Source organism: Lutjanus erythropterus, chromosome 13 (genome assembly GCF_056507025.1).
Source record: "Lutjanus erythropterus isolate fLutEry1 chromosome 13, fLutEry1.hap2, whole genome shotgun sequence".
Taxonomy (NCBI): domain Eukaryota; kingdom Metazoa; phylum Chordata; class Actinopteri; order Lutjaniformes; family Lutjanidae; genus Lutjanus; species Lutjanus erythropterus.
Window position 1 is genome coordinate 1,269,637 of NC_139329.1, and position 121,896 is coordinate 1,391,532.

General features: G+C 38.7%; 1 protein-coding gene, 1 long non-coding RNA gene and 1 other non-coding gene across 4 annotated transcripts; 2 read left to right on the top strand and 1 right to left on the bottom strand.

Moving 5' to 3' along the window:
- Window positions 1–21,572: 21,572 nt before the first annotated feature.
- Window positions 21,573–25,409, top strand: LOC146315970 (uncharacterized). 2 transcript variants are annotated; one of them, XR_014771778.1, is made up of 4 exons: window positions 21,573–21,726; window positions 23,252–23,292; window positions 23,938–24,840; window positions 25,012–25,409. It is a non-coding gene; the product is annotated as an uncharacterized LOC146315970 (long non-coding RNA). The 2 variants fall into 2 exon arrangements; XR_014771777.1 differs by lacking the exon at window positions 25,012–25,409 and having other exon boundaries at window positions 23,938–24,902.
- Window positions 25,410–41,770: 16,361 nt separating this feature from the next.
- On the top strand, window positions 41,771–41,842 carry trnap-ugg (transfer RNA proline (anticodon UGG)). The gene has a single exon. It is a non-coding gene; the product is annotated as a tRNA-Pro (tRNA).
- A 3,225-nt stretch (window positions 41,843–45,067) lies between these two features.
- lrp5 (low density lipoprotein receptor-related protein 5) lies at window positions 45,068–120,674 on the bottom strand. The gene is made up of 29 exons (XM_084734921.1): window positions 120,409–120,674; window positions 102,552–102,752; window positions 102,194–102,410; window positions 99,134–99,202; window positions 98,172–98,300; window positions 92,790–92,986; window positions 91,892–92,023; window positions 87,387–87,475; window positions 87,082–87,300; window positions 86,701–86,789; window positions 86,044–86,215; window positions 65,155–65,371; window positions 64,907–65,060; window positions 64,092–64,227; window positions 63,514–63,758; window positions 62,544–62,728; window positions 60,233–60,381; window positions 59,861–60,038; window positions 57,008–57,204; window positions 56,365–56,570; window positions 55,980–56,170; window positions 53,684–53,893; window positions 53,451–53,576; window positions 52,679–52,915; window positions 49,833–49,943; window positions 49,492–49,731; window positions 49,263–49,405; window positions 49,067–49,164; window positions 45,068–48,554 (listed from the first exon to the last, which is right to left on the bottom strand). The coding sequence occupies exons 1-29, from the start codon at window positions 120,482–120,484 to the stop codon at window positions 48,230–48,232; spliced, it is 4,938 nt and encodes a 1,645-aa protein (XP_084591047.1). The 5' UTR covers window positions 120,485–120,674; the 3' UTR covers window positions 45,068–48,229.
- Between the last annotated feature and the right edge of the window lie 1,222 nt (window positions 120,675–121,896).

The following is a 121,896-nucleotide window of genomic DNA, read 5'->3' on the forward strand; positions in this document are numbered from 1 at the left end:
TCCACTTCATCTCAGAGGCAAATATTAGTTTCTAATGATTTTTACATTTTTATACTCTTCCACTCCAGTGAAAGCTGTGCATCTACAAATTTGGTGATTTTGTTTTTGAATGTTTGTGATAAATGGAAAGATGTGTTTATGTGTTGAGAAAATCCTCCTCATTCTTCAGCTAATCAACTCTTTAAAAACCCACTTGGATCAGCATATAGTTACACATCTGTCATGACACCATGAAACTGACTTTTTGGAGATGTATGTTTCTCACAGGACAGCCTCACTCAGGGTTGGGGTGGGACTCATTTTCAGCCCGGGGATTTCACCAGACCAGCCCTCATGCACGCGCGTGCGCGTAAAAAGCGTTTTTCCGTTTCTCCGATACGGCATTTTTACTAGAATAATGGCTTGGTTATTATGGCGCCACGGCCTCCGCGGCCCGAGAGCGCAGCGGCCGTTCGGTGATTTCCCCGGTACTCCCTATGGCCACCCCAAGCCTGGCCTCACTGACAGGGAATATTTTATTGCATTGTGAGAACTTTTCATAAGTACATTTAGCTGATAATACTTGCATACCTTCACTTAAGCAGTGTTTGGAGAGCAGAACTTTTACTTTTAGTGAAATATTTTCACAGTCTGGTATTAGTATTTTTACTGAAGTAAAGAATCTGAATACTTTGTCCACCTCTGAGTTCACCTACACCCTTGGAAATAGAAGGAGAGACAAAGTGTATGACATTTGCACTAAATCCTACACACTGTTAACACCTATCAGCATGTTTGAACAAAAAGTGGCAATTATAATCTTGTCAGTGGTAAAATATATGGCAGAGCTGTTGCACTGGGTTGCACTTCATCATTTAGGTGAACCATATTAAGTGGCCAAACAGTGTAAAGTTTTTCTGTGGGTCTTCATATGCTTGAAGCATACAAGATTGTACAACATGTTGTCCAGCTACAACTACAAGCAGTAGTTGTGTTTGTGCCTGTTCAGAGTGGCCACATGCAAAAAGCCTGACATCATAAAGAGGGGTGAGACGGGATGAACTGTACAAATGAGGAAAATGGTGGTGCACCCTTTTGGACAGTCTATGCACAAAGACAGTTGTGGTGCAAGGAGCTTTATTTATAGCACCTTTCATACAAGAAATGTAGGCCAAAGTGCTTTACAACAAAGGAATGATATGCATAAAGTGCTTCAAATAAAAAAGTCATAGAATTACCATGGAAATAGGAATGTAATGCGGTAATTAATATAAAATGAGGTTAAAAATAAAATGTTCATGTAAAAACAAAAGATAAGATGAGAACAGAATACATAAAATGAATCTTCACATGGATAAAATCCACTTGATTACACTAAATGTAAGATAAAATAAGGATTAAACAGAATGCATAGAATACATAACATAAGATGGAAAGTAAAACCCACTGAGATAAAGACAATTAAAGTGAACAAGTGAGAAAGTGTATGAAGAATGAAAAAGGAAAACTTGAGAGAGAATGATTGTTGCATAAGTTACCAGCATTACCCGATTAGCATGTGTAACTTGATTCATGCTTTCACCATCAGTTGACTACCAGCTGACCAGTAAGGCCAGCTTGTTTTTAACTATGTGTTCATATGCGCACCCCTCTGCATCCATACACAACATGGCTGCCTCGCATATCCTGCAATGGTTGTGCGCTCCAAATGCATACACAAACACAATTGTGTGGTTAAACAGCATGTATATCACCGCCCTAATGTGCAATTATGCAAATGCACAGTGCAGCTATTATAACCTAACACTTCTAAATATTACACAGTCCCTCCAGGATTTTCGTGTTTTTTTTTTTTTTTGGTCTAATTATTATTATAAAAGAAATTCCACAAAAGCAAAATCTTTTTGGAGCTCAAATGCAGTCAAAACAGCAAGCACAAATTACTAATAAAATGTAATAGCAATTACAAATGTTGTGTTCTTTTCAGTACCTGTGATAAAATAAAAAACATAAATAAAAGAAATAGTAAATAATAAAAGAAAATATTGAGTCATTGAGATGTACATGTATGATGTTTGCACAGGGGACTGCTATGATTGGTGGAACTCTCTGGAAGCAACAATGATTGATCAAATTTCTGAAAAAGTTGTAGAGTATGGGCAAAATTGCAAGGTCACACAGAATTCACGGGGATTGGCTGAATTTGCGTGAACTGTTGCGATCACAACATCATAACTTCCTGGAGGAACTGATTAGAGTGTGTTCACTTATAGAACAAGAATTTGAGGTTCTATCAGCAGGACAACTTGTTTAAGGTTAGGCATCCACCCTGACCTCCTCCCTCTGCCAAATTTGTCTCTATATAATAACTTTACTCAACTTCCTCCTTTGCTCTCGATGGACACAAGTCACAATTCCTGTGGCCACTAGAGCTTCCTGTCCCTTGAATGTAAACATGTCATTCTGGGACATCTGCTGTAATGACAGCGGAAGATGGAGAACTCGTCCTCAGCTCTAGCTGGACAGTCATTTTCTCACACTGCCACTGTGCTGCCGAATGACAATGGAGCTCACTATCGTAGAGAAATGAGTTAGTTTCATGAATGTTTGATTTGTAGAATTAGATTAGATCCATCACAGTTTGACTGTAAGTATCAAACACTGAGTTTGCATTTAAATTAGGTGCCTTCATGGTGTGTGCTGGAGATGCAGACGTGTTTATTACTCAGCATGATAATTTGGAGACTGAACTTGACCAGTGAAGTGGGAGGAGATACTGAAGCTGCGGAAAGCAATTCTTCAGAAACAGTCAACGGCAGTCTCATCTTCATCATGCCTAACTATAACTGCTTCCTTTTACCGTGCCCTGTGTGTGTGTGTTTGTTTGTTTGTGTGTGTGTGTATGTATGTGTGTTATGTATCAAATGACATTCCTCCTGCAAAAGAATAATGACACCAGTGTGTACAACAATAAGTTCTTTCTGAAGAAAGAAAAATTCTGGCACTGGATTCCCAGGAAGGTCAAACACTGACATTCCTGTTAAAGTTCTCTTTCATCACCTGGGTGCTCAGCAGAGACTGAAAAACACTGCATGCAATCAATTATCTCATTTCAATGTAATAAAGCAATTCTATAGTTCTATAGTTGATATGAAATGCATTAATTGAAAATCTGAGTTAATGTAAGTTTTGGACTGCACTGACTGGAGTGCTGCTGATAGTCAATAAAAGGCAGATTTAGTGTGTTGATCTGGTATTTCAGACAGTCTAATCCAAGGGTGTCAAACATATGGTCCATGGGCTACAACCAACCCAACAAAGGGTCCATTTCAGCCCACTGGATGACTTTGCAAAGTGTACAAAATTACAGACCAGTCTTTAGAATATTGTTTATTGCACAAAATGGCAGCAGCTTCAGTACAAAATACTTTGCGTCAGACTCCTATCTTCTATCTCCTATCTTCAGATTTCTATCAACATTGTTGGGATAACTTCACCTTCATCCTCATTAGCTTTAACTGGTGTTGCGTGATGTCTGGAAAATTAAGATTTCTTGCTCTTGGCAAGTTATTTGAATCACAAACAAGGAAAATATATTTTTGTTTTGGGGCAGAACCACTACAGGGAGAAACGTGGAAGACCAGGAGACCAGGTGGGAGTTATAGAGTGAAACAAAGTTGAATGAATATAATCTATGTAGAAATGAAATTAAATAAACACACACAAGTTTGCTGATTTTATCCTTCTGACCATTTCATTAAAATTCAACTTTTGAATACTTTTTTATCAGTTAGATCCCCAGGTATTGTTAATAATTGATAAAAAAAAATATAGGTTTGGGGTGGACTTTTTGGAGTGAAGTGCATGCAAGAAAAAGTTTGGGAACCACTGAACTAAAATGAGCATCACACTCCTAGTCTAATCTGTTGCTGGACAGTTTTAGGATATATGAAAGCTTGAGTTGCTCTTTTGTCAGCGTTGCATTTTTTTTTAACATCCCCTTGAGTTTGATGTTTTTAATAAAGTGTGTGAAGGAGTCTTCCCCTTCACTCACTGCAGTTCAACCCAGAAGTAAATGGTAGACCGGACGGGGGGGGTGACCTCTGAACTCTGTCTAATCCTTGACAGCCATGAATCTAGGAGCTGAGAGAGATACGTGGTTGGAAACCCCCTTCTATCAGCCCTCCATTACGCTCCCTTTACTCTTTTCCTTCCTCTTTCTGCTTCATCCCCTCTCTGCACCCTCCCCCCCATGACCCATTACTTCCATTTTCCCCCCTCACCTCTCAACTCCTGCTAACAACCCCCATTTTCCTCATTGTTCCTCTCTCTCCTTCTCTTTTCCCAGTTACAGCATGTGGAAGTTTGACTGTGCTGTTTTTTTAAACAAGACTTTGATTTGTGTATAAAGACTCTAAAATAGTGCTTAAACAATTATGGAAGATAAAACTGAACCCACTGAAATCCACACAGATGACATTTTTTTAGTGCTAGCAGCTGTTTATGACACAGGGAGGGTCTTTAATTCTGTTAAATCAAGGGTGCACTGTGAACAAAACCCAGGTGACTCAGAGTTAATAGTCAATAAGTCAAGTAGCCATTGGAAGAAGTGCAGTTTTTGCCACTGTGCTGGCTTCATTTTTCAGTCATAGAAGTTGTTCTTACCACCCACAGTTATAGTGGGGTTTCTTCCCATTTGGCTTGGTAGATCAGAATGAGACACTGTCCTCAAAAAAATAAAATAAAATAAATAAATAAGAAATTGTAGATAAGCAACACAAAGGTGAGATGTGTGCTTTACAAGTCTGTTCAAATGGTATGTTTTAGTTTTAAAAGAGAAAATACTTAAAGGATGAGAACTAACTGGTTGGTTTGTCAAATGTATGTCTGAGTAATCTCTATAATAAAGAGCAGCTAACAGTCACTCCCCTCAACTTTTCAATGAGTAATACTCAGGACTGTTTCATACACAGTCCTACAAATGGGACTGATTCAGCTACAGAGGCGATTCAAAATTAATAAAAAATACCTCAAAACAACAAAACTTAAATTATATCAAATTACAATGTCTGCATTGACTTTGGATAGAAAGACTTATATGGCAACCAATCACAGCAGCAACCAGATGATTTGATCAACAACAACAACTGGGAAGTTTAGTGTTTGCTTATTTTTGCATTCATATTTGTTTATTTTTTATCACAGGTACTAAAAATAACATTTGTCATTGTTATTGACATTTATCCGTGCTCTGTGCTCTTTTATTTTATAGGTTTGTGCTGTTCCGACTGAGTTTGAGCTCCAAAATGTGCTTCTTGGTGGAATAATCCCCAGGTGCACCTTTTCATCTTTGAAGCATATTTTGTTTATGTAATCTTGAGAATTTTTGGTGAGGTAACTGAGAACTGTCAGAATAGAGTGTGGGTTTATTATTCCCTGGAACAAGGTGCCATTGATTTAAAATCACAGCAACTTTCTTTTGCAATTTTCACATGTTCCTGCAATTTCATTGTAAAGAATGCCTAAAAACATTGCAACATACAAATTTGTTGAAACCTGTTTAGGAATTTTGCTCTTGAATTATTAGGAACAGTTGAGGACTAACAGCTAAAGCATGTGTTGACATGTGTTGTGCCATTTATTCTAGCATTAACTGTCAGACTGGTTGTGTGATTAATAAACAGAAAGTTGTTGTACCTGCAGTTGTTCCTTTCATTTTTATCTGTTTAGAGCAGTCATTTCCAAAAACTGGGTCGGGACCAACAGGTGGGTCACAGGAGATTTTATTTGGGTCCCAAAATAAATATATTATACTATGGAAATACTATGCAGCAAATTCTGTAAATTTCAGATTTATTTGAGGACAATAGAGTGGAAATACTGTTGGGTCTTTGTGTCGGTCACAATACAAGTGCTTGTTGGATATTTCAGGTATTTTGTGCTCATTGTTCAGGTGAAGGGCTCATTACATGGGTCAAACAGTCTCAGTAAATAAATAAATAAATAAATAAATAAATAAAAATGCAAGTTTCCTTCAGAAACTCTCCAATGCACAATGTAAGGTTTGTATTGAAATGCCTTTGTTTAAATGATTTGGATTTACCCCCACTACCCCTAACTCTGCTCTCATCTCCCCCTTCTTTCATTCACTTCCCTCCCTTTCCCTCCCTCCCGTTCTTTCTCCTCCTTCTCTCTTTTTTCCTATTTTTCTCCTATTTCCTATTTTTTAATTCAGATGTGTTATTCTTCCTTTTTACTTTTTGTACTTTTCTCTTTTTATCTTATTTATAACTCTTCTCCCCCCCCTCTTTTTTCACTTTGATGATGCAACACTTGGTGTTTGGCCAATAGGCTTGCACCTTGACAGGGGATGACCCTCCCACAGTTCTTCCTGTCTGACCCTGATGAAAACCTGTTGGACAATATGCATTTGTCTTTTTTTTTTTCTTTTTTTTTTTTTTTACTGTTTTTGCCATGTTAATTAAAAGCATTTGAATTCCATCGAAACCTTACAGTGTGCCTTGGAAAGACACTTGCATTGTTGATTTTTTTTACTGAGACTTTTTGACCCAAGCAGTGACCCCTTCACCTGAAGTTTAAGATTAATACCTTCAATATACCTAACAAAAAACATCAAAACAATGAGATGGCCTGTTAACTCAGCATAAACAAATTTATTTCTCAGCTCTAAAGTTTTCACATGTACATGGTTTGTCACAATAATATAGGTTGATGCAGAAATGCCAGTAAAAAATGATCAGGAATGTTCTTTTATGCATGAATAAACTCTTACCAGCATTTATTAATAAGGCTTATTGGGACTTGGGTCACAATTGTTTTCATTTCAAAACATTGGGTCCCCAGGAAAAGTGTGGGAAACAGTGGTTCAAAGACTGTTTCTGTATTCTGTGTTTCAGTAGTCTTTTGAATGAGGTCGTATTACTGTGTGCTGTTACATGTGTAGGTGTGGTGGGGTGAATTACAATGGAAGTACAGTAAGGTGTGAATAACTACCTGTTTTATTGTGGTCCAACAGTCAAACACTTTGTACCCTAAACTTAGAACAAATTATGTTTGGATCCAAAAACAGGTTTGCAGAGAACTGACAGATGTTTGCAAGGGGAAAGGTCAGATCATCAGCATTCTCTACATATTCACAGTCAGTTATAACACAGTCAGTGATTTTATCCATAACAGGGACTACTTCAATTCAGTATTAAATTGTGACAACGACATGACTGAAAAAAAAAAACATTGACAACAAAACCTCTGTTCATTTAGCCCTGACATATAAAAATGATATTTTTCAAAAAGAGTATAAAGATGGTACTTATCAAAAGGTAATTTCTAAATGATATCTGGCTGTTCAATTCTTAAAAGGAGACCATACTTTGAAAAGATGGAAGCAGAGAGCAATTTCATGATAGCAGTGGAAGAATGGGACAGGATCCGCAGACAGCAGTGGTTAACAACAAGCTGTCCCTCTTGGAAGAATGTGACTCGATTCTTTTGCACCCCAGCACAAAAGACTGACTCCTCTAATCAGACTGCCTGCTGGAGGTTCTGTGGAAGCACAGAGGGGCTGTTCCAAAGGATGTGAAAGTGGTTGGCCACTGTGGCTCCATTCTGGATGAAGGTCCACAGGGTCCTGGAGACAGTTTTTAAGATGAAAGAGCACTGTAATTTTAAAATCATGTATGTTGGTGTTCTAGAAGAGCTGAAAAAGTGCAAAGCAAGATAAATAGAATAAACAGAAAATGGCTTAAGAAAGATATGAATGCGTGGATATAGTTTATAATATATATACCATGGAGAGAATCGCATTTAAACTAAGAGCTCAAACCTTTTTTAAGGAAAATTGGTCAAAATGGATTACCCATGTGTTAACTATAAGGCCTGACTTTGTATAGCAGCAATATCTTACAGACACTGGGCATACACTGCCTGGACAAAAAAAAGTCACCAGCTGGATTTCACTAAGCAAATAGTTCCAATCCTTCCATTGTATAATTACTGCAGTGATTAATATGTTTCAGCTGGTAACAAGTTATTGAACCCTAACTGACGCAGTGAGCAGCTTCTCATTTCTTGAACAACCATGTCAGAAGACAAATATCCTGTGGTGGAAAAGCTGTTACTCTGTTTCAGAAGGCTCAAACAACTAAGACAACTAAGGAGACTGTTGGGAAAAAAATCTTGAATAATTGTGATTGGAGATCACTTAAATGTTTGGTGAAATCAAATCGTAAAAAATCAACAGTAGAACTCACAGCTATGTTTAATAATGAAAGTAAGAGCATTTCCACACACACAGTGCAAAGACAACTCAAGGGATTGGGACTAAACAGCTGTGTAGCCTATTATTTATCAGGGAGGCTAATTTGAAAAACAAGGTTTCACTTCGCCAGGGAGCATAAAGATTGGACAATGGACTAATGGAAAAAAGTCATGTGGTCTGATGAGTCCAGATTTACCCTGTTCCAGAGTGATGGGAGCATCAGGGTAAGAAGAGAGGCAGTTGAAGTGATGCTCCCATCATGCCTAGTGCCTACTGTACAAGCCTGTGGGGGCAGTGTTATGATCTGGGGTTGCTTCAGTTGTTCAACTTGAGGTTCAGCAAAAAAATGAGGTCAGCTGAATAAACTGAATGATCAGGTTTTTACATCAATGGAATCTTTTCTTCCCTGATGACACAGGCAGATTCCAAGATGACAGTGTCAGAATTCATGGGGATCAAATTGTTACAGAGTTTTTCAGGGAACATGAGACATCATTTTCACAAATGGATCAGCCACCACAGAGTCCAAACCTTAACCCACTGAGAATCTTTGAGATGTGCTGGAGAAGACTTTACACAGTGGTCCGACTCTCCCATCATCAATACAAGATTTTGGTGAAAAATTAGTGCAACATAATTAGGCTATATACATCATTTCATATACATCATGTGTGAAGTGAAAGTGAAAGAAGTCAGCTACACCTTCCAAGGAACATTGCACCCATACACTTGACATCAGTATGAAAGTGCCCTCAGTGGGTTCATATTTAAGATAAGATAAACTTTATCGATCCCACACAGTGGATATTTCCTTGTTTCAGTATTCATCTCAAATGAATAACGAGCTCTGACAGAGACTCGTGACACTTATTCAAGATGGCAGATGCTCTAAAATGTAAAGTTGGTTGGAGAAATGATGACAGTGTGTGTTCAGTGCATTAAAATCACATTTTATCAGACAAGAGATTACTGTGCAGTTATGTCATTACATCCATGATTATGCAACAGTCCATATGCACATGCTCCTTATCCATAATCCTTAAATACACAACAGGATATCCTTATAGGATTAACACTGAACAACATATGGTTCATATCCTGCAAGGACACACACACACACACACACACACACACACACACACACACACACACACACACACACACACACACACAGTCCTTAACTGGCATTCAGCACGGCCCCATTTTCCTAAACACTGGTTCAATAAGCAGATGAGTGGTTCCTCTTGTCCCACTTACAGAACAATAGACAGACTAAAGGTCACATACATAAGACTGTGGGAAGAGGAGAGGACAGAGAGAGGGCCAGGGATGGAGGGATGGATGAAGGGGGCTGGGAGACGGAAGACATGCAGAGATGGGGTGTGATCTTGGGAGCTCAGGCGAGGGGGGAAGAGATGATGATGCTGATGTTTTAGTGACCCTTTTACCTTTAAGCCTTTAAATGAATACACAGCTTTAAGTTGTCTCTACTGCAGTTAGTTATTTACAGGTGTTTTTTCTGGCCAGAAACAACATAGTTCTGTGAGACACAGCTGAAGGGATATACACACTAAGAACTTCAATTACAGATTATGCTGTGTTGGCTGCTTTGGAAAAATCGGACAGAGAAACACAAAGTAAAAGGATATGAGTCTGAGAGGAGTTTGGAGAATCAGAAACTATGTCAACACATGTAAATTGAAGGTTTTGTTACATGTAATTTGCAGCCTAATATTACATTATATGAGCATTTAATAAGGGCTGTACCTTGGATTTCTTGGATCTGTTTGTCTGTTTAATTATCATTCATCAAATTGGTCTGAAAGTGACTGTTGGTGTCCATTTTATTCAAAGAGACCATTTGATGTTCTTTTAAATGTTAAGTCCCACTTTTTCAAATTCAGTTCCTGTGTCTAGTGTATGCCTCGTCTTATTTTTTCTTGATTGAATTTTATGTACCTGAATTTTGATGTTGTGTTGATGTTTTATGTTTTAATGTTTTGCTTCCATGTACTTTGCACTTTCATTTGCTCTAAATAGTCTTTTAAATGTTTTTTTATGCTCCTGATTCTGTATGTAAGGGGGTGGGATTTTGTGGGCTTTTGATTTTTATTTCTTGTTCTTTAAACCTTAATCTTTTTCATATGGAAAACACTTAAGAGAGAAGTGCTTAAGATTGAAAAGTGCAAAATAAATAAAATTATTATTATTATTATCATGTTGCCTGTGAGGGATGCATGTGTATGAGAAAGTGAGTACAATATGTGTCACAGAGGAACTCTGTCGGCATGTGTTCTCTGAACTCATGTTATCAGTCCACTGTGAATAACCCCTTGTCATAAAACAACAATGCTTTAAATGGATCACGGGACATAGGGTGTGTGTGTGCATGCGTGTGTGTGTGTGTGGGTGGGTGGGTGAGGGATGGGTGAGGGAGAGAGAGACAGATTGAAGTTTAAATATCAAACTCACTTTAAACATGCCAAGCAGGAAGCCCATATATGGAGTTCCTGTTTTCTTAAAGGCTTTCTCATGTTTTTAATGAAACAAATCATTACCTTTTGACTGACAAGAAACAAATGTTTTTGCCACATACTTTAAATGCTGGCTAACTGATTCCATTTTCACATAGGTTGTTTTCTGAAATTTTTCATTACGTTATCAAACCATATGTGCAATCACAAAATGCACTACACATAAATTGAAATTATTTTTTTAAAGAGTCAACGCAACACTTAGAAGCCACAATACTACACCCCAGAATGTCAACATGCTAAGGTTGATGCTAATGCTAATGCTCAAGTCACAGGAACACTAAAGTCACTCAGTTTCAACCTGACCATGTCTGTCATGAATATGTCATGACTGACATCACTAGAGCCTATATACTATGTGCCCAACAGGTTCCAACTGTAGTTTGTGAAATAGTAACAAAATGTTTCTATCTATTCATTAATCATTTATGTAAACAGACACAGATTTATTTATTTTTTTCATGACACTGAGCACCATCATTCGTATTCCATGGTCAAGTTAGCATTAATAAATATGTAGTGTCCATGGAATTTCATGCTGTTTTTCAGTATTTATAATTCATGTTCATGTACACATCTATAGATTACATTTCCCGACACTTTCATGGATTGCTGTGATACTGGGCTTATGTATTTGGACAGGGGTTGCATTTTTGTAAGATTACCATAATGCACTTAGAGATTATTTGAAAATTATATCAATATGATCTCTTTCAAGATGATTAATGACGAAACTGTTTTTTTTATGGCATTTCTATTTATCTGCTCTTCAATCTTGAATATTGTTTTTTTCCCTCCTTTTCTTCAATGTGATACAAACACAGGAACAATGAAGGATATCAAAGGGATGGTGTTCATGATTCTTGGGTATGTGGTTGTTTGTCACAGTGAGGAGACAAAATGTATTTGAGACAAAGCTGACGGCAACAGGACAAAAGACTGCTGACAAAAACAGGAGAATTTAGGAAATCCTACATCAGTGTGCACAAGACCAGATGACTCTGGTTGCTCCAATGCTTATCTCTGACCAATCAGCAGTCTGCAGGGTTTTAATTCCACCTTTTAGTGTGCATGTGCACACATGAAACATGTTGCAGGAGTGTAGGAGTTTTTATCTGTGTACTCAATCAGCTGCGCACATAATAATACTTTTATACACACACACACACACACACACACACACACACACACACACACACACACACACAGTGTTATGGAGGGAGTGAACATTTGAAAAGCGTGTGGGTGGAAATATGTGTTCAGGAGAAATGGGCCTCACCCTAACAAGTTAGGCAGTCAGTCTAGTCACCTGCTTTGACTCAATACATGTACAGTAAATGTTATATAAAGTTTGTGAAAATAACACAGTAAAACATATTCTCAACATTTTTCAGGCCATGGACCACTTAGCTGAGCAGGGACCCCCTACTTCATAGACTGCACTGAATATTGTCAGGTCTTCTCCCATGTATGCTGACCTGTAGAGTCAGTAGCAGATGTAGCATGGCTAATGTTAGCTGCGTTAGCCTCTCCCTCTGCTGTTTCACTGATGGTTTCTGAGGTTGAGGATAGGTCAGAGTCTCTTGCTTATGAAGTTACATAATGATCCATTGTAAATATGATCCATAGCAACTAATTTTCTCAACAGCCCCTGCAAACATTAAACATGTAGATAAAGGCGGGTTCTTAAATAGAAATAGGAAACGTGGCAAAATTGTCAATTCCATAATTGCAGTGAGTCCAAATGATTGTGCATGGTTATTCCCAGATATGTTGCTTGGTTCCATTCCATTTAAAATCAAACTGTTTTAAAGCTTTTTCCTGAATGCTTTCCTTGAAAGTCTCATAAAACGCCCCATTAACTCTTACTCAAGCATTCAGGTCTTTATAAGTCCCTAATTCAGTTAAATAAAAAAAATAATGAACTTCAATTTCTGGGCACATTTCAACATTTGCTGATCAAAGACTGTTCATTTGATTGGACAGATCATTGTTGAGTCTGACGTTGTTTTTCACATGTAAAAACGGAACATGTTGAAATCAGCTTTTAAAAATACTATTTGTAAACCATATCATGACCAACAGTCCAGTGAATGGGTCATGTTTGAAAATCACTGGATCCGACAAGTCTCATAATGCAACTCAGTCTCACTTCTCCACTTGTGTCAAATCTCACACCCCCACTTTATGTTTCCTTGAGCTCAAGCCAAAAAACCATGTTGACATCACAATGACATCATTCCAAAATTTGGAATGCTCCTCCAGCAACACAGAAGATATTATACATCTGTATAATATCTGTATAATATATAACTGAACTGCACATGTAAAACTGCCTGACTCCAGTCTCCTGTATGAAAGATCCCAGTTGTAATGGACCGTGATTGTTTTTGAAGCAAGTCACTCAGCTGTGTGGTGTCTGTTGTGGACCAGCTCAGTAGCTAATGAATGTAGTGTTTTTCTTCAGTCTAACTGTTCCCCTGTGTGTGCCCCGTGCTCGACTCTTTGTTGTGTTAACACAGACGTGTGGAGCAGCTGAACACTGAGAGGACAGAGAAGAAAGAGCCTATCAAGCCTCCTCCTCTCACCACAATCAGAGACAATGATGCCAGCCGATGCCAGCTGCCTGCTTGGCAACCGGCCGGGCTTGTGGCATGTCATGTGGTGGAGAAGAAGTTTTATAGTTGACCACTGAACCAAAGCTGGGTTTGCTTTTCTGGACAGGAGGCTCACTGCATGTTAAATGATCATATGTGCATGTGTGTTGGATTAATGAGTGTCTGACAGATGATATTAAAGCTGAATGATCTGAAACAGATAGGAAGAGAACATAAAGGGATTTTTGACTGTAAATATGATAAAAAAAAATAAAATAAAAATATAATCATACAGTTTAGGAAGGAAGGTAATAAGATCCCAGTGATCTGTGCTGAAAATACTAGATTCAGGTGATATCAGTGAAAGTAACGCATAAAGAGTATGCAGCCCAAGGCAGAGTGAGCACCTTTTAAATAATAAATTAAGTAATATTTATACTGTGATATTGAAGAGTTAGGACCACACCAGCATTTAAGTGCAGCAAAGTGATATTTGCAGGTACTTTTGCAAGGTGTTTGAAGTGCTGCTGCTGAGCAGCTGAATGGCGATCTAGCCTGCAAATTGACAATAGCAAAGAACTTTTCACAGATAAACTGTTCATTCAAATGGGTCCTATCTTACACTCATAATGAAGGTATGGCCAGGTATGTTTGATATCTTGTGCACTGCTCACTGTAGTTGAAACCACTAGTGCCACAGACCTACAAAAACCAGCATGTTTAGGCACACGTCTTTACAATCAAAAAACACACAGCAGTGTGGATTAGTCCTTTTCATATATTTTCTATCAGCAGTAAAGTGTAAATGTTGAAATAAACAGCATGCGTGTCCAAAACATTCTTATTAATACTGAATAAGGAATCATTATAATCATAAAGCCTAACAATGTCATAGTTTTGGGGGTTCTGAATTGTGTTCTACTTTCTAGACTGATTGTGATGGTGGTTACTTTGTACTATCACAATCAGTCTAGACAGTGAATGCAAAAAATGCAGAACAAGACTTGAGAGTGAATGAACAAAAATAAAACTTTAATGAACATAGTGGCACAAAAATAAGGGGTGGCTAGAGTTTAGACAGATAAAGAATACCAAAATAGTCCAAAAATCCAACAAAGACAACAATAACACTAAAGTGAATAAACACCAAGAAGATATCCAAAAATGTGCACAAGGGAGCACAATGTAGATGAAGACAAACTAGCAACTGAAGACAGAACAGACTCAAAACTAAATACACCAGGGAGGTGATCAGGGACAGGTGAAAACAATCACACATCAAAAATGGTGGGAAAACAGACAACGACAGGAAGTAAAGACAAAGACACACAAGGGAAGACATACCAAAATAAAACAGGAAGTGAACTACAAAAACCTAAAACCATGACAAGTAAATCTCAATAGACCTGCAAAGTGCACACAGGATGGGATCACAGCTGTCAGATCGTCTCTAACAGATCAGTCACATGACAGCTGGAGCAGCTGGAGTGTTTGTTTGCATGTTGATTAGGATCCAGAAAAACAATGATTAAACAATTATGACCTATAACATACAAACTGAACAAGATGTTATATCTGATCACAAGACCGAACCTGGGGAGAAAAAGATCTGTGTGCTTCTGTCTCACCTTGATGGTGATTGTTGATACCCGTTATAGATAACCTGTGTGTGAGGAGATCTGTCTCCTCGCTTTAAAATTGTTTCTCTTCAGTTCCTCCCAGTAAATCGGCCTTCATGCTGCCAATGCTCCACTCTGGATGCACCTGCATTTTAAAGGTGATGAGAGCTGACTTTCTGATTGCTTTATTGCTGATCAGCCCAAAACACACCCATGAATTAATCAAAGCACTTGTGTACAGCTGATAGGAGTACCATGCTATGTGCCATGGGCTGATGTTTGCAAATTTAAGAGATAATTTTATAAAACAAGAAAGTCACTGTTTGTCGACTACATACCCATCAATCACATAAGTAATGTCCTAACTTTCTCTCTCCAAAAGCTAATGTTAGCCACTGAAGCTACGATGCCTGTTTGTTTTCATACTGGAATGTAGTCAGACAACAACAGATCTTACTCGTTCACTCTTGTCATGGCTGATTAAAGGACCAGGAGTTGCTGGATAAAACACCTCAGGTAAGATAAGGTTACAAGAAACAGTGAGATTTGTGCTCATGATGTATTCTGGGGGAGATGAGAGATGTAGTTCACAAACTGGTTTCACACAAAACTAAACTTGGGCAAACTTATCACAAACTATGACTCTCTTAACTTATCTTTTAAACTGACAAACATCATATGTGCAATTAGTGGCATAATTTAAACAGGATCAAAAATTAATTGTCTCTCACCATAGACTACTATTCATATTTTTTCCAAAGTTAGCTGACTTCACCTCTGTATTAGAAGGAGCAGCCTGGTCTCATTCTCAACTCTTTAAATAACGACATTTTCGCACCACCCTCAGTAACTCATACAGATGCGCACAGTACCTATTAGCAGCTGGAAGGGACACACTGAGCTTTCAAATAACTTGATGGGGAACCACGCTTGATGTCCCATGTGAAAGCCAAAACATTGTTAAGAATTTTAAGGACTTTCATCTCACAGGTTGCTTCAGTGCGTTACATGATGTAACACCCAAACATGGTGTTATTGTCTCATACAGCCGCTTAAGGGTGCCTTGCATCTGTGCTTCTACTTGAGTAAAGGTTGTGCACTTTTGCCACCTTTGGCTCTGCCTATGATAGAATACTGTCAATAATGCTTTACATGAGATTTGATCTGCATCGAAATAAAGTCTCCATCTACATAGACAGATACTGGAATGGTATTCTGTAGAATTAACTAAAGGAGAGGGTGCCATCCTGAAACCAAAAAAATGTCTCCCTTTTGGTTTCTCTCATAGAAGAACACTGGACAAGTGATTTATAGTGCTGATTATGTATACTGCAGCCACATTTCAGTTGGACCTTAAATTAGGTAATCTATTACAGTGAATGTGCATATGAATTAGCTGGTGAGCACAGGTTTCTTTAAATTTAAGCAGATCTCACAGGGCTGTCACAGTATGACACATAATTAGTTTGTACAAAGTACACAATGAAAAAAATACAAATCTTGAGAGAGTTTCACAAATTTAGAGTTAGCAATATCCCAACAAGAGAATTGTCAGAGATGGATAAAACATTAAATTGCTTATTACAAAGTAATAGTAGTAGAGACACAAGTCGAGACTTTTATGAAAAGCAAACTTGTCATTTGGCTCATAAACAGGGAAGTGTTCCACAGTGATGTACACCAACTGGCTGCCCTGCAGCAGGTGCTGCCTTTGTCTCCTCAACCAAAGATCCCATACAGTAGACCCCATGGCCTCATCAGCCTCACTCTGAGTGAGTCTGTCTATGAATGTAACTCTGTGGCTGTCTGTTCAATTATGTTCAGCCCGTCTCTGTGTCATGATGTACTGCTCATTTGAGTTGAGCCATATGCTGAACTCTATAGGGTCAGATCCTCACAGTCACTGAGCACATGAACAACACAGATCTGAAGGACACTGTCTGCTTTCACTTGCCTCCACATGACAGACTCTGTCTAAACTTCTTGACATACGATACAAATATAGGTTGATCCTTTGTGTTAACTTGGTGTTCAGTGCAATGTATTCACGTATTGGCAGATCCAAAAACACAGGCACAAGATTGGTGCATTTTGTACATTTTTCACAGAGGTGTGAGATCTACATGCACACCATTAGGTCAACCATAGAGGTAAAACATAGTTTGATTGCACCAGTACAACCTAAAATGAAGGTACCCTTAAGCCACATTTGGGTAAGATTAACATCAGTGGTACACATACTTCATTACTATACTTTAGTTTTCAGGTATCTGTACTTCAGTATGTATTTGTCTGACCAGTATTTAATTTTACTCCCTACATTTTAACACAAATATCATACTTTCTACTCTTACATTTTCAAAAATAATCTGTATTTAAGTTTTATTGCATTTGAGGGGAATTATTGATTATTTTTATTTTGCATCACTGCTCGCCGCCTTCCACACGTCAAGACTGATTTCAACCTAAATGAACAGAACAATAACACATAGAAAACACAAATCCTTGTTGTGTCCATCAGTCCATATCACACATGACAAACGTAAAAAGACAGAAATAATGATGAACATAAAAGATGGAACAAGATGAAAATGATATAACATGACAAAAACAGACTAAAATTGAATGGGCCTTCACACCCATTAGGATGTGTGCCTGCTGTAACCCCATCACTGGAGTTGACCAGTCAACAACGGTCACATGATTTGAACACTGCAGGAAGGTGTTTGATGCCACTTCCTGTCTTCACTAGATGGTACTACAGCACAGCCACTAATTAAATGTAATGTTCCAGTATATTAAATGAAGACAACACTGAAAATTTCATGTAAATCAGATGCCAGTAGAATATAACTCTAGACTGACATAAAGGGGCTCTTATCAAACTTGTGAAGGGGCTGATTGGATCATTTGATCTCAAATTACAATAATTTCCTGTTTCATGGTGAGACAACAAAACTCGACACCAAGCCACGCCCTTCAACAATAGCCAAATCCTTTAATAATTTTTGTTCATAAACTAGTCTAGATGGCACACACCAGTTTTGAAGTCAATCTAATCATTTTTCTTGGAGGAGTTTGTTAAAATGTAACACGTGGAAAGCACCTAAATTGACCATGAAATTCAAAAATGGCCGACTTCCTGTTATTTAGGCTGTGGCTCTAAGAGGTTTTTTTTGAAAACCTGGACATAATACATGTGCCTACTGATTTTTATACATATATAAGTAAAGTAACGCATTACACTTAAAATATCGGTAACAAAACTACTTTACTAGACTATAGGAACACGCCTTCCTGTGTGTAAAGTTCTGATCTGTTTAAGTGGTGCGTGCCTGCGTGCTGTCTGTGTGTGTGCTTGCCTGGGCACGTTGCCATAGAGATTGATTTGAGTGGCATAGCTGCTCGTGCGAAGGATGGAGAGAGGGGAAATGGAGATGGAGACAGAGATGGAGACGGGGTTTCAGCCAGTGGCGATATTCTCATTATTTTCAGTTTATTGCTCGAAAGGACAAAAATATTTGTGTGAAATGCACTCTATGTGCAGACGACAGGTGTCTTTCAACTAGTGCCAAGTCAATGAGCAACCTGTCTAAGCATTTTTCTTCATGTTTCCCAAAGCCTGTTTTATGAAACTTGTGTGTTGCTATGGATTGACCTTCTATAGTGGCTATCTTTAGTCTACACATTTCTAAACTGTTCAGTATCTACTTACTTCTACATATAACCACATTTATGGACGACATTGACGACATGAGACTGCTTTACGCGCTGAGTCGGCTTGGTGGCAACGCCAACGATAAAACAACCGTGTGGCTCCGCTGTCACTCATTTATTCACTGAACAGAACTTTTCACAATAAAATTCCATTTCCTGCTAATTCGTCACAGATCAACGGAAACTGCAGAAAATAACAAAATAAAGCTTAGAGGTCAAAACAAACAGGAATAAAGTCCTACAAAATATTCAGCATTTTTCCCTTGACCTTAAACTTAAATAATATCTCACTGTGCTCAACAAGTAATATAATTTAACAGTAAATAAACTGACTAAATGATAAATGGTGCTTACAGCTCTTTATCTTGTTGTTTGTGGATTTTACAATGAGGCACATTTCTTTGTGCAGACAGGGATATTGTTCTTTCATATGGCTTTATATGCCATTTTGTATACATTTATACAATAAACACTATGCGGACAGGCTAAGTGATGATACAGCTATGATGTTTGTCCATGTAAATGTCCCGGTAAATTAAGAAACGGGAAAGTAAGGTAATAAGTAGTGAAGTTACTTTTCAAATGCAGTAACTAGTAAAGTAATCTCATTACTATTTACAGGAGTAATGAGTAACTAGTAACTAATTACTTTTTTTGAGTAACTACCCCAACACTGTTGATTGGCTACTTCCAACATGGCAGCCAGGTTCAGTTCTTCACTCAGGCCTCTTTCACAAAACTGACACAAGTCAGGTGCTATTTTTGATGTCGATGAAACAGGCAGTGTTAGAGACACTTATGCAAATAATTTTGATTACACTCATGTGTGTTATGTGAAGGCTTTAAATCTGTTTTCACTTTACACATTATTCAAGACTGAGAAGTGAAGTTGTAAATTTAAGTTAATTTGCTAAAAATAAATTTACAATGTTTAGAGTTCACAGCAGCATTAAATTTGCTGAATCTGCCTCTCACATTTTCCCCAGTCTACCTAAGTTACTACAGCATTCAAAGGAAAGTAGGAGAAATCAGAAGAAGTAGAAAGGAGGACATTTGGTCTCATTGGTTTCAACACGACATTAATGTATAAACCTGCTACAGCTGATGTGGACATTGTGGACTACAGGAAATGGTTGAATGTGAAATTTTATATTGCCTGAGACAAACATGAGACACTTAAAACTAAACTTCATATGACACTAGACATTAGAGTATGACACAGTCTATGTTATGTTCAGGCCAGAGCCCCAAAAACATCTGGGAAAACTACAAAAGTAAAAGAAATCATCCTCCATTTGTCACCTGTAATATTTACACTTATACATATTTCATACAATTAATTAATCACTTATTAATTAATTAATTCTTGAATGTGCCTTTGAGTACATAAGAAGCCTCTTTCATGGAGCAGCTGTCTCTGTGGTCGAGGAAGTAAGACACTGTTGTGGACCCAACAGTGAACATATATAGTGACCAAGTCAAACCAAATAACACACAAGGGGAAAACAAGATGGATTCTAGCTACTTCTTCTTCTTCTTCTCTGGATTTAATGGCGGATGGATTTCAGCTACAACTAATACGAGGCAAAAACTAACTAAAGCCTGACCCCCCCTCTGACTTGGCAGCACATGGTTTGGTCTGATGAGCTGGCTTTCAGATTTAAGAGTCCCCACCCCTCCGACACACCTTTTGCTCAACTAGGAAGTGAACCACCCCCAACAACTACAGTAAGTCAAAGACAAAGAAACACATGATTAATATAAGAGAAAAGAGCTGGTGTAACCCCACAGTGTGAGAATATGTTCACTCCATTTAAACAGAGTGAGGATACAAACAAATTAACAAGATTCACATCAGACAAACTGTGGCATGTGAATTGTTTGGGAGTGTTTGGCTGCAGATGAGTGTGAATGGCTGTTGGAATGTGGGGATGTTAATACATGTGGCTGTTAGCATGGCTGTTAACATGTGTGGCTGTTAGCTTGGCTGTTAGTATCTGTACCTGTGGTTATCACATTTAGCACTCTTTTTAAAGACATCACTCATACAAAGCAGCAAAATATTCTCTGCATCTCCAGCCGTGCACAGACATGTACCAAAAATGGTAAAACTGCCAGTGTTAAAAGGTTTAAAGGGACATTCATCTTTTCAAAGCTACTATTTATCTGTTAAAAAACGTAGTAGTATCACAATATTAAAGTAATGTAATTTGATTACTTCCCATTACTTTTGAATCATCTAAATATATGGTGAGATTGTTTAAAGGGCAACAAAAGTCATATCATATGTTTAGGCCTGAACGGTTATCAACCATTCATTCATCATTTGTTCATTAAAATACAATGCATGTAAAACTGCAAAATTGACCACAAAATAAAAAATAATGTAAAAAAAAAAAAAAATACATACTACTACTACTACTACTAATAATAATAATAATAATAATAATAATAATAATAATGATAATAATAATGATAATAATAATAAAACAAAGATGTAACAAGACAAAAAAAGACATAACCAGAATAAAACTGACTTGAACACCTAGAAAAGGTCAGGTTCAGTTAGCTTTGCAGGCAGGTGGTAGAAATGTCCTTCAGAGGGTGACTTTTTACTTTTATACTTCAGATTTCTGAGCCTGTACTTTTTCACTTTTACTTGAGTAAAGAATTTGAATCAGTTCTTCTACTTTCATAAGAGTCTTCATTTACCTTTGCCATCTCTTAGAAGACTCAGCATCCTACTCATACTGTACATTTGTATAGATTTTCCCTTTATTTATTATATCAGCATGCAAAGTGACTCAGCTGGAATGTAGTGTATGTTGTGTGTGCTTTACAGGGAAAAAGACTGTGGCTGGAATGGGACACCAGATGATCATGGAATGAGCTGATATATGTATTACTAAGCAGATAAGGGAAACGAGAACAGGTGTGCTGGTGATCATCAGGTGACGGGATGACAGGAACACTGGTGGTACTGGCTGGATCTGAACTGACAGGTGGGTAATCCCACATTCTTTGTCAAAATAATCAGGAAATGCACAGGTGCTATATGACATGTGCTATATAAATAAAGCTGACTTGACTAATTATGACAAAAAAAACCACACAAATATCCAGTAGGAAAAATGATGAGGTGATGATATTTTAGGTCCAAAAGGTCAACTTCATTGTGACTTCATAATATTCAGTCCTCTGTAAAAAAAAAAAAAAAAAAAAAAGTCTGTGAATGAAGACGGCATGCTTCTCACTGGAAATTATTCAATGGAATCACACATGCAGAGTGAGAACTTCCATTGAGAACTTTCAAAAAATACTCAAATACCCTCAATTAAATTCCTTCAAAGTTACAGGTCAATATAGTGGTAAGTGGATATATATCCAGACATGGATATAAACTGTAACTTGACTGATTGGTGGAAACATACAACTGCAAGGCAGTAATTCAATTTTCTGACTGCTCTGTTTAATACGACCATTGACAGCTGACTTCTCCCTCTTCTTAACTGGCTCCCATGTAATTTGCAACTATGGCCTATTGTAACTTTTAATTGCTGTCCACAAAGAGTGACCTAGATTAGTCATAAGTTATTCATTAGCATTAACCACGATAACAAGTCAGGAAAAGCAATATTGTGGTTTAAGGGAATATGCTCATGCAGTATGTTGTTTTCCATAAACAAATCAAAGTTGGAAGACTGACTGTCCTGCTCAGTAAATTGGACCATGTGAATGCAGCATCTGCGCAGGGCAAGGAAAAAGGCAGACACTGAAACAGAATTAGGAGCTGGCTGAAGCTGTGACACTGATGTGAATGAAAGATTGAAAATTGGTGTGTTTGATCTGTCAATGACTATAAACTCCATCCTGATCGTTCCTGGCCTCAACTTTCTGGGGGACAGGAAGTAGTACCCAGAAGTAGGGATGTGTGTTATTAGTTGACTATATGATTAAAGGTCAGCACCGGAAATACTAGTCGTTTAAACTATTTATCAATATTTTATTCTTGTAAAATGCCAATTAACTGTTACCTCTAAGGTGTTATGCAGCCGCCCGCCACTCGTTGAGGCTGCAGCCTCATCAGACTGTGGCCCCTCTCACTGTCCCCTGCAGAGGACCAATAGCCTCACAACATGGGCCACATGCCCCACCAACTGAGCTATAGGGGCACCCTGGCTGTGACAGAATAAACTGGAATTTAACCACTTAACTGGAGCAACATTTGACCATATTCAGCACAGACAAAGACATTAACCTGCAAGAAGAGCAGCAGCTGCTGCTAGCACTGCTAATGTTAACAGCACTGTGTCCCAGGCTAGCAGCAAATGTAAACATCAAAATACGATTTGGCGATGTCGACTGTGATTAACAGCTTCAAATGGCTTTTAATACACACAATATTTCTTTGGACAGTGTGTAACATGACAATTAATAAATTGTGCGCAGTTTTAATTGCTTTCTGAGTGTTTTCTTACTGTTTGACTAGTCAACTAGTCTGAATTAAATTTTGTGTTTAATCAACAGGGAAATCATGTCGCCAGGAACATCCCTACATAGAAGTGGAGGTAAGGTTATTGAGTTCTTCAAAAAGTTCCTGAGATCCAGGAAAAAATTCCTTTTCCTTTCCTTTCCACACAGTGTGGCAAGTTGAGTCTGGATTTTACAGAAAGTTAAACATTTATTCTTTTATTACAGAGTACTTTGAGAAGAAGCGACATACTGTAGCTTATAGCGCTGCACAATTAATTGCAAAATAATTGCAATTGCAATATGGCCAAGTACAATATCAAAATCACAGAAACCTGCAATTATTTGATGAAGGAAAAATGTGAGAAGAAACAACATTATAATAAAGAACTGTATTTGTTTGACCGTGTTTGGTGCAGACCACTACAAATGGGACATCATCGTGATTTTAATAGTTTTTTTGTCAGTGAAAATGAAAATTGTGATGCAAAAATGATCATTTCCAGAAATCGTACATTGCAATTGCATTTTTTGTCAAAATAATTGCAAAATGACTTTTTTTTTTTATCATATTGTGCATCCTTAGTAGCTTACCACTGAAAGTGGGTGGTATGGGCTCCGTGTTAAAACTACATAATTAAGAATCTTTTTACTAACTACTATAACCATGGAGTGCAATAAGAAAATACAACAAAAAACTCAATGGCCAAGAAATGAAACTCACCAAAAAACATTTTTTGCAGGATCTTTTTGTTTTGGCTTCAGAGGACAGTTTCAGTGTGGTGGTCTGTATTATTACTGTATGACAGACTGCTGAAAGGACGGACTGTGGGTGGCCACTGAAGACGCTACAAACTAGTGTGCAACTAGCTGAAGACTCTACTCAACTAACATCAAATTCAGTCATTTTTGTAAATTTGATTGGAGGATTTCTTTGTGTGTGAGTGTGGAGGAAAAGCCTGGGAAAAACTCTACAGTCCAGTACAATGCTGCAGGACATGCTTGATAAGACACATTAATTTTATATGACATTATTCAGCTGATGATGAAGCAGGCCATGCCACCCGCTGAGGCTAAACAAGCAGCAGCATCCTCTGACGCCAAGCTTCTCGCAGACACTTCTACTTCTGATGAGGTTTCTGCCATCATCATTTTGATCATCATTGTTGTCTGTGTCAAGATAAACTGCCATCATCTCCATCATCATCATCATCGTTCTAAATGTAAATATAACCATCAAGTTTTAAGAGTTTTTGAAATTCTCAAGCTAAAAGTCTGGAAATCATCATCATCTATAACTGAGGCACATAATTTCAGTTTTTCTCTCATCAGTGGCAGCATGTGTTGTCACACCCACCACTATCATCATCATCACACAGAGAGACAGCTGCAATGGCCTCACGGAACATAGCCGGGCCATGAGGTGATACAGGTGGAGTTGCTTGACTTGGTATTGCACATCACATGATGTATACTTACCTAAAAAAGTTTTTCGGCATACATAATTGTTACAAATGTTTGAGGTTATTTACATTTATATCACATTTTAATCCATGAACCTGAATCTGATACCACTCAATTTACAAGTCTGCACCACATGGACACTACTTTCTTCTAACAATCCCACAATGCAATCATTTTATAAAGTCCAAAGTTACATTTGTGTGATCCTCCATAATGAGAATTAATAAACGTCCTATATCTCAAATGTACTGTTCACTACAGAGTACAGATTGTCTGTAACATGTCCAGTAGTACATGAGTGAGGGAGATATTTTGGACCCATTCAGTTTGATGTGACATTAGGAGAAGTACAGGTGTAAATAACAGCGTGTATTTTTTATTGTTTAGTGCAGGGGTCTGCAACCTTTATGATCAAAAGAGCCATTTTTGCCAAAAAAAAAAAGAAAGAAAGAAAAAACTGCCTGGAACTGCAGCTCTATAATTCTCTTTTCTTTTTCTAAGCTGGGCATCCAGAGCCATCTTACAGAGACTCAAGAAGACAAGCCGGAATTCAGAGAAAAAGGCACTGAGCCATAGATGTAGGCTGTGAAACCCATTTTAGTTGACTTTTTAAAATTTTGGTGTATAGGCTACATATTTTTACAGTTGTAGAATGTAAGAATTATTTTACACTGTAAAAAAAAAATAGCAAAGACAGCTAAAAATTTCAAATACATTGCAATTGATTTGAGTTTTAGGCCCAATTCAAACTTTTTGAAATAAACTTTAAAACGTTTTGCTGACCTGTTGGCCTAATCTTTAGTTGAGATGATTTACTTTTCTTCTGGAGTTTTAGAAATTAAAAAAATGTATTTCAAACATTGGTCACAGTCAGCTGTGTAGTACCAGTTTGTGATACATGTAAGTCAAACAATGGTACACTTTTGCACTTATTCTGGAGCTGTCCACTAATCTATCCATTGTGATCAAGAGTTTTTTTCTTTTTTTCCTGGGGTTTACCACAGGAGTCTCTGTCCTGACAGGAACTTGGCTCTTTTTGGATGTTCAGTGGACTCTTCCATCATACGTTCAAACAGCTCTCTCGATGAGCATGGTGCTAACTAAAAAACTGTGTGAACTTTTCTCGGTTATTCACATGGATTTAATCATCCAAAATGTGAACATAAATCAGAAGGAGCTTGGGGTCCATTTTTGCAATATCTTGACTTTTTGACTGGGCTGTGGGCAAGGATTTTTGCTGTGGTTTGTACGTTCATATTGTAATACATAATCATCAATAAAAAATAATATTTAAAAAGATAGAAGAATTTGAGTTGAGTCTATTGCAGCATGTTGCATAAAATTTTGAGTTATCTCAACTTTTTTGGATTTTACCGTGTAGACCTACAACAATAATATATGAATATTAAAATGTTAATGTCTGATATTCATTTCCATGTTTTTTTTGCCAAAGCTAAAGAGCTGCATGTAACTCCAAAGCTGCAGGTTGCAGACCCCAAGGTTAATGAGAAAAACCAAATTATGCTGAAAATCAAGTATTTTCATGGAGTATATCTGAATTCAAGCATATTCCTAACCTTTGTATCGTCACTCTGTTAAGCATGCCTGTCTTTGAAACATGGAAGACACCAAGAGTAGAAACTGCACACAAGGCTCATCTTCGATGGCTCTGATGTTCCTGTGACAGTTTTCAGATACTGCAGCTAAAGGGCTGTGTCAGTTACCACAACTACACATGTTGGGATAACAACATGTTGAATGTGACAAACATTATTAGGACTGTTAAATGTGTTCTGGAGGATCTGGACACAGACTGGATAAACATTTTAAAAAAATCTTTACTTAACATTAAGAAACGTGTGAGGAAAAACTGGTGTAGTATGTTTGCCTCATTGATAATGACAACAGATCAGCATATGGATAATTTTTTAATGCACTGACTGTTTTGGAAATCACAAATTATCTCCTTTTCTGGGTATAAAAAACATACAGCCTATTAAAAGTCCTTCCATTTGGACTTTATCATGCAGATATGCTGTCTTTGTATTCCTCAGCATGTGACAGCACACTCTTTTTCTATCACTTCTCACCCATATGATCCCTCTACTCATCCAGCTCAAGCATTCTGCATTTCTCATACCCATCATCTTTCTTTTTTCTCAGCCCATTACCCCATGCTTCAAGCCAAGCTGTGCTGTCTCTTTGTTTCCCCTACGCTTCGATCGATCTGACATGGCCTGGCCTCAAGCCGCATAATGGCCATCAAGATACACAGGAACTCAGTACAAACTGACTGGCTTAAACAATACCAGCAACAATACCATCACATAAGGACAATACAGGCCAGACAGATTTCACTGAACAATGGTTTATGCTGCGATACACACACACACACACACACACACACACACACACACACACACACACACACCATACACAGAACATAGCTCACAGACTCTCCAATGAAGTAGGCCAAATGATGCTTTGTTCATCAGATTATACTTATTTGCATTTCACACATCATGGCTGTGATAATTGATTTACAGCTGGACATCAATGTTGGAAGTTTTAAAAAAAATGTTAATCTTTTTTTAAAAACAATCAACTTTGTCACCGTTAAACCTTTAATGTATTTGCATTTTCAGTGTTTTGATAGCTATTATTCTCACAGAAAATGGTGAATATTAGGATAAACTTCTCTGATACTGCAGTTGACTGTTAATGGATGGATAAATGTACAGTGTTGAATATTATTTGGCCTGAATTCAAAGAAACTTCTATTTCTGTTGGCTAAGGTTGTCAAACAGTTCAGATGTAAGCCATTGTGCTGTCATATTAGAACACTGTTGTTGAGTTCTTATCATGAATATAGTGTATATTACCACACTTCAGATTTGTATAATATCCCTGGATTAGTATTAAAAACAGAAGGCACAAAGGATTGTGTAGGATTACATCACAATGGCACATCTTCAACTGCACAGACACCCAGCATCCAACACACTGCTGTTGGATCTGAATGTGACACAGTGGGCCCTATCTTATACCCGGTGCAAAACGTATGGCACCAGTGGCATTGCTATCCGACTGGTGCAGTAGTCAGTTTTGCCATGTCTGCAAGATAACAAGTGAACTTGCACCTAGCCTGTGCACCCACAGACAGGAGGTCCAAAAATGAAGGTGTAGCCAGGCCTTATCTTCTGCACAGTACATTGGAGTCAAAACCACTTGTACCTTAGACTGATTAAAACCTGGTTGAAGAGCAAAGTCTGTAATGCAGTAGGTCCATCTGCAATGGCATAATTTTCTCATACAGTTTCATGATACTGTAACAAACTTTGCAGAATTATACCTAGGTTGCGCTCAAACAGAGCCAACTATTTTGAGTCATCTTTACTCATCAATGAGCAGATATTACATAGCTGTTACAACAGTGAAACAAACACTTTATGTCAATATTTCTTAATTGATGTAAATTTTAAAAATTCCCTCTGCAGCATCCTGATCAAGTGCTTTGCCCGCCTGCCCAGCTGGCATTGACATTAATCAGTCTTACATACTGCTCCATGTGAAGGTACAAAGGGCTTTATACAACTTTTTTTTTTACATATGTTGTTGATGCCCAAGAGACAGACAATGTTTAATGTTTAAAATCAGGGGAGTTCTCCTTTCAGGAAAAGTCATCAGACATTTTAGTGTTAGGTGCCCTGAAATAACAACTTGGGTTCAGTATAGTTGTGTTTTTATTTTGGACTGTTGTGGATTTAGCACAGCTTCTGGGATAGGCTGTTAAACTATAATAGTGTGCTACCTTTGCATCCCTTAAAAGTATTTTATGGAATAAAGGTTCATGTGCAACAGGCAAGCTTGTTGTGATTTGAAAGCTAAAGTAAGTGGATCTGATGATATTTGAGTGTATAATACATGTATTAGTTTAAACAGCAACTGAACTCACACACTGACAGGAAGAGTTATGTGAGTGCACAGATTTAATCCATGTCCACTCCAAATGACTGAGTGAAGAGCACAGTAAGATCTCCATACACCCGTATGTGATTATTTTGGAATCTGTCATTTTTTGACCATAATGGTGTCTAGTTAAGAATTTTTCAGGTAGACAAGGTCAACTATTGGCCCATAGGCTTTGTTTGGTAGCCATCTTGAATTGATGTCCACACTACTGACAAGATATCATTCCTGAACCAGACAACATACAAAGACAAACACTTTTTCATATCATTGTGACACCAGGAAATGGAAAGGTCATTAATGTAAAACCAGTCTTTATATGACTTTTGCTATTTTGTTTTACAATAGTTTCCTGCAATAGCCAAATGAAAATTATCTTACAACGGTATATCAGTTGCAAAGTTATTAAATGAATGGCAATAAATAATATGAAATGAAATTCAGAAGATGGTATGAAAGGCTGAGAATGTGGGAAGAAAGTAATGGGATATTAAATGAAAGTCAGATCATATGGAATAGAAAGTCCATGTAAGTGCTGTGGATGTTCATGTTATTTTCACTGGGCTATGTTTCATGTTACGATCAGAAGAAATGAGTATGAGTTTGCATCATGCATGACATATGATCATACAGCAGACATAACAACAGATATAGGTGGTATAGAAATATAACACTTAATTTTACTGTCATGTTGTAAATTTACACAGTATCTCATAAAATATGACATGTCTCCCATCAGCGAAATACTGAGTTATAACTGCATAGTCTGATGTGTGTAAAGGTGTGTGTGGTTGTTCTGTAGCAGCCTGGTGTCATTAGCATGTCATTTATTGAAACTAAACCCATGTATTGTATTTTGCAGATTTATCAACATATGCTGGAGTGCCTTAGTTTCCCAATAGTTACAGTGCACATCACAAAGCAGCATGGTCATTGTGCTGTTGCAAAGCAACAGTGGATAACAGATACTGTAAGAATCACTTATGTTATTTTATACACACATACTGTTCTGTTTTAAACACAATCAATATTATTGTTAATTTAAACACATCTGCTGGTTGGTGCTTTCAATTAAAATAGTTTCAGTACATTTTGAGCGCTATTCTGTTGTTTCTGCACATTTGCTCCAAGTATTGCATTTGTTCTTGTTGATAAAATGACCAAAGTGGTAGCAAAGGGACATTGCATTAGACATGGTTCTGAGACATTTGTCATTATTTTGTTACGACTGAGTAGACCTTCTTGTTGGCTCTGTTCACCAGGTCTTTGCTTTCATTTTTCATGCAGTCATTGAACAATATGATGCATTTTCTAGAGCTTTCATGACCAGGAATAGAAGTCATTATCAGTACTGTCTCTCAGCTGTGGTCTGTTGTTGTCTGTTGTGTACTGTCTCTGCTGCATACAGATAAGCCAAGTCATCAACAAAAAGCCTCATCATACAGGACTGTCTCTTAATAGTCTTACTGATGTCAGGGGAGCAGGAGCGACAGTGAGCGATTGGTTCTGTTCTGAGAAGAATCTGTCTGGTCAGAGCACAGTCATGTGGACTCTCTGTGAGGGAATAAATAAACACTCATGATAAAGAACAGCACTTTGGTTTGGGTCGTGGTAACTGATGGTGAAAGCTGTGGCCTCAAAATGCTCAGAAGACATTACTGACAAATTCTAGACTAAAATGTTTTTGTTGACTGAAATTAGACTCAAACATTTTCATCAAAAGAATACAACTTAACCCAAATTGTGCGCTAAAATTAACACTGATTTTATTAATAGCAACTTGAAAAGGTGATATTGTGTCTTTGTTGTGGTTCCAACTGTATCTAGTGGACAAATATCTATTATGGTGGTTTAAAAGGATGTCTAACTAGATATTGTTTCCAATTTCAGCACTAACAGAGGATTTGATAATGATTTTAAACACTCACCTTTCCTCTAGTTTCACCATCAGGTCAAAATGTTCTCATATACAAAATGATGCCTCTCTAATTTTAATGACATTTCCTCTAGTGCCCCCCTCAGGACAAGCTTTGCACTACTACCACTGCTACTGGTCAAGCTGCACAGCAGCACCATCAGGAAATGTTTTTTCTTCAGTCCAGTGTGTCTGTATTGTGTTCCTGCTTCATTATGTGTGGGATATAAAGTGTTGATAAGCGTGTGCAGCCGCTTTATGTATTTTGGATACAGTAAGATGACACACTTCCTGTTTGAGTGGAGCACCTGCTGCCCTGTGTGCACCATGTGGACATCTGGTCCATTCACCAAACCAGGACAGCTTATTGTGGGATGTATTGGTGAAATCTTTTCCTGTTTTACATCTCAATAGAGATCTATCTTGTGCTATTTGCCCATCTGCTTTTATGATAAGGCTGGTTAATACTCTATCCATGTTATATTTGAGAGCCATTTTAACGAGAGTAAATGTGTCACTATGAAGATGATGATGGGCTATAAAATGATGTATTCTGTAATCTGGTTCAAAGGTTATTCAGAGTGACTGCCTCAAAACAAGTTAGAGATGTCGGTGCCAGAGCCTTTTAAGGTTGATACCAGTGCAAAGATAATGTTTTATAGTGTTTTACCAGGAGAACATTTTTGTTCTGATCATCAAACCTCCATACTACAGAGCTGACAGTCAAATTAAATGACAGTTTTGATTGTCATTAATCAAACACACTCTTGAGATTGTGTTAGTGAGATATGTATGTAGGTATGAGTCTTAAATCAGGGTTTTCAGTGTCATGAAGGTAGCTCTCTCTTAACCTAGCTAGATCACCATGGTAACTGATGCTGAACTCATAACTTGATCAGGAATTTCAGATTAAATTGTCCATTAAAAGCGCCGCTCTTTGATTAGTTCTTTTCCTAATGAAATTTTTTATGAGCGATATAGATTATAAACTGAGGGAAGACGTTAAATATCACCGAACAAAGCTCTTTAATGTAGAAATGTAACATAATGTAATGTAGCAACGGCACAAACTGAATGCATCGAGTTGTCATGGGAACCTCCGTTTGTTGATGCAAAAATGCAAAAATTATGCTGTAAATTTACACCATATGTCATCCACACACACAAAAGATAAAGAAGCAACTACAGACATTTTGAATACTATTTTCTATTTAAAGTCTGTTTTGTATTGCTGACAGTGCAGCTCAGAACACTGATTAGAAAATTGACTAGTCTGTCTTATTCATCAGGGAAAATCTTCAGTCAGTTCCATGCATTTTACTTTGAGTTTAAAAAAATAAGAAAGAAAGGCACTGCACCACCATGCCACTCAACTAACTAACTGAACAGCTAATCTAACTATGTAAACAGTTTTTATTACTTTTTTTCCTATTTTATTAATTTGTATTATTATACGTATATTATTTTCAGCTTTTAGGTTTCAGACCACCAGTGATGTCATATCTCAGGTTCTCGGGTGCTTCCAGGTTGATTGGTCACACTGCTTTCTCATCTCTTCCAGGTCATTTTATTTATTTGACCTTTGCCCTTTGCTCTGTCTGCTGCTCCCTCTGATCCTGCCTCATGAGTTTTACTTCTCAAGGAAGATAAACAGCTCCACCTTAAGCAGCTCAGCTACAGTTTCATAGGACACACTATCGCCTCACCTCACAAGTTCAGCATCAGCCCAGCATATCAACAAATGGATTTTCTTTAAAAAAAAAAACAAAAAAACAAAAAAAAAACATCATATTGCAGACTTTATCAGGCATTTGAACCAGCTACCTGGTGGCCTCCTTTATTATTATCCAATAACAAGTGCACCCCTGGTTTAAATAGTTTTGCTCCTGCTTTTGTCCATGTGGACTGGATGAAGACAGTGACGGTAAAACTTAGCACAGTTAAAGGCTGTGCTCCAGTCCCCTTTGTCCTCCAGAAGCTCTCTGTGTCTGTCTTCTTCTATAAGCTGAGAGGGATTTTCCCATTGACACTATGAATCCATCCTCCTGGTGTCCACCCGTGGTAATGTGGCTCTCTAATGATCCCCCCAGGCCACTGCAGTGTGTGCATGTGTCTGTGTCTGTGTGAGTTTTCCCTGCTTCTTTTGTTTATAGTCTATCGTGTTTGGACCTCTGAGGCTGAAGGCCATTTCAGTCCATTTCCAGTTTCTAGTGAAAGAACCAAAACCTTCACTGCTATTGTCATCACATTTGATGCTGTTACATGATCTGGATCCAGATACACAACATGTTGTACTGTTTAGTTCTGCAACAGAATTTATTGCATTCTGTTGTCAGCCATTGGTTAGTCCTGACCTGGGGCAACAGTTAGTTTCATTAAAGGGATAGTTCACCAAAAAAACAACTAGGGAAAAAAAACTTAAAATGCATCCATATTGCTTGTCGGGCATAATCCAGGTCTCCTAAAGCCCTGACATGCTGTTTGCACACCATCACAACACACACACCCAGTTCAGACACACACATGACCATGGCTCCAAGTTAAGGATTTACAGTGAAGATTCAGGATAAAAACCTGGTGTAAATAACATTTTTGTAGTTTTTTTTTTTTTGTTTTTTTTTCCATTCAAAAACTGATCACCATTCACTTCCATTGTTTGGGAGATTCTGTAACGCTGTTTTCCTGTGAAACTCCAGCAGTGTTTTGTGGATGCAAAAACTAAACCAGACCTTCAGTCAGCATGAGGGTGAGTAGAAAATGACTGAATTTTCATTTTTGAGTGAACTATTTAAGTTTTAATTGCTGACTTCTACAAAATATATATTCATGTTTCTAATTTGCTTTGTCAAATACATGTGTTCATGTCCTATTTTATTCAAACCAACAATATATCCTACTAACAATTATTCTGTGCGTACGAAAGCCTGATAGACAGTTGTTGCACAGTTACTTCTCCAGAGTAAACTAAACTTTCAGTGTAAGTATGCAGATCAGAAGGAAAGCCCTCACAGGTCAAACTGAAATGATGGCAGCAGACTTGTCCAGGTGAGCTGGGAAACTTTGCAGCACAGGTAGTCCAGCTGGCAGACAGGTGCTGAGGGCTGAACAGAGGCAGGGAAGAGGTGGAGACCAGTGCTACGACTTCTACAACTTCTTTTTGTTTTTTCTCTCCCTTTATTCTCTCTGCGCGCTCGCCGCTCTGTAATTAGACCAGCTGCCTGGAGCCTGTGGCTCTTTTTTCTCTTTCTCTCTCTCTCTCTCTCTGCCTCGCCTGTCACCTCTGTTTTATCTCCTCCTTGAATTCTTTTAATGTTCCCTCTCCTCCCTCACCACTGCTCCTTCCCACCAAAGAGTGTTGCACCTGCTGAGTGACCACACCTGTGGGTCCATAGAGTTCAGACTGCAGCTTGACCTCAATTGGATATCCTCAGTCTGTGTTATCAGTTAACTCCCTCTATATCAGTGTCAGTATTGGCTCTCAAAACCCATATAAATATCAGCAGACTTTTGAAATCCATGGCTGAATTATGTTTTGTCACCTTCTTTTATTTGGCTGCTTCCACTGATGTCTATTGAACGTGAGGTGAAATGCATTGCATGTTTTAATCATTCATGGTCTGTTTTCATTTTCAATAGTTTACATTTAACTAAAACTTTAATTGGACCTGAAAGGTTGGGCACAAAATGGTCCAAGCCAGACAAAATTCTGTGTGAACACAACCTGAAACTGTCCCTCATTAGCATATTTCAGCCCAGTGGGAGCTGGCAGTGACAGGGACATGGGGGGATTTTGAATTGGCAATGACAAAACTGGGGAGAAAAAAGACTACTGCTACTGTTCAATAATAATTTATGCACCCATTGGTGCACATTAATGACCCATTTCTCATCTCTATTATCTATTTGTTAACTAATATTTCATTATCTTACAGTTCCTTACAACCCTGTGTTTACATTTTTTATTTGAAAAATAAATAGTCTGACAAATAACAACCCAATAGCGTGGCACTTGGGTGGCTCATTTGGTGGAATACCTGTACTTGTACCTCTTTCCTCAAAATACTTTTATTTTTATGATTCATTATCTAACTAAATTAACCTTGTAATCACAATCCTAAATTCATGTTTTTACCTGTGTGGTCCTAAATCATATGCTGGCTCCCTAGATTGGCACTCACTCGTCAAAACTTTTAGAACCCCAGCTTTAAGGCCTGGTCACCCCACCATTTAACAGTTTCACTGCAGACCGTCTTGACAGTACTGACTGAGGGAACAGAGAGCCACCAGATCCAACATGGAAGAAGCTATGGGAACTTTGTGAGCTGTGTATTACCATCCTGTCTAACCAAAGTTCCTCTTACACAGTTCTGCTTCACAACAGAGACATGGCTTGCAGATATGGTATACCTCCTCCTGAATGAATGACAAACACTCATAAGAACAAAATGCCAGTGGGTGTAAACAGCTTAGTACAGAGACAATAGAAAGAAACTTGGGAGGCTATTGTAACTGAAGACACTTGCATGTCCCTGTTGGTTACTGTGTTAGCCATTACCTTGCTAACTACAGTTTACTATCGCTGCTAGTTGTTTCATGACATGTCGATTAATTCTGTCAAATTACTTTGCAGGGATTGAAAGGCAGATTGCTAGAAATGTGTGCTTCTTCTGTGTGTCTTCTGTACACAAACAGTAATAAATGCCCACCTGTAGTTCCTACAGTTTTCCCTTCTGACGGAGTTTCAGTGCAGTGTGACTGCACTGTAAGGTGTCAGGGAGGGAGCAGGGTCTGAATTTGATTCAGTCAGAGCAGAGAGGGAGGATAAAGGCAGATCACATGTTTCCCACAGAATCAGGACATATGGACAGAACTATCTGAAACTCATCATTAGGGCTTTGGACAGAGGGCTGCTGGAGTTTACATCACTCTCATGTTTCCCTTCTCAAGGACGGTTAAACAGACCTGCTTATTTACAGGTGTGGAAGTTACAAATGGGCTTCTGAGAACCTACAGTAAAGTTTTTTATGCTTAGTATCTTTTTATAAACCTAAGCACACAATCCAGAATAATCTTAATACTTGAAAATCTGAGAATAACATTTTTATATATGAGGCGCATGACCAAGTGTCCAAACAAAATGTTTCAGGACAGACAGGGCAAATATTTTAACATCAGTTAAAATTACATTTTGAAGTCTTGCAATATAGTGAATGCACCATTATGCAATTTTCATGTTAAACACACAATCCTCATACAGACATGAAACAATTTTAAAGGTCCAAGTGAGTAAGATTTGCAGGGATTTATTGGCAGAATATGGAGAAAATGGAACATAAGTATGTTTTCATTGTGTATGACCTCTCACATTTTGCATGAGTTTCATACACACCCCAAGTTCTTCTACACGCTTGGAAGGGGAGGGTAAGACAAGGTGTTTGCAATCTGCAAGCTCAGTTACGACAACTGGGCAAACTACATCTGTTAAGGATGAGCAAGAGATGCAGTTGAACGATCTGGAGCCTGGGTTGAGATTTCTTTTTGTTTGAAATTAGTTTTGCCTGAGCTGTAGCGACATGAAGTAGTTGCATTGCATTTGTAATTGCACTCAGTACAGGCTCAGGCTCACAAACTATGGAAGGGTATTAGGACCAAGCATAAGAAAAAAAAGAGAAGATTTATTTATTTATTTATTTATTTATTTATTTATTTATTTATTTATTTATTTATTTTTCTATTTTGCATTTTAAAAATAAAGTCAAAATGCCAAGAAAAAAGTTATTTGTTATATGCTGAGAAAAAAGTGGAAACAAAGTTGAAATGTTGAGATAAAATAAAAATAAAACTACATAAGAGGAGAACTTAAAAAAAATGCATTTCAAGAATATAGTTGTAATGTCAAGAACAAGTTTGAAATTTCAAGATCACCGTCAACCTTTTGAGAATATATCACGTTACTTATGTTAATGCATGACTGCCTCCAAGTCCCTCATGCAGATAAATTGGTAAAGCTGTATTTCAGAACTGGTTTTAGTAATTGAATGAAAATTCTCTCACATTTAGCTCATAAACACAGTGTGGTAATCAGTATTAGGACTTTGTAGAGTCTGTCACAAAAACTGCATCTTTTTTAGAAGGAGAAATCACACAAGGAGAAACCATACAAGGATATCAGTGGTTATACCTGTGTGCAATTCAGAGAGGAAATGTATCACAAGACACAATAAGACAATTGATCAAGTTGTTTGATTCTGAGTGTTTGGGGCTCCGGCAGGTGTGGCATCTGAGACACAGGCCAACACGCTGTGGCATATGGATTTATACGATAAGCTTAAGCCATGAGACTTTGTTGTAGTTGATACACTTGCATTTGTCCAGTAGCAGCTATTTCAGTTTGCCCGAATGTGGTTTACAACAGCCAATCACAGCAGAGGAGGAATTTACAACAGTAAATCACAGCATAGTAAACCTTCCAGTGATGTGATTGGCTTTTGCAAAATACTCTTTTGCTGTAACTGGCTGTTGTAAAAAAGAAACTGCTGTGATTTGCTGTTTTAAAACCTCAATACAGTGGGTGCCAGGGTCTTCTCTGATGCTGCACCCAAAATCTGGAACTCTCTTCCCCACCATATCCATACACTGGACTCCGTTGCAAAATTTAAAATTGCCCTTAAAAACCCAACTAACATACTCGCTCTAACTCCTTTGTTGGAATCTCATGTTTATTTTGTAAATTTATTGATTTTCTGCTCTGTATGTTTTGGTACTGTTGTTGCTGATTGTATGCTTTTTATGATGTGTGATCTATGCTGTTGTTGTGTAAGGTGACCTTGAGTATTATGAAAAGTGTCACTAAATAAAATGTTATTATTATTATTATTATTATTATTATTATTATTATTATTATTATTATTATTATTATTATTATCATTATTATTGTTATTATTATTATTAGTAGTAGTAGTAGTAGTAGTAGTAGTAGTCGTAGTAGTCGTAGTAGTAGTAGTAGTCGTAGTAGTAGTAGTAGTAGTAGTAGTAGTAGTATTAAAATCCGCCTTTGCTGTGTTTGGCTGTTGTAAAACATTTAGACTTTTGTCTTTCTCATTCCTGGCCTTAAACTCCTCCATACACCCACATTAGGATGACCAGATGAGAATGGGTGAAATTCAGTGAAGGGAGTTGTGGGTGGGGGTGTCCAGAAGGATTGAAATAGAATGAATTCGTGTGACAACATTTGTTATAAACATTATGAAGATCAGATTCAGATTCTGATGATGGGTCCTGTTTCACAATGATGTCAATATTCAGAGCTGTTCTTCAGCAGCACCTGCCATCAACACACACCTCCCCATCAGCTGGTCAAGCTGCTGGTGACACTATGAGGATGTGTTAGTGCAGCAGGTCAAGGAGATCTTCAAGACATTTTAAAACTCTGTCTTTAATCCACATCATTCAGTGTAATTATAACAAAAAGAAGATATTATAAATCTCTACAGAGAGTGAATTTGTTGTGTCTATTGTATATCAGCATGTTCAAAATATGTCATGAGCTGTATTAACCCTAAATGGTCAACAGAAGGTTGTCACCTTCATGTCAGGCATGAAGGACTCTCAAACCTGCTGTGTGTGACAGTGCTCCTCCTTCACACTGTCACACTGTGGCAGCACACACAACTCTGATTGTCTGTAGATCCACTCAGACCACTTCAGTGGTTCGGACTGAACTGAGGGGGGAGGGGAGGTCAGTCAGTAAGTTCACACAACAGTGGACAGCACACCTGCAGGGATGGAGGTCTGTAAGGGTCTGTTGTCTTCAGACAGCAGAAAAGTGAAAGGGTGGAACAGTTTACAGTAAAGAGCAATCCCATTTCTGCAAACACATGAGAGGTGCCCAGGCAGAAACTGGATTTCTGTCAGATGGGGCTTTTAGGGAAAATGAGGGTAAATGACAAAACTATCATAGAATAATGGTTACCATAAGTTGGATGTAATGCAATTTTGTTTGCAAAGTGAAAAAGGATGCAGAGGGAAAGACTTCTTCTTTTGTTCAGGGTTTGCTATGAATTTAAGCGTGGCTGAAGCGATGTTGTCTTGGTCTACATTTTACAGTCAGTGAATCGGTCACTCCAGGAAGTAGCAATGTTGCAACTGCAACAATTAACACAAATTCAACCACTCCCTGAGAATTCTGCACTAGCTTGCAATTTTGTCTAATCTCTCCAATGTTTCCACAAATTTGACCAATCATTGTAGGTTCAACAATCATAGTAGAATATCATACATTTACATCTCAATGAACCTGCTATATATAACATTTTATAACATATTATTACTTCTTTTTTCACAGGTATTGAAAATAACACAAGGTTTGTCATTGTTACTCGCGATGACCCACACAAGTAGCACAACCAGCATGATGCATCAAGTCACCTGGCAGCATAGTGAGAAGCTCGAGTCAACACTGCCTGAGCAAAGAAACAGTTAAAAAGACAATCCACACTGACAAAAAGTAAATCAAAAGGATTCTCTTTAATTTGTTAAAGATAAGAGAAAATATGCTTTTATTTATTTAATTATATATATTTAAAAATATACATTCATTCCATAGTTTGTGTTTTGCAGCTACTCCTTTCCTCAGACATGTTGTGCTTTTTGTCTGAGAAAGAATTACAGGAATATTTGTCTGTCATAATTTGTCTGCAAGCTTATTCTGAAAAAAAAAAAGCATAAAAAAATCGTAATGAATTGTGAGTTGGATGTATCATTACATCCCTAATAATAATAATAATAATAATAATAATAATAATAATAACAATATTTTATTATTATTATTATTATTTCCACTTGCTCCCACAATTTATTGCAAAAAACACCTAAAACATCACAGCAAGCGTCACATTCTTTTTTAGAAAAGCTGCCATTTTAATCAGTCATTTTAAGCTGCAACAATCCCCAAAAACCCTGTGAAATCCTGTGGAGAGAGGAGAAACTTCTGTGGAAACCAGAGACCAAGCTGGAGGCCAAAGAGCACAAACTACCTGCTGATGTAGATCTGTAAACTGTAAGCTCGTGTCTAGAGACCCAGAGAGCTACTGCTGTCATGAGTGGGACTTAGTTACAATACAACCTGAGGATCTTTGTGAATCAGAATATGTCAGCAACTCACATACAGTCTGAACACCATCCATCCAGAGTTCCCTTCCACACTGAACACTGTTGGCTTACAGACCTTCAATTTTCTGAATATAAATAAGGAAAAACATCCTAGACCAGAAGGACCTAATGACGATTTGTCTTTAGAGTAAGTTTAAGGTTCTCACCTCATTTTATTGTATAATAACTATTAGAAAACTTCAAGTTCACTGGCTTTATTTCCCTTCTATACAGTGACAAGGTGGCTATACTACAAAGGAAGCTCAACACAGCCAGGCTGTCTTAGCATGAGCTGCGTGACAAAACCCAAAACCCCAGTCTGAGATGACAGGTATCACTCAGGCTTACCTCTTCACACTCTGTATGTGTGCACATAAAAAGGAGCATTTGGTGCGTCATTTGACTCTTCTTCCACACAAAGTGAAGCGATCATGAGCTTCCCTCTTCAAGTTGAACAAGTTGCTATAATTAAGAGATATGGAAAGTATAAAAAATTTATGGCAAAAGCAACACTGTTGCTGCAAATAAGGCAGGAGAAGAAGAATGCTGTCAGAAAATGACTAATGGACTGAATGTGATCTTAAAATAGAGTGAGGTCACCCTGACAGAACAAGAGCAGCTCTGTGCTGCACCTACAAACACTGGCTGGTGTGTGTCTCCCTCTCTGGCTTGATCTGAAGCTGAGTGTGCCTCACACACACAGACCGTATATTAAATAGATCACACAGCCCCAACAAGGCTCTGTTATTTGCAGTGGTTGAAGGAGTACTGAAAATCTGTACTCAAGTACAAGTACTGTTAAACTACTAAAATCTTATTCAGTCACAAGTAAAAGCACAGGTGTTAGAAAAATACTTAAGTAAAAGTACAAACTACTCCTCTCAGAAGCTACTCAGAGTATTAGTTACTTTGGTAATTTCATGGTAAATAGGTTGTTACCAAGTAGTATATTTCAAATTTCTCAGAAATGCCCCCAAATTTCCTGGTTAATTATGTGATAATTAGCAAATACAGTTTTCATGTAGTGGGTGGTAATCACCAACTAACATGTTAAATTTGCAGTTAATTTCAAAGAAAGTTCAAATATGTGAAATGGTATTTACCACCTACTTGCATAGAAATGACTCTTGTGAATTATCACATATTTACCATGACATTTAGGGGTAATTTGTAAAAAAAAAAAAAAAAAAAAAAAAAAAATTCAAATATGTCACTTGGTTTAATATATTGATGTTGATGTTTAATATATTAACAATAGAACACATTCTTTTGTTAGTGAATTTCTCATTTTAAGTTTTAGTTTCTCTATTCATCAAATGGCTCCTCCAGACAAAAATGTTATATGAAGTGTAGTTACTGACATTTATACATTGTAGATTAAATATTCATTGGTTTTTCATCCATATGTCCTGGTTTTCATTGGCCTGTTTGCAGCTGGATCAACTTACTGGCTACAAAAATGCAGATGAAAGGTTTGGACATGAATTAAATTGTATTCATTTATGTTTTCTAAAGTGTCTAAGTAGATTACATGGTGTAATACATACTTAAGTACAAGTAAAACTACAGACTTGAAAATCTACTCATAAAAGTACAAGTACCCCCAAAAACGACTTAATAACAGTAAACTGAGTGTTTGTAATTAGTTACTTCCACCCCTGGTTATTTGAAATCACTTTTACAACATTAAGACAATTGCACAGTTTTATATGCTAAAGTTAGACTGAAATAAATTCTAAGTTCAAAATATGTATTGCTTGGCAAGATTATAGTAAATTAACAGTTAAAAACAAGTCCATCCATGCTTTATTCTGACTGAAACAGTTAATTATCTTCCTTCATTTAAAAACCTCTTCATACAACATTGAGTTAAATATGCATATATAAAAATATATATATGTGTATAAATATATATATATATATATATATATATATACATATATATATATATATATATATATATACACAGTGCAATTACTTGGTTTCACCAGAAGATGTCAACCTTATACTACTAACAGTAATGAATAGTACCTTCTACAGATCGTTATATACTGCTCCCCTCCCTTTGTAACTGTAGTGGCTCGTTGGTCTAGGGGTATGATTCTCGCTTTGGGTGCGAGAGGTCCCGGGTTGAAATCCCGGACGAGCCCATCTTTTTTCAGGCGTACACTCTCTTTTTTGTTTTCACAGTTAGAATCAGCGTTATTGGACAGCTCTGTACAGACAAACAAGGAATCTGACTTTGGCTGTGTTGCTTGTACAGCTGAAAACAAAGCTGAACAAAACATTAACATTCAGCTGTTATGTACATGCATTTAGGTGAAAAATATAAATATATTGTATATATGGCAATGTTGAAATATAAAAATCTAAGTTGTAAAAAAGAATACAATAGTGAAAATATGATGGGGTAAATATTGACTGATTAAAGGTGGGGTGAGTCATTCTGGAGAAAGACAGTTGATATTTGAACACACCAGCAAAACAAAAACACCCTCCTTCTAGTGCTCCTTCAGAAGCTCCGTCCCTCAAATTCATGAACATGCATTGGCAAAGAAACTACAGTGACAACTGAGCAACAGGGTGCATTCCAGTGCATCTGGAGCCCTAAGTTACAATGGAAGTGAATGGTGACCAGTTTTCAAACATTGAAAAAAATGAAAAAAAATAAAAAAAATAAAAAAAAACATAAAACACCTCCATGCTGCTCATCTGGTGTAATCCAAGTCTCCATGAATCAGAATCTCCAAGTCCCAACATGCCATTTGCACACCATCACACTGCACACACCCAGTTCAGACAGTGTGCATGTGCACATGAACGTGGCTCAGGATCTACAGTAGTAGAAGATTCAGACTAAAACATGGTGTAAAATACTTTTTTTTGTCAATTTGGCATGTTGGGGCTTTAGGAGACTTGGATTACACCAGATGAGCAGTGTGGAGGCATTTTATGTTTTGTTTTGTTTTTTTAACTGGTCACCATTCACTTCTATTGTTTGGGAGATTCTGCAACACTTTTTCCTGTGAAACTCCAGCAGTGTTTTGTGGATTAAAATATTAAACCTGACTTTCAGCTGACATGAGGGTGAGTAGATAATGACTGAATTGTCATTTTAGGGTGAACTATCCCTTTAAGTTTTAGAAAAGTTTTACAAACTAATAATGTTTTGGGGAGATTATTTACTTTTCTTCTTCAGAAAAAACTTGAATCTTTGACTTGTTGAAGTAAGTTCCCTTGAGATTTTGAGTCTTTGGCTTATTTTCTTGATGAGAGAAAATAAACAGATTGAGGGGGCCTGTTAACTCAGCCTAAATACATTAATTTCTTATTTATAAAGGGTAAATGCATGCAAGATAATATACGGTGATGTGGAAATGGCAGTAAATAATTAAATTTTCCACACAATCTTTGCATATAGTTAAGTATAGTTAAATGTTGGTTAAATCAATTAATTTTTACTTGAACCAGAATTATGTTTGTGGTCTTCCTTGTTTTGTCTGGACTTTGAGTTGGTTCATGACAGTATCGAAATGAACAATATAACATCACGTTGTTTCTTATGTCAAAGTGACAGTCCACCCCAAAATCAAAAGTACATATATTTACTCTTACCTGTAGTGCTGCTTACCCATCTAGATATAGATATATTAATATAGATATTTTTTTGCAGTGTTTTGGAGATATGAGCTGCAGAAATGTCTGCCTTCTCTCCAGCTGGATGGCATGCTCAAAGTGTCATTAAAAAAAAAGACTTTTTTTTTTTTTTTTAAGAAAAACTTAACTGCAATGTCTCTTTCCTCAAGATGAGCTATAGACCTTGTTGTGAGCAGTTTCATGTAGGAACTATTTCAAGTAATACTCCTACAACTACTGCAGATTTTAAAATCCTGTTATCTGTCTATAAAGCACTAAATGGTCTCAGACCTAAATACATGTCCGATCCATACGTTACTAAGCAGCCAGATCCTGGAACAAGTTTACTCTGTTCACAGGATCAAAACCAAGCAAGGTGGAGCAACCTTTAGTTTCTGTGCTCCCCACCTGTGGAACAAACTTCCAGAATACCTGAAACTGTCAGCTCATTTAAATCAGGGCTTTAAACTTTATGTTTACTGCAGCTTTTGCTTTTGTTAGTAATTTCTGTTATGTTTTAACTACTTACTGAGTCTCTTCTAGAGTTTGTTGTTATGATCTCAAATGCAATTTTAATGTCCTAATAACATTTTATTGTAATGTATTTCTATGCTCCTATGAAATTGCCTTGTGTCTGAATAGCGCTGAAGACATAAACTTGCCTTACCCTGCCTTACTATCAGTTGTACTGGTGTTGATACCACTGCTCCTAAATGGAATGCTGTTCTTTTTCTGTGTGCCAACATTGTCTTTAGGTTTAGGTGTGCCATCTCTGGGGTTGTGCAGCAATGTTTCACCATCATATATGTCATAAATTCCACCTGTGTTTTTCTGCATGGACAGGTCAACATGTTTGCTGTGATACACGCTCACTACTAATACTGTTACTTACTGTTGATATGTGGCTAAAATGATAAAACTACAGCTGCCATATCTCATTCTAGTGTGATTACTGCTGATGTTATAACTCTTACTGCTGGAGCTCAGTTCATTAAAAGTGGGGTGTGCTATTCTAATCTTTATTAAATTCAGCAAATATCTCCCCATTGTCTCCTAGCTCCCTGTTCTGTGTGCGTGCTGAAAACCCCCATAATGTTTCTCCACAGCCCAGCCTCTGTAAATGTTATATTAACTAAGTGGTTCAGATTGAAATAACACAACACTACTCCAGCCAATCAGCGACAGGTGACGTTTGTGCTGGTGCGCAGGACGGGAGAAGGAGGAGGAGGAGAGATGCGTAAGTTTAATTCACCCCAAACTAATGAGCAACATGGTAACAGCTAGTGAGCACTGGTTGGCAGGCAGCTGGCAGGCAGCCTCTGACTTTCACCAGAGAAGCTGGTTCTTTCTGTTTTAAATCCACTTTTTAATCCCAAAAGTTTGAAACATTAACGCTTAGTTTCTCTCCTGCCAGTAAAGGAGTCAGCATCAGGTCTGTCCCTGGCTCTCTCCCCAAAAGCTCCCTGACTCTCAGCAGCTGCCTGTCAGCTCTGTGCCTCAGCTCCTCTCCAAACTTGGTATTTTCATAGCAATAACACCTTACTTTCCTTCATTGGGGCTACCGGTAACTTCAGGCTGCAGGCGCGCTGGATTCTGACATATTGCTCAGTTGTTTGACTGTTGTGTTCAAATATCAACTGTCTTTCTCCAAAATGACTCACCCCACCTCCAATATGCAGAAGTGCTTTGAAGAGGAAACGAGAAACACTCAGCATCAACTGACCTTCAACTCAACCATATTCCTTAAAATAGAACCTTTATTATATAAAAATGCTTTTGATACAAAAAATGTCATGAGTGTAAATTACACAAAGCATTTTTAGCTGAGACAAGTACAGGGTTTTAAGGAGTTGTACTGACACAGTGGTTTGAGGTGGGGCCTAAAGCCCTTCATCTCATGAGTTCCCACTTACACATACAGACGCTACTTCACTGTTATCTGGAAACCCCTGTGCAGCCAGTCAACACACATGGTTTCACCAAACAAGAGCAACAAGATCAATACATGTTCCAAAAGTTCCCCACCTCCAAAAGTGCTTATCAGGACCCTGCATTGTTCTCTAACTGGGCTGATACAGAATATGCTCTCCTAGGCACAAAAGCATCCCAAAGAGATACACACATTCATTCATGGCCACGTTCACCTTTGTTTGGTTCTTGGAAGATTGGAAAAGACAACCTTTTATCTACTATTAAATGACAGTAGGATGTTCCAAAGATGGCAGTGAGGCCACCCTGGAGGTAGCTTGATGCTTTTTTTGTCCAATTGTTCTAAAAGATGATAAGAGCTGAAGACCCAAAACATTCTCCTCCTTCTTCAGAAACTCTTGTTTATTTCCTGGGAATAATAAGATTGCTTTTCTTTTTTTTGTTTGTAAGTGCATAAAATGAATTCAACTTTTTTGTTCTAGGTCCGCTGATGATAATATTAGAATATCAACGGTTGTAGTGGTAGTAATAATAATAATAATAATACTAATAAGTGCTGGATAAACCCTGTAAACACAGTTTGTCTTCACATAGCAGGCTGAATATAATAAGGTCCAAAGCCCAAAGCGAGCCCACAACAGTACCTGATGAGTTTTTATCAAAGCAGGCCTCACATACGCTGCACCAGCACACATACTTTCTCCCAAGAGTTGATATTGTTAAGATTAACTTAATACAACCATCACTTGGAGTCAGTAAATTATAGTAATTAATTAATTGTGATGTTGCCTTGCAGCTGGTTCACACTACATGCTGGAGCAGTGTGTGACGACACAGGCTGTGTTTCTGCTGTGAGGCAGCTGCTGAAAGTTCTACCCTTCTACATAGAGCTTGCAGAAGAGTTTGAAAAGAAGAAAATAGCTGTTTTTTGAACACAATCAATGATTTCCCCCTCATTTGGAAGGGGAGGGATGAATGGATAGAGGGAGAAGAGAAAGGGAGTTAAACTGTTATTTAAAATCAAATGATCATCCCCTTGCATGGAGCGTAGAGGAACCTCTCATCTACTGGATTATGAGATATCTGTATCAGAGGAGCAGGTCAGGGGGTCACCAAAGACCTTAGGACTCCTAGAAACCTGTAGTTGTAAAATGGGGGATCAGGCATAAAAAACATCAATCATGTGAGTCAAACCTTTGGTTTCTGCAGGATATTTGAAATAGGAAAACATTCAAACTCTACAGCAGGGTTCACTGGTTAGGTTCACTATACTGGAGGTGAGCAACTGCACAGCTGAAGGCCTCAGCATGCTTCAAAACAAGTGCGTGTATTTTTTGGTATTGGTTGAGGCTGTGACTTCACCTGCCAAAGTTCATAAAAGTTGAACTCGAACTCGCGAAGATGAGTGAACGTACCCTAACAGTGTCGAAAAGACATTTTCAAGCCCACTCCATGGTGTGATTGGCCAGGTGTGTGGAGGTGTGAAAAGTGGGCGGGGCGAGATGAGGGAAGATTCAAATGAAGCCTACCGAGACCTTCAGTTGATTTGAGGAACAGCTCTGATTAACATGTGTCAGTGGGAAATCTTTCAACCTTTCACTCTTTTGTTTCCAAGAAGACTCCTTCAAACCAAACATGGCGACAGACACAGAGACATACATAATGATCTACACACAAACAGAAATACAAATAACAAAAGTCGCTATAAGAATAATTTGTTATTAACTGTAAAATAGCTTCATGATCTATTGTCAATATGAGAGTGGTAATTTTGGGCTTTTTGTGTAATTTTATGTCATAGGAACTGACAGAGTATGTACACAATAGCAGCAAACATACTTTTGGTAAACGGGACAATGAGGGCAAAGTAAATGTTTAGATTCACAGTGAAAAGTTTTCACTTCTCACAACTCAATCATGGACTTCATTACACATACAGTATGTACAATAGCTTTACATGTCATTTGGTATGTTGTTGTCACGTGGTGATTTCATGGGACAAAGACAAACAGACGTCTCTCTCTGTTGACTTGGGACAGCTCGACCACTTCAACAGGCCCCGTGTTCAAACACTTCCCACTCTGAAATGTGAGGGACACCATTTCAAAACAACGTACGAAAGATTTCACACTTTGATCTTGGCCCTATTGCATCCATCCATCCATCCACTCATTCATTCACACAAATTCACTCAGTCATCATCTGCAAATGGATCTAATTTCCTACATCAAGCCAAACATTCACATGTGCTGTCCAATCATTCATCCATCCATCACTCACTTACTCACACACACATCCGCTCATCTGTCTGTGTTCTGTGGAGCGGTGGATCAGCCAACGTGAATAAAATAGTAAAATAATTTCCTCTCTGATTTATTTTTGTTCATATTATTTTAACACTATATACAGTCCTGCCGCTGGTCTGGACGCTGTGAGGAAGAAGAGGACAAACAGTGTGAAGCTGGGGGGTTCGTCCATGCCTTGGCATACTAGTTACCACTGGTAACTCTCTCAGTTAGAAGAGTTTGGGCGAGGCAGGAGCAGCATGAGGCCAGGACACGGGCTTATATATGGACAAATGGAAGTCTGAACAAGTGGCCCAGCAAAAGAAGAGTTCTTCTTTGATGGAATGAAAATCGAAGGGGGAGCTACTGGCTGGATTCACTCGTCGTCTCATTTCTGTGCCCTGCAGTGAGGCAGGGACAGCCTCAGACCTTCAACCCACCATGAGGACAAGTGGAGGACAGACAGAACTGATCAGATGATGGTCACCCTGAGAGCTCCGGGATGACTGGAATGATGAAATGACTGATGTGGGACTTGGGGACGCTAAACCTGACCAGCTGATAAAAAGCAGCACGGTGAGTCGGTCAGGGCTAGTGGTCAGCAACATGACTTGTTTCCCTGGTAATGGGGGCCAGACGAGGACTTCGTCCCTTCCTTCCTCACAGGGCTCATGGGCTGTTGGGGGGTCACGAGGAGTCGGTGCAGGGCGAGGGAGGAGGGGGGCACAGGTGGAAGTAGGAGCGCTCGGTGGAAGGGGACGGGGGGCAGCTCTCCTCAGCTGACAGGTACTGGGAGCGGGGGGTGGGGGGTGGGGGGTAAGGGTCCGAGTCTGAGTTAAGGTCCATGTAGTACTTGTTGTGTTTGCCGTGGCTGCCGTGGCCCGTGGCCTTCCAGCGGCCCGCTGATGATGCCAGCCCAGCCGGCGGGTGGTGAGGGGTGTAGTCACTGTCACAAACGTCAGTGCTGCAGGGGGTTGTGGGTGGAGCGGCACCACGGACTGGGTGGTAGGGTCTGATGGGGAGGAGACAAAGTTTAAAACAGGGTTCAGACTCACTTCTAGTCAGACACTTACTGAGACTCAGGACTGTCTATAGAGGTATGACAGGTAGAAGCCATCCATTAGCCAATCAGCTATCTCACTTCCACACAGAGTATACGTGTCTGATCAGGCTCTGTGGATTTAAAGGCTGGTGGTGTTCTAGATTTTTCTTATTGTCAACAAACTCCCATGTGCAGAGCCAAAAAACATTGAAGTTTCTACTCTCAGTGGTTCTGGTAAAGAATCTGAGGCATCACAATGGACCACAGATTTACTTAGAAACTTTAGTTAACTAATACTAACAAGAACTGTGTGTGTGTATCAAAGCCTGGTATATCTAATGGGCCTTTTCTTTGTCATTGTACTTTTTTGTAAAGGTCTGCAAGACATTTTAAGTACAGAAATCACATTTACATAATAATAATAATAATAATAATAATAATAATAATAATAATAATGGTCCAACTGTTTAAGTGTGTGTTACCTGTATGATCTGGTGGTGGAGGGACTGTTGGAGGAGTAGAAGACCTCTGTGTTGTAGAGAGAGCGGTCTGTAGCCGGGGACGGAGGAGGATTCAAGATCTACAAACACAAAACATCTGTGTGTTATCTGACTGTGGACAGGAAACAACAGACTATGTGTGTGCAGACTGTGTGTGTGTGTGTGTGTGTGTGTGGACCTGGGGGTAGAAGGCTCCCTTGGTAGATGATGAGCTGCTGGATGAGGCTCCGGTCACATGGTTCCTGTCATAGAGAGGAGCTCCGCTGCTGCTGCTTCCCATCAGGCTGACTGAGCTCATCATCGACTTCCCACAGGAGATACCTGCACACACAAAGTCACATGTTACACACCCCATCACACATGAGTCATGTTGTAAGCATGGCACCACTGCTGCTGTCTGATTGTACCTTGGAAGGTGCCGTGCTGCGAGCTGCTGGGGGCGATAAAGTTGAGGGGTACATGGGGCGTACCACTGATGTACTCATGAGGAAAAGTGCCACTGGGGCCCTTGTAGCGTCGACAAACTACACGCTGGCAGACGAAGTAAGCTCCCCCGATAACGAAGACCAGCAGGATGATGGCGATGACCGGGCCGATGGTGTTGGGCCCAGTGTTGGGGATGCCACTGGAGGGAGGGGACACATACTCTGAAAGAGAAAGAGAAGAGGGAGGCAGAGGGAGTTAAGAGGTAAATGAAACGCGTCACCAGAAACAATAAAAGTGTGCGAGAATGTTTCAGTGTTTTTACCACAGGCGAGCTCATCTGATCCATCGGGACAGTCAGAGTAATTGTCACACTGTTGTTTCTTGGTGATACACTGGTTGTCACCACAGCGGAACTGGTTAGGAGGGCAGATGTCTGGAGGAGAGCAAGAAACAGCCCTGTCAGTTTCTTACTAACCGTAAAGTTTTATATGGTAACATCTTAATGCTCATTTATGCTCCCTTTACATATGAAAATAAACATGTATGTTTTTAACAATATAACCATCACTGCCCACAAATTGCCTTTACAGTGGCATGGATGTTAAGCAATAAATCCCCTAGAGGGTACAGCTCAGAGTCAACAATGAAGAAGAGTCAAAAGTTTCTGACAGCACCAAACATGGCGATGCTGGAGGAGACAGTAATAATAAACCTCTTGAGAAAGAGGTGAAAGCGGAGGCAGCGTTGTAGACAGAGATGGTCTGCGCACCATCAAATGCATCATGACATGTGGGTGGATAAGTTTTTTCACTGCCTATTTAACGACAAACGTAATTTTCAATACTACCAGATTTTTAAACCTTTTAAACCTTCATTTATTGGACTATTGGCTACACTGCTACACTGCCTCCATGGATACTGAAGGTACTGCTCTGTTCAGTCTGTATTGGTAAGTTTTCAGAAAATGTGCAGAAGTATGAATGAAATGAATGTATGGACAAAAGGCTGCATCAGTATCCGTATGTGTATCTAATCTAGAGCATAAATGAGCCATTAGAGGAAAAGCCATGTTACATTTAACACATGCTTTGCACAATTTCTAAATGTCTGATCATCTACAAAAATAATGCTCTGACAAAAACTTACTTACTTACTTTTGACAACAAAGGATATATACGGTATATAAGACCTGATTTACTAAGATCCCAAATAAAGAGTAAATTTTGTTCTAATTCTAACATACTGCATGTTTGATTGGTGGGTGTTTTGTTGGTAATCAAATAAGAATAATTGTATCAATAAGGGGTTTGTGTGTTTTACAGGTTTCCACCATGGGGAGTTTGGACAGAAAACAAAATGACTGCAAGCACAAAATGAAATTTGACCCCATGGAGGTGTTAGTGTAAGAGGGAAATACACATATTGTTGAGGTACAGCAAAAAATGTCACAAACAATAAATAAATAAATATGCAAGCTGTGTCCTCTGTGGCCTGAGCGCTCAGGTGGGACACTCGGGCCTCTATCAGCCTGTATTTGGTCTGACAGTGGCCATAAATAACCTGACAAGAGGCATGGAAGACGGGTTACAGGCAGCGGTGAGGTATCTCAATCCAAGCACACACTGCTTGGAGAGGAGCACAGTGGATGAGAGGAGCATGGTGGGGCAAAGATGAGCAATCTGCCAAAAAACCCCAGTTAAAAATGTGATGTTAGCGAATTCATGTTTAATACTGGGGGAGAAACACCCCATACTGCAAATTCATTTCAAACCTGCTAAATGGACAGTGCGTGCTGTCTTGTACATTTGAAAGACACAATCCTCAGTGCACACTGTTAGTAAATCAATTTGCACATTTGTTTGTGGCTGATATCAAGTTTGCACATGTTTTTGTGCACACAAACCTTTAATAAATCAGGCCCACAGTATGCACCTGTAGTTATAAAAAGAAACAATAGGGAAAGTGTTTCTCAGACCCATCATAAAGTACAGAGTGACCTCAAGACCTTGACTGGACTCTGATAGCACTGTAACACAAGTGTTTCATCTACATGTGAGAGTCATCAGTGGGAATGAAGTGGCATTTTTTTCTTTTTTGGCTCATCCATTTCTTTATCATTAATCTTAAATGTATTTTTACATTTTTTGATGTTGGATTAATTAAATCAGTTCTCAATTTTTTGGGATGTTATGATGAAAGTTTTTTTAAATAATTTTTTAGGCTTTTGCCTTTATTTTAGATAGGGACAGCTGATGACATGACAGGAATCGGGGTAGAGAGAGAGGGAATGACATGCAGCAAATGGGTCACAGGAGGGAGTTGAAGCAGCGACCGCTGCAGAGGACCAACAGCCTCAGTACATGGGACAAATGCTCCACCAACTGAGCTATGGGAGCACCCCCATCATGAAAGTTTTTAATTAACTTGATGGATAGCCACCAACAGTTCTAACTGGACTTACCTATAAGATGTATTAAGAGTATTTGTTGGAAAAATGGAAGTTCTCACTTTACATGTATGATTCCAGTGAATAATTCCCAGGTAGAAACATGCTGTCTTCACTTAGAGACTATTTTTACACAGGATGATAGAGAGCAGAACATTATGATGTCACAGTGAAGTTGACCTTTGACCTTCAGGATATAAAATGTCATCACTTCATTATTTTATCCTATTAGATATGTGTGTGAAATCCTGTCCTGACTTATGACCAACAAAATCTAGAAAAGCACTGCTATCATAATTTAACTACATTTGTCTCATTAATCCTGATTATTAAATAATGAGGTGAGGGATGCTGGGGTGCTCTTCTCCAGTATCTGACAGAAGCAGTATTTCTCTACTTAACACACTGATTTCTTTGTACATTTGTGTCACTTATGATTCAGGTGGACATGGTAATACTGTGGTGGTGCCTCACAGAATGAACACCAACTATTACTACTTGTAATATGTAATATGTAATAGTCAAATGAGCTGATGGCAGATTTGATCCAAATAATCATTTATATTACTGTTAATGTTGTTACTTTCACTTAGCTGCTTTTAAATTGTCTTTGTATGTATTAGTCATAGAACTACTAAGTGGACATTGTAGCTGCTAGAAGCTGCACATAATAATGACTGTTTGAGCATGTTCAAGTGTTCAGTAAGTAATTTTGAACCTACTTTCACAGTCCTGCTCATCAGAGTGATCAGCACAGTCAGGTTCACCATTGCAACGCCTCTGCGCATCAATGCAGCCTCCTTTATCACACTGGAACTGGAAGGCTGAGCACACGGGGCAGTTCTCCTCATCGCTGCTGTCGTCACATTCAGGGAAGCCGTCACAACGCCACGCCATCGGAATACAGTCGATCTCCCCTGTGGAGCAGGTGAACTGCTCTGTGGAGCAGGTAGGGGGCTCTGAGAGAGAGAGAGAGAGGGAGGGAGGGAGGGAGAGAGAGAGAGAGAGAGAGAGAGGGAGGTGTGAGGAGGAGAGGAAGAGGAATAGCAAGACCAAGAGGGAGGAGCGAACACTGTGAACACTTATGTTCAGAGATCACAGCCTTCAGCATGTGAGTATCCTGGTGCAGTTGGACTGAAATCCATCTGGTGAAATTTCCTTGTGTGGTTGTAGATATAAACTGGAGGAGCTTGTTAGCTTTTACAACATCAGTACAAAAAGTTGTTTCTTATACATTGTTTTGTAAACATTTTACTCTAAGTAACTTGTCGCTGTCTTTAAACAGCATCCCTTCTTCTCTGATGAAGTATAAAACAACGATATAAAACTATATTTCTTGAACGACAGCTCAGTCCTACCCCCACTCTCAAACTATTGATCTGTGGAGAACCTCATAATTTCACGAGTTGAACTGTGTGAAGCAGAAAAGGGGGCTCAGTTTACATCCTGAAGTGAATCCAGTACCCTGTCTGTGTGTCGGGTTGTGTTGCTCACCTCCACAGTGCAGCAGGTCCTGCAGTAACACCAGGTGCATGGGACAGGAGCAGCGAGGTGTGCCATCACCTTTAGCGATGCAGATGTGAGAACAGCCACCGTTGTCACGGGAACAAGGGTGGGATGCTGAAGAAAAAAAACAGTCATTACTAAAACGGAGCACACAAACAGCCAGTGCAATGTACTGCTCTGTGTATGTGTATGTCAGTAACAGAGATTACAAAGGTCCATACCAAACTCATGTGGATCCATCTCTTCCACAGCGTGGATGGAGGTCAGGTATGATATCCGTCCTTGTATGCGCGTGCGTCCATCTCCGGTCAGTTTGTCCACTCTCTCTATCATCTGCTGCTGCCGGTCAATCCAGTACAGATGGTCTCCAAGAACTGTCAGGCCCATCGGCTGCAGAATATTGGAGTCCTGCAGGACAATGCGATTGGCTCCTGGAGGAAATGGAATAGTATCATAAAACCATATATCTCAAACAATTATGAGCTGATATTAATACTGATTTGATGTTTCATCATTAACCACTATTTATTTTTTAAAATAACTAAAGATAAACATCCCTTAAATTTACTTTTTTTTAAAAGAATTATATGCTCTAAGCAAGGCATACATTTATAAATAAACTGGTCAGTGCTCTCTGATGAGCAATGATAATGGATACAATAGGTGTCATGTAAAAACCACTCAGTTTTCTATATTATACCAAAATGAACTGAAATAGACACCTACAACAAACTAATATTCTGTTTCCCATATAATCATCATATTTTGGTACAGTAGCTTCTAACATTCAGTAGACTTCAGGGTTTTTATGCAGGTCTCCAGGATCATCACCTGCTGTAGACTGAATGATATTCTCTTGTCTAATATCTGTGTGACTGTCACATCATCTTGACTGACTGTCATTCAAACACGCAATATATAAGTTCTGCCACGAGGGGTCTCTCACATTAAAACAATAACAGAAGATGTAGTGATGATGTCAAAAAGTAGTGTGGGATCATGGTAATTGTTATCTACATTGTTTAACAACCACCATGGCTGATGTGAAAATCTGAAAATCTGACGTGATTTTCAGAAATCATGTTCCTGTACAAGGTAAAGTATTAAAATTTTATTCATGTTATGATTAGTTACGTTTGCGAACTTCCTTCCTCACTCTGATATATATGACGTATCCTGTGTTTTCCCAGAGGTTAGAGCAACTAGCAACGACTAGCTAGCAACCAGGAAATGCACCATTACCTTGACTTAATTGCAGATTTCTCTGGGTTTGACCATTGTTGGAAACATTTTACACATAATGCGTAAATGTTACATAATGAAACACTTTTCTTAAAAAAGATTTTTAGCATCTCACTTCAACACAGCACTGCTCTGGTGACACATTATAAACAGCTGCACTGTAATATTTTCTTCATGAGAGGGCTTTTCACACTGCATTTATCTACAGATTAAGAGAGCAGTTAGCCCCTGGCTAAGTGTACTGTTCACCTAGGCTAAAAGAGTTCTCACATTGGCACAATCCTAGAACATTCCAAAGTGTAGCCTAGGGCTAGTTGGCCTGGCTACGGAGTGGTTAGCCCAGAGTATCTGGGGTTATTTCTCGAAAACTGACTAAACCCAGGCCTAAAAGTGCCAGTGTGAAATAGGGCTAAATGATTAAAAGAAGATAATCAACCAGGTTAATGCAAAACACCCGTATGGGTTTACAGAGGCTTTAACCCAAGGCTAGAAGAAGGGCAGTGTGAATCATATAGTCCTGGGCATAGCTTAACCCTGGATTAACAATGTGTGTGTGAAAGTTATCCCAGGGTTAACTCTTAGCAGGGCTAAGGATAGCCCTGGCCTAAGAATATGCAGTGTGAAAAGTCACGAAGTGATGTAAGGAGTATGTCAAAAAATTGTGATTTGCTTTTTTAGAGTCAAAAAGTCCAGTTAAGAAGTTTAAAAAATCATCAGCAGGAGCTAATCAGCATTTGAATATGAAACATGTCTGTATGGAGTTGGCTCAACTCATCTGACCAAAAAAAGACAAAGCAGTGCTGCAGTATCTGTCTCTGTCTGTGTTCTTTGGTCTCAATTCAACAAATAATATCAATCTGTGTGTGGAATGGCTTCAGCACGTCTGTTTTTGGTCATGTTTTCAATGTGGCTGAATGTGGCTATAAATAAGCCACTGGAGTCTATGGAGCATCTCAGGGTCAGACAGGGAGGTACCAGGGCAGAGGAGGAGCTGAACTGGAAATTCAGGTTGTTTTATGATGAATATGCTATTTAACTATTATCCAACTGATTTCTCTAACCACAGAGACAGCATTTCCCTTAACATGGTGCTTTGAGTTAGTATATCTTTGTGTGTCACATTAGTCATCTTTGTCATCCCATGTCATACTACTGTATGTATAGAATCTACATTTCTGGTTTGTCTGCTAGTGCTATTTAATTTCATTAAAATGTGCATTCATATATATTTATTACCTTCCTTTATTTGAATTATTTATAGTCATGATAAGTTACCTGTCAGGTCGCTGCTCTCGATGCGTTTGAGGTCAGCGTCGACCCAGAACAGTTTTCCCAGTTTATTGTCCAGAGCCAAAGCGACTGGTCTGATTAGACCAGTGGTGAACAGAGATTCTCTCTCCGTCCCATCCAGACTGGCTCCTTCAATCTTAGCTGAGCGCTCCTGCACTGTGGTGAAATACATGTACCTGCAGACGGACACACACACATTTAGAAAGGACACTGTGATTGCCTGTGCAAATTCACAATTACACTGTTATACTCACTGACTGGCTGTCACTTGTGTGACTCCATAAATATATGGAGTACAACATTACCTTGATGTAACCAAGACTTTACTTTGTGGAACAAACTGCAGCCACCAAGATAAAAATGAGCTCACCCTTTCTCAGCATTGACCACGATGGCCCGTGGCTTGTCTGTGTCATCCTTCAGGACCACGCCCACGATGTGTCCGTCCATCCGCTGGACATTTATGGTGTTGGTTGTCTCACAGGTCCAGTAAATGTGGCGGCTGTAGGGGTCCAGGCTCAAGTCATGAAGCTGGTTGTCCACTGGCTGAACACTGCTGCTTACTATCGTGGAGGACTTGGAGGCAGACACAGCAAGGTCACAAGTTTGATTTAAAGTCATGTGAAGCTTTACGACTGGGTTAGGACGATCCCCATGGCTGATATTAGTCTTTACTGTGATTCACCTCTGGTAGGATAGAAGTGAGTCACTGAGCAAATTAAGCAAATTAAGCAAATATAGCAAAGCACATATTTTTACATCTCATCACATATGTTTCATTTTTGGCAGCAGAGTACAGACCCACGATGAGGTGATCCAAATAATGAAAACCACCTGACTGCACAATTTTTTGGTGTCTGTAAAAACAATCCTCTATAAATCTATTCTTTGGGGCTTTTATTCCTCTGAAGGACAGTCCCTTATAGGCCGTGTACTTGAAAGGAGACTGGGACATAGCTAATTATGTATTATTTACTACAGTAGAACATCAGATGTTTCAGTGTGTGTTTTACCATGGCTCCATCATCTCTGGCCCTGCGTATGTTCTGTCGTCCATCCAGCCAGTAGACCAGCCGGTCCAGTGGGTCATAGCTGACAGCTCGGACGTTCCTTGCAACGTGGATGGGCAGGATGATATCAGGACTCTGCTCTCCCAAAACCATCCTGCTGATACTAGCCTTCTGACTGAAGAGCAGGAAACTAGAGGGAGCTGCAGACACAGAGGCAGAGCAGAGGATGATGGATGGAGAGAAGGCGAGAACACACTCAGTGGACATAGTGTTCTGTCTGACAAAAGGAGGCTCAAGTTTGCTCAATGCATATTGTGAAATATAAAGATAAACACTCAGATTGTTCAGAGCACCAAAATAAACACACACACACACACACACACACACACATCAGAACAGCTGAAACCGCTCTGAATGATGGTCCCAGGAGCTGAGGAAGTGTGGAGGGCCTCCACTCTTTGGAAACAACAAAAGTATGCTGTGTGTGTGTGTGTGTGTGTGTGTGTGTGTGTGTGTGTGTGTGTGTGTGTGTGTGTGTGTTGCATATGTGTTTGTAGAGATTTCCACATAAAGTCAACTGAGGTGACTCCTTTCACTTCAGTCATTTCTATTCTATTTGTTTTTGACTCTCAGATAAAGCTGCATGGAGGCAGAAAGGCTGGAAACCCCTGAAATACGTGGCCATGTCCATTAGAGGGAAAACCCACAATACTTCATAAACACACAAATTTCTACCATTTCACGGCTGATGTGAACTGTGAACTGTTCAAAGTGCCTGAACCTGTAAAGCAACACAGAGGTGAAATGACTTAATCTGTTTCCAGTATAAACCAGTCCATTTCTAAATGCTTTCTCACTGATGTAAAAAATGATGAAGCTTCCTGTACGGCTGTGCTTTTATTGTGTTCAACCACAGTCTTCTACTGTTGGCCAGCGAGCAGCTGCATTTGTACGATGAATTCTGTAATAGTGGGCTTTATTTAGCCCAGCTGCAGAGAGAACCAGGCCTCCATGTTGACTTGTTTTCTCTTAAACTCCATCAGTACAACAACAGAATCATGACACCACATACACAATCACTTGTTTCCAATCACTTCCATCCATCAACACTTCCTGCACAGATGTTGAGAATTAAAGGCCCTCCAGAGCCTCACAGGGCATAAGTGATCCCTTTATAGGATTATTTTAATGTAAAATACTGCATATGAATAAAGTGTTCAGAGGTTTTTAACCTACCTGCAATAAAAGAAAACAGAAAGTTTGAAGCATTGAAATTTACATTTTTCTTTTTATGTACAGTGTTGCATGTCAGGGAAGAACTGATTGTTAGTTGTTTTCCCCCAAATACCCTTCAACTTTGAATTTGTTTTCCAGTCCAGAAAAGTATAAAAATATACAAATCTTAATATTTTCGGGACCTGAGCCACACTTCCCAGTTTCAATGTACCTTAGCATTCTACGGAGGTTTCGAAGGTATACCTTAGCAAAGGAACTTCTTTTGCTACGAATGTTTCTCAGTCTGTCCCTTTGCGGGTGTCCTAAAGGAAGAACTGCTAAAGTACTTTGCAAGCTGTAAGCTGTCATTCACTGCAGTGCATACATCAAGTGATCACATGTAAAGGTTCATAAATTATGTTTTAATATAACAAGTGTTGTCAAAATTATTTTACCTCAATCTAATATTACAACAAAGGAAGATATGCCTGCTTATCTATTTAAGAGTCTAGACGAGACCTTGTGATAGTTCCCATAAATATGTAACCTACAGCCAACAAAATATAAAACAGAGTATGGATCAAGACATATATGCCACAGTCTGAGACTTGCTGAAGGGCCTGGAGCTAAATGGGTGAAGGATTTTGTTCTCATACAAACAAAAGATCTAATACAAATTTGTTGTCATCAAACAATAGGCACCTGTGGAGGCACTTCCATGTTTAATTGCAATGTGTGTGTGTGTGTGTGTGTGTGTGTGTGTGTGTGTGTGTGTGTGTGTGTGTGTGTGTGTGTGTGTGTGTGTGTGTGTGTGCATGCACACATGCACCCATGTGTATGTGCTCTCTGTCAGCACTGTGCTCCTCTGCTGGTAGTGTTCAGCTCTCAGGGTCAGTTTGGGATTCAGGCTACTATAGACTAACCAGACAGTCAAAAAAAGCCATATCCTCAATTAGCTCCATTACATTTAATGAAATAAAATACCATAATTTTTAATAACTGGATTAGTGCAACGGAGAGAGTCTATATGTTTCATTAGGCTACTATCATGATAAAAACAGACAGATTAAATGACAACATTCTCATGACGTGTTCTGCAAAGAAACTTTGTTTTCATCATTAATTTTCATGAAGTTAATTTTAAACTAATGATGTAATTTCCACAAGTAGCCTAGATGTGAACTATACCGCAACTGTCCATCTGAAAAGCATAATGTTGGTCTAATAAAGCTAAAAGTGTGACAGGATGAACAGAGTGCATCAGCTTACGAGTGGTTCAGACAGCCCTTCTGAAAGTAAACTTTTCAGAAGGTACATCTTAGCCAAGGAGACTCTGGGAAACAGCCCGTAAGTTAAAGGGAGAGCTTAAGGTAAAACTTATGATGCATGTAGTGCTAAGGAAGCTTTGAAGAACATGCCCAGTTTTCTTTAAGCCCTCTGCAGTCTACTCAGTGGTTATTTGAATAGCAGCTTTTATTTTAGAACAGCAGTACTGCAATTTAGTGTTCAAGGACACAACAACCAGACTTATTTAAGGTGTTGATGTTTCTCACTGGTTTTAACAGCTAGTCCTGGGATTCAAACCACTGGCCATCCATTCCCACACACTTTCTCTCTGAATCCCAGCAGCTCTGTACTTACAGCTACAGTTTCGTCCATCAGTGTTCAAAGTGTAGTGAGAGGCACAGCGGCACTGGGCACCAGCGGGTGTGGCGAGGCAAAGGTGAGCACAGTTTCCATTGTTGTGTGAGCACTCGTTGGTTCCCTCCTGACGGGAGGAGTGGAACACCAGAATGTCCAGCATCAGCTCCAGCTGGCCCTGAGGACACATAGATGGAATAGAGTCTCTGGATTAAATATATTGTGACTGACTGATATATTTTATCAATAAACTTTGATGTTGTTTTGTGTCTCTCTGTGATTATGATAGAAGTGTCTAAAAGATCAAACTAGGAACACGGGTGTAAATCAAACAATGTGGTTACTGACCCATAAATCAAACTGGTTACATACCTGTAGCACCACAGTGCGGTTGAGGCCGCTGCGTTTGTCTGCTCGTTCAATACTGCGCAGGTTAAAATCTGTCCAGTAGATAAAGTCCCTGTACTGAGTCAGACCGAAGGGGTGGGGGAGGTCATCCACTATGATCTCCCTCTGAAGGCCTGCAAACGATATGACAGTGTCTGCATTTATCATGAACTACAGCAATTTCATCATCCAAGCATCATGCTCCCACCATCATTTTAGAACTGTATTCAATTTCACGTAGATTAACTGTGTATAACAGAATAAGAAGAATTACTGGTACTGTTAATAATTTGGGATACAGATGGCAGCATCTGTGTTGCAGAACAAATATACAACTTTGGAGTCAGGAGTTTGACTCAGATGACAGCTGAGAGTTGGCCTGACAGTGGCACTGGACGAATGGTCATAGGGTCTCCAAAATCAGTACATTTGCCCCCTTTTTTTTAGCATGAGAATGTGAATAAGGAATCTCATACAAATCCAGGCATTAGATTTAAAAATGAATCTGGCAAAGACAAAGAAACAAAGAAACAAAGACAATAATCTGCACTCCTTGGTGGAGGTTAAACAATAACTTAACAAGTCAAGTCAACCCGTTGGTGATAGCTGCTGTTGGTCATATTAACAACTGTCCTGAAGATAAATTGAGACTTAGTGTTTATATACCTTCTGGTATTTTCTGAGCAATATTCCACAAAGTCAGCAGCAACTACTCAGAGGCTGTGTAACAAATACATGGTATTCAATGGGTCTTGATCAAGGCAACTACATCATTACATTGATGAATGGATTTGCGCTTTGAATGTATCATATATCAAACTCAAATATACCATTACACAATCTTGTTATATAATAATGATCTTAACACAGAATCCTGACATGAAATTAATTTTTTATCTGTTAAACTACTTCCAAGGTCACAAACAAATATACCTCAATTCAGCAAACTCATTAGTAACCAGGCTGATATATATGCTGAAGATGTGACGGAATAACAAAAAAACAAGTTTCAGGTGTCGGTGCCCTCATGTCAGTTGTTCAGTTATCTTGTTTTTAGCAACTAGCCCTAGTAGCCAGTGCAGTTTATAATGAGTCAGAGGTGTGTGTTGGGATAAAAGCCAGCAAGAGCATGGTTGAGATCCAATGTATTCATTTTGCCTTCCTTCTCCTCCTCCTCCTCCTCCTCCTCCTCCTCCTCCTCCTTCTCCTTCTCCTCCTGATCTAACAAAGCAGGTGAGGCAGCAGGTCTGGGTGGAGGTAAACACTCCTCTACTCAGCATTGTGCCTCTGTATTTGCTAAGCCACGCCCACTGTGACTGATCCTATCAAACACTCTCATAACTATAGTCTGTTCTCATGTTCCACTTGACAGAGAATCTGATAAGGCCAGTCTAACTGCTGTTTCACTGTGACTTTGACATTCTACACATAAAAGCTCTATGTGATGCATTCAAGTTTTGGTAGATGTGACACAACTGTGTTCCAATGTGATTATGTGGATGATTTGATAGAAAAGCTACCAAACAAAAAGTGTAGACTTTGAATTCTAATGATTTTAAGTGTTCATATTTCTGTGGTCACTTGACAATCTAGAGGGAGAAGGCTTCGGGCTGCTTAATGTGTTTTCCATGTGTTGAAGTTGCTGTTAATGAAAAACGGCTCGGGGAGATGAAGAGGAGAAGGAGGAGGAGCAGAATTTAGTGGTGGTAGGACCATCAGTAGATGAGCTTTAAACGTTAAACACAACATTTAAAGGGTGTAACTGTTATCCAGAGTATATGTAGGAATCCTGAAGTTTAAGTTTAAGAAATTTAATACCTTTTAAGACACTTTTTTCATACACTTTAAGACCTCATCACCACTTTGAGTAAAAACTTACATTTCCCCAATAGTTAGGTAGTTTAACACCCAGGTGTAAAGGGACATTTGAGTAATGTTATCAATCAGTAATAAGTAAGTGGGTCAGTGAGTGTACAGTTGTCCTTTTGAGATGATGTCAAACAGGATGATGTTGAACAGGATTCCATAAATTAAGAACACAGAGCAGCACTACTCATCTTTGCAATGATTACAATCACACAAATATTAGAATTCAACTCTTTGGACACATATACATTAAAAAGAAGTTACAAAATATACAGCCTCAGAAAATGGCCTTTTGTAATACTTTTTAACTGCTGCTAAATTGACTGATCAACTTTTTAAGACCTCATGGACACCCTGTCTACAAAGAAGTGTGCTGTTAAGTTAAATGGTTACTGTCTGGTTGATAGAGTGTGTCTGTGCATGTCTTAACCTTGCATATTGGTGCTTTCAATCATGCACGTGTCCAGGTCAGTCCAGTAGAGTCGGTGGTCCACATAGTCAATGGTCAGTCCGTTGGCCCGGCCCACTTTGTCCACCAGGGTGGTGATGGTGCTGCCATCCATGTAAGCTCTGGCTATACGAGGCCGACCGCCCCACTCTGTCCAATACATGTAGCTGTGGAGACAAAACACTGCTTCAGCCTGGGAAACACATGCACAACATATCCATCTGTGTATGTAACACTTATCAAAGAGTCATGCTGTTTTTTTCCCATACAATATTTATTGAATTGGATCATCTATTCCAGAAAGGGAACCTGTTTCCACTTTGTACCTTTTGTTTTGTTAAGACAACTTTGTTTTTATTGTCTCTATTAATGCGTGAGCATTGTACATGATTATAAAATGACATAAGATGCCTCGAGGCGAGCGTGTTGACAGCTCTGGGCCATGACATCATCAAGACATCACCCAGTGAGTGACATGTGGTAGGGAATCTGACACGCTGGCACAGGTACTTCACACTCACACAAACACATACACAGAGGCAGATCAGCATGTCTTGGGGTGGTTTGGCCCAGGATGAACACTGATCATGTCGGCCTCTTTAACAAACAGGTTTAATAGAATCATGCCTCTCTCAGCTGGAAGTTATGGGGGAATAGAGGCAGGACGCTGGCTGTTGTACCAACATACCAACGCTATGACACTGCTACACTCCCTCACTACCTCAGACAGGGTGAAGAGGCACGCTACATGAAGTCATCGGCACCACTTCATACCCTTGAGAGACATGGACCTCCAGCATCAAACAGGTGTCTGACAGTGAATCTGCTCCACAAACTGTTCTTATTAACTGTTCAGCTGTTTGCAGCCACAGCTGAGGCTTCTAAGGCTGCAGATGTTGCACAATTAAGTAAATCTGGCCAATATGTGTTTTTTAAATGTTCCCATTCTCACCCATTGGCTGGATCCAATGCCAGTGATCGCGGGTTGTCCAGTGAGCGTGGGTTGTCCAGGTCCTTACAGACCAGAACCTGCCGGTACTGGCCATCCAGCCGGGCCACCTCAATGCGGTTGGTGCCTGTATCAGCCCAGTAGATGTTACGACCCATCCAGTCAACTGCCATACCTTCTGGGTAGTCCAGTCCAAACTCTATGACGTGTTCTACAGAGCTGCCATTCATATATGCTCTGCTGATCGTCTAAGAAAAGTGACAGGAGCAACAGAAAGAAACAACTCGATTAACTTGAGGTAATCACAGCTTTCCTCTTGATTAAAGCCTCACAATTATATTCAAATTGATTCTCATCTCATCAAATGCATTTTCCAACTAAGGTCACATAAAATACAACAACAAACAACAAACTACTCATAACATGTATTCTGGCTGAATTACAGAACATATTTTTTATAGAGAGAGAATTTATATACATATACAACCTGACAAATTTTATATACAATTTCATAAATCAAATTGTGTCTGTGTTTAACTTAATCTGACCCACTCTCAATTCAAACTAGAGTAAATGTCCACCTTGGCCTGTATGTCTGTCCAGTATATTCTTCTTTCAGACACATCGAAGTCAAGAGCGGAGGCCTCTTTCACTCCTGTCAGAGGAATGGCCACGTCATTGCTGTTGGTCCCCAAGGAGATACTCCTGATGTTGTCCCTGAGGAGGAAAAAATAGCATGAAACAGTATTCAATAAATGAAGAGCTGCTTTCATTGTAGCTGGCTCCCACTGCATGTTAGGGTGGAGGTACAGATCCCATTGCCAAACTCATGCAAGTAATGCTAGGTGAAAATTTGGTTCGCTTTCTGTCTAAGTACATCATAAAATGCAAGCTGTTGCACGGCCTGTGTAAATAGCTGTACTGTTTCAAAATAGTAGCACTTTGACTGAAACAAACTGAAAAATGCTGCTAAAATGCCTTCTCTGTGGATGAGCTATAACAGACTGGACCACTGGCTGAGACCACGACAGGTCAGAGTGAAAATTCTGAACCAGATCAAGTCAGATTTGAGATAACATAAGAATCACTCTAGACCGAAATCAGACTTGAATACTACAGCTCTGCAAAGAGGTAGGAGCCTCGCCTAGGTAGCAGGGGACTGTACCTAGGCGAGGCTCCTACCTCTTTGCAGCCTCGCCTCGCCTAGGTAGCAGGGGACTGTAGTCCACATCTGTCATTCAGGTGTTTTATGTCCTTGACTCCATTCATGTCCTTTTTTTTTTACTTTTGTGTTTTTTAATGTATATGGACAACATGATTGGTTAGCAGGTAACACAGACAGTGAAACGGTGATCAGATCTTTTGAGCTCCGTTGTAGGTTGACAGGTAGGTGTACCTGTTGGTGAAGAGCAGGAAGGCCTCTGGCACCACACACGTCTGCAAGTCTGAGAGCAGCTCCATCCCCATGGGACAGGCACAGCTGACAGCCTGCCGACACCAGAAACACAGATGGCTGCACCCGCCGTTATTTGCTGCACAGCCGTTTGTACCTGGACACAGAGTTTAGAGTTTTCAATCTTCAATTTTACGTCTTTTTCTTACTTTCATTGTTATTCAGCTGAGCTGAAGACCTGTCCTCCTTACCGTATGTCTCTGTCACTTTAGTGGCCTTCAGTCCCATTAAATCGGGCAGCTGATCGATGATGATCTCTCGTACCGCTGTGGCTTTGTGGACCCTCTCAATGCTGCGTCTCTGCCAGTCAGTCCAGTAAATGTAGTCCCCAAGCAGCGTAAAACCAAAGATGTGAGGCAGCTTGTCCTCCAGCAGAGTTTGTCTGTTACTGCCGTCCACGTTGATCACCTGACATGACAGACAGAGGACAGAGGGGAAACTTTTAGAGCTTTTCCACAACTGGACCTCATTGTTACAGCTTTGCATTCTTCATGGTCAAAACAAATGCCAGCTATGGTTGAATATAATGCATATATAAATGATCTGTAAAGGTAAAACACATCCTCTAACATCCCAAAGAATATGGTAACAACTTCACTGAAGTGTCCTTGTGCAATACACCAAATCCACCAGCTCCATTGTTGCTATTCTTTAGGTGTCCCTGACATTTGACCTCCCTGGGGAGGGGTTCATTTCCACCCAGGGAGTGAAAGAAGAGCACAGATGACACAGAGGTTGTGGGTAGAGAGGGCTGGAAGCATGGTGGAGGAAACAGGATGGAGGGAGAGACCCACTGAAAGGACAAAATGCAGAAAACGGGGATGTCCACGGGAAGTTATGTGCCCAAATGTGTCCAAAAATACCTGACATCTAGAGAGTAGGACAAAATAATGAAAACTTCAGCTGAAACATGATTTTAAAGGGGACTTCCAGTCATTTCAACATGCATTGGTCATATTTTAAAAACTCTTCATACAGCCAGTGAAACAAGTCTGCGTGGACCATGAAATATTTCTCATTGCTTTACACAGAAGGCATTCAATGACCACATTTCCCAAAATCCATCAACTTTTTTCTCATTCATACTCCACCACTTGCAAAACACTGTATATTTGATTTGCAGCACATTTTTTGACTCCAACACACTACTTTTTAAGACTGTTAAAAAGACATTTAAAACAGGAAGATGGTAAATTTGTTGCATTTCTACAGAGACCATGTTGAATACAGATAAAATCTTCAAAAATTAAATAATAACCCTTCCAAAACATAGTTGATTCCAACTTTATCTGAAAACCCAGCTGTCCTTCAGACTAAAGGGGATGGTACACAATACTATGATTTTTTTTTTTTTAATGATTATCATTGAAGCCATTGAATTTCAGGGATTTCTTGTTTGTTTGTCTCAATTTTCTATTTATATTGAAGCAAATTACTGCATTTGAGATTCATTCTTGTTACTTTAATTTGGTTAATAAAGGTTATTCTTATTCTATAATGTTATATGTATTTAGGTGAAACAATCGTGTTATTATGCCTGTTATTAGTGTTTTTTAGGTCAGTGTGTGACAGTGTTTGCTTTCTGATTGACAACTGTTGTAGTTATGTAGTTAGCCCAATGAGCACATTGTGAGACATGTAGGAAGTGTTTTGGTGGTCTGAGTGAGTTTTGGACATTATTGGCATACTGGCTCATTTCTCACAACAATCTTAATTTTCTCTAAATTGTAAAGTGCAATTGTCACAACTGTTTCATGGGACATCAAATCTCTATTGCATGTTTGCAAAAGGTAGTAACTCACCCAAAACATTTCATTCATGTTTCAAAACCTAGTTTTTGTGTCAGTAAACTGTCCAGTGCCACCAAAATGAAAAGTTGTTTTATCACTGTGTGAGCCACACTGCTCAAAATGTTTAGATGTTTTTTTCACCACGACAGTCAAAGCTGGAAATGTTTCTTTTATACAAATCTCTGTTTAGTTTTACTTTTGTTGATACTGACTGCTCACATATAGTTTGATTCTAAAGTCTAAAGTTTGAGTTGTGTGATACACAACAGCTTTCAGCTAGTAAAGAATGTAAGATTTGTCCATGAATGTTGTTGTGTAGAGTTAGACTCAGCTAGACTCAAATTTCAGTTTGTAGTACACAGAGAAAGGATACACACATTTCCATAGGTTTTGATAACTGAATGGATCATTTTGCATGTGACAGCTCAAACGATGAAAGAATGTTTAGAAGCTGTGAAGAGTTTGACAGTTTCACTGAGAATCAGCTCATTAGTTTTGATCAGTGAGCCATGTGCAAGTGGTTACTATGCAAAGTTGTATACAATTGTACTTACTCTTTTGCACACGTGTGCCAAAACATGTGCAAATGGCTTGAATGAATGATAAATTCCAATCTGCAGTGAGAACCAAGCTAAGTGTTGTGAGATTTTGACTGGCTGTTTGGAAAAGTATAGTTCTCATTTGAGAATTGAGCCAAAGTGAACGAGAAAAACGGTTACTGTTTGTTAAGATGCATGTTAGTAATGCAGACTGTATGAAATGTTTTGGCAGTTTTGGCTTCAGTATTGACTGATGCTTGTTAACAATTGAAAATAAACACTACAACATATTCCGTTCTCTGCCACCAGATGCTTAACTTGATGACCATCTAAAAGTTCAACTATAATCACAAGAATCAAAGGAAAAAGTGAAAACTGGGAGCTAAGACCTGAACTTCGTCATCTGAAAGACTACTGAGGTGTTTCTAATGTTTCCATCTGAATGGAAAGTAAGCAGGACCAAGAGAGAGCCAACATTTAGCCCCACTCTGCTGTGAGAGACCTCAATACACTCCAACTTAAGATAACACAAAAATAGACAAAACACAATTACATGAAAAAACACAACTTCACCCCTCTGACAACGCAGATTGAGAGAAAAGACAGCCTCAAATTAACATAACACAAGCTCATTTAGACATCAAATCACGAATTTTTACAACATGAAATAAAGGTGCTGCAGGTACACAAAACACGTTTTTTTATTGTTGTCTGCACAACAGTCATGGTGAAATTACACATTCTTTAACATTCTCAGTAACAGATGGAATGACGACATTTTGTTTAAGCCTTAAATTTCCATGCTGACACACATGAAGACACTCACACACACAGAAATGAACAACACGCAATTTCTCACAACCTGTCCCTCTATCTCGTGTGTGTTTGTGTGCATATCAGTCACAAGGCATCTATTAGTAGGCCGTTGAAAACTGATATTGGCACCTCTGCCAACAAATCCCCCGCTGTGTGTGTGTGCGTGTGTGTGTGTGTGTGTGTCTGGGTGTGTGTGCATTTTTTTTTCTATGAGGGAAAAGTGAGAGCTGCAATTGACAAGGCTGCAATTAGAACTTGAGTCCAGCCCTCCTCCTCACCGCCTGTGCTATTACTGGACTGGCGTCGACTGAAATAGACACATGCTTTTATTTTAGACACACTACGGTCATCTGCAGCCTGTGCAAGGGTGTGTGTGTTTGTGAGTGTGTGTGCCTGTCACACGCTGCCTGAAGTTCTTCAGTGTGCCATGCCAGAGATTTCATAAATAGGAAGAATTCTGTTGGACAGTTTGTGACAGTGCCTATGCATGACAAATGGACGGATTCATACAGACTGCCTGAGTGCAGTGCAGAGTGTGTAAAGACTGCAGCTGGTGGGGTCTGTTGGTTTGAGTGAACCAGGAATGAGATGCTAACAGGCTATTTTCCAAGTTACAGCACAGAGAAAGAGACCACACACAGTGAAATCATAGGCCATGTTATGATATGTAACTGCTGTTCAAGAGTTTTTCTTTCTTACTGCGGTCTGTGTCATGCAGAACTCCTACTAGTACTACAGGGTATAATGGACATGTTGATTGCTGCAATGCAATGCATCATGATTAGGACTGCAACTAACGATTATTTTCATAGTTGTTTATTAGATCAATTATTTTCTTGACTGATCAATTAATAGTTGTTTGCCTGTAAAATGTCAGAAAATTGTGAAAAAGTAACTAATTACAAATACTCAAATTACTGTAATTAAGGTGGGTACTTGTACTTTTATGAGTAGACATCCAAGTCTGTACTTTTATTCGTACTTACGTATCCATTGCAAGATGTAATCTACTTTGTTACTTTTAAAATAGTTGAGAACTGAATACAATTTGAATTAATATCCAAACCTTTCATCTGCATTTCAGTAGTCAATCAGGTGATCTGATCACAAAAAGGCCAATGAAAACCAGGACATACAAAAAAGAAGCACTGCAGCAGCACATAGTTGGAGTAAGGATGTGTAAGATTCATCATTAATCAATTAATTGCCATTAAGAATTTTACTAATTAAAAATGTGTTCATTGATATTTCATTAATTTTCATGGCAGTAACTGCACCTCATCTGACATGGTTTTGTCTGATGGAGCCATTTGTTGAATAAGGAAAAGTAAATAATAATAATAATAATAATAATAATAATAATAATAATAATAATAATAATAATAATAATAATAATAATAGGAAACATGGTTCAGGAAATTATTGGTTCAGGAAAAGGCACAATATTGCCTAAACCCTAGTAAACCCTAGTTTGGAGAAGTGACAGTGACATCAACACTTAAAAGTAACTGTAGTTTTTGCTACAAATACTTTGTACTTTTACTTAAGTATGTTTCTAACACCAGTACTTTTACTTGTAATGGAGGAATATTTTAGCAATGTAAAAAGTACTTGTACTTGAGTACAGATTTCCACTACTTTTCACCACAATCCAGAACTGTTCCCTTTACTGCCACAGAGGAGTAAAATAACATTTTTCCATTTAAGAAGCTGGAATCAAACTGATTAGATGATTATCAAAATAGTTGGTTTGGGTATCTTTAATACTTAATTAATCCATCAATCATTGCAGATCTAAGCATGATCCTATCAATCCATAAATTCAGCATGGTTTCACTCAATTTGTTCAATAATTCAAACATGTCCAGTGTTCTCCATCCATGAAAAACACAGAAAGAAAATGTCTTTTGCAGCCATCTACAGTCTGGTTGTCATGTCAGAAATGTTCACCTCTGTGTGACTCAAGCAAATTCCAGAAGAGCAGAGCTAACCTCTGGGTGAAAGCTGACAGAAAAGTTGTCTAGCTTGAAGGAGTTGATAAGCAGGCGTAATGTTTGTAAGTCGTTTTACTTTTGTTTTGAAAAGTATGACTGTAGAGATAATATCACCATGTTAGAACAATCACCAGACTGTGACATGGTGATAAAGCGTTACCACATCGTTGTAGCCTGAAAGGCTCTGGGCGCCAGTGTGCTGATGAGTGTGCCTTCAGTACACTGGCTCAATTTCTTTCAACATGCAGTTATTTCCCTTTTGAGATTCTATAATTTCTTAACCTTCCACTGTGTGGTCCCAAATAAAACCTTAATCTACCACAGTTCACCTCTCAGTCAGTAAATGCACTGACAATGCCAAGCTGGTCATACTAAATACAATAGCTAGGTTGTTGTTTTCAGACCTTCCTTCTGTTTTGAATAACACCCACCCACATCTTTCTGATTTTAATTTTCATTCTCAGCATCTTTTGTGAGTTTCTGATATTTGACAGGCATGCTTCTTGTGGGTGGCTGTCTCTTAACAAAATGTTACAAGCACACGCTCTCCAAGACTTGTCCTACGTCAATACCTTGGTAATGTTATGGATTTGTAGTTTAGTAGATTTGTAGTTCACAATGCATTTTATCACTTTATAGGTTTCAAAACATCTTACTAAAGACTGCAAGTGAAAATTAGACAGCTGGAACTTTTACAGAAATGTTGAGTGTTTTGTCCTTGTAAGTAAATGAAATAAAATACAACAGCTGGGTGAACATATGTCATCATCAGGAAGAAGACAACATACTTTATTAATCCCCGAGGAGAAATTACATTTTTCACTGTTGTAATTTTGTACATATGTACACAGGCCTGAAATACACACACATGCACAAACAGTACGTGTAGATATGCATGTCAGAGTGAAGGGGCTGCACACATACATATAGTCAGGCACCCTGAGCAGTTAGGGGTTCGGTGCCTTGCTAAAGGGCATATCAGCAGTGCCCCGGAGGTGAGCTGGCGCTTCTCCAGCTACAAGTCCACACTCCGTACTTTGGTCTGTGTGGGATCTGAACTGGTGACCCTTTGGTTCCCAAGTCCTTACAGACTGAGTTACTGCCGCCCCAAAACTGCTGATGTAGCGGAGGATGGTTTAAATCCATCAACCTCTGGGTTATGGGCCCAGCACACTTCCACTGCACCTCTCTGCTACACAACATTGACCTGTTTATTTAAACCTGATTGAAGGACAGGCTTCCAAAGCAAATGTGACTAAATGTGGGGCAACACTGCAGTGGAACTAGAATAGATAGATAGATCTGGTTAAAAGATAAAACACTTAACAGTGGTTTACACTTAAACCATTGGTTCCCAACATGTGGTCCGGGCCCCAAGATCACAGGGGGTTCCCAAGGCTTTGTCTGCTCTGAGGTTTTCAAAATGCTGTTAATAACAATGTATATAAATGTCTGTACATAAAACTATTTAAGGTGAGATCTTGCAGATCTGGGGTTCCCTTCTAGACACCGTGTCTGCTGTTGCTTGCTAATAGTGACAGATGGATAATTGGATTGGATATATTAAAAAATATATATGACTTCACATTTTTCATCAGGTACTCAAGATTTTCACGAAAAAAAGTTCTTTTCTGTTAATATTTTTGATCCACAATGACACACTGTGGTGCTCTGTACACTCGATGAATCTCTGCACAGTCTCTGTTCAGACAGCAGCTCTCTTCATGATGTAGAGGCTAGTGAATTTTGCATTCTCTTTTTTTCCAAAGTTGAAGTTTGACTTGACTGTTGGAGCAGCAGAACAGCACAGGTTCTTTCCGACTTCCTAGACATTGTTGTCAAAAGTATCGTTACATACAAAGTAAGTGTAAAGGTAGAAAACTGTAAACTTCTTATGATGGCTTGCATTGCCCAGCCCTAACTGCAGATAAAGAATGATTAAGAAGTGTTTACACTGTTCGCTTACACCCTTTGAAATGAGAAATGGAACAGTGAAGTAGACCGGACAAAGTGAGTATACTAAAATGAGAAGTTCAAGGGGAGAACAGGGGACTACAGAAAAAGAAACAAAAAAAGAAGAGAGAAAGTCACAGCAACAGATGGATGCCTACAGACACTGACTCCTCTGTCCACACACACACACACACACACACACACACACACACACACACACACACACACACACACACACACACACAGGCGCGCGCGCAAACACGCACACACACAGGAAATGGTCCATTGGGGGTTGACACTCCAGTTTCTCCACTTTGAGGAAACCACTACAGAGACCTCAAAATACACTCCAATGTACTTCCACACAAAACACAGGGAACTGACTGTACAGAGGACTGAGTCTGGTAAAGCTGGATTTCACACTGACTTCGCTTAACAAATGTACCACATCTTTTGGGTTCTTTTTGTCATCAAGTTTTAACTCTGCAACGCACATGTTTGTGTTGCTATGAGCCAGAAGAGAACATCTAGAACAGAAACTGCAGAATAAGAAGAATTCATGTTGTTGCTGTGATGAGCAGCAGTGTATCCAGCTATCTGTTTAGTGAATACTCATTTAAATATCCATTCAGAGGGTGGGGGTGAGCAAACAGAAAAAATAAACCATTCACTTTGATGGGCCTCTGATCCAAGGGAGGTTCCTGACCCCTCCACAAAAAACCTATTCATTTATCACTGTGACACAATTAGACATGGCCATCCCAGTGAAAAGATGGCAGAGGGACTCCCTTTCTCTGCCCTGTCCTCCTCTCTTCCTCGCTCTTTCTCCCCACTGGCTTTTTCAGGAAGAATTATGCACTGGGAGAGTGATTTTTTTTCCCTCGTCTTTTTTCATTTTGGGTGTGAGAACATCTCATTTCTTGATGGACGCAAGAGAAAAAAGGACAAAAAGACAGAAAGAGAGCAAACAGAAAAGTAACAAAGGTCTCATCGGACACGCAGGGAGAAGTCGGACCATCGCAGGACAGTTCACATACGCTCACACACACTTCCTTAATAAACATAATGAAACACACAGGATGAATGGAGAACAAGAGGGTTACACAGTCTATCACGCTGAACACTGAAACTTCACACCAACCAGGGATTCACTGAATCTTTGACTGCTTACTGTGTGTCTAGATTCACTATATTTTCCATTCTCAAGAACAAGATCACCTGACTTCAGCAATAACAATTTTGTGTACATTTGTACAAATAAACTACATAATTTCAAGATCTGGGAGGCTTACAGAGAACTTTCTAGAGTTGTATTTTCTGTAGAACATGAAAAAAAAATGTCATTATAATTTCCTTAATTTCTTTTGTTTGACAGAATATTCATTTACTCAAAGTCCACTTACTAGCTACTTCCAGAGCTCTATTTAGACATTTTTGACTGCAGCAAGAAAACATATATGCTGCTCTGTATGGCTAGGACAATACATTTATCTTTTTTTCAAGAGATACTATCATGACACTTGGGTGCCAATTCAATATGTATTGCAATTCTTAAATATAAACAAAGTTTCATCTGTGCAGGTCACTTCTTGTAGCTTACTGTATTTTCATTTGTGTTAAGGTGCACTGTCATCTGTTTTCATCTGTATGCAGGTGCACTGTCACCTGTTAACCTATATATTTTCATCTGTGTGAAGTTGTGATTATATTTGTTATATGTGTTATGGTGCTCCACTGCTAGATTTTGTCAAATAGGCCAGTCTATAGTGACAGACTTACTAATATGACTCAACTTCACTCAGCTGACACTCATATTTGTGGGTCTTAAAACATTTTTTATTCCACCTAAGCTCACTAACACTTGATAAAAGAGGAATCCAAAGTACTTAGCCCCTAAACTAGAAACATATTAATTACCTGACCATAATTCTAATCTGTGGAGATCTGTGGTTAGAACACACACATCCATAAACACACAGTGCTATCAGTTTCTTACAAAAGCAAATAAAGAAGGTAAATATACTCAGAGAGTGTTTACTTGTGTGTGTTTCATAATGGGAGCAATTCTCAAGAATGTGTAACCTGACACTAACCAATGTTTGACAGATGACGCAGTCAAGTCAGTCCATCATCCAAGAAGAAGTGTTTGGTAATAATAGCAGCCACACAGAGTTCCACTTACTTCTAGTTGTGTTTCTAACTGCATCTTTATCTCTACCAGTAAGCTTTAAATGCTAATAGCTATGATTTCTTTTTCATGAATTTTCCATTCTAAATTTTTCTAAAAATTCCTGTCCTGTTTATAAGTAAGAGGTCAAACGTAATATTTTATGTATGTGCATCCTTCAAATAGTGCTGTATAGCATGTCATCTTCAAAAAGTAATATAGTGGAAATCTAGTTGATCACCATAAGGCACTATGACCAAATTGTTTTGTTTTGTTTATCTCTATTTCTCAAGCAGACTGCCATCTAATTTGTATTTGCATATTCAAGTCATGACTATAAAGTTATTAAACAGACTTTTCTGTCTTCATCACTAGCAGTCTATTCGAACAAACTACACAAGATAGTCTGAGAAAGCCAAGCTTCACTGCTGCACCTCGTTCAATGTGCACCCACCACAAGCCTCAGGTATCCAGCCTGGCAAGGCAACATATCATGGAAGTTAAGTTGAAAACAGAATTACTTTAGTTTCGCAATTGTTCTCCACATGTTGTCATGTAAGGAAAAAAATAACATGAACACTATGGGCCCTATCTTAAGCTGATTTAAAGAGCAAGTTTGAAGCGCGAGGCGTAATGGATGTGATTTATTTACGGTGTGTCCAAACCCACCTTTGCCATCAGTGGCCGATTTACCAGGAGGAAACAAGAAGAACAGATTTTCAAGTGGAGAGCCAGATCTCCTGGTTCGAGGAGTGAACATGTAAGAATGCATAATAAACGGAGAAACCAGGACGTCTCCAAAGCTGGTTAATGTGTAACCAGTTTATTAATGCTTATACAAACTAATACAATACATGAAACGAAAAGTCATGCAGATATGTGACTGGTTATGTTTTACTCTGAAGCACCCTGAAATGATGCTATATTGTATAATTCATTATCATCGTCATGATTGCAAGGTAATAGTTTGAAGTCTCTGTTGCTGCTTTCAGTAATGGCTAGTAAAAAGACACACAAACGGTGTGAGTGACACACAAGTCAGTACCTGACAGAATATGGATGGTAACCCTACACAGGGTTAAATATATACATGAAGTCCATTCACTCCCTGCCTGTTGCTTACTGCACATCCCAGCTCCCCCAGCAGCTTTTCTTCTTCTCTGCTCCCCTGGTAGCTGGACTTCCTGTCCTAACCTCTGTCTCTCATGTATACAGAACAATGGATTGGGAGAAACTAGTTGTTAAGGTTGAGACATATCCTGAGCTATGTACAGTGTGCTATGTGTATTGGTGCTATTTGTGCATAGGAAGCACATGACAGTGGTACTGTGTTTTACACTTTATACACACTTAATAATGTTACTACTACAACAGCATGGGCACTTAAATGATTACATGTAGACAGAACTCACAGAAGTCCCCCTGAAAAGTCCACTGAAATGACAGAAAATGTTTTTGGTTCTAACACAATGTTTGGAAAGTAAAACTGTGTTTTTACAGACTCTGATGGAGCTAACGGCACATACTGAGGATCCTTGTCATGCTAAAGATTATTTGATTTATATACTGATGTACACCTAATGTTTGAATCCAAAAATGAAGTATTTCATTTTGTTTGACCATTGTTCAATGCTTAAATAACTACTTTAACTTTTTGTGCTTGCACAAATGGTATAAGTGCTATTGTTAAATAATTAAAGTAACAAGAAAAAAAGTATCAAAAAACGAATAGGTAGTAGATGATAAAGTGTCTCGTCATGTCTTATATATAGATTGTTTTAGTTTTAGTAATAACATTTAAGGCAATATTAAGGATTTTAAGCAGTTTGTACAGAAAATCAGCTGACTTGACCTTCCATTGTGTGTCTCACCCACACGGGACACAGTAGAAACAAACACACACAGCTGTGTGCTTGAAGCTGCTGTTTCTTGCTCACCACAACAGTACTTACATCAGACCACAATATTACCATTCTAATGGGATACATAAGATCAGCCACAACACACACACACACAGATGTGGGCCAAAGGCTGAGCTCCCAGAGGAAATGAGACATGCAGCTACTGTCACTTTGTGGTAACAGGGATGGAGGAGCACATACAGCAGAGAGACAGAGAGACAGAGACGAGCGGAAGAAGCAGGGAGGAGAGTAAGCTGGCAGGACACTGTGGAAACTCTGAGCAACACCAGGTGTTTCTGTCATTTCTCTAACCTGAGAGCTCCTTACACAGTAAACTCAATCAGGAGTTATGGAAATATGTCAGAGGCGAAATCAATCAGTCATCATGTCATGACCAGGAAAAACTCCAAAACTTCTCAACTTTCTGGTTGATGATCATGGTATTATTTATATAGGATAATAGATGACATGGTTGTGATGGATTATTGTGTCTGATACTCTACTGTTCTGTATATGATAAAGTCTGACAGGTTCAACTGGTGGGCCATAGACTGCATTAACATAGACACCATGTCACTCAGTAGTTTGAGGACTTGAGAGACGTTGAGACACCCCAAACCAAGTTCATGGCTATTTAAATGTACACAGTGCTGAATGCATCATTCCTGACTGACAGGGACTTAATCTGGGAGCAACTTGACTAAAATATGTTTCTGACTGAGATATGTGGATTTGCTTCAGGTTTTGGAGGTTAAAAGCAATGTTGTACTTAGAGCTGAAATGAACTGTGTAACTATTCTGATGATGGAATAATCAGTTTGAGTCATTTAAAAAAAAAAAGTCTAAATTCTCTGATTTCAGCTTAAATGTGAATATTTTCTGGTTTCTTTACTCCTCTCTGAAAATAAACTGGATATCTTTGAGTTGTGGACCAAACAAAACATTTGAAGTCATCTTGGACTTCAGGAAACACTGATCAACAATTTTATGTACCAAACAACTGATGGATTAATGGTGAAAATGAGTGACAGATTGACTGATAATGAAAATAATTAAAGGAAAGACTTTGAAAAATACATCAATTGGTCAAAGGCTGAAAACATTTTTAAATGAAGCTTAGCGTAAGTTCAATCAGGAAGACATTCTATTGTGCTGCCTTCATTCACAACTTTCCTTTACTCGTCTCTCTCCTCTTATTCCCTCTAATCAGCTGTTTGTGGGTGTTCGCCTTCATATTTACTATCCAGTCAGATTTTGCCACGGTCGCAATAGCCAGTCAATTTGCTGCTGTCAAACTTTAAATCACCTCTGTCTTTGCTGCATCAGTTGTTATTCAGTCAGTCGCACAACCCTCCACCCCTCTCTCCTCCAGTCATTGGACCCAGGTAGCCACAAGATGTTCACCTCGATCCTCCCTGACACCCTCTCCTCCAGCCTTCAGGTCCAGGCAGCAGGAGTCCAGAGCCACTTCACCTCACCAGTCTCTGCTTTGCACCTCATCACCACCACCGCCAGTGTCTAGACCCCGGGGGGGTTCTTTTCACTACAGCTTCATCACCCCCATTTACATATGTGCATATTGTTTCACCTCAATAGGGTCTGACCACCAAAGACTGTTCATGTTTCATATCTCATGCACATGTCAATAAACCATTTCTGGATTAATTAAATAATTAATTGAGAAAATAATCAACAGATTAATCAATTGTTAATTGTTAGTTGCAGCTCTGGCTGTGTTATCTGTGAGATCCCTTAAACACCAACAGGGCCGTTATCAACAGGTCCAGACCAAAATCCCTCTGCAAATTGGACAGACCTAGAACCAATCAAAGCAATAAAACGTGGCCTACAACCAACCACATCATTGGACAAGATTAAACACATAAATAGGACTCAGCAGTTCTAGAAAATGATCATTTGAGCGTGCACCACATATACAGAGGCTATGAGTATTCTGTGGCCCTTTGCTGCAGACCATCCCATATTCCTGTCCTCATTTCAGCTGTCCTATTCAAAAATATTATTCTTGGCCCACACTTCTGAAGTGCTATACAGATGTAACACAAAGTACCACACAAAATATCACATAAATTCAAGAAACTCAGATTTATAAAAATTTGCATTTCATGGGATGGAAATGTCTCAACACACTATCTACTCTTTTAAATCATCCTGAACCTTACAGGGCCAATGTTGCCATATAGCTAAGAGGTTGGGACATATCTATGTCATGAAATGCATATTTTCACACCCTCCAATAAGAGGTGGGCAGTCCACTTTACTGAGCAACTGCTGCCTCACACATCTACCTCTAGAGTGAACTAGAGATGAACTACAGTGAACTAGCGGTTACTAGAGTAGTATCAGCTTCATATATTCATCAAGCACTTCCAGCTCAAGCCAGAGAACAGAAACATTTGCTTGCTGCCTGTCAGGGAGTTGGAGCGTATATGTATGTGTTTGCCTGTCCTTGGCTGCCTGCTCCATTATTACCACTGCCAGTGTTTTAAAGAGAGGCTCCACCATTTCACAAAGCCTTCTCAAATCGTCTTTCACGGCCCCCACAGGGGATAAAGCATCAGGGCAACACAGAGCGTCTCAGAGGCCAATGTCCACACAAAACTTCATTTCAGTCTTTTATCTAATTGATTCATTCAGCTATGCACCATTTGCCAGGCAGCTATCAAAGGCAGAGCAGACCTAAGCCAAACTACTGATCTTCACTGTTGTTTCAGGAGCGCTGAAAGAAAAAAGTCACGTTTGTGGTGTCAACATCTCTATGTTACATTTGTAGATTAAGTGAGATTTTTTCCTTCATTCCTTTCTCCTATTTATATGTTCAAATGTTATTGTGCAACCACATGTCCTGATGCACTTAGCCATGTTCATACTGTCATACAGTAAACTATATTTAGTTTACACATAGTCTTGGTAATGTTAACCAACCCCTAACCACCTGGTTTAATGTTATCCTGGTGTTTCTGTTTGCTGAATCAGCCTGGGGAGTCATGGTGCCTCACTCTGAAGCTACAGCTGGTGGTTTGAGAGATGATGGAGGCAGCAGGGAGAAATGAGTCCATGGTTGGAGCACTGTGTCCAGCTCACACTGAAGCTGCTGCAGCAGTGCCTGGTGTCTCTGTCAGGGACAGACAGAGGAGCAGGCAAGCAAGCAGCAAGGGGACTCGCCGAAAAAACACAGCAGCAGCAACTTCAGTACAAGCTTGACACAGGCCGACAAAACACAGGCGTCACGAGCAACACAGAGGGGAATTATATATGTATATATAAATAGTTGAATACCATGGCAACAAACGAAGCCCTGAAGCTTTTAAGTGTTTTGTACAGCCCTATTATTTTTTATTATTAATTCTTTAATAATTATGACCTGTATGTGTCTGTGGTGTAGGAAAAACTAGATCACCAGGAGTAAACCCACACAGCCAGGTAACAGGAAGGAGCTCCAGGTCTGGATTCAGTGTTGCAAAATTGGTATTAATATTGCTTGGACCATAAATATTATCTATAATAAACAATACAAATGAACTATTTTCCATTTCTGCCCACTGCCCTAAAGGATAACTTCTATATTTTTCAACCTGGATCTTACTTTCCCATGTTTTTGTGTCTAAGTGACTAATGTGGACACAATAATGAAATTCTGAAAAAAAAAAAGAAAGAAAAAAGAAAAGAAAGTCAAATTCATCTTTAACTTTGTCTATTGTCTGTTTTGTCACTTTTCTGGCAAATAAACTACACTTATTGAGAGGTGGGGAGAAGGTCTTTAGCCGGTAAACAGTAACTGACTTAAGAGCACACAGTATGTTCAAGAGGCGATGGATTATTTACACGATATAGGCTTGTGCTGATTGACACAAGATCTTAGACAACTGATATTAATCATCTTACTATCAGAAAATGTTATAGAAATAATCTGAATCTGCATCATACTATGCATTTAGAGATGTTTCTGGTGATGTTACTGATCTAATCAGCACACGTGATCAGTGAATTTTAAATGTTTACAATGCAGTTTTCTGTCTCTTCTCCATGGATCTGACACCCAGCATCTCTGTTCTGCACATGTCTGCTCATCAGCACTCTGCTCTGTGCTGTAATTAATTCTATGCATATCATTTGGATTGTGATATTAAAGATAAGATAGAAATGTTAAACAGATCAGGATGCTGTGATTTTGCAACACTAAGTACAGACACAGAAACTTTGACTTAGGCTCACGTTAATCTGTGCAGCTGACTACACAGGCTGCTGCAGGCTCCCCTCTCAACTAATTTTCACCATATTTATTAGTAGGTAAAGGACCTTTTTTCAAGTTGTCACTTTTCTTCAATTTTTGATATTATGATAAATATTGTATCATGGACTTTTTATTGTGGTATTATCATACTGTGATTTTTGTTATTGTTACATCCTGAGTTTCAAGTCTACTTCTTTGACACTGTACACATAAACACAAGGTTAATGATCAATAAACAGTAACTGAACAAAACAATTTTTGTACAATTTGCAGCCTAGGCAGAGCAATGTGTGTTGCTCTCTCTGGACAGAGCCATTTCTGGTGTAATCCCACACATTCTCAGGATCCACTTGCCCGTCTGATTATCACCAATAACAGACATAATCTACACTCAACATTTTTTGGTTGTAGACAGGACACATTTGTGAGTGCTCTTGACTCCTTGTGATTTCTCTTGTCTTCCTTCTTTTCACAACTTTATCAGAGCCAGTAGGATTGAGAGAGAGTCTAGTGACAGCCCCAATTTCCTATCCCCTTGGCCTTCTGCTGGAGTGACTTATGTTCCAAAATACAAATGTTTCTTTACAAATGTTACCAAGGCAAAGGGCAGTTTCCATGTCACAGGCAAGCTGCTCTTTCATCTCAGTTCTGGCAGATTCTGGTCTCCTTGTGTCCATCTTCCCTGGTGTTTTCAGCAACACAATGCAACCTAAAGTTTTCAAGCTCTTCCACTCTTCTCATGGTCTCTAGCAGCTGTTCTAGCTTGTCAACACACAGAAAAACCTTCTCTGTTGTAATCTGTAACTCACAGCAAACTGTTTTCACTTGCGTACCCAGGTCACAGACATGGCAGACATTTTCACTTACATACCACCTTACATACATAAAGTGTCAGATCTTGCATTTATCAAAGCAGCATTCACACCTGGCTCATTCAACTTTTCTTTGCAGGCAAAGGTTTACTTGGTGAATGATATTTGCCTTAAAATTGTACTTAAATAATATTTGAGTAGAAAGAGTAATATTTGTCTCAGTTGATGTTGTGGAAACTGAGCCCGTTTAGCTGGACAGCTACAGAAACAAGACACAGGCCAGGAGACTAACTATTGGAACAAGGTACAAGGCCTTAAGCAGGGGAAATTCCACCACATACACCTCCCTGCTCTCTGAGTTCCACCTCACACACACACACACACACACACACACGCACACATACACACAAGCAGTTACCATATGGCTCCGCAGTGTGATTGAATGGTGCTACGCATAGTCAATCTGCATAATCACAACAAAGCAGCCGTTTTGTGTGTGTGCAGAGCGAAGCAACACATCAGTCAAAGCAGCTAACACACACACACACACACACACACACACACACACACTCCTTTTCAAAAGGAGGGTGCCTGTGCGGTAACTTCAGAGGGTTTTTTTTCCTCAGACGAGGGGGTGGGGTGGGAGGTTGCAGAAGGGGAGTCAGATTTCTTTAAAAAAGACTTGAAAACACAGAGCAAGAGAGAGGGAGGGAGAGAGAGAGAGAGAGAGAGAGAGATAGAGAGAGAGAGAGAGAGAGGGAGAGGGAGGGGGGGGGAGAGAGAGAGAGAGAGAGAGAGAGAGAGAGAGAGAGAGAGCATTCCTTCAGTGCTCTGGTTGGATAAAGTCTTCAGTCTGCCTCAGTCATTTATCATTCTCTCTCTTCTCTCTTTCAAAAGGTAAAACACTGGGCGCTGTTCAGTTTTCAGCTGTTTGGCAGGCTCACACACACACACACACACACACACACACACACACACACACACACACATTGTCTGAAGTACAGGTACAAGCCAAATATTACAACACTAAATAATAAGATACACTGAAGATACTGCAATTCATACTTTCAACACTCACGACAAAACAAAGGCCTCCAAGTCCCTGTACTGATAATAGTTTTTAAACTAAATAATTAATAAATTAATTGAAGAAAGATGAATCGATACTGGAAATCATCTTCAGTCCCAGCTCTGACTGGGGGTTAGTAATGCCTGAAAATAACAGTGTAACAGTGGATCTGAATTGATCAGTTCACAAGTAAAAGCAGGGTGAACATTTCCCAGCTTTGATGTGTTTGGACCAGATTTTATGGAGCTGTGTCAGAACTGAACAAATTACAAGCTTGTGCTTTTGTGATCTAAAACTTCTACAAAAAACTGAATGAGCATACAACAGAGTACTCACCATTAGTGGCTTTCTTTAACTTTACATTCATTGGCTTGAAAGCCATTTCATTCACTCTCCAAACTCTGTGTTTTACTATATGCTGGAGAGAGATCTGAATATCAGACCTGCAATAACATTTCACGACAACAACGGAAGGATCAGGTGTGGTTTGAAGCTTGAGTCTCAATGCTTCACATCTGTCATAGTTCCGTGTTTACCAACTTCACATAACATTGCAACCAGCTGTCTGTTGTCTTCAAAACCCAATACTGGCTTAATTCTGATATTAGATTCACAACACATACACATTAGAACAAACTTAAAAATGAAAAGTTTTGCTTTTTTGCTTAACAATAAAATATAGGAAAAGGTTCCACATTCTAATCTGTTCAATGTCAGAAATATCTTTGAAAAGGTGTCAGAAAACAAAGAAAAAAGGATCACAACATCCTAGAGCACAAAGTGACGTTTTCCATGAACTTACTTTGTCTGACCAAAAACCCAAATTCCAAACCATATTCACTGTACTATAATGTGTGACCAAGAAAAGCAAGGAATTCTCACATTCACTATAAGTGCTTGAAAAATTATCAGAACAGTTTCCGATTAATTTTCTTCTGATTAATTGTTGCAGCTGAAAGAGTTACTCAAGTGACTCAAGACCCAAACCTCACACACCAAAAACTGCATCAACAAGGCTCAGGACTCTCATCACACCACATAGACACCACATTTTTCATTAATGCAGAGTCTATGCATTCAACTACACATTTCATCGCACACACTTTTGCAAATCTCTAGCTTTTTATTTTTCCAAGTTTCACATACTCTTTTTTTCTTTATATGGTGGACATTTTCACATTCTTTTGCCAAAATTTTGCACATTCCATCCTCGTCAATTCAAGCACTGTACAACTCATTTTAGCATATGGTATATTTAATATATTTTAAATGTAAATTTCTAGTTTATATTCACGATTCTGGACTTTATCCGTACTTGTTTTCTTTTCTCTTACTTCTTGACCTTTGGGTACTACAGCACCAAGGCAAATTCCTGGTATGTGATATGAGATCTCTGAACGGGATGCACAGTTCATCAGTGGTCATGTATTCATGATTTTTTCTACAGTTTTCAATGACCATGTTCCTCAGATGCTGACATGTAGCAAATTTGTCATTCCCCACTCTCTTCTAACGTCAAATCTCAGGAATGCCACAATTTGCTCAAACCTGTTGATGCCCAATGCCACCTTGAAGATTAGACCAGAGACATCTCATGGACAGTGAATGATAGACATTTAGTAGATACAGGAGTCCCATGACAGCCTTCATTTCATCTTTGTCAGCTGGTGTCCAGTCCACATTTAACTCAACGTCAGTGAAACTACTGTTCTACCACTGAGGAGTACATCTGGAAAATGGGACATGTCTTAAAATCTTATAGTGAGATTTTAGTGTTAGCCTTCATGCATGTGTCTAATAACAAACACTGAAAAAAAAATCACACTAAACACACACACACACACACACACACACACACACACACACACACACACACACACACGAGAGAGAGAGAGAGAGAGAGAGACACAGACAGACATACAATAGAAATGTCTTCACACCCAGCAGCAATTTCTTTTCAACAGGATAAAAACAAGGCTGCAAACGTGAAAAAAGCCCTTTGAGGTGGGTCCTTTCACCCTGACGGGGGGGGGGGGGGGCAACAGAGCAGCCATCTTTTTTCAATTGGTAAGCATTCAGCCAGAAAGCTCAGGCATTCACGTTTTTTTGTTCTACTCTTCTGTCTTCCTCTCTCTCTGCTGCTGCTGCTGCTATGAAAATATGTGAACACTAAACTGAACTCATCCGATTCTACAGATGCCACAACAATCAAATCACAACAATGACAATTTAAACACACAAAATCACACACAAATTCTCAGAAGCAAGAAATAGAAAGAAAAAGAATACAGATCAAACAGTAGTAACCACCTGAAAGTGGAAAATAAATAATAAGTCATGAAGAAAAGAGTAGGCAAGGGACATGTAGGCTACTTGTTGTAATGTCTAAAAAAAGACACTGTGTGATATTGACAGAGTGAAGGAGAATGGAGAACACCTGCTTTAAAGGAGCTATACAAGCCTTGGGAGAGGGGGAAGGGCAAGAGGAACAACAACCACCTCCCCAGCCCCCCCTCTGCTTTGTCCTCCTCTGGGCTCAAAATCAGTTAATGTGACTCTTACTGCTTTGTCAACTGAGTAACGTGAACAAAAACATCTACAGAGTGTCTGAAACATGCATTCTATCCCTGGTTACTGTCGTCCCTAAACAGCCTGCATGGAGGATTCCTCCAGACTGTGGATTAGTATTTAGCATTTTGAATGACAGCATCTATCAGAAAAATAACAGAACGTCTTTTCTTCATTTTCACTTTTTTTTTGTTGTTGTCATTTGTCATTTTTTAAGTTTAATTTTCCTTATTCATCAAATGAGGTCCAATTACTGCCATGTGTATTCATTAAATATCCATGAATACATTTTTAATTGGTTAGCAATTAATTGATTAATGATTAATCATTAACATCCTTACTTCATATGTGTGTTGCCGTAGCATGTTGTTTTGTTTCTCGTCTGTATCTTTATTATATTGTTTTCATTGGCCTGTTTGTGATCAGATCACCTGATTGGCTACTAAAATAGGTTTTAGTAGATAAAAAGGTTTTGGATATTAATTCAAATATCACAGTACTCAACTATGTTTTAGTACAAGTTAAAGTACAGACTTAAAAATCTACTCATAAAAGTACAAGTACCCCAAAAATCTACTTAATTATAGTAATTTGAGCGTTTGTAATTAGATACTTCCATCTAATTATCAGGATGGTGGTAGAACTGACACTTGACATCACACATTATGTTTATCCGCATATAACTGACAGCACAGAATTACTACACTAAGTTTACTGTATTTATCTAATAAGCACTGAGAGTAAAAAATCAAATTATTTTATCAAAACACATATTTTCCTGTTGTAGCGTCTAACTTTTTTCCTTTGTCTCACCAAGTTGGAGACATATTCAGCAGTTTGACACTTGGCAGTACGTAGTGGTTTAAGATGTGTGTCAGCAGACAAAACATACAAGATGACTAGAACAGTACAGACCAGACCAAACCAGGCCAGACAAGGAGACAGGCCAGATCAGACCAGTGAAGACAGACCAGATGACAACAACCTAACACAATCGTGCGTAAGTCTGTCCAGTTGTTACATAACTCCACATTCCCTTGGATCATTATTAAAACACACGTCTGAATATTAATCTAATTTATCCTCATTCCATTTCATCTTTTTCTGATTTCTCCCTTTTCCTTTCTTTCCTTTCTGTCCAGTCTTTCAGCTGTGTCCCAGCTGAGGACATGGTGAAATGGTACACAGATGTTGTATAGACTCCTGCCAGACTCACCTCTATCTTGTCAGTTTTAGCGTCTCCCCAGTACAGTTTTCCTGCAGTGTAGTCTATTGCCAGTCCATTGGGCCAGCCCAGAGAGCTGTTGAGGAGGACCACACGGTCCATCCCATCAAGGCTGGCCCGCTCGATTTTGGGATGCTCACCCCAGTCAGTCCAGTACATGTAGCTGAGAGAGAGACAGATATTTCACATATTTTCGAATATAAAATGGATAGAGAAAATCAATCCTTGTTTACCAGTGGAGTTAATGCTATTTGTATTTTTTAGATTTATTTATATCTTTTGTATGTTTTCCCTCTCTGGTGTTGCCCCTGCTGCTGGGTTGAAGCATCAAGAATCAGTCTCTAAAACTGATAAAATAGTACAACGTTAAGTCCCACCAGCATAGCCTGTTTCACTCGGAAATACGCCATGATACATAAACTAGATATTCTTGAAATGTTGCTTCACCTCCACTTTATGCAGTCATCTGTTATTATACTAAAAAAGTCTAAAAGATATTGAAATCAGCCTATAAGATAGCCACCAGGAGCTCATTTTAATTTGCAGAGTGTAGCCTCCCCCGAGATTCCTGAAACCCCCAGATGGTCAGGATGGTCACAATGGTATCAACAGACCAACTCCAATATACACACACATGCTAACACCTACCCGTTGACTGGGTCCAGGACGATGGCCCTGGGTTCATCAAGGTTCTCAGAAATCAAAATTTTCCGAGAGGTTCCATTGAGCCTGGTAACCTAGAATAACATGACACAATTCCATATTAATATACAACATCCAACCTGTTTGCTCACATGTATTTTTTTCCTTATACAGATTCACCTGAGACCTGAATGGGACTACATTCACATTTATCAAACAATATTAAAGGAAAACATGGGCAGGGATGCTGTGATTGGTCAGGAAGCAGCCAGCATTGTAGATGACTCAATCGGTGGTTTTAAAATTCAAACAGTGACAGCTTTCTACAATAAATAGAATCATCATGTGAAGTAAAGGCCTTTAGTGCGTTTTGGCCTTAAGATGTACCTCGATCCGGTCTGTGCCAGTGTCAGTCCAGTACAGGTTTCTGGCCACCCAGTCCACAGCAATGCCATCTGGGTGGTTGATCTCCGTGGTAACCAGCATCATGGCATTGCTGCCATCAATGTGGGATCGCCGGATGGCCCGAACCTCATCATCTGTCCAATAAACATAACCCTCAACTGGGTCATAGTCTATAGCTATGGCATGGCGAATGTCATCAACCTGCATGAGCAGAGGAACAATGTTCAGTACATGGGAGACATAGAGTGTGCACATGTGTGCATGTGTGTACATGTGTGTATTTTTACCTGTAGCACTATGTCAGTGAAGTCTGGCAGGTCGAGTGAGATTCTCCTCAGGTCAGTCCGTCGAGCCAGCAGCAGAACCTGCTCTGCTCCTGAACAAAGCACACAAGTTTCATCAGTTGTTGAGTGTTAATCCATATGAATCCATTTTAGCAACACTTAGTTGCAGTCAGAAAGTGCTCACTGCAGGGTTTGTGACAGAGTTGATTTAGCTCTGAGACAACTTGATCTCATGGATTTGCTGCATATGCACACTAGCACTGTAGTGAGTTTTCCAAAAGATCCAAACAGCATTGAAGCAGCAATAAAACAATGATCAAAATACTGTACTACTGTCTCACATCTAACTCCTACTTCAGTAAAATATCAGCTAAATTTACAGTAAAATGTCCCTGTGACTGATAATTGATATTTACAACATTAATGTTGTATTAATGTGTAACTACTTCTTCTTAAAACTCAGTTATAGAAATCATGTAAAAACCTGTTTTCACCTCCTGCATCAGCAATAAAACATTCTGTAGCCAACTGGGCAACAAATACAGACAACACTGTTTTCCTGTGAAACTCCAGCAGTGTTTTGTGGACTAAAAAACTAAACCTGACCTTCAATTGGCATGAGGGTGAATAGATAATGATTTTTTTTATTTTTGGGTAAATGATCCCTTTAAGAAGCCCCTGCTGTTCAATAACAGAATCAAAAGCACGTTGACAGATACATTTCGGTAGTCTGGACTTATTGAAACCAAGTGACATCTATCCTTCATCTCTAAGAAGTCTCTGATGTTCACTCAGTACCATTATAGACTTGATAAACAGCAGACATTTTTCCTTCATTGGCAAAAATTGTACAATTCTTCAAAGCTCATGTCATTAAAGTACCGATATCAAGGCACCAGCCAGCAGATCCAAGTCTGACTACTTGGTATCTGGACCGGAGCCAAACCCCACAGTCCAGTATCAATCTGTCTGTGGTGTAAAAGATTTCAAGCCTGTTCCCAACCTCGAGATCCGCCTGCTCCAAAGGGTAACAAGATAAATGTGAGGGGTTGAGAGATGATTAATGGAAATGGAAAGAAGAAAAAACAAACTTCTGCTACACTGCTACACTGTTTTTTTGAGTTTTCTGTAATCTTTGCTTATTTTGGTTGAAATGTTGAATGATTTAAAGAAACAATCTGAAAGGTTTCTGGGAGATGTCTCTTGGTAGGACTAACAACTCACAGACATCTGACATGTGGTAAAATTTTTATTGCATTTTATAAATGTATCATTGTGTTTTGTAAAAATCTTAATCTGAAAAGTAAAAACTGTATGCAGCTGTGAAATACATTTAATAGAGTAAAAAAGTAAAATACTTTCCATTGAAACATAGTGTAGTAGTATTACGAAGTAGCAAACATTGTAAACACTCAAGTAAAGTAAAGCTACCTCAAAATGGTATTTAAATAGAGTATTTGTGCAAATGTTCTTAGTTATATTCCACCCTTCTCTGATGGTGAGGGAGCTCCAACACCAGCGTGATGATCTATCATTAAACAAGCAGCTGAGACTGGCACCATAACATCATAACAATAATGTCCTACAATCAAACATAGCCATAGAAACTGATTCCAAAAACATCCAGAGATGTTTCTGTGGTGAAAAGATTTCCAGCCTGAACCCAGCTCTGCTATGATCACTCTTCTTGCCTCCTCCTTGCTCCATCCAGTCTGGAAACAAAGGGCTCTGCTGTCCTGAGGGATCCTCCACTGTTTGGCTGTTGGTTCAGATTTAACAGGAGCCAAACTCACCTCATGGGAGACAATTAACTGTTTTTCTTTGTCTCTCACACCTCTGACTCTGAAGAGCTCACATTTAAAGCAGTTCAAAGTGTCTCCCCTTACTATTCCCCGATCTGCCTTGTCTTCCTTTCTCGTCTTCTTGTCTCACATTTCAAATCAATTCACTTGAATCTTACGACAAAGCAATGGCTGTACAGCAGACATGATACTGACATTTCAACTGTGTCCAGAAATATCGACAATCAATAAAACCCACATAGATAATAAATGATTTGTAATTTAATTGTGCACTCTGTATTAATACATTATACCATAAAATATAAAATCTCCGATATCTGAAATAATATCAGGTAGCTTGGATATCAAAAACACATGGTTCTGTAAATAATGTAAATCTCTCTCCATCTGTTATTCCAACTGCACTTTCACAACCAATCAATATCTGGCATCTCTCAGCTTTGGCACCAATCAGGTTTGACGTTGAAAGTTGTTCCATCGTTACCTAAATGACTGAGGCGAGGGGGGATAAATGAAGGGAAAGAATGACAAGGAAAGAGGGAAAGCATCTGTGATTCCACTCTTGTCTTCGCTTGACTTCATTCTGAGACACTTAAAGACCCCTGACAAACAGTCTCACACACACACACACACACACACACACACACACACACACACACACACACACACTGCTGCCAGCACAATAACAAACGCCTTCAATTTAACCAGCCAAGCAAAACAAATTAGAAGCACGGACACAAAGACAGACACACACACATGCACACACATGCACGCGCGCACACACACACACACACACACACACACACACACACACAGACACACAGACACACACACACACACACACACACTCTAACTGCAGGCTGACACAATAGAGCATTGTTGTTTTTATTGTCAACAGTGGCTAAGTGATTGGTTGGCATGCTTCATTCAAATTTAATACAATCACATAACACAGGCTAACAGACACAGACGCACTCTAACACAGTGCTGAGGTTTTGCAGAATAAAGCTCTATTGTTTTAGCATCGTGGGAATCAACATGGCGGCTGGTCAGTTAATGTCCCTCTCTGCTGGCAGACAGGTCACTTTTACTTGTTTTCAAGCTGATCCACTCGATGCTGCAGCACTACATTACACACCAAACACAATGGTAATGAGGGTCAGCAACAGCAAATCCTAATTACTGTGTGTATACTACACAAGGGTTGGGTGTCAACAGAATGTGTCTAATCCCACTCCAGTATCTCATGTGATGTCCAGTTTTTCATTGCCCTCTCCCTGTTTCTTCCCGGGATCACAACTCTCCTGGATTTCTCCCAATTTTAATAGTTTTTCCTTTTCATTATCACAACCTCTTTCTGACACTACACAGTGTGTATATAAGCCCTATACGGCTCTAAAAGTCTACTGTTTCCACTCGGACAATACAGCTATATCAATACCATTATTCTGTATTTTTTCGTGAGAGTTAGAAGTAAAATTCTGCACAAATATGTTGTTGCACTGTACTTATTATTTTGTTATTTTCATTCCTTAAAGGTATAATCTGCAACATCTTCCTAAAGAAACAATGTATAGATATTACATAATCCCCTTCAATCATTACTTATGACCCACTAGAAGTGTGTGGTGGTGTCTGTATCTGAGAGACCCTGCCCTCTGTCTGTATTTCCATTTTTTTTCATTGTTTTGCTGTGCTTGGGATGTTTCACCAACCAAGAAATGTTGGTACTTTATCCTGATGTACCTTTACAACCAGTGCAGGAAACAAAGTCTCTGAAAGTCAGATGTTTTTTGGTTTCAAGATCCTCCATATGTTTGTGGTCTCAAGGCTGGCAAGTATGGATGGATGGCTGACAAACTTTAACGTTAACCACGATAAATAGCTATAGCTATGTTGCTTGTCAAAGCTCTACCAGACTACCTTTCATGACTGGTGTATACCAGCTCTACGTCACTATCCATGCTCCACTGAGCGCTGGTTGGTCAGTGTCCCTCTGTGTATTCTAAAGGCTAATTTCTGCCTCCTATATGTATGACACTGATATTTTCATTTCAATTGATGAAATGGTCACTGCACATACTTCCATTCATCCTTTACGTCGGCATGGATGGTAAGCCAACCAGCAACCAGTAGATTGCACTACTCAGAGTCAAGTTACCCCATGGAAGAAGAAGTGTCAAAAGTTTCAGACAACATCAACTGGAGGAGGACATAATAAACAACCTCTTGGGAAAGAGACCAAAGCGGAGGCAGTGTTGTATGCGACAGTGGTTTTTGCAGTCATTAAATACATCACCACATGTGAACTTCTTCATGTCCCGCTTGAACTATTGGCAACACTGCTGAAGTGCCCCCCACAACTACCAGTGGTATTGCTCTATTTCTGTATTTATCTGTAAACTTTCAGAAAATGTGCACAAATACGGACAAAACAATCACAGAGTACAAACAGAAGGCTCTGTTCTGCTCTGCTCTTTTTAAATATATTTCTAGGTTCTAGCAGAATTTCAGGGTGCAGTTACCTTCTGACAATTCATTTAAAAGTAAGATTCATATTATTTGTCTTTTTAAAGCACTTACTAATTATATTGGTTCCACAAAAACTCTTAACAGAGCCTCTCTCACAGCTTCTCTTATTTTTTTCTCAGGTATTACCAGTGGCTCTTTAGAGTGTCGTCATACTAGTGTGAAAGGGATCCATACCTGGCTTGCATGTCTTTCCATCTTCTTTAAGCTGGACTCCAGTGGGGCAGGCACAGCTGTAGAAAGGCTGGACTGGAGAGAGTAGGCAGAGATGACTACAGCCTCCATTATTGTCACTACAGGGAGTCTGGACTGCAGAGACACCGACAAAAAGACGAGAGAAAGAGAGAGGAAGAAGAATAGACAGGCGGAGGAGAAAATATGATAAGCTTCTCAAAACAGCAAACCCTTTTTTCTTTGTTTCTGAAAAGAAGGTATAATATAATTTGACCTACTTGAATATGACAATAGGGATGCACAATATGGATTTTTTCAGCAGATACAATAACTGATAATTACCTACTTTTCATGTTAAGATAGCTGATAATTTCACATTTTTTTATTTTAAAAAGAAGATTATATAACCTGTAGTGCACACCTGACGGTAAGAAAGGCTCAGATGTAGTGAGCAAAGATGGATGTTTTATTATTCCAAAGCTCTTACCAATTTAAATCTAACTGACATCACTATTACTATTAGTTTTTCGAGTAAAGTTCATCAAAAAGCATCAAGAATTTAATTTAAACACTTTGACAATCTGTCAAATTGCATATTAGTACAGCCAAAATTTACCAGCTAAAACACCAATACAGATACAGACTAGTATAGCTGCACAGGCCAGTATCAGCTAATAATTTATTGGACCTCAAATTTATTGTGCATCTCTAAATGATATGGTTATGTAAGAAAATAACTGTGTGAGTGTCCACAATGTCCATGATAAATATGCAACTTTTTATCAATCATCTCAGATCAATCAGTTACTCACTCCACCTGGGTTAGTTCAATATAGTATATTGAGCTCACACTTAAGTATATGTACTGTACTGTGCAGCTAAGTCAAAGATATTCACTTACTGTAAGGCTGTCTGTAGGACTCCAGGACCTGGATGTCCATAGGAGAGTAGATCCCACTGAGGATCTCTCTGGCTTTGTCTCCGCTGTGTTTGTTACAGGCGTGGATGGAGCGGGTCTGCCAATCAGTCCAGTACAAGGTCTCCTCAGACAGTGTTAGAGCAAAAGGATGGGTCAGGGTGCCCTCCACCACAGTTTCACTGCAGGACAAAATAAAAGCTTCTTCAGAATGGGAAGAAGGTTTGGGCATGAGGCTATGAATGTGCTCATTACATTTCACTACTGTCTGCTCATTAGATCTCTTGTGTTAGTAAAATTTTGATCTCATGGATGAACTTCGGGAAAGTTTTGAGAAAGAAAGAGGAATTCTCCTCTAGGGACCATGAATACCTAGACTGCATTCCACAGCAACATGATCAGCTGTAGCTCAGATTCAAGTTTTCTGAACATTTTCTTATTAAAACAACACATTCAGAAGCTTGTGCAGGCTTGGTGAAGGTGTTCTCTCTCTCTTTCCTTCGGGCCAGACACTTACAAAAAGCATGAAGGCTGAAGTGTTAGATTTGATCAGGAGAGAGCGGTTCTTTTCTAAAACACACTTTAGAATCACTTACAGGAAAATGCGCTCACAAAAACGCACTTAGGCACACGATCAAAGGAGGCTTGTATTTAGAATATCAACACACCAGAAACTGCCTTTCATCAATCATCATTTCTGGTCCTGTGTGTGTGTGTGTGTGTGTGTGTGTGTGTGTGTGTGTGTGTGTGTGTGTGTGTTGTAAAAGCAGAGGTGGCTGCCAGCAGCGGTGAAGGGAAAAAAGAAAGAACAAATTTAACCAACTCCAGATTTCAAAGCTCTGCTCAGCTTGTGTGTGTATGTGTGTGTCTGTAAGTGAGTGAGTGAGTGAGTGTGTGCAAATTAATAAGCAAACAGCCAAATGATTTCATTACTCAAGCTGTCAGGTAGGATACGTTCAGACTAAAGCATCCTTTCCTCCCTTCTAACTGAGTTGTACATGTACGTCTCTGCTGTGAGTGTGTGACTGTTACATTCTCCTAACACACATATGAACACACACTGTCTTGGTTGCAGGATGAGTTACATGAAAATGCTGCGTTGTATGTCTTCAAGCAAAGACGGAGAGCTGGTGTATACAGTGGTTGCAGAACTAGTGGGCTGCTGCAAAAGGAACAAAGTTGCTGGCTGAAGTTACCACATTTTTCCAACAGTGTCAAACATTTCCACTAATATTTGCATTTGGACACCATATTGTAACAACTGTAGAAATTAGCTGCAGGTAACAAATCACGCTACACTAGCAGTAATTTCCAAGAGAACAGCTGTCTTTGCAGTTTTTCCTGCTCTGTGTTGCGGACTGCTTGAATAATGGGCTAAAATATTATATATCTTTTTTAAAATAATATATATTCTGGGTATTTTATGCCTTTTTTAACAGCTGACAAAAGAGAGATGGCCAGAAATGAGGAGGGACAGAGAGATGGAATTACATGTATCAAAGGTCTCTGACTGAATGTGAACTGTGGACGCTGCACCCCAAAGCCCCCACATCTGATTTTGGCAACTCTCACAGGTTGTATCAGAAAAACAGTGTGCCAAACACTGTCTGACACACTGTCTTTACATTTTAACACATGTAATGTTAACTGGGCAATTGCTGAAGAAGAATTGGTATCAGGTGAAGTGCCCCTGTAGCTCAGTTGGTGGAGTGTGTGCTCCATGTACTGAGACTGTTGGTTCTCCCATTTGCTGTGGTGTCCCCTGTGCCTCTATCCCTTCTCATATCTTCAGCTGTCACTATCAAATAAGGACAGAAATGTCCCAAAAGAAAAAAGAAAAAAGGATTGGTATCAGGTAGAGCTGTCGCAATAACCGCAATGAACTGCCGCTACTTAGGACTGTGTATTGGCAAGAAGCTGGTAATACAATATGTTTCACGATATATTGCAATATACTGCAATACCGTAAGCATAGTGATATAATGTTTTTTTAATCTAATTTTAGGAAAACGGTCACAATATGAAGAACACACAACTTAACTTTTTATGTAATCAGAAGAGTGAATATAGATAACAACACTGCTATCTAGCAGTCAGAGGTTTAAACATAGCACAAAATTATCCACTGCCAGAAATCTTTGCATGGATTGTAAAATCACAATAGTGTTTTGAGAATCCATACAGTATCACTAAACATAATATCACAATTAAGCTTGGGTGGTATAAAATTATCACAGTACAAAAGGGTATTAAAAAATCCTGACAGTATGATTTCCAACACCGTAATGAATACAGTCGCTCCTCTTTATCATTAAAATGTCAGGAAGGTATGAAGGTATAAAGAAATGGATACCACCCAAGCCTAATCACAATTTTTCTACACCCTTAATGCTAAAACCACATACCATGCTGATGAGCCAACCTAAATAACCGCAGAAGAAATCCATAGTATCAGGGGCTCTGCCTTAAACCCCTTTCAGACACGCAGCCCAGTACATTTATCTGATGGCAATTTAAAGTTTCAGACAATGTTTTCGGACACTGCACAACCTTCCGCTGCTCTCTCCACTGTCTCCCATCACCCGTGATGGCAGAAAGAGAAGGGTGCCCTGTGAAACTTCTGTCAACACCCCTGTCCCTCTCACTGTGACTTTCCTCATCTCTCCTCCAGTGTTTCACAGCCCAGGCCAGCGCACCCCGGGCTTCTAATCTATGAGAAGCTAAGACAACACACACACACACACATACCACTGTCCCAGCTATAAGGTTATTTCACACTGTTTTTCATTGTGCGTCTTTGCCACTTGTTGCCATCGCTCATCATCACACGTCTTGGACTATACAGAGTTGAAGGCAAAGAAGTTATTGTAAATTTATCATCAGTTGTAGGGCTGTCTGTAGGACTTTCTGCTGTTGGATCAGGCTATAAACCATCTGAAGGGACGTGTATGTGCATCTGCATTTCTAGAACAGCCAATAGAAACGCCCACTCTCTGCAGTGACCTGATTGGCTGAAGTCTCCCAACATGGGCTTCTACAGCCTGAAAACAAAGCCAGGAGGAGGAGCAAAAGGCTAGTTTTTTTCATTTGCACTTCTCCTGAGGTAAATTGAACTTTTTCAGTATTTAACTTTAGTAGACAGTGTCTGTCTGGAAACTTCCATTTTAAGTGAACCACCAAGACAATGATGAAGAAAGACTGGACTAATAGAGAGGGAGAACAATAAGACATGGAGAAAAAGATTGATTGATGGACTGAAGGAGAGAAGGAAAGCTGAAGCTGTGAGAGAGATGCACTGGGAGTGTGTGTGTGTGTGTGTGTGTGTGTGTGTGTGTGTGTGTGTGTGTGTGTGTGTTTTGACTGGGGCCTCCATACCACAGCTCTGTTTGTGTTGGACAAGTCTCTCATACTCTCCCTCTCGCTCTATTTTTCTTTCATTCTGTCTGCAGCTCTTTTTTCTTCTTGTTCTTTTTTCTTCCCTTCCTCCCCTTCTCTTTTGGAAAGAAGCTGAACAGGGTGAATACTCAAAAATATTCTGCTGATCTTGAAAGTTTCAATAGGGGAACCTGGAAGACTGTTTTATAGGTGCTAGACTTTGTGAGTGTATTTCATTTCCACCTTAAAGGTTGTGTAAAGGAAAGAGGGAGTTTTTCCTCAAAAGACAGTACATGTTAGAAAATAGTTGCTGAAAACACATGAAAAGACTGAGAACTATGTAGTACTGAACTGTTGAGTTAGACCATTAACTTGCTGTTCATGATTTCTGTGTTCAGGATTTTTTGGGTGGATCTGAAACATGGCTCGGTGACGTGTCAGAGCCATGGTATCCCAACACTATTAGAAGCTCCATGAACGGTCACATGAGCAAAACCACCTCTGCCTCCCCTCACCCTCCCCAGTTTTCAGTTATGAATGTACCTTCAGGGACTCCCTCAGTCCAAATAAGCCCAGCAGTTCACTTTATCTCACTTAAGTTCCAACAATCTGACACAGAAGAAAAAAAATACTATTCTGTCACTGTCCTTTGGCTCTGGTGGCTCAAACACGACTGGACATGTCCAATAAAGCTGCTGGACAGCGCGTCCATGTTTCAGGTTGTTTTCAGGTCATAGTGGTGTTTGACACTGAGAGAGTGGCGCGGACACCCACCCCCCAGCATTTCAGAGCAAAGAAAACTGATAATTTCTTCATGTTTTTGAGGCCTAATTTTCTATATTTAGTGATTTTTAATTCAAATTTGGTTGGGTGGTTAAGAACACGTTTCTCTGGTGTGATGAACTCAGTACAGACATTTATTGTTTTTTTACATGATCTTTAATCTACAGTGTGGGTAAGTTGGGTTACAGCAGTGTTTCTCAAACTTTTTTCCCCCAGGTACCCACTTTAAAAATAACAAACCATCACAACCCAGTCCAACAAGAGGTCATTCATGTATGCATGCATTCTGCCATTTAAACATCACCCTATATTACCTTGACACTTAATTGAAAACACGGATGTTAAAACCTCAGAAATAAATTCATTTATGCAGAAATACCAGGCCATCTCATTGTTTTTATTTCCTCTCATCAGTAAAACAATGTACATGTTTTAAATGTTTTATAAAATTTGTGCTGCAGATATAAATCTTAAATTTGTAGAATTTCTTTATATTTATTTTATTTATTTGGGGACCCAAATAAAATCTCCTGTGACCCAACCCAGTCCTTGGGAATGACTGGGTTACAGCATTAACAAGATGAAATATGCTGAACATTGACCATTATCACAGAGACCAAGGTTGTGATTCCAGGCAACAGAAGCTGGAAACTGGAAACACTTGTGCGCCTGCAAGCCTTCATCATACATCGGGCCCTTTATCACTACTGAACCATTGATCTGTTGGACCCCAAACCCAATCACCTCTCAGCCTTCTTCCAAAACACACCAGTAATCAGAAATCTAACTAATTTAGAAAGACCAAAAGAGCAATAAAGATAGCAGAAAACAACGCAGCTTGCAGCCTCTGATTCTAGTCATCTGGGGGAAAATACTTTGTATCATCACTCCCTCCTTTACTGGCTACAGTGTATGCTGCCAGGACTGATGAGAACTGAGCCAAGATGTCAGAGACAAACTATACTGCAAGGCTGCATTCACAGAGCAGTAATCGTTTCTATGTGAGCTGGCTGACTGAACTGTATCTGTAAAAATACTCACCACTTTCCAAATTTAAGTTTATTTGAGATGACATCTTAAGAGTAAGTGTAACATTTGAAAATAAGCTTACCAAGCTTTTATATATATATTTTGTATCACATATAAGCATACAATCTGTCTGTTTTATACAGTGCAACTACATTCACTCCCATACACAAAGTTCCATACCGTGCTGATCCGTCCAGGTTAGCTCGGTGAATGAAGCTGAGTTTGGCATCTGCCCAGTACAGCTTCTGTTCCACCAGATCTATGGTCAGACCATTGGGCCAGTATATGTCCACATCCACTATAACCTTCCTGTTACAGACAGAGGCAAACAAATTCATTTTACAACTTTTGTTATTCTTGTAGAATTCTTACTGCTTCTGTATGTCTAGATCAGGGGTCTGCAACCTTTACGATCAAATGAGCCATTTTTGAGCAAAAAAAAGGGAAACTAAAATCTGTCTGGAGACACAACTATTAAATTCTCTTTTTTCTCTGTGGATTTTTCTTTTTTTTAATTTAGCATCCACAGTGAGCTTATAGAGACTCAAGAAGATAAACCATCACCAGAATTTAGAGGAAAAGGCCCTGAGCCATAGATGAAGGCTGTGATGTACATTTTAGTTTACTTGTTTTTTTGTGAATAGGCCACATTTTTTATAGTTGGAGAATATAAGAATTAGTTTACACTATTACACTGCAACTGATTTTTGAGTTTTGGGCCCAATTCAAACTTTTTCACTTTTGAAATAAAGTTTTGCTGACCTATAGGCAATATTTACTCAATAAATGATATCAGCAAAAGATTAGTAGTTGGTTAACCTAAGAGTTTTCTCAACTTTTTTTCATTTTACAGTGTAGACCTACAACAATGATAACAGACATATACATATATATATATATATATATATATATATATACATATATATATATATATATACATATATATATATATATATATATATATATATACACATATATACACACACACACACACACACACACACACACACACACACACAAACACACAGGGGGCCACTGGAGAGGAGTTAAAGAGCCCCAGATCTAGATGCACTGGGACACTGTATGATACAAATATTACTGCAAATAAACAAGTTTGCTTCTGGGTTCTATAGTTAGAGTACCTGTTACTGCCGTCCATACCAGCACGCTCTATCCTGGGCTCCTCTCCCCAGTCTGTCCAGTACATGTAGCTGGAAGGAAAAACAGAACGGATATATGTCAATAAAACAAACACAGGGACACTTTGTGCATTAAAGACAAGCATTGGTTTACAGCTCCCTGTGATTTGGAACAAAAACTCTTCATCCCACAAAATGTCAGGACACTTGTCCTCTTAGCTATCTGATGTCTTTTTAATGTAAGAGTCACTTTAATGCTGATTTACAGTCCAGTAAGCCTGGCTCACAGGATATATAATGGTCTTCTTAAACCTTCCTATTCCCGTTTCTCATCTATGTCATTTCTTTACATTTCTCTGTCACTCATTTTCTGTATTTTACTATTCTCCATTTCCCGGCTTTGTTTGAGGAGTAGGTATCTATTTAAAACTGTGAAGAAAAAAAAATAATAATAATTGTGTTATCTTTATAATAATACTTCTCAACCAGTGAGGTATTATGCGTTTCATGGGAAAAAGATCTATAAAAATGTTTATCCTAGCAAATTGGTAGATACAGTATGATGTTTTTTGTGGCATGAATTATATCTTCAGTATAATTAATGAAACATTCTATCTCTGCTCTGGATGAGGTCATGGTAAAATAAAATAAATGACTGATATATGAGCCAACAGTTATGGGTTTAAATGCTACTTGTTTAATGCTATTAGAGTTATATGTGTGTACATACAGTTTCAGAATGACAGACAGATTTGCATTACTTTGGCTGGTAATCTAGAGATGACAATTACAGAGCAGGAAACCAGAGAGAAAAGAGGAAACAAAGAAAGGACATGAAGCTGAAGAAGAACACCTTTTTTCTGCTCTTTGGTGTGATTTGATCTGTGGGATTCATTCCTGTGCATGTACACATTTCTACGGTATTTAGAGAGAGAGAGCTGGGAAACATCACCCAGAGAGTTTCTTGATGCAGCAGTTCTGGACCCACAGTTTTAGATGTCTGCATGTGCAAGTTAGTCTAACGCCCTGGGAACCAGTTATAGCTTGGGGTAGCTGACTGGCACCAGCATAAATTCTGCTGAATGAAGAGCTGAAAAAGAGTTAGATTTCAGTAGCAGGGTTATTCTTCCTGCATCTTCCCACAAATTGTGTATTGTAATATTACTGTGTTCTTAATAACGTTTGAAAAAGGAAAGAAAATGGTTGCACACATAAATGTGTAAACTTGTTGGTCTGGAAGTGCTGTGTATAGAACTGCAGGGGGCTAACACTAACCCTGCAAGCAGCAACAGCAGAGGTCAAGCAGGTCGGCCCGTTCTGAACACGCACGTTTTGAACAGGCACTGCACTAGAACCAACAACTTCAAACACAGACACACCCACAGTTCACACATCATAATCTATATAAATGTCAGCTGTACATATTTGCGATCTGACTGTTCCTGGAGCTGACACAGTGGTCAGGCTGTTCTAGACAACTGTTTACAGTATGATAGAGCCATAATGCTGAGCAATGCAGGATTAAAAGAGAGAGACATTTTTTGGACATTTTCCTATAAATTCTGGCAATGGCTCATCTTCTTGAGTCTCCATAAGCTAGCTATGCTAGCCAAATAAAAAAAAAAAAGAAATGTCTTCAGGAAAAAGAGAATTTAACAGCTTTTTTTATTTTCTTTTTTTTTATTTTCTTTCTTTCTTTTTTGGAGGGGGGCAAAAATTGCTCTTAACCGTTACATGGGTTGATATGATGTGTTTCTTTCCTGTTCTTAAATTGACATTTTTCTTATCTTTCCTCTTATGAGTCCAGAACAAATTTCCCCAGTGGGACATTAAAGTATAGCATCTTATTAAACCAGCACAAAAACTATTCAAATACAATCATAAGTAATCAGAGTAAAAAAAAACCCGGCCTAGTTTCACATATCAAGGTCAAATACCATGTCAAACAATGAGCAGAAATGCTCTTGTCTGCAGGACTGAATCAACCCACTACAGTAAATCTATCATCTATGGAGCTCAGGCTTTGCTGATCCAACAAGTTGTGTGTAAAAGAGAAGGGAGGTCAGCGTGAAGTCAGAACACAGAAAAAGGAAACTCTGCAGAGCAGGCCCACCATCTCTCTCTTCTATTCACTTTCTCTTCATGACATATCTCATTGTCACTGCATACTACAGCTTCAGCTCAAGTATGCTGGGCTAGCTGGGGTATTTAGGTATTGTTTATACTGTATTTGCACTACTTTAATTCAAGATTTTAATTTAAAAGATCAAAGTGGGAACATTCACTGTAAGGCTCTTAACAGAATGAAAGTCTTCTTCTTACTAAACAATCTAAAGCAGTGTTTCCCAAACTTTTTTTCTGGGGACCCACTTTTTAAAAATGGCAAACCATCATGACCCAATTCACAATAAATCTTGGGAGAGTTCAATTGGGCATTAATGAATGTCCCTGACCATTGTTACTGCCATTTCAACATTGCTATATCTTATGCTGAGACATGCAGATACACATTAAATACTTTATTAATAAAAATAAATGCATTTAGGCTGAGTTAACAGGCCACCTCAATCTTTTTATTTCCTCTCAACATGAAAACAAACCTAAAAACACTCAAAACTTCAAGGCAACTTCAATCAAAAAAATTCAATTTTGGGGCATTTTCTAAAACGGCTCCTTTTTTTTAAAACTTAAGAGTTTGAGTTGGGCTCAAAACTCAAAAATCTATTGAAGTAAGTTGCCTTGAAATTTTTATAGTGTGCAACATTTTAGCCTCCTTCATAAAAGAGATAAAATAAGTTAATTTAGGTGGAATTAACAGACTCATTTTTTACTCTCATCAGTAAAACAATAAACACATTTTAAATGTTTTATAAAAGATGTACTGCAGATATAAATCTTACATTTTGCAGAATTTCCTCCATAAAATCTTTTATAGGGCACACAAATAAAATCTCATGTGACCACCTGTGGGTCACAACCCAGTGTTTGGGAATGACTGCTCTAAGGGATGCCTTTAATGTCCATTACTGTCTAACTGTATTATGCAGAGTGTGTGTGTGTTACCGTTGAGCAGGATTGAGGGCGATAGCCCTGGGCTGGTCCAAGTCCATCCAAAACAGGACCTTCCTGGAAGTGCCGTCCAGGTTGGCCACTTCAATCCGATTGGTTTCCGAGTCAGTCCAGTAAAGCTTTCTACCCAACCAGTCACAGGCCAGCCCGTCAGGACTGTCCAGGCCTGACACCACCACAGTCTGACCGGTTCCCAGTGCCTCTTTGAGGGCTGCAAGCAGAAAACATACACAGTGACATGGTGACAAGAAGAAGAAGAATGACATCCATCATTAAACCACTGAACAGGAGCCACAGTATGAGAAACCTTCACTGGGCAAGATAACAGATGACAAATAGCATTCAGTCTTACAATTGGATGACTGATTCCAGTGCGTCTGTTTGATGGCCTCCTCACTGACATCTGTCCAAAATATCAGGCCCTCAGCATACAGGAAGTCCACCGCCGCTGCATCCTCCAGGTCACTAACAACAATGGCCGACTCACCCCGCACACCCTCTGCATCTACCAATCGTACATCTCGCCGGTTGGCAAAGAGGAGGAGAGGTGAGCCTGAGAAGAGAAATAACATTTGAAACATTACATTCAAAATCTTTTTACCACAGAGAGAATGCATACTCAATATATGTCCCACATCCTGCAACAGCGTTTTGTACACTATGTATATACTTTTGAATACTGCCTGTTATTGGATGACCATATTATATACATATATGTGTGTGTGTGTGTATATATATATATAGATACGTACACACACACGTATATATCAAATTTTTCTGACTTTAGTAAACTTTGAAATTAACTAATTGCAATTCTCTTAGTACAAAGGTCATATATATCCTCAGACTCATAGAAAAAAATGTCAATTATGAATTATCACTGTTCATCCTGGGGGCTGTAATCTCAGAAGTATTTACTTAATAATACTCTTTTAGAGACAAAATGGTGTATAGCCTGTTCATGGGACGGCTGGAAGGTGAATTTCTTCTGTCTATCTTTAAGAAAAGATGAGGTCTTTAGGAGAAAAACACAAGCTCGGCATTTTTTGGAAAATTTGGTACACTCTGTACAGAAGAAAAGTGTTCTTAACCTACATAACCTTCACAATTTTGCTTTTCTTTAAAGGGACAACAGATTTTTCTTTTACAAAAAAGATTTAATATAAATAGTAATATTTTTAAGAGCTCAAACCACTCTGATGTTTGTTTCTTTCTTTGAAAACTGCTCTTCAGATAGGAACTATTTCACAAATTTATTACATAGTTCTTTCTACAGCCAATATCTCCAAATCTTGGCAATTTAGGCCAAAACAATGTCAATCAATAAACTACAGACTAGGCCAGAGGAAATGATGATTTTTGAGGTACAACTTTAGGCACTGGAAGAAGGCTGCATTTCCACCACATTTCACACACAACAATTGAATAAACACAAAACAGATATCACTTTTAGACTGAGCTGCCAGACATTAAATTTGATCAACTTCACAACCACAATGTTTTCTAAACTCAGAATGAAATACACATTTGTTGAAGCACCTAGCCACCTTTTCACCAGTCTACCACCAATCCTAGAGAAGTTTAGCTTCTTCTAAATTTTGCTGACTGATAGTTTAAAGGCCCAGTGTATCAAATCATTACTTCTACACCCCCACAGGGCCACAGTAAAGTTCACAGCAAGTCACCAAAATACCAAACAAGCTTTGGCAAAATCAAAAGCTCTTTACAACAGACAGAAGTACTGCTACTCACTGGAACAAAGCCCAACCATGTGCTGTCAAAAACATAAAACCTCTGACATTACTGCCATCTGGCAGCAATTTGCAGAGGCCATCGAAAAGAAATAAGACAAGGTCCAAGGCCAAGATGTCTGCTTGCACAAACAAGTTTTACATTGATCTTTTTCTTCTCGAATGCTTCATACACTATCAGATAAAAAAACAAAACCAAGCTGGACGACATATATAGGAAATGTTAAGCTTTACTCATCAATAAAGCAGGAAAAGAGACATTTTAAACCCTACAGTATGTGCATGTCAGAATCCAGCAGATTCCAGAGCTCACGCTGATGTTGTCCTCCCACTGTTGGAGGCAGTAACTGTGACAGCAGCTGCCACTGTGCTGTGACAGCTTGTGGTTTTGGCCTGGCAGGGTGGCAGAGCTGCTACGCTGTGGTTTGGCACAACCATCCCTACTGTAATCCCACAGCATTAAGAAACACTGCCTCTGGCAGTACGCTGCTGTCCTGAAACAACACACACTATGTTACATTTCTTTTAATTAGTTGTCATTAATTTAATAACAGTTGACTTTGACCTAGACTGTTTACAGGCATGCTTAAATGACCCACTGAATTTTTTGCTCTTCACTCCATACCAAGACCCATCTGTTCTCTAAATGTGTATTCCTTTGTTTTATAGTTAGTTTTTATAACATTTGGGTGGTTAGATAATAAGACTCAAACACATACTGGGAGGAGTCTTTACTTCATAGTCTTTGTGTCGATGAGTAGTCACATGCAAGGGAACTATAAAAACTTGCGGAACTTTTAACTGAAAGAACAAACAGTTTGTAAAAAATAAAAATTGGTACGAAGTATAATGTAGCACAGGTCACAAAATGTATCCTCTGATAAAGACGCATCTGGAGTCAAAATGTTAGTCATTGAATAAAGTTTGTTGCCTTCAGTCCATGTGCTCCAGCATTTTGGACTAATTTTCCAGTTGTCTCCTTATACAAGATTAACATGTCCTTGAGAGCACTGGACAGGCCTGCAATCCCTAGTGAAGTACATTTAACCTCTTCCTTCATTAAATAAAATTTGGTATGTGTAACAGAACTGTACTGAAATAACACAGGTCCAGATCTCCAGACAACATGAGCACATCAAGAACTGGGTAGAAGTTGGTGTAGCAAAGTGATATCCATCCTTTTATTTTATGGATTGATGATAACTGATTGACCCCCCTGTTGTGGTTTTCTTAAATCCCTTTGAAATCCAACAGATTATACAGTCTTTTTGGAGGCTTTTAACATTCATTGGCCTATGGATGGAACAACTACCAGTAAAATTCCTGATGGTTAATAATACTATTTCAAATTCTAAATTTGAGTACCGCACTTTGAAAAACTAAATAAATTCTGTCCAGCAACATCTATCAGACTACAGTACTGCACTAATTTACAGAGATTTTAAACAGAACATATACCAGTCTCTCCAGGAAGGTGCAATATTGCAATGCACACTCACAGTTCATGCCATTTCAACCAAACCATGTGAATTCCGTGAGACCATTCTTTGTTTTTTATTTTGCCACAGGTACTGAGAAGAACACAACATTTGTCATTGTTATTGGCATTAATAAATGTCATGTGCTGTTTTGACTTGGTTTCAGTTTCTCAAAGATTCTTCAAAGATTCTTCTTAATAAATTAATTATACAAAAAAATCACAAACTTTCTTTTGCAATTCTCATTTGGTCCCGCAATTTTATTGTAAAAAATGCCTAAAAGTATTGCAACATGCATTGCAATTTTCTTAAATAGCTGCTGTGAAATCAGGCATTTAGGCTGCAACAATCCCAAAAAAGGCCTGTGAAGTCCTGGAGGGACTGGTATACCCACAACAAACTTATTTTAAGTAGGTAACATAATGTCCAGTTACTGTCAGAGAATGAAGCCCAATATTGCAGCTCCACAAGTTTGTTCTTATCAGTTAACTGATGTGTGACGTTGATGCTTTTTTACATGCTGGTGATGGAGAAATACAATTGCACTTCAAAAAAGTCCACTGACTTCTTGGTGATGATAAGGCACATATTGATCCTCCTGCCTGTCGCTGTCACCAGAATCAACTGCTGCAATCATTTTCATCGCTGCACATAGTCCATTTTATCCATCACAGCTCTTACTGTCATACACACAGGTGACACAGTAAACAGAGCACCTGGTTACATAATTCAGAAGACAGACCTGAAAGTGAAGTATGAAAATGATGTGAATGAGATACTATGTCAACCCAACTGAACACAATATTAGATTTTAGATCAACATATTAGACAGCACCATCACCATCACCATTCCTAAAGATGAAGGAAAACCAATCTCCAGAGTTCCTCACACTAAGAGAAGCTATGACAAGGACAACTGAATCTAGGCCTAACTGAAATAGAGGTGCAACAATTAGTCAATCAATCACTGACAAAAAAATAATTATTGACTATTCTGATAATCGATCTATTGTCAAGTAATTTTTTAGGCAAAAATGTAAAAAATGTGATAATTAATTATAGCAACTATCTTACTACACAGGACCTGTAGAGGGTTAGGGTTAGGTCTACAAAACTAAAATACCCTAATACAAAAGTAGCAATATAACTGCACAAGGCTGTAGCTATAAACACTCACTCAACAGGCTCATCTATCAGTAGAGCAACAGTACATAGGAGCTATTTACATACATCAAAATAAATCATGACAGAAAATCATGAGAGGGACAGAAGCAGAGAGGGGCAGAGCACACACTGAGGGCCTCCTCAGGTCACCTCTGGCCTCACAGAGACGCTCAGTGAGGATTACTGTGGGCTGACCTCCTTGGGCCAGCTGAGGCTTCCTGGTGACTGACAAGGAGACTATAAATGAAGGAAGCGTCATTACATCATAATACCAGCGATCAAATGATCAGCTCAGGTCCTCAGTCCTTGGTGCCAGTTAAAGTTGAAGAATGTTAGATGCATGGAGACGCACACACCTATGATGTATGAGCTCTGATGAAAAAATTCTCTTCATCAAGAACACACTTCAGAGTTCTGACAGATTTTTCCATTATTATTACATATGACTATTAACTGCTAACTATTAAACTAACCCTTAGCTATAAAACAATTTCTATTCAAGACTTTTAGAAAAACTTGTTAAAAAACTTTAATGTTTATTTGGTTTTTGCTTGAACATTTAACCCCAGGCACTGGACAAGTCGACTTCTGACTTTTCTGACAGAAAATAACACCCCTTAAAGAAAGCAAAAAGCACAACCAACCAACACTACCAACTTCTTGTTCTTGCTTTCTTGCTTGTTACCAACAATATCCTGGTCAGATACCTATCATTATCAATGACATAATCATTATATTACCAAGGTACAAAGCTTTGCATTCCTTTGGTATTGGATATCCCAGAATGTCTTAACTTATAATTATAATACTTACATTTTCCCAAAAGTGTAGCCAATGGCACTCCCATAAAATGTGTGTGTGTGTGTGTGTGATTTGCCTCCCTATTTCCATATAATCTCCAACATGATTGTTGTGAAAGTTTGTTTTTAGAAAAACTTCTAAGAACAAACTTAATCATCATAAAATAATGCATGGTCATCAAAAGTATTTTTGTGTGAACACAACTAGAGCTGCAATTATTGAATAACGGATTATTAATAAAATGTGTGTGGATAACATTTAATTTTTTTTTTATAATTGATTTATCGGTGTGAGTCATTTTTTAAGAAAAAGAGTCAAAATTGTCTGATTTCAGCTTCTTAAGTATGAATATTTTCTGGTTTCTTCCGATCTGACAGTAAACTGGATATCTCTGATTTGTGGACAAAACAAGACATATTTCACAATTTTCTGACATATTATAGTCAAACAACTATTAATCAATTAATCGAGAAAATAATCTACTGAATAATCGACTATGAAAATAATTAGTTGCAGCCCTAAAAGCAATGACAAGTGATCCACAGATCAGTTCACAATGACCTCTGTGTTTCTGACTGTGTGAAGAGTTTTGAAAAAGTGAACTAACACACATTTCTTTGCTGACACATTTTTCAACAATGGACAACTCAGAGATGTATTAGCAAATATAAATAACTGTAATCATTATTGAAACTAATTATTTTCATATCCAACATTAAAACACAGTTTGAGTTTGTTTGGTAACTAATGACACACCATAAAAATAAAAAACCAAACATCTTTCAGCTCAACTAACCAAAAGTTTATACTTAAATGCTACAAATGTTCAATTTCAGATGAAAAATGTGTGTGGATAAATGACATCACTGCATCTGGTGTTAGTGCATGTGTGCATATGAGGCTGCAACACAAAAGAACAGACCAAAAAACTTGATTTCAGTTTGTCAATGGGATTAACAATCAAAGTACGAGGGGGAGACATGACTTGTGTGTGTGTGTGTGTGTGTGTGTGTGTGTGTGTGTGTGTGTGTGTGTGTGTGTGTGTGTGTATGCGCACGTGTGTTTTGGGGGGAGGAGGTCATTCTGAGGTGGCAGCTTGAAAAGAAAAAAGGGTCCCAAAAGACGTCTAAAGCGTAAGCAATGCACTGCTGCACCCCATTCTGTACACACACACACACACACACACACTCTGCTTCTCAGCTCTCCTGTTTTGTTCTGCTTGGAGAAGGCTAACAGGCTCCCTCGCTTTACATCTTATCAGACCCCATCTTGTGTGTGTGTGTGTGTGTGTGTGTGTGTGTGTGTGTGTGTGTGTGTGTGTGTGTGTGAAGGGTTGCAAGGAAGGAAGAGATTTTCTTCACACCTCCCCAGTTGGGACAAGAAAAATGTGTGTGACGAGCACAGGGAGCATATTTATACAGCGTGTGTGTGTGTGTGTGTGTGTGTGTGTGTGTGAGGGGACCCCAGAGAAATCAAGGTAGACTGCCACAGACTTCCTCTCTTTCTCTCCATCTCTGCTCCTTCTATCCTTTGCTCCCTCTGCCTGGTCTCTCTCCTCCCCACTTCTCCTCCTCTCCTCTTTTCTCACTCGTCTTTTTCAGCTGTCCTGCCTTCTTTCTCTCTGTCTCTCCTCCCTCCATCAGGCATGTATTAATCCAAACAGCACAGAACCTCCTTGAGTTTCACACCAGAGCAACACAAACAGGAAAAGATATCAATCTCTTCCTTACATTCCTCCTCAGCACTGTCACCAAATCTCTTCTCCTGACCTGCAGCCCCTCACATTCCCCTTCTAGACAACTCTTTCCCTCTCCGTCCTTCCACAAGCCTCCCAACTAATATTCATGTGCATCAGTCTCATTCGTTGGCTGTCTACAGAGCTGGGAATCAAATCTCACTATCTTTTTGCTACTCAACAATTAGATACTGTATTTCCTCACTCAATCACCATTTAGTCCATTTTAGACTGTATGCATACACAGTTATCTTTAGAATATAGTAAGTTATATTAGTGTTTGAACACCGCTGATAAAAGGTCTGAAAATCGGGACAATTCAGAAAAATTAATCTGCTTTTTAGATTATGTCATTCCAGTTGTTTAGTTTCATGAAAAATATGACATTTCTTAAAAGGATAATTCACCCAAAAATGAAAATTCAGTCATTAATTACTCACCCTCATGTCGATTGAGGGTCGGAGTTATCTTTTTTAGTCCACAAATCACTGCTGGAGTTTCACAGGAAAATAGTGTTGCAGAATCTCTCAAACAATGGAAGTGAATAATGACCAGTTTTCAAACAAAAGAACAACTGAAAAAAAGCATGCTGTTTGCACATCGTCACACCACCCACCACCCAGTTCAGACAGTGTGCATGTGAACGTGGCTCCAAGCTAAAGATCTATAGTGAAGATTCAGGATAAAAACATGCTGTAAATAATGTTTTTTTAGTTAACTTGGCATGTTGGGGCTTTAGGAGACTTGGATTACACCAGACAAGCAGTATGGAGGCATTTTATGTTTTTATTCTGATGTTTTTTTATGTTTGAAAACTGGTCATCATTCACTTCCATTGTTTGGGAGATTAGGCAATGCTGTTTTCCTGTCAAACTCCAGCAGTGTTTCATGGACTAAAAAACTAAACCTGACCTTCAGTCAGCATGACTGAATTTTCATTTTTGCCGTGAACTATCCCTTAAATGTCTCAATGGATGTACTGAAAAGTGGTATGGTGAAAAGTGTCAGCCGACATCAGGTCTTGCCCTGTTTCACTGAGGTTTGAGTGTGCCTCTGTCCAAACAAAAGAGCAGGCTCAGTGTATGGAGCCTGAATGCACTGAATGCATTGGTCCATATAGCGCAGGCTAATGGTGAGGAGTGTGGAAATCACCTATTGGTTGGTCTCCAACCTGGGTGGCCCATCCAAACAGACTAACCCACACCCAAAATATGATTTTTTTTTTTTTCCATTGACAAGTCAATAGCTACAAATCGAACCTAAATACTTATTTTACTACTGACCAAAACGTGTTGTGTTTACACATCGAACATATGAGAATGAAGAATTCTGGAGAAAAACAGATTTTCATTCTTAAAATAAAATATGAATATAAGTACTGCAGAAACTCATGTACTAATAATTGATACATTTAAAATAAGGGTAAACTATGTTTTATTCATGGACAGTACCAATACCAATAAAAATACCAATAACTAATATTTGGAATTAATATACATTTGAAAGGTAAAAATGAAAATCTTAGTGTCAAAATTTAGAATAACCAGTTTCTGCTACTTTATAGTTCCACTAAATTTTGAAGGCAGGTGTTATACTTTTTATTCCACTTGGCTATGTTTATTTTATGAACAATTATTAAGTATTCATATACAAACAGTTAAGCTAGCTGGCAGTATATTAAGTCGGCTAATTAACAGTCAGATAGTGCTGTGTCCAGAACATTAGGAGAGACTACAGACAAAGAGAGGTGGCTGCATCAGAGCCAAAGTAGCAATTTTTTTAATTAATTTATTTGATCGGCAATAGCAATTCCAGTAACTGTTAAATAACTGTCAAAGTGATGAAAAATCGGAGCTGGTAATCAGCCAGGTTAATAATCGGTCAACACTTAATTTAAAATGACACCCAGCCCTACAAATCAGAGGTATTCATGTGAGTAAGTACACTGTAAAACCAAATGCTCAAATTAACTGATTGTAATAAGCAGTCGAAAAGAAAAACTTAGACTCATCATTTTTGATTAATACGAACCATGTACGAAATAAGTTTTTTTTATACTTAAAATTAATCAGTTCTGTACTATTAAAAAAAAAGTAGAGAAAACTCATAATTTCAGGGCAACTGCATTCAATAGATTTTAAGAGTTCTGATTCAAGCTCAAACTCACAAAACTCAAAGTTTTGAAATAAACTTTAAAAAGTAGTAGTGGTGAAAAGACGGCTTGTACTATACTTCTGGCAGGACAGTCTGATTTTTGTAAGTCATGAAGGCTGTAAGGATGTCAAAGGTATCAAGGTATCCATGCTTTTTTTAATACCACGTTTGAACAATACAATACTAGCATCTGATACTATCTAAAGTATTGAAGTTATTAAAAAATTATAAATGCTCCTTCAGTACCTCAGTTCAGTTCAGTCTGTATTGTCCTGCCTGAACCAGATAGTGTTCACTGACTTTTTGTACCAGCACTGTCCAGCTTGTTCTTTTTTAAAAAGGGGGGGAAAAACCCTATTTTTTGTGCCTAGGGTTTTTTTTTCTTATTGCCGTGGTATTGAAATAGATAAGGATCATTTTTTAAGTCAAAATTCTGGTATTGTGTTAAGTGTAGTAGGCTGTGTCTTCCTAAAAGTATAAGACGTGTGATAGGACTAAACCAGGTAATGGAATCTGTTTTAGTTCTTTGTTTGTTGTTGTTCCAGCCTCATTGATACTGGAAATTCTAAATTTAACCAATCAATGTTTGTTTAATGCAGATACATACAATGTGTAGTTGACTTGGAATATCAGCTCCTTTGTAAACTGAAGAAGGCTACACTGATCAGTTTTCAGTGTCTTAAAGCAGCTGTTGTAGTGGATGTTGATTTGTCATAGAATATGAAAAGAAATGCTGAATGGGAATATTGAGTTAATAGAAGAGGACAGCCCAGATGAAATTTCATGGCTTCAGCTTAGTTGTCAGAATGCATCATCTACCCACCTTCTGTCAAACTCACACCACTTCTGTCTGAATGTCCTGTTTACATTAAGTGAGCCAACTGAGACTATGTCCACATTAAGCCGTTGAAATCTGTAAACTCATCTTTTTCAGTCCTTCCAGACTAAATGTCCTTTTTGTCCCTCCAAAATGAAGTTTTTCCTTAACAGTTTGTCTGTAAAGCTTAAGACACCAGTTTGGGAATGACATGTAGTATTTATGAGATGCAACTGAATAACTATTTCATAATCACCATCTGACTACAGAGACAGGAAACATGAAAATGACAACAACTATTGCAAGAATTAATAAAATGTTAATAAAATAGCAAAGTAATAGTTTGGCCAGCTGAGCTGGTTGTGCCCCTGCTTACCACAGGAGGCTGTGATGCAACTGAGTGCATGTCGACTTTTCACACACCAAAACAGCTTTTTAAAGGCTGATGAAAAAACACTAACATTTACAGAGCGATCCAACAGTGTCCACACACACACAGCCGTGATGTTTGCCTGGCAGTGTGCTAACACTACTTTGGTGTTTTTGGCCAGCGGTTGTGAAGTGTGCATACATGTGGTCACCTCAGTGCCAAATGCAGGACATCATTCTCTTTCTCTCAGGACCAGCAAGAGCAAATCACCTCAACTGAGCCTGTATTTAACCCTGCTGAACTCAGTGGACGACCACTTTTTCTACTTCTCTCTTCCTTTCCATGATGACAGATAGGCCACTCATTCATACATTTTTGATATATTTTGTTATGTCTTATACTATAATTATTAGGCTTTTCATTACCTTATGATATGGCCTCGAAAGGTGGGGTGTACTATTCTAATCAATACACTTTTTTATCAAATTCAGCAGATATCCCCTCACGGTCCTCTATCTCCCCATTGAAAAAGAATCAGATATTTCTACACAGCCCTGACTATGTAAACGGTAAACAGAAAGTGGACATGGACCGAGCCACACAACACTACTCCAGCCAATCAGCATTAAGTTGCCATTGTGCCTGTGCAAAGGACAAGAGGAAGGGGAAGGGGAGTAAAAGGGACGTAAATCTTCTGAAGGAGTATTTGTTTGGTTGTTGAGTTCAAATATAAACAATCTTTCTCCAGAACAGAACACTTGCACCGATTAATCGGCAATGCTCGGAATCGGGCCGGTTTTCACGTGGCCGGCCTTGACCGGTGACCGGCCGGTCAGCGTCACAAATCCGGTTCTGTGCCCATCATTGTCACACACGTGTTCTGCACGATGGTCATGTCATGCGCGCAGCAGACAAACTGACCATGACGTCAACACAGCGCTGATAACAGCTACACACTCAGACACACGTCTGCTTGAAGATGGTGTCAGAGACAGATTCCAAGAACTGGATAAAGAGAAGCCAGACAGTCTACAACGAGACAGAGCAGCTGACAATGTCGCAAAACAGCCGTAAACTCTCTAGCACTTCAGGCTAATGTTAGCAAGCTAGCAGCAGACTGCTGTTCACAGAGGGACAGTTAAAATCTCACCTCCTGTTCTGTCTGAAGAATAAACAACATGTGTTGATGTGTCTCCTCAAACATTTTCTCATCCAGACTCCTTTAACTTCTGTGTTTGTTTTTCTCACGGCAAAGTTTTACTTCAAACTGGAGACTAACGCGGTAGTCTCCGGTTTGTTTACATCCGCTTCCACAAAAGATCACATGAAATCGCATCCCACGAAATCCCGCGAGATGATCTCGCGAGATCACGTTCACCCAATTCATAATCTTAATATAAAATTATAATAAGGCCTGGTTGTAATCTGGATGATTTTGGAGAAAGTATTAAATGAATATTTAATAGTCAGTGTCTTATTATGAACATATTTACAAGAAAAGTTGCAAAAATGTTTGTGAATGCTGTCAATTACAGTTCTTAGAAAGACTGAAAATCGGAACCGGCCAAAATCGGAATCGGTAGGTCAGACCCCTCAAAAATCGGAAATCAGAATCGGCTAAGAAAGTTGAAATCAGTGCAAGTCTACAGAACACCCCACCTTTAAATATTCTGTATTATATTACTGTACTGCAGGGCTGCAACTAACCATTATTTTCTTGATTTATCGATTAATAGTTGTTTGTTTTAAAGTGTTAAAAAATTGTGAAAAATGTCAGTTTTCCTTAAATGTCTTGTTCTGCTCACAACCCAAAGATATTCACTTTACTGTCAGAGAGGAGTAAAGAAACCAAAAAAATAAATAAATAAACAATTTTGACAACCAATCAAAAGTAATTTCAGTCAAAAATATTAAACATTTGCTGGTTCCAGCTTCTTACATGTGAGGATTTACTGATTTTCTTTGTCACTTATGACAGTAAATGAAGAGTCTTTGGGTTTTGGATGGTTAGTTGGGCAAAAGAAGCAATTAGAGCCACTTTGGGCTCTGGGAAATTTTGATGAGCACAATTTTTTCTTCCATTTTATAGACTAAATGATTATTGATTAAAATTGAAATTATTGAAAATAATCAGCAATGAATTGATCATGAAAATAATTGTTAGTTGCAGCCCTAAGATGTATATATGTTTTCAATGTTAAACAACCACCCTGCTGATGAAAATCTATGAGATTCAATCATTCAGACAAAAATTGTGTGTTCATGGATTCTTCACTCTCTGATGTCTCACCTGGTTTTTCCTAGGAACAAACAGAGGGTGTAAAGGGGATATGAAGCTCAGCCTAAGTTCAATCAGAAAGACATTCTATTATGCTGCCTTCATTCACATCTTCCTTTACTCCATCTCTCTCCTCCTATTCCCGTTAATCAGCTGTTTGTGGGCGTTCAACTTCGTCTTTACTATCCAATCAGATTTTGCCACGATCACAGTAGCCAGTCAATTTGCTGCTGCCAAACTTTAAATCGCCTCTGTCTTTGCTCCATCAGTTGTTATTCAGTCAGTCGCACAACCCTCCATCCCTCTCTCCTCCAGTCATTGGACCCAGGTAGCCACAAGATGTTCACCTCGATCCTCCCTGACACCCTCTCCTCCAGCCTTCAGGTCCAGGCAGCAGGAGTCCAGAGCCACTTCACCTCACCAGTCTCTGCTTTGCACCTCATCACCACCACCACCAGTGTCTAGACCCCGGGGGGGTTCTTTTCACTACAGCTTCATTACCCCCATTTATATATGTGCTTATTGTTTCACCTCAATGGGGTCTAACCACCAAAGACGTTTTCATGTTTCATATCTCATGCACGTGCCAATAAACCATTTTCTTATACTCTTAGTCTCTCCTGATTGAAATGACACCACTGACATGCGACCAAACGAAAAGCACCATTACTTTGACTTAACTTATGGATTTATCTGGGTTTGGTGGAAATATAATTCAAGTACACAAACTAAACAAAATATTTAACATAGGTCTAGATCTTGTACATCTTCTGGTTCTACCTGTGCAACAACAATAAAGACATTCTATTTTAGTTATTTTTATACATATTAGTGCAGTAATGTTGCATTTTATAAGTTTAACGCAGTTATTGTTGCAATCGCAACAATTCACACAAATTCAACCAATCCCTATTAATTCTGTGTGACCTTGCAAAAAACTCCCCACCTTTCCCCAAATTTGACCAATCATCATCACTTCATCATCATCAGTTCCACCAGTAACAGCAGTCCCTCGTGTAAACGTCTTACATGTATATAGACATGAACCAACTCAGAACACACTTACTAACAACATTTAACAACCCTCTGTATACTTTTATCTGTGCTGATTTTGAGTTTCAGCTCCAAAAATTTTGGTTCTGTAGGGAATACCCCTCAGGTGCACTTCTTCATTTACAACTAAAGCAGATTTTTATCATTTTTGTAATTCTGAGCCTTTCTGGTGAGGTTAGTCAGAACACTCAGAACAGAGTGAGGTTTAATTCTCCCTGGAATAAGCTAGCTTTGATTTTTAATGACTTATCCAAAAAAAATCACAACTTTCTTTTGCAAGTTTCTCTTGGTCATGCAATTTCATTGAAAAAATGCCTAAAACATTGCAACATGCATCACAATTTTTTAAGGAAAGCTGTTGTGAAATCAGGCATTTTTAGCTGCAAAAATCCAACAATAGGCCTGCAAAATAAACAGAGAGAAAGAGTCAGACTATAATCGTCTTATATTGCTTTTGTATTTTATATATCTCTTATTAACAGTATTTTTAACCTCTCTATTTATCTGTATTTGTTCTGTGCTTGTGCTGCTCCAATAACCAACTTTCCTTTGTGGGGATCAATAAAAGCATCTTACTTATCTTGTCTTATGATTAATGTATGCATACAGTTCCCAGCAGTGTTCTGAAGTTGTAAAGAGTTCACTATTGATATTGTTAATACTTGCCTATGTAGGTTATGATGCTTTCATCATGCATTTCTGGTGTTGAACCTTGACCCTCATAAAGGTTATAATGTTGTTGTTGTATGTCCAAGGCTGCTGTCACTGACACCAAGAACCTCACAGTTTTCTCTGTATTACGCTTCTCTAGTAAGCAGTTAAATCTGACACCTTCAGAATTCTAGTAAACACATTTTGACTTTTCCAGCCAAATCATCATAAATGTTGACCATGACCATTCACATCAATATTTGTCCACTTTCAAACAACCCTGATCATTCTCAAAAAGAAAATATGTGATACATCCACATTTAAGGCAGACAGGAGATCTATTTTTTTTTTTACCAGACCCAACTGTTTTACTAAACAGCTGTAGTGCCAATGCTGTAATTATACAATACATACTCCAAATATACACTATTAGGAAAATAGGTCTGTCACTTTTCATATACAAAAATATCTGAACACAAACCGCCTTAAAATAAAAACAATAATGTAAGTGAAAAACAGGATGAAATTAAGAAAATCATGTGGAAATATCTGATCACAGATCAGGTAAAAGAGGACAGAGAAGCTTCAAGTGTCAATTCTTAGTAAAATGTAGCTTTTCTATATTCTGAAGCAGTGTACAAAGAGAAACTGTCTTGATCCAGGAATATGGGTGTTACTACACATGACTGACAGGAAGTGATGTGGGTATTGATTAAGTCTGAAAGTGTGGCTATGAAACAGTCTTCATGTGTGTTTGAGGGCTACAGTATCTCAGTGTGTAGGCACAAACCCAGTTGATACGTTTCCTCTGTTCTTTTGTTCTTAATTTACACAAAAAGAGAAAAAAAACCCTCAGCATCATTAAGTCATTTCAATTTCCACCATTCTGTCATCAAATCCCTTAAGAATTTAACCAGTAAGAATTTAGAAATACGTCACGAGAATGACTCTATATTTAAAAAAAAAAAAAGAAATTCCATCTGGTCCTGGTCTGGATCTGGAAGGTTTATGAGGATATAGTTTAATATATATATGACTTTAATTAAAAAAAAACATTTTATTCTCTCACAGAGGCTGGAGGTTAAATGAGTTAACATCCTATGTACACCTGAACACATTATATACATTACAGAGGAAACCAGCAATGTATGAAAAAAATATGCAGCTTTTTTTCTGGCCTTACTACCATCATTACACCCCCTGGCTGGAGAATTAGTATGGAAACATGTCACCCTGTGCTCTCATATAGGCTACACTTGATTAACATATGTTAGGATCTCATACCTTACTGATTTCATTTTATTTTTCCATTTTCCAATTATGAGCAAGAAAGAAATTTCTACCATACCAGGACAGTGGGAGGAGAGTGGTGGGAAGTACTTTATTTCTCTGTCTGTCTTTCTCAGGTGTATTTATTTGTGGAAAATGGCTATTTTGCTTCAATAAATGATTATTTAGCCAGTAATGACACTGGTCTGATCTGAGTTCTGATCTTTGGGATTAGGGCTGTACATATATAATAAAACAATTCATTTGTATTTATTCTGACAGATATTACTATTGTGATATGATTCACAATTACTGGTTATTATCTTTTTTGTTATCATATCATATAAATGCATTTTAACATTGCAGCTTCCATAATTTGAATATTGCACTTGGCCATGTTGTAATTTTGATATTTCAGCCCAATTTGGGACTCTAAACTATTGATGCATGATGCACAATAAATTAACTGATAGTGTCACAATTTTGTATTTTAAAAAGAAGTTCATATGACCTGTAATTTATGCACACTTCAGGGTAAGAACTCTTTGACTCTTTAAATCTTTTTCTAATTCTCTAATATAGTTCAGTAAAAATATTTCACAAATATACTTTGGCATTTACAGAGAATTATGCCCAAGAATTGACATTTAATGCTTTGACATGATCTGTCAAATCAAATATTACACCAATATTTACTGGCTCATATATGGTAATACTGATAAAGCCTTTATTGGCTGAATCAGGAAGCAGACCCAGATAAATATTTAGTGGAAAAATATCTGAGTATACAGGGCAGGGCTGGAGGATAAACTCATTATAACTAGGGTTGCAAATTGTAAGCACTTTCCTTAACTGACCATTGGTAACATTAATGATCAATTAATCAATTAATAGTTATTTAAAAAAACAAAACTTGTAGTTTTCTACTGTAAATCTTCACAGTAAAATGTGTGCTGCTAATATTCTCTGAAATTCCAACCTGCCTCTCTGTGCAATTTGCCTTTTTAAGTTAAGAAGCTTTATTGTCATTGCAAGGGGTACAATGAAATTCCGTTTGGCAACATCTCTTGTAGCAGCTACAATGTCCTTGTCATAAAATATAATATAATGTAATAAAAATAGTAAAAATAAGTAAGTAAAATGCAAGGCAACACTGTTGTACATTGTTTTTCTTTTAATTATAATGCTACACACGTATGTATTACAACTTGTGTGCAATTATCCTGCACAGTTATTCATATGTACCCATATATATGTCCATAGTGTGTCAGTGTCAGGCTTATATAGTGTATATAGCTTCTGTCTATCTTAAATTTAGTACTTTTTAATGTTTAATTCTTTGATATATAGAAATATTTTTTATTTTATTTGTATTCTATAAGTATTCTCTTGTCACTCACTCCCTGTTCTATCTGTACTATTTGAGCTGCTGTAACATGCTAATTTCACCAGTATGAGATCAGTAAAGTGTATCTTATTTTATGATATCTGAACTTTTTGCTTACACCAGACAATATCAAATGCATTTCCCCCCTCAATCAAGGGTTTATTTACACAGCAACATAATCCATATTCTCTGACAGCATTACACAGCCTATGACACATATAAAGACATAATTTAACACATACAGGCTAACATGCAGAGCGTGCTCATGAAAATTTAATATTTCAGATCTTTATTTTATAATACAAATCGATTAAATTTTACGTGACTGATCAAATGCATGGATTACTTGTTATCATCCCTAACTGTAACGAATTACATTCTATGAAACTAACTAGGTGTGTTCTAGTTGTGTGCACCTTTATGAGCAGCTGATTGTGGCAGAAACAGGAGGAAACAGCTTTTAAGATTTTAAGCAAAGATTCTCTTTGATGAAAATGTTCTCATGTGGATCTGGATCAGTGTATCATTTAGTGACCTTACAGAGGTGTAGACACTCCGCAGGAGCTACACACGGGAATATATCGGAATATAAAATATATATCTTCAGTTGTAAGATGCGAACAGACTAATAAGAGGTCGCCTTGAGTCCTGATGTAATGCCCTCCATCCATATGAGAAGAGGCTAAGCTCCGCCTTTGACTGGCCACTTTCACATTAAATAGTAAGACCGCAAATGAGCCAGTGGAGAAAGTAAGACTTCTAAAGACATTGATCCAGACAGAGGGAGAAAATCTTTAACGTGTCCAGCAGCCTTTTCTCTCCATAACACACATCCTGGCTTCTTTTTCACTGTGAAAGCACAAAGTCTGCCTGACACCCGACACCGAGCAGGAATGGCTGGAGCAGAGCAGAGCGGAGCGGAGCGGAGAGGAGCTGCCGAGGCCCACAAACAGCCAGGCTGCTTCAAACTTCACTACAAACTCACAACTGCAGACACTCATACACACACAGCAGGACGACTGTGTAGTTACACTTGGCTCTATCCTCAGTGTGCCGCACACAACAGTGCAAACTTTCACACTTTCACTGCAACTATTGTGTTGTTGTTGTTGTACCCTTGGGACATAAAAAGCTCAAGTTAGAGAGCAGGAATCACAGCTAGCGTCGCTTGAGTGTGCAGACGATAATTCGTCTGAGGGGTGAAGCTCACACTCTGTAGCGTGTTAACTACTGCGTTCTTATCGTTCTCCACAGTCCCTGTTCCCTCAGGATCCATATTGTGAACAAAAAAGTGAACGTACCGTGAACCGCCGACAGCAGCAGTAGCAGCAGAGCGCCCATTTCAACTCCTCTGCGCTTTAAATCCAGAACTCCCATAACTCCATGTTCCAGTATTCACTCCTTAATGAAGCTCCAGAGACGTCCTCTGCTCCGTGTGGACATGAACACACCTGGGCCTGGACGAACTGCTCGGTATGTGTCTCCACGCGTGCCTCTCGGTGTCTCTGTGTGTCCTCTCTGTACACTGGACTTTTTTTCCCCCCAGTTAAGGCGCTCGCGCTACTTTATACTTTGGACTGTCGAGCTCGCGCACGGAGAGAAAGGGCAGGCGGACGTGGTGTGACGTCATCCGACACGAGGCAACAAATTCTTTATATCACTACTTTGTATCAGTCTGGTATCTATGGAAGGCCATTTCCGCCACTGAAAGAAAAACATCCCCATGGTAAGTCATAATCATGAGATTTAAAAAAAGTCAAAAATTATGAGATAAAAAGTTTAAATTATTGGATAAATCAAAATAATGACTATAAAGTCGAAAATATGAGATAAAAAGGCGCAATTATGAAATAAAAAGTCATAATTATGAGACAAAAAGTAGAAATTATAGGATAAAAAGACATAAGATAAAAAGTCAAAACTGAGATAAAAATGTCAAGATTATAACATAGAAAATTGAAATTATGAGATAACAAGTCATTATTTCAACTTTTAATCTCATAATTTAGTCTTTGCATTTCCTAATTTTGATTTAGCATGAGGATATTTTGTTTCAGTGGCTTCCATAGATATCTGTGTGTGTCATGTACTAGAGTGTATCCTGCTCTTTGCTTTAAAATACAGTTACATCCTTGGCAACATGCTCACTTCCAATAAAGTGGATTTACAGAAATAAAGATGAAACAGCAAATCACCAGTTAAACAGTGTTCAAACCTTTTACTTAAAAAAAGGTAGAAATGCAGTTACTGCATTACAAGAAAAATCCCAGATTTAAATTGTTTTTTTTTAAAGGAAAGAAAAAACAACAACAAAAAATACATAAATTAATAAAAGAATAATAAATAATGATATGCTAAATTTTACATGGCACATATAAATATTTTAATTATCCTGATAATGATATCGACACTGTCATTTTTGGGGGCATCTTTTATAGTACCAGTGTGTTGAATGATAAAATTAATTAATTTAAGATTATTACTCAAGTACTGCACTAAAGTCTAATTTTGACTTAACTGTAGTTTACTTGAGTATTTCCAATTAATGTTATTTTATATTTCTACTCCACTAAATTTCAGAGGGAAATATTGCACTTCTTACTCGACTACATTTATTTGACACTTTTCTCATAAGAAAAAAAACATGATTGGGGGGCTAGTTCACAAAAGCAGAATCCAGGATAAGAGAAAAAGTGAGGTTTGACCTCGCCTATTCATTTCATCCTGACTTTATATGTCTCACAATGGTTAAGCCAGGCTGAGGAGTGCAGCTAGGTCAAGCCAGGTTT

Excerpts from the sequence above, each read along its gene's own strand:
- lrp5 (XM_084734921.1), bottom strand. The coding sequence starts at position 120,484 with ATGGGAGTTCTGGATTTAAAGCGCAGAGGAGTTGAAATGGGCGCTCTG. Across the intron at positions 99,203-102,193 it reads GCCCTCAATCCTGCTCAACG|CTACATGTACTGGACAGACT; the intron begins GTAACACACACA and ends TTTTCCTTCCAG. Across the intron at positions 64,228-64,906 it reads TTCCTGCTCTTCACCAACAG|GGACAACATCAGGAGTATCT; the intron begins GTACACCTACCT and ends TTTCCTCCTCAG.